Source organism: Lagopus leucura, unplaced genomic scaffold (genome assembly GCF_019238085.1).
Source record: "Lagopus leucura isolate 7727_CA_CO unplaced genomic scaffold, USGS_WTPT01 Super-Scaffold_100012, whole genome shotgun sequence".
Lineage (NCBI taxonomy): Eukaryota > Metazoa > Chordata > Aves > Galliformes > Phasianidae > Lagopus > Lagopus leucura.
Genome location: NW_024962267.1, coordinates 9,657,098 through 9,801,276, shown reverse-complemented (window position 1 = coordinate 9,801,276; position 144,179 = coordinate 9,657,098). Strand labels below are relative to the sequence as shown.

General features: G+C 43.1%; 2 protein-coding genes across 6 annotated transcripts; one reads left to right on the top strand and one right to left on the bottom strand.

The window, feature by feature from the left end:
• Positions 1-33,972: 33,972 nt before the first annotated feature.
• On the top strand, positions 33,973-94,302 carry KLF7 (Kruppel like factor 7). 5 transcript variants are annotated; one of them, XR_006179557.1, is made up of 5 exons: positions 33,973-34,313; positions 62,817-63,429; positions 79,046-79,169; positions 85,500-86,627; positions 94,247-94,302. XR_006179557.1 is itself a non-coding variant. In XM_042874375.1 (4 exons), exons 1-4 carry the CDS (start codon positions 34,212-34,214, stop codon positions 85,549-85,551), a joined length of 891 nt encoding a protein of 296 aa, XP_042730309.1. In that variant the 5' UTR covers positions 33,973-34,211; the 3' UTR covers positions 85,552-93,413. The 5 variants fall into 5 exon arrangements, 2 of the variants coding, with proteins under 2 accessions (XP_042730309.1, XP_042730310.1); XR_006179558.1 differs by lacking the exon at positions 94,247-94,302 and having other exon boundaries at positions 85,500-85,894; positions 86,543-93,413; XR_006179556.1 differs by lacking the exon at positions 94,247-94,302 and adding an exon at positions 87,454-93,413.
• A 25,808-nt stretch (positions 94,303-120,110) lies between these two features.
• CPO (carboxypeptidase O) lies at positions 120,111-133,092 on the bottom strand. Its single transcript, XM_042874428.1, has 11 exons — positions 133,013-133,092; positions 130,010-130,085; positions 129,470-129,594; positions 127,143-127,257; positions 126,102-126,203; positions 125,238-125,342; positions 124,557-124,667; positions 123,259-123,349; positions 122,573-122,775; positions 121,554-121,638; positions 120,111-120,379 (listed from the first exon to the last, which is right to left on the bottom strand). The coding sequence occupies exons 1-11, from the start codon at positions 133,090-133,092 to the stop codon at positions 120,111-120,113; spliced, it is 1,362 nt and encodes a 453-aa protein (XP_042730362.1).
• Between the last annotated feature and the right edge of the window lie 11,087 nt (positions 133,093-144,179).

The window sequence follows — 144,179 nt, the reverse complement described above, 5'->3', positions numbered from 1 at the left end:
TGCAGCCAGGGAGGCTTTGGGATGGGGGCTATTTGAGCACATCTGCTCCATGGCTTGTGCATTCTTGGGGCAGAGCTGAAGATGACAGCAGGAATTTGGTTTCACTCCACCACCTCGCTTCTACACAGGAAGTGCAGCTGGGCAAGAGGATGCTGCAGAGCACAAGTGGGGCCTTTTTGGATCAGCAGAGGCTGGGGAGAGGGCAGTGCTGGCAGTGCTGGGCGCTGGGCTCTGCCTGCCCACTGGGCGGGGGAGGTCTGCTGCTCCGCCAAGCACAGCTCTTGAGCCGACAAGACAGCGGCCAAGGAAGGCAGCAGGAACTTTATTATGCATCTTAATTTATAGATGCTTCCTTAAACCAGTCACAGACCTCATCTGTTTGAGAAATCAGGTTCATATGTCAGCTGTAATGCCTTCTTCCAGGCAAATAGCACCACAGCATCTGCAATTTCCATAAGTATGTAGCACTTTGAAGACGGAGATACATGAGACACCTCAGTGTAGGTTGCCTTTAAGTGCCTCAGGATTTGTCTCATCAACATAAAGGTCTATTCACTGCTCAGTGTGTGCTTGTGTTAGCCTGAAGTTGCTCAGGAGGAAAGAAAAGAAAAGAAAAGAAAAGAAAAGAAAAGAAAAGAAAAGAAAAGAAAAGAAAAGGAAAAGGAAAAGGAAAAAGAATTAAAAAACCAATCCATAAACTTTACATAATTTCCTGAATTTCATTCATTTTTCTGTAATTTTACACGTCTTCACATTAAGTGCTTATGTTGTCAGAAGAGCACTCAGGATAAGTAATATCACTCTGTGAGTCACAAATGGAAGCCATGTCGGCTGGCGTTGTGAAATGGATCTATAACTGGCTTTTTGTCCCTCGATTTGAGATGATCTAATTTGATTTCTGTGATTTACGGTGAGGAGGAGAACACTTGCTGTCCTCCTGCTCCCTCTGTGTGCCCTCACTCCATTTCTTCCCCTTTCTGAATATGTTGAGTTTCAGAAGTCGTTAGTCTCTGGAAGGAAACTGAGCATACTTCTTGCCCAAACCGTTTTGTATACCAATCACTGGAAGAGCGATTTTTTTCCTCCTGCCCTTGCTGACAGCCTGTGATAGCACGTATCATTCATGCCAGTCCTGAATTTGGAGATCATGGCAAAACTGCATTTGTAAAAGAAATGAGTGAGGCATTTGGGTGAATTATGGAGACCTGCAAGAATTTACTGCTACAGCATGGCGCTGCCCATTTCAGTGCCAGTGCCGCAGCGTGAGAGCCCACTCACTGCACCAGCAGCTTGATTCCTGACTGCAGGGCTGGCACAGCATCTCCGTGCCTGGGGGCTCCCACGGCACTTAGTGGGTCAAAGTTGAGATGTGTAAAAATGAGCCATCTATGCGATCTAGCTAGCTGTTTCTTGGACAAGGAAAAACTCAGGCTTAATGTGATACAGTTTAGCAAAAAAAAAAAAGCTGCTGCAGCTCAACATCAAATAGGTTAATGCTGGGATTGCCATGGACATGCGGCGCAGGGCCAATATGTTGATCTTTGTGGACATAGTTTCTGAATGTTGCTGCAACCTGCAGTCCACTCCCATGCCCACACCAGTCACTGCACCTTTCCTTCCCCTCCAGTGTGGCTGCAAGCACCATATTGACCAAGATGCATGGAAAGAAAAATGCCTGTGCTCTGCTCCCTCAAAACTGGGGAAAGAATGGTGGTGGCAGGATGGGCGCAGTGGGTCACTCCTGGCTGCCTGGCACCCTCTGCCCTCACTGCATCTGCAGCTCAAATCATGAATAAACACAGTAGCCACACAATATTCTTAAGCAAACATCTATCTCGCAGAGCAGTGGCTGCTGTTACAGGCTGCGGATGGAAGTGTAGGAAAACAAGTCCATTGGAGCACAGCACTGGAAATGAGGACATTCTCACAATAATTTTTTCTTCAAGTTAACAGTTTCCAAATAAGCAGGTGAAACGGTCTGAGGTGATTAAAGCAATAGAGAAGATTAGTTTTGTTAAATATAATCACCTTTGCTTCTCTTTTATGCATGGAGTGATTTTCTCAGCAGGATGTGTTATCTATTTTAGTGAATGCCTGACTTTTTTTTTTTTTAATGTAAATCAGGTTTTTAATCTTTTTGTGTCAATTTGATCGACTGTAATAGCAATTCTACTTGGTAGTAGTTCCCTCCTTCCCAAGTACTTCTGCGCATTTAATTGCCTTAATTGTTCTAATTTGAATAAATGTGGGATCATACCTCAGCTTTCTGAACCTTGCTGAGGACCCAAGGTGTGGGCCTGGACCCCTCTGCTGGCAGAGATGGGGTGAGGAGCTCCCATGCTCACCTTGTCTCCACGGAGCCAGGACTGAGTTGCCATGTGCTTTGGGTTAAAGCCAGAAAGAAAGAAAGGTGCAATTTGGCATCCTCATGTGCTTTATTAGTGTGTGATAGGGAGAGGAAGTCAACGTGGCCTTTCTAACTGGGGAGACAAGGAGCAAGCAGATGGAAATAAAGAAATAAAGAAAATAAAGAGGAAATAAATAAAATAAATAAAGAGGAAAGAGCTGGATCATTGTCGAGGAGGAAAAAAAGGCTATAGTAGAAAAGGAATTAAGAGAAAAAAATAACAAGTTGACCATTATTAGGAAGGGAGATGCAAAGAGATAAGAGATAGGGGGACACAAACATCTCGTACAGTATATTAAACTTTGGCGCGGATGTAAGTATAAAATGCTCCACAAGTCCTGTAATTGAGAAAATCCATCAACTGTCCTGACAGCTGTTCCAGCATTTCCAGAAGCGATAAAACTTGGATTTATTTCACTTCTGGAAAGAGGGCAGTATCACCTTCTGGCGGCTTTAATGAAATGCCATAAAATTTGAGGAAAAACTGTGCTGTAAAGTAATAAAAAAGGGCGTTTGGCCACGGATTGTTTGCTGAAGCACAGTCGGAGGGGACGTGGTGGCCCTGCTCCCCTTGGCACTGTCCCTGGGGGATTCCCACAGTCTGCTCTCAGTCCCCGTGCCTCGTCCCTGATATCCTTGGTGCCAGTGACAAGCAGTCGCCCCAGGGGGTTTTTACAGGCAAAAGTCCTAAGTAAAGACTGACCCCTTGGTGGTGGCTTGTGCGTGCTGGGACAGGGACAGATCAGTGCTCTGCAGGGGGAATAAAAGAGCATTCTTAAACATTCCTTAGGGTCCTGTAGAATTTGTCAACATATTTTTTTGGTATTGGCTTCAGAGGCTTTTCCAGTGACTGCTTCCTTGCTATTCTGAGTGGCACACTAAGTTCTCTCTCAGCATAAGGGAAGGTGAGCTGCCACCTCTCCCCACTGCAGTAGGCAGCAGGTGCAAATCTCCAGCTGCTCGCAGTGCCCGAGCCAGTGCAGGGCTGGGCAGGCTGAGCTCGGAGCAGGAGCAGGGACACAGAGTGGGGCTGCAAGTGTAGACACACTGATAACTGCATCTATACTGTTTTCAGCCACTCTGTATGGTGACAGGAGAAAAGGTCATTGCTGCAAAATACCTCCTGTTTCACAATAGCTGCTAGGCAGCAAGCTTGCTTCTCTATTTAATTTGTGAATTGAAACTAAATTTGTAATAGCTTTTAACTTATTTGAAGAATCCCAGACTGTAATTTAGATTTAATTTGTTGGCAAAAGAGTGTACCTTTTGCACACATTTTTCTTTTTGGCTAACTACCATCTCTCACACAACTGCTGACATGATTTCCTTGCCATCACCTCACTTTGTGCAGTGCTGCGGGCACCCTGGGATCCAGTCCTAAGCATGGTGTGTTCCAACGGCAGTGGGGAAAAGCCTCAGAGCAGCTGAGGGGGACAGAGTGGCGCTGCTGCTGGCAGGGAGAGGAGCCACAAACCTCCTGGGGCACTGGGCAGAGTTCTGTGCTGGGCACTGTGGGTCTGCCAAGGTCCTGGGAGAGACTGCTGCCCGCAGCCAGAACCCAGGAGTTCCTAGGACATTAAACGGGAATTATTTGAGTATTGGGAAGGGAAGGGGATTTCCTGAGAATTTGGTGAGTGCACATCAGGAGCTGATACCGAAAGACCCAATGACCTGCCTTGGGGCAATGCTGACCCAGCAGCAGGGGGACATCCTGCTGCCACATTCCTGTAAGAAGAACCTTCCAAATTAACCCAAAGTCAAGATTTCTGTGTGAAGGTTCCCATGGCAACTGGGCTGCAAAGATTAAATATTTAAAAATATGGAAGTGCTGCTGGCTTGCAAGGCAAACACAAGCGTGGGTCACACCGTGCCTGCAGTGAGGAAGTGCCGGTGTGCTGCACCAGATGGGATGGGGCTGTGGGGTAACAGGATTTCCAGCCTTCACACCCCAGCCCACCAGGCACTTCTCCTTCCCCAGGCTCCTTGTTCCCCTTTCTGACTTCCCACGTCACCAGGAACCACCACCATGGCCGCAGTCCAGACAAGCAGAGGGGTGAGGCCTGCCTCAGGCTGGGAGGAGGGCTCCAGCTCCAGGGGCTTCATCCAGCACCAGCAAACACTCAAGAAACCCCGAATAAGGAAACTCTCCCCACGTCTGATCCCTGCGGAGCAGCATCACTGTCCACAGCCCACACAGACCATCTCCTCATCCCCAAACCACAACAAAGTGCAGAGCATGAGGCCAGCCCTTCTGGCAGCCACCCCTTAGCCTACTCTGAGCAGAGGAGCAGGGAAAACCAGTTTAAAGAAAAGAGCAAGTCTTCCTCATGCCAGAGGAATGTGATCTGTGGAGAATGTCAAAGCTGTTCCCAGCAATTTGGGTAGAGAGGAGCAGACCAGGCAGCACTGTTGGTTTGCCTTATTTTTTCTGCACTGCTCTTTTGTTCACAAGCACTGAGCAGAGAAAAGCAAGTGTTCTGGAGGAAGTTATCAGCTCCATACACTGATGGAAAGCTACTAATTCACCAGAAATCAGTGATCTGTTTTGACTGCCTTGTTTTGGTTCTGGCGCGCTTCTCCTAGAATACATTGTTTGGGTGGCACAGATGCTCCTTATTTCAGTAAGACCATTTCTGCTGTTTCTGAATCAAAATGTCAGAGAATTTCACTGCCTGTGTCAGAGCAAGGAGGCCCCAGCATCCTGTTCCACGAACCTGCTTGGAAGCACATGGCATTTTTCACACACTGAGCAGGGGTGCCACAGGACAGGGCAGGGATCAGGCACTGGGGATCAGGTATTAGAGACTGGGGATCAGGGACAAGGGCAGGGCAGCACTCAGTGCGGGTGGGATGGGCCACATATCCTGGTTATTGTGATGGTGCCAGCAGTACTAAGCACAGCAGTGCAAGCACTGGGATATCTGCAGAACAGCACAGATGGCCCTTCCTGACACGATAGAGATTTAATGGCATCAAAACTCCAACTCTTTTCTCTGGAAAAGAGATATCTCATCTTCGAAATCACCGACAAGTTACAAAAGTTGAGCTTTTAATGGCACCCACCATACCTATATTGATGTCTAACATTTCAGCCTTGACTCTAAGGTAAGGAAAAGTGATGCTCATTAGAACCCTTCTTCTAATTAGCTGCTGCAAACAGATTTTCTTTTATAAATGCCTGAATGTAAGGTTATTTGTGCACCTAATTTCTTTTTTATGTTACATGTATTTTTAAGTGTAATTCACTAAGGCTTAACATTTGTAATTCTTGCAGGGGCATTACAATGAAAGATGCACATTTATTACAACCCCTTAAATTGCCGCATTTTATTTCCATATGCTTTTAAATTGCTATTGAGCTTGTTTTGTGCTCTTCCCACCATTAAAGCGTATTTTTTTATCGTACATAAATGGTAAATAATTGATACCTGCCATCTGGTGCTAATCATCCTGCCAGCCCTGTGTCTCCACCCTGTCCCTTTATTCCTCATTGCTTCTCCCCGACCAGCTCTTCCCCTCCCTCCCTCTGCCAGGTTTCTGCAGCTCCACACTCCCGGAGCTCTCGGTGCAATGCCCACAGTCATGCTCCCATTACTCTCTGTGCCCAAGAGCCCAGCTCCACCAGTCCCATCCCACAGGGCCCTCCCTGCCTGGAGATGCTGGACCCAGGCACTGCAGGGCTGTGCTCCACAGCCCTGGGCTCGTTACTTCTAAATAGATGGTATCGCTGCAAGCATTTTCTGCTGTGTTAGCAGCAGAGTGTAGGGATCCGTGTGAGATATGAACAGCGAAGTGCAGAGTTGGCTTTCTCTCAGTGCTGGAGAAAAGCAGCCGTACATTTCAGCATTTAATGGCAGCAAACCCCAAGGCCTGGTGGCTCCAGAGGGAAGCACTGAAGGCCCAGATGCAAGATGATGTGACTGCTGTCCAATCCGCCAAGGAACAAAATGAAGTCTCTCTGATTTCCTAGGACTCTCACTGAGCTACTATGCTTACACACACTAAAAAACAATTACAAAGTATCCCATTGCCATATTAACATAGGAAAACCTTGGGTTTGACTGGAACCAACGTGTGACTTGGATGAGCAGAGCAACCTTTTGCTCTCAGCCTGAATTACATCCTTCCATAAAAACGAAGAACCACAAACTGGGGCAGATTCTTAGGATGGAGAATTTCTCTCTAAACGGTTAAAGTTGAGCAAGGCTGTGGGTGACCAAAAGCACGATTTTATGGTGGGAAATGCCAGGGAAATACAGCCAGAATTACTACCAGCCTAGCCCATAATGACAGCCTGTGCTGTGCAGAAATGCAACCAGCCATGCTGAGCTAATTGCTGGTAAGGAGCCAGGAGTAGTAATGAGCCCCAGTGGGACTTCTCTCATTTGGGGATGACAGCCTGGGGGGAGCTGGGCACTGCAGGATGCAGCCATGGGTGCAGGACACGCTGGGGCCATGGGATGCTTCACTGGGCCCAATATAAGTGAGCTGGCACTTCAGTCCTTATCTTCCTTCCACCTTACAGCAATTTTGCTTCACTGGTGAACCCAGCAATCAGTATTTAACGCGCAGGAGGAAGATCTGGTGAAGATCTCCTGTGAGATGCATTGGCCACATTCAACCCCAGCTTCCCGCTGTCCTTGCAGTGTTGGAGCTGTCAAATCTCAGTATCACCCATGGACATGGCACCATGCATCAGCCCAGAGCATGCTCCCCTGCAGAGCCCTGTCCAGGAGCTTCTTCCCAGGCTGGTCCAGGCTGGCCTCTGAAACACTTAACTAATGGCATTCATGACCATGAGGAAATTTCTATAAGGAGAAAGCCCTGTACTGTGTCAGGCAGCACCAGTGTGTGATTGATGGCACGCGGTGGGGTATGCAGGTACCAGCAGGGGGGCAGAAATGTTATTTTCTTCCCGCATGTTTTTGATACAAGAACTGGCAGCTCTTTCAAAGCTTTTCCTGAAAGCTGGCTGTCTTGTGGGATTAAAAAATAATGCTGTGTCAACAGATGCACTTGCACGGAGCAGGTGAAGCAGCAGTGAGTGAGGGAAACCTGCAGAGAACCATGGGAGAGCAGAAATCCCCAAGACCTGGACCCACCCCCCTAGCCACAGCCTGGTGGCATGCAGGAATTGATGGAGGTGAAGGCATCCTATGCTGCTGCAAGGCCCAGGGCTATGCTCAGCCAGGTGCAGCCACTTCCCATCCTGTGCTTCCCTGCACAGATCTGACGGGCTCATTAGCACTGATTGGCATTTCTGGAGTTTTCAGGGCACTTTGGAGGAAGTGCAGAGAGTGGGAAGAGGAATATGTTAACAACATTTTCACATAAGCCTTTCCAGCCCCCTCATTTTTCAGTTAGCAGTGGAATGAGTCCAACTATCTGGGATTTTAACGTAATTAAAAGCAATTGGGCCCAAAAAACCCTGAAAAACACTAGAAAAGTCACAGACGTTCAATCCTCTCCCAACCATCCCCCAAGCCACATGGGATGGGATGCTAAGAGCATATGGTGGTGGTGTGGGATGGCTGTCCCCATCCCCACCACCACCCCACACCAAGTGGCCGCCCTGGTCATGTGTGCACGATATTCATCATAAACTCATTCTGCAGGTGAAGTGGGAGCGGGTGTTTGGTGCTGAGCAGCCTGGGGCACTGCAAAAATGCCAAGGTAGCTGGTGTGTGTTCATAGTGAGCACAGAGCAAAACTCAGCCCTGAGCTGCACCCAGGCACAGCATCCCCAAAGGGACTCTGGAAAATTTGCCACAGGGAACTAAAGCTCTTTGTGTTAATAAATGGATAAAGATGGAAACTTGCTGCTGGTTTCAATTCTTGCACTCTTTGATGATCTTTGCAAACCAGTGCATTGTAAACTCTTAACTAGCACGTTGGATTTTCCCTGCGACTGGCAGCACAATGAGCTGTGAAGCTGGGAGTCACTATTGCACTGCAGCTTCCCCAGCTGCTCATGCTGAGCAGAACTGGACATCCACATCCCTAAAAGATGTTCTTATTCTGTGCAATGTGGAAAAGGTATAATCCAGATACACCCGGAGCACTGCCTGATACAAGGTATTCACATCTCAGCATGCAAATACACAGTCTGTATTTTCCACAGGCATCCTGCTTAGCCTTTAGATTTCCTGGGATTTGACTTGTGAGTGGGAGTTCTAAGAGGAAATAGCTAGTAGAAAGCAAAAGAGCAGGCTGTGCTTAATAACTACCTGATTTAAGGCGAATGTGAGGTATATCTAGTAGTGAAGGCAAAGCCTCTGCTTTGCGAACTGAGCAGCAGCAGCCAGCAGCATGTGCTAAGCACGGGTCCCTGTGCCTGCTGCCATGGGTTTAAGATTAATGTTCCTTAAACTAAACAAGAATGGATGGGAGGATTTTCCACCAGCGCAGCTTAGTGAGTCAGGAGAAAACCAACATTCAGCAGAAATAATCTCAGTCATTTCTATTGGGGTTAGATTTTCACACTGAATCTCAGCTGCTAATTTGCATGGATAATCTCAGATTAGTTTTAGTCTGTGGCTTATTTTTTGCTTTGCTGCTTTCTCCTGCTCCTTAACAGTACACTTCTGCAGCCACAAAGGCAAAGAACGGTTACGACATCTAAATAACAATGATAAGAATGTCCATCTAAACGTGAGCGGCTCAGCGCTTTTGCCCCCCTTTCACTATGCATTATTCATAGCAGACAACAGGACCAAATGTGTCCATTCCCTGTGCAATTACCAGGAGAACACACGCAAAGAAGTGCTAGCGCCTCATAGCGAAAGGAGATGTGCAAGCACCGATTATTTGCAAGGCATTGTTACAAAACCTCCAAGTCAGACCTCCTGGCAGCTCTCATTACACATCCTGTGCAAGCCGTGTGAGAGCGTGGTCGTGGCTTTGTGTGCTTACAGTATGCTGCTGCTTTAGCACACTCCAGCCAGAGCTGTTGTCTTATCAAAATGCCTGCGGCTGAATGACAGGGCATTGGCAAAGCAAGACATGGGCAAGGCACTCCAACCAGTGGTCACTGAGGTCTCCAGCACTGCCACCACAGCTGCTCTGTGCTCCCCAGCACAGGAGCTTTGAGAAAGATCACCTGCTTGGCATCCTTTGGAGATGCATGCTCCTTTGCAAGCAACTTACAGTTGGACTAGATGATCTTAGTGGTCTTTTCCAGTCTCAATGATTCTATGATTCTATTCAGTTAGAATCATAAAATTCTAAGGCACCACCAAGAGCATCCTCTGCCACAAAGCTCCATTCTCAGCCTGCGAGCATCCCCATGTAGCTGCCCTGTGCATGGGCTGGCAAAGAGGGGATACTGGGAGCCTAAGCCCAGCCACCCTGCTCAGACGCAGACCTCGTTAGGGACAGATTCACCATGCCACAGTTTGGGGCATTTTGGCTGAAGCCAATAGATACAGCTGATGGAACTTCTCTGAGTAATGGATTGATGCTAACAGGTGCCACCAGCAATGGGACTAAAATGAGAAAAAGCAGCAAAGCTCTTGTTTCTGCTGTGCCAGGCACTGGCAGGAATTAGGCAGCTGTTTGGGCCACAGAGGGGCTCAGCAGTTCGGAGAATACACCCTTCTTACTTTCTTGTTTTGTTGATAAATACTTCTTGCAGTGCTTTGGGCAGTAAGTCTTTTCTTCCAGGTTGGCAGGCCTGGGAGGGCTCACACGGGCAAAGATGTGTGGTTTCCATGTGGATCCTTAATGTAGACATGCTGCAGCACTGCAAAGGGAATTGACTTGAGCACAAATCAAGCAGGGCCTTAAGTGCTTTGTTGAACAGCAGCCGAGCTCTTCGGTAACGAACACGACTGACAAAAGAAATACAGAAACAAGATGTGATAGTCTAATGTGGTTGCAGCAGGGTAACTGTTGTGATGTTTTCTGCGGTGTAAGGCGACACATGAACACCATCCATCAGTGCACACTGCTGCCATCTTTCACCAGAGGCTAGCTTAAAAACCTTGAAGGCTTGGCAATTAAGGGGACTTCTAATTGAAACAGAACAACGGTAGCATTTTAATTGCCACACAGCTCCCCTTCAGAGTGCCACAGTCTAGAAGATATCCATGTTTCTACATGAGGGTTTAAAAGCATGTTTTAAGAATCTTACAGAAATTCTGTCATGCATATGTTTTGTCCCAGGAGTGATTTGCATAGATGTGGATGGCCCCATTACTACACAGTACTAAAGGTGCATGCAGGGATAGAAAACACACTGCTTTAATGGGCTGTGTTTGCCCATCATGTTGGAGGAAAGGGAGACAAAATTCTGCAAGAGGAGATGCTGGCAGTGATAGTACCCAGGCCTGCACTGGGCAGGAGTTGCTAGCAAATAGAGGATGTAATTTATTAATATACATTTATAATTCTTTCATTTATGAGAGCCCTAAGGCATGCTGCAGCAGACAATTCTGCTGATCAGCTGAATAAAAGCTTTTTGAGCAAAGATTGCACACCATGTAGGGAGTTGTGCAATACAAAATCAATGTGTTGGATGGGAACTTTTCTGCAGCAAGCGGTTGAGGGTGCTGCTGCTTCACAGCCCTGATATTTGCCCATATCAAGGCAGATGACCACCAAAGATCAGTGTGTTGCTGGGTTTTGTTGCTAATTAACTGCTGGATGCCACTCGAGATGCAGAAGATGTGACCCATGCCCATGCTCTGTGCAGACCCCATGCAGCCCCAGTCCTGCAGGGGCCCTGCTGGTTCCCTTGGTCTCAGCCCCTCACCTCACCAAGTCTCTGTAGTGGGAAGTTAAGAAGTAAAAGGCTCCATCTGCTGCTGAGGTGTAGCTAAGTCTGCAGACAGAGATTGTAGCAGATAAACACACTGATCTTGCTCTCAGCAAAAAAAAAAAAGGCCACTGGAGGACTTTTTTTAACCCGCAAAGTAAAAGCTTTATAGCTAGTATTAATAGGTTTTATCTGATGAAAACATTGCTTTCATCAGGGATGGGCTTCCCTCTTTCCCTGCAGCAAACATTTGAGGAGATGCTTTAATTTTTTTAAGCTGTCATTGATTTTTCAGAAGCAAAAATGGACACGATCAAGCAGAAAAAATCCATTTTGTTGCAAACTGATTTTCATTTGGGAAAACACTTCACTACGTAGTTTTCAGCTTGGCCTCCTAGCTTGCTCCCTGACCCACTCTTCTGTGGGTCAAAAGGTTACGGGAGGCTGATAAACATTGCAGATAAGTGAAATTGCTTTAATCGTAATCAGAATGTTAATATTCCTTCCCAGACAGCAATGTCCCGCTGCTTTCTGCAGGTTGGCCAGAGCTGCTGCTGCTGCACCAGGGAGCTGCATGGGCGTGGAAGCCGACGTACAACGGACCGGGGACCCGCAGCAGCCAGGAGCCGGGAGCGATGCCCCATGCCCCTTCCCTCTCGGTATTTGCAGCTCAGCATCCCACGGCCGACGGCCGTGGATGCGTTTTGCAATCGTCTCCGCTTCGTACCAACTCGAGGAAAACCGGGAAAAGGTGAAAAGCAACGAAGCTGGCACCCACATTGTTCGTTTCCAAATGAGATAGCAAAGCTGCTGCTCCAGTCCGCAGGGGCACCGTCTGCCATGAGTCAGCAAGCAGCCAGATTTACTGCCGATTGATTAAATTAGCATTTGTTACAAGGCAGAGAGGGAGGCAGAGGGAGAAATCCTCTTCACGGCTCTTGAATTATTTATACCCTAGAAGCCTCCGGCGCAGGCTGCAGTGTACCCACACAGGGACGTGCTGGGACCTTGTAGTACCTCGTGTCTCCCGACAAAGTTCGGCAATGGGGCTGCCCTGTGTGCAAGGGTCCATCACTGCCGCGCCGCTCCAGAGGGCGTCTTGCTCGCCTTGTTTTGGCGACGGGCTTTGTTTTCCCCATAATGGCGTGATGGATGGAAGGGAAGCACCACTGTATTTTAAACGCCCTGCATCCTCTGAGTCTTTTTTTAATTGTGTCAGAGTGACTGTAGGCTTCTGCAAGGAAGGGAAGGCAGCGCTGGTTTTGCTCTGCTCCCTTGGCAGAAGGCCAAACATGGGGAAAACAAAGCTGAATTCCCACCAATTTGACGTGAGATCTTTTTCCTAGGCACTGATAATTAATCTGGATGGAGTCAGCCAGGCGCACTGAAATCTCAGTACAGCCTGTCTCCAAGTGCAGCACTCAAGACACGACACAGTGGGCTCAGGACACAGAGGGTGCTGGAGCACATGCGTCCTCTTGCAGGGGCTGCTAGGCTGGGCTGTGAGTGGCTACTGGGATGAGAGAACACAGGGATGCTGAGAAACATGTCTTACAGGCAGGCTGCTGAGCAGGCAGGTTGTGCTGCACAAGAAAATCTATGCAAATCTGGGCATACAAACAGCCAGAGAGGAGCAGGACCACAGGTCTTTCATTCTTGCTGCTCTGCCTTATTTAAGAGCAAGCCAGACCTGATCCAGACAATAGCACTGACAACAATGTCCATTTATTTGCAGAGTTGGCAGCTGGCTTGAGTAAGAAATAAGGAAACTCTTCCTTTTCTCCTATAGACCAATATCCACTGTGACACCATTAGGATGTGTTTCTGTGCTTCCTGGTTTGACCATGTGTGAGATCCGCAGCCCCTTGCAGGGGAGAGGAGGGTAGAGCAGAGCAGAACAGTGCTGTCCCTGGGCAGGGGACTGCTAGCATGCCTGTCCTGGAGAAAGAATTTAGGTATTTACATTCCATGTTAGTCAGCCATCAGATATTCACAGCAAGAGATAAATGAGGAGAGGAGGGGTGGTTTGACTGTACAAGGGCTGAAAAGGGAAATAACTTTTTGCAGCCAGCCAATTAAGTTATAAATCTTGTTGCATCCAGGATTTATTTAATTTGTTCTCTGGACGTAAGTAAGGGGGAGGCATGCACTTGGCCAGGCTGGCCAGGCTTTGAGAAGCAGTGCTGGCATTCTGTGGGAGCAACATTTAGTCCTGCACCTGGGGTGTTCACCATGGTCCCACTTGCCTCAGGCTTGCAACGGCATGGCTTGAAATTTTGCAGGGAAAAAGAGAAGTATTTGGAGGATATGAAAAGATTGGCTTGGCCAGGGCAAAATCCTCATGCCAAAATAAGACTTCTGAGCCTGGGCTGACCATGTGGTAGCTCCCACCTCATGATGCATGGAGACAGGGCACAGGGACAGCTTAGGCATCTTCCAGATGCTGCCAGCAGCCAGGCACCAGAAGACACAAGGTCAGCCCCCATGCTGGCCATCCTGGTGCCCCTGATCATTCCTTTGTGTCAAGAACAGGGCTTTTTCCTTGCAAGGGTCATGGTGCATCTCCTCGATACAGTGAGTCCGTAGTGATGAATGGGTGTTCGGAGCCCTTTCCCAGCCAGCCCATGCAAATTCCTGGACAACACTGTGCTTTGAAGCTCCAGATCTTTGCTGTCACGGGTCGGAAGAATGCCAAGGTGAGCACAGCCACTGATGAAGTTTCCAGTCATATTCTATTTTAATAATGAGATCCTCCATTTGTTCAGTTCCTAAAGGTGACCCACAAAGGAAAGTAAAAATCTGGGCTCGTGCCCAGTGTTCACTTCCCTGTGCTGAAAAAAAAAAAAAAGAAAAAGAAAAAAAAAAGATCTGGATGTATGTATTTTTACAAAGGTTTGTTTCACGCATTAGAAATTCGGATCCCTGCTTAACTTTAAGACTCTGGGGGGACAAAATAACTCATAAACAGTTTGGTTACAATGGTTTGGCTGAGCATTGGAAAGGTGACCAGAACATGCCGGTCTGTGTTCCTGTTTGGTTTGTTACTAACACCATTAACATTTGCTATTGCTATTGCTGAAGAGGACAGATTCCTGCAGTAACTCCTGTAACACCCACATCTCCCTGCCACATGTCCTCCAGCCACCTCATGACAGGGAGGTCCTGGGAAGGCAGAGGGAGGGCAGCACAAATGTGGATGCTACAGATCTTTGCTCATCCTCACCAGGATGTGGGCAAAACCATGTGGGATGCCCCTGCTTCTGCCTGGAAGCAGGACAGAGGCACTTGTGATGATGCCTGTGTTTAAAGTTTGAGATTCCCAGATGCTTAGGCAGCTGGGGACACACAGACCTCTTGGTTTGAGCCACTTTTTGATACTTGTGTACGAGGGATGGGCTCTCACCAGAACCAAGCCAACTTGATCAGACTCTGCTGGGGCCAGGCTCCTTGCTGACATCAGGAGGATCTGGACCATCTTTCAGAGGAGGCAAATCCTCAACTTGAACTGCTTCCACAGTCAGAGGTGAGGCAGCATGAAGCACTGCCTCTCTGTCCTGGTTTTCTATTCATCCGTGCACAGCTCTTCAGCCCATTTTGCAGATGCTGGGCAAATCTCCATCAGGCAGTAAGCTCTCTGCAGAGAGGTATGCTGCTTCTGGCTCTGGGGTCTTGCATGGCAGCATAAAAGCTGCCGAGTTTCCTTCTCTTTCCTAGCTGTTCAGCTCTACAAGAGCTCCCTGCCACTTCCTTCTGAGCATTTCGTTGGCTCTTTGATCCTTTCCACTCGCCCTCTGCCAAAACCAGGGCTGCTCTCCAAACCCACCAAAAGTGTTTATTGGGTTTTACGCTAAGTTTAGTAAAGGCTCTGTCTTACACTGGGGATTTCGCTAGTGTCCCTGTCAACTCTGCCTTTGAAAGCTTTCCTACTCATGCTCACTAATAATTTATTGCTTGGCTTGTGCTTGGCTTCCTACTGTTCTCTTGGCTCCACCAGTCTCCCTCCCTGTTCGCTCATCTTCCTCATGCAGGTCTGGGAGCAGGAACCAGTTAATATTTGATTTCTTCCCTGCAGGCCACGTCTGGCAGGAATCAGGGGACCAGCCGCAGCCGCCCCCAGAAGCAGCGTGAGCCCTGGAGCCAGGCACAGCCCTCCCACGTCTCACTTGGCCGCCTTTGTGCCTCAGGACGCCCGGCCCTGCTCCCCGCCCCGCATCCACCCCCCAAGGGCTCTTTCCCTGTTGATAATCCATTATCTACATTTAATGCCTCGCTGACGTCCTTCCCTTTGTCTGATGGTGAAAACTCGACCAGATGTGAGGCTTCTTCTGTTACTAATGGCAAATCCTTTTGCAATAGCTGGTCGGAAAATGGGGAAACTGTTTTCATGAAGTGAAAATTGAAACATTGGAGTAATTTTCATTCTGCAAGCCTCACAAAGGAGCGGTTTTTATTTGAGGTCATTTCTATATATATTTTCTTTTCCCAGAAAAAAACCTGTAGTTCAGAAGATGAGTTTGTGTCAGCACTCTCACCACTAAACATCTCTGCTGTTCCACTGTAGTTCCTATTACTCTCATGTTTCACTTCTGAAAAAAAATGAACCGGTGGAAGGGAGGTGGCACAGCCCAGGTCTGCAGGCTGATTTACGGCTGGCTGGAGCAGCTTAAGGCCTGGGATAAAGCCTGCTCTGGGCAGAGCCACAAAGCTAGAGCAATGAGCCCTTGCCCTGCTGACAACTTGAAGAGGGTCAGCCACAGCCCCCCTATAAAGCAGAGATGGTAAGGTGTGGCTGAGGATGGTTCAATCGTTAGCCGCCTCCCTGAGCAGTAAACTACACATTGGGAACACATGAGTGAGGAGCAGGAGGCACTCCTTGGTACAGTGCGTGTTGGTGTGAGAGCAGACAGGCACAGCAGAACTCAAAGCCCTCAAGGTTAGGGCTTTGCTATGCTGGCTAGGATCTGCAGGCTAGGATCTAAACTGAGACTCCCAAGCTATGGGTGTGCAGGTAACACAGCACACAGCCCCTTTCTGGGGAGCAACCGCACTAGCCCAGCACTTTGCTTTTGCACTTGAGCCTTGTGTGCTGGGATCTGCATCACCTTTTTTGATGAGACAGATGGTAAGAGGAAATCCTGGACCACGGGAGCCCTGAGCCCTGTCAGCAAGGCTGGGAAAGAACTGTCCTCCCGACCAAATGCTCATTCTCATCACTACAGATATGTCCATCTATGTTTTTCCTTCACATGCAAGCATTAATTTCTGCAGCTAATCAAAAAGTCATTGAAAAATGTCAGTCTGAGAGATGTAATCTCTCCTGTTCGACAAACTGTCACTGAAGGCCCCCCAGAAAGACCTGTAAGGACATGACTGTGTTCTGGTGTATGTGTCCAGAGCCAGGAGCTGAAGAGCCTCCCAGCCTTACTCACAACATTCGCCCAGTTCAGAGGAAACAGCTACTTTTTCAGCTTTGGTCTAATTCAGGAGGATTTTTTGTTTTTAATTTATGAGTACATACCTGTGAACTGGAGAGGTTTGTGTTAGAGCTGTGGAAGGTCTCGTGTCCAGTCACTTTGGAGAAAAAAGATTATAAACTCATTTGATACTCCAAATAGTTGAAACAATGGATAGAATATGTGAAATGAACACACGCAAGGCAGTGTGAGCACAATACAAACTAACGCCTGAGAGATTTAACAGGAGGTGGTACAGCAAATGCACAGGATTACAACCACAGCATGGTCCAGGAAAGGAAGAGCAGGCAGTAAAATAAGCTGTGAAGGATGGCTGCTGGGAAAGCAAAGGAAGAAACGAAACAGTGAGATGTCGGATCAGCAAAAGCCATCCTGGAGCTGTGAGCTATTTCCCTCACGTGATTTTTCCCATGGAAGCAACATGGAAGCTGGCAGCAGGACATAGGACACACAGATAAGGGCTGAATGTTTCCAAGGGGATGTTCCAGCACCCACAGGTTTTGCAGCTGCTAGCTGCACTCACCTGCTTGATAACTGAAGCAGGCTCCCCATCCCAGAGCAAAGGCAGTAATTGCAAACAAACACTGCCTCTGTTGGAGTGGCTCCAGGGCAGGGGAAGAGAAATCAGGCAGACCCACTGCTGGCACACAACTGTAGGGAAAACTGGTGCTGCTTCAGAGAGAGAAACAGAGGCACAACAGGGTGCCTACTGAAACCACTGCCTCTGCTACCCACTTCCTTCTGGATCCCTCCCGTGGGATCCCTTCCAGTAGGGCTGTGTCTGGGCACCTCTTTGGGTTTCCTCAGAATTGCTGTGAGGTATCTGGCTGTGCCTGCCCTGCCCTGCTGGGGAGGAGGGTGCAGCACCAGCATAGGGCTGAAGTCCCTGAGCAAGAGGTTCCCTGCTGGTCATCACACTGCAGGAGATGGATGCGGTGCTGCTGGCCGGCACTGGAGAAAGATGACACCATTGCCGTGTCGGGGGAAAGCTTATCCCACTTCTCCTTCAACCTGCACCTACAATTTTCCCTTTCAATCTCTCTCCAATCTTGCTGCTCCCACATGGGTTAGTAATATAGGGCACGCAACGGGGCTTCTCCCTGCCTGGCCTATCCTCATCTATTCAGCTAATTAGATTGATTTTGCTGGAGGGGGATGTGGGGAAAAGGGAGGGAGAAGTAATGAAAGGGGAGGGGGAGATCTTGTCCAAAATCCGCACTTTTGCTCCATTTTCCCTAATCCCAGGCTGGTCCCAGCTTTAATGCCATATGCAATGCTCTGCAAAACAGGGGGCACGCTACTGCTCGCAGCAGCAGCAGGTGTTTGAGCAGTATTGCTCCTGCCCTAGGGAAATAACAGCTCCCAGCTGGCCAGTGAGGTGCCACAGAGCAAGCAGCAAAGGATTTGTGTCTGTTTACCCCCCACCCCTCTTGCAGAGAGGGCACAGAGTGGGCCAGACACAGACAAGTGGCTTAGGGGCGAATCACCCCCTGAGAGCACCCACCAGCACCAAAAATACCCATAGCCAGACCAGTGTCACACAAGCAGCTTTATGACTCCTTTAGTGGGGAATGAGTGGTTAATTACCATGTGCCACTGCTGTTAACCTCTGCAAATAAAGTCTAATTATTGCAGATTAATGAACAGAGCAGAGGCACATCCAACAAGCCACTGCTGAGGGTCTTGCAGGGCCACACTTCATCGTCTTTCTGAGTACTGCCATCCTGCCTGCCTCACACTGTGCTCCCCTTTGAGCAGCTCCCTTCCATATTTGGCCTTGCCACCCCTGGGCGGCTGAACCCATGGAGAACCTGCAGCTGGCCAGCACTGCTTTGTACTGTTCCTTGTTTAGGAATAGGAGATACTCAGCAAAATCCAATTCTGAATAACAGTTTTGAATGTTCTGCCTTTCAATGTAGGTTATCCAGTTATCCATCTCCTTTTCTAGGTTCAGTGGAATGAGAGGTGTCACTTGTGCCTGGCTCCATCCAGCCATATTGAACGACTGGATTGCATACATTTGATTGCAAATATCTAACTGAAAAATGAGATGTGCACAGGCAAAAGCAGAGAGATATCAGCACTTCAGAGCACTACCAAGATAGAAGGGAGCTTCTTTGGGAGGCTGAAGCCCCATATAGGTGCAGGGATGGTCCTACAAGGACAGTCAGACATCATGGCCAATCTCTTCCCATGGTTTCATCAGGAACTCCTGCAGGCCAAAAATCATCCAAATCTCCCATCTCTGGGAAAGAAAAAAACTATAAGCACGCAGGTAGCTCTCGTAGTTGCAGGGGATAGCTCAAGAGAGTCTCACAGACTGAAAAAGCAGACAAAGAGAAAAGAGAGCACAGTTATTGATTATTTTTAAACCCACACCATCTTGAGAGTCCCATGCCCAGGAGGATTGGAGCTCTGACAACCACAAGCTTTGGACTGGCATGGCAGCGCTCCAGCAGTGCTTGTCAGAGCTGCATGGCAGGATTGGGCCCAAGCTGAGGCCTGGGGGGGGATGGGTGTAGCTTCAAAGAGAGAAGCGTTAATAGATTACAAGATTTTATGGTCATGTCAAGAAAGCCTACACTTCAAGCACCAGTATAAATAATGAAACATTTTTTTGCTATTCTGGCTTATTTTCAGCACTTCTGAGGGGCTGATGCTTTGTCTCTTACCCAGTGACCAAAAGTATCCTTTCAGATTTAAATAAATCATCTCACACTCTCCCCGATGAGCATCACTATTACACACACATGAGATTGCTGCACAAAGGCTCCCGTGCTGCCAAATTACTGGAGTCTCTTCTCGTTATTCAGCCTGAATTTAAGTTGCCAGTCCCAACTTCCCATGCTCTGAAGCCAAGAGGGATGCGCCAGCAGAGAAAGGAAATCCATACCCAGGGATGCACTGCTGCTGCAACCGATGCCTAACAGCCCTCGTGGCAGAGCTCTGGCTGCCTCAGCTGTACCAGACTGAACATTTCCCATTGTCTCCCTCGTGGAGATGTTGCTGCTGAATAGCACAGAAATGTCCCTGGCCGGGCTGTGTGCGAGCGCTCCGACATGCTGCTGCACCAAGAAACCAGCAGATGTAGAGGAAGCTGAATGGGCAAATGAATGTTAAAATAATTGGAGCCACCATTTCCGACTTGATGAATATGTTGCTCAAATTACAGCTCTGCCTTGAAAACATAACAAAACAAAAACTCCAATGAATGTAACATTAATTTAATAACAGCAGAACTTGTAAATAATGTAATATTCATTTAAATGGTTGCTCATGCAAGATCTCTTGAGAGGAGTGCAAAGGATGTTATAATTTTGGGGATGGGATGATGAGCTCTGTAGAATGCCATGTTTTGTTTGTGGGCTCCCAGCAGCATGTGGCTGAGGAGCGGGCAGCCCCCAGCCCTGCTGATCAGGACTCCTCCTGCTGAGGGAGCACACTGGGGGTGGTGGCTGTGCTGTATACTTTGTGAACAAATGGGGCACGCTTTCCTTCCTGCAGCGATCAATGTGACCATTCCCACAAGCCATGTGCACGCAGCTCTCAATACCCAATTCCTCTCTTCCTCCTTCACACTGCACATAATTAAGATAAAATCCCAGTATTTTGGTTCCTGATATACACCAGTCACTCTCCCCAACCCACAACAGTTACAGCGAACTCACCTCACTTTATTCGCTTAAGGAAATGCTTTGCCCCACACACTGACAACCCTGTCTGCAAAATGATTTCTCTCAAGGAAGCTCCTTCCTCCTGCACACACCCATGGGGTGACCAGGAGGGCTGGCACTCAGGTGAGCCATCCATCCAAGCCAATTGGTGACAGCCACTACAAACACAGTACGCTGCTATGGACTATGCAAAATCCACACGGCTGCAGCCTCGCACATCCCATGCTCTGTGGACGAGCATCTCTGGGGACTGACCTTTTCCTTCCTCTTCCTTTTCCTCTCCTTGTTGCTCAGCTGTGTTGCAGGCTAAAACTCTCTGGAAAGGTGCATGCATGCCTCCTCCTCACTGGTCCCCAGCTCTCTCCCCAGCACTGCCCCATGCCTGGCTGCAGGGTGCTGGTGGCTCCCAACCCACAGACACAGCCCAGCTGTCCCCCCTCCACTTCAGCTTCCATTCAAGTATTCCACTTCTCTTTCACCCTCAAGGGTGAAATTAAAGGTGGAATTAAATTCACAGGAACACAAGAAAAGCAGTCCAGGGCCTAGCTCGTAATTACCATCCAACCCAGAGAAAAGCAGAGCACAGATATTCGATCCAACTCTTTGTCCTTTACACTTTTTTTTTTTTTTAAGTTGCCCCCCCTTTCATTTTTTCTCTTTTTCTTTCCTGCTGTAACAGCCTATTGCCAGCATCCACAGCCTCCTTTTGCCAAGGACCTCTGGGTTTTTTCCCTGCCTGCTTCCTCTGCTTTATTTATTGACATTTTCAATAATTCAGAGGAATCTTATTTTAAATGCACAGGGCAGAACTCGCCCCCAGGTTTAAAAAACAAATCCTGTCACGTTTGGCAAACAGCTGCACACAAAGACAGACATCAAACATATGTACCCAAGTATGCAAATTCAAAGAATCAATAGGTGGAGAGCATTCTCTATTTCCATTTTTCATTTGGAAATAAAAGCTCGTGCGTAACATCATAATAATATTGCAGTGCCGGTGTCCTTGGGGTGAAGACTATCCTACAGAATGCACCCCATGAATAAGCTTTTCTTCCACAGTGAAGGTCAACCTGCTGCCACAGGGACTGTTCCTACACAACCAAAAATACTTCATGGAGAACTGATCTGCAGGGCTGGGCTCTAACTTAACACGACAGCCTCCTCCTCCTCAACCCAGGCATTGCTCTGTGCCAGCTGTAGATGGCCCCAAAGCAGTGGGCACTGAGCTCTGGCCAACTCACCTCTGTGCTCCCTGGCTGAGCACCTTGCCCAGCTGGGATGGTGACACGTGGACTGAATGCGGATGGACGCCTGGTGCTCGTTTGCCCTCTGGTCTGCAATGAGCCCGTGCAGTAAATTTATTCTGTTCCACTGTGCTATTTGGAAGGTTGCAGCTCCCTTTGCAGCACCCGGAGTGCATTTGTTTATTTTTCACTTCTCCTGTGCCCACCACGCTGCACAATCTCACAGTTGACCAGCTCACTCCAGCCATCACCTGTCATGTAATTGCCACGGTTTGTTTATAGATAATTGAGAAAGAATTGTAAACGCGCTGAGATGATTAAGATATACACAGCTGGTGTCACCAGAAACCAGGAAAAATGAGTATCGAGGCTGGATGAAAGAGTAGCCTGTGCTGCTTCACAGTGACTCATCTAAGACCGTTATCCTCCAAAGGATGCCAAAGGCAAAGAGCCTGCATTGCAAAACCGCCGGTCTGTGCCTCTGGGATTTTTTCATACATTATCATTTTCATCTCGCTGCTGTCAGTCGTACAATAAATGTGTGCATCAATACAGTAGGGGCAAGCAGGAGTCTGTTTTGAAGAGACATCGGCATTGTCTTATAAATGTCAGCAGCTGAACAACGCAGGGCTCTGTCACCCACCACCGCTTCTATCACTTCCCTTTTATTAAAAATACATATTGACAATAAAAGCTCCAGCTAAGAAAAAAAAGCCCCTCCCCCCAGCAGGAAGACCTTGCTCTGCTCTTCTTGGAAAATCTTTAAAATGTGCCCTGAGAAGTGACCTTACACATCTCCTCACCTCCTGTGAGTGCCATTGAAGTATGCTTTTAAAATCTGGCAGCAAAAAGGGAGGTTCCTGCAAGCATTTGAATAGCCAGGCTTCCCACAGCCGCCGCAGGAGCAAATGTTGGAGCTTTCTAAAATACTGCCTCTTGTCCAACCAAACGCTGCTGCCCCGTAGGGTCTCCACACCCAGCCCGGGGAGTTGGAGTGGCAGGAGCAGGGCTGGAGCTGCTGGGCAGTGCAAAGAGCCATTGAGCTGGGAGCCTGGCAGGTCTGGAGGGGATTTATCCCACCCGGCTCAAGTACTGCAGGTGGTACTGGCATAGCTTTCCTATGATGGCAGTTTAAACGATAGTCTTTTTGGTAGGCAGGTAATTTTCTAATTGAAAATTATCTTCCAAGGTGGAAAACCCTTTTCTAAGTAATGCAGAAGAAAAATTCAAAAAGAATCCTATGAAAACAAAGGAGCTTTATTTTAGCAGTCACCGCCCAAAACCTCAGTATGCCCCAAACCTCACACTTGGACTACACGATCTTATTGGTCTTTTCCAACCTTAAAGACTCTGTGAATTTGTCTCTTTCTTACCACTTTCCTTAACCAGGAATGGTGGGGACAGAGTGCTGGTGATGCTTAGGAGCAACACTCGCTGTACGCAGCCTGCTGTGCACTGCAGACTCCCTCCTATCTCCATTATGTCCTAGAGATGCTGTTAGGCAACTACTATGCCTTCAGTTTACACCTGCTTACACCTCTTCATCAGCAAACAAAAAGCTGCAGGTCCCGATTCCTTCACAGAAGCTCCAAAGGAAATATGTTGCTCAAACACAAAAATGTAAACATTGCCACATAAACGTCAATCATCATGAATCTTAACCATTGGCCATTTCTAAACTATCTGACTGCAAGTCTAATTGTTTTATGGTTAGAGGAGCGTTTAATATACTATGAACAGTTAAAAGTTAGCAGTTTGTATTCAAAGTGATTAATGGCACCATATTGTATTTCAATTACTATGAGATACTTCCCCATAATAAACGATGGCAATAATATTCACATTAAGTCAATAAAGAGCATCTTCAAAGCGTGATGTATAAATGCCATTATCGCAGCGTAATTTGAAAGCATCACACAAGTTAGCAACACTGGTAACAGAGATCCCAGCACCCAGAGGTAGTTGTTTGTCCCAACGCCTAGAGAGTTTCTCCCCTCCCAAGTGCCTCATAGCCGTGTGCCCTTGGCACTTTGTGACCCAAGTATGAGGCAGAGCTCGCACCCTCTCATGTGGGAAGCAATAGCAAGTTCTCATCGCTTTCAGCTACAAGTTCATAAACACCAGAGATCTTTCTACAGCCTCACACCCTGGAATATTGATGCATTCCCCACCAGGAAGAGAAAAAATTAAAAAACAGATGGTTTTTTTTCCTTTCTTTCTTTTTTTTTTTTTTTTTGGATTAAGAAACAAGAAAATTAATTTCAACAAACAGTGAGTTGTTTTGTATAGCATCTTCATTTCATTCCATTTCACTAAAAACACACTTGGCTTAGATGTCAAAAAAATTGCACGTATCAAAATCAGATACAGTATTAAATATCATCTGAAGATAATGATAAATTAATAACTTAAGAACAGTATATTTACAGTTAGTAGAAAATGAAATAAAACGAGCAGGAGCTAGAAAGACATTTTGATATCACAGAAATGACAATTCTGTCTCTATCAAAACAAGACATTTTGACATTAATGAAACAAAACAGAAAAACCCAAATGACTCACTTTGCCTTTCCTGTTGAAAATAATGCTCAAATTGACATATTCCCACAAAATGCCTCAATTTCAAAAGGAAAGCCACATGTAATGAAGGAAACTCACTCCAGCTGAAAACCTCTGCAGCCCTTTCTGCTGAGGGACTGGACCCCTGGTCATTCTTTGGCACCTCTGCCCCTCTGGTAGGATTTGGACCCCCTGCCCTGAGACTCATACATTTCCTCCACTCTGTGTACGTGGGACTTGATGGTTCTCCTATTTGTAAAGTGAAAAGGAAGCAGTTTGTATTCCCACATCATAATGTCATAATGGCATCTCCAGGAAAAAAAACAACGCACCAAAAATAGTGGCACATCATAGAAATCTACGAAGCCTTTTTAAGAAAAATGAAACATCCTTCTTTGCAGGTCAGTTTTAATGTATCCAGTATGAGGATCACAGGAAAGTGTGAAAATCTCGGAGGAAGCCATTATCTGTAGATCACTGCCACAGCAGACCATAAAGGCCTCTCCTGAGCTATTAGAGGCAGTTGCTTCAATAAGCATTCATCCTGCAATCAATGCCAAGAAAAACAGTAGTGCCCTTTCAGACTCCCTCTGCTTCAGCAGATATGAGGCGGCCCTTGGGGGACAGGTCCCCAGTGATATCACTGCTAGCTCCACTACAGTGTTCTGTCTGGAGCTTCAAAATCCACCTGTTCCCAAAGTACCTGTCATCTTGGCAGCAAAAGCACCCTATCCAGTGCTGACATTGGTTGATAGTCCTGACCTGCACACACTGTGTGGGGAGAAAAGGGTTGTGTGAGCAGGGACAGCTTCCTCCCCAGACAGGGCCATGGGAGCGCTGTCCTCACAGGCAGCTCATCCAAAGTAGGAGCAATACATGCATGAAAAACAAAACTGCTGTGCTCCTTGACACACACACTGTCCAAGCCCAATTTAGAGTGAAAACTACCAGTGGAAAACAAGGAAACCTTCAGAGTTCATCAGTCCTAACCCAATTAATGCTCATAATCTAAGTTACCAATAGTATGGAGCTCTCTTCCACACAAATCAAAGTCGTAACGCCTACTGCGCAGCTGAGAGATGGAGGCTGAACAGGCTGAGTTTCCAGGTCAACTCAGGCCGTGCCTTGATCATCCAAACTTGGAAAAATGAGGAGCAGTGTTATTCATTTCCGTAAACACATGTTCCTACTTACGCCAATGGGAAACCTGCCATTGACTTCAAAGCAAACCAGAGCAAGCTCCTGCAGCAGTTGCTCTTCTTAAGGAGAATGACTAGGCATCCCCAGTTTTGGCACAATGCTTGCAGTCCTGCCCATTTATAAGGTCACGGTCACAGATAACACTGCAAGAGCTGGGTGAAAGTTTTTGCAGGAATACTCTGCTAAAATTCGTCACGTCCACTGATGAACAACGTACTCAAATGTGTGCAGAATTCAGTGAATAGGTTCATAAAAATGATTAAAAATATATGCAGGATGTAGTGGCTCATCCCAGAAAGGGGTGAGTCACCATTTCTCGCTGCAGTAAGACAACACACTTGAAAACTGCAAGAGTGCAGATGTTCAGCCAGGCATTCATGCTCCCCAGTTGGCTTCCAGTAAGCCCATGTGTACCCAGAGTGGAGCAGCCGAAGGAAGGCAGGCTCAGGGCTGAGGCTTTCTCAAGGTAACACTGCATGGCACTCGTCCCAGCCATGCAAGCTCTTGTGACTCCTCTGTCAAAAGCCCAGTGATGTCTTTCTGCGTTGCCATGGAGAAGAAGTGATGTCAGAGACAGAAGCAGCTGGTACTTTTCTGCTTCCAGGAATTTGCAAGAGTTTATGGAGGGATGCACACCTCCCTCTGCCTTCGCTTTTCCAAGGCTGTGCACAGTTTCTTAACTCCTGGCTTCAGAAATTAGCATGAATCCAACTTCAGAGCTCTGGCAGGAATCACCCAGCATCTGTACCCACAGCCACTCACAAACCAGCTTTCGAGGCAGGAGACTTCAGAACAAGACTCACATCTCCTCAGCTGCCACTTATCACTTGTATTACCTCTTTGTTTCTTTCCTCAGAAATAAAAAAGCCCCAGCTTGCCTTCTGCAGGCATTTACCTCCCATTACAAAGGAGGGAGGCTATGTTGGTGACCTCCATTTTACCAAATGGGTAAATGGATTTCCCCCACCCCTTCTAAAATAATCTCATAACATTCCCCATGGCTTTAATAGAAATAACCAATTACTCACTGGTGGCAGCAATTGCTATGGGTAGAAAAGGCAGGGAAGACAAACTGCTGGCTGCACTGCTGAGCACTGCCCTGGAGGAAATGACAGCTCAGCAGAGCTCCCTACTCACAAATTGATGTGGGGAGCCGGGAGTATTCTCCTGTTGCAGAAGGCTCTGAGGGAGCAGCATCGACAGGCCAGTCTCTTGGCATCAATCCGCAATATGAGAGAATCCAGTCTTTTTCTGGATTCTGACTCACTTTGTGATGTTGGACGAAGCTTCATCTCTGTTGTATTTAACCCATGAGCATCAATGTGCAACCAATACCCCAAGATTTAGGGAGTGCTCTTGATACTGCTGTCTTTCTACCAGCAGCCAACTTTGTTCACCTGGCCCCCCGCACAACACTGGCTGGAAATGTGCAAGAAGCTCAGAAGATCCCCATTGACCTTCAAGTGAAATCAAAGTAACAAAAAGCATGGTGAGAGACAGGCCAAGGACAGGTTCCTCCCACTTTCCTTTCAGCAGTCAATAGTAGCTGGGCAGATGAGGGCTGAGATCCCAGAAGAGCTTGGCTGTGAGCAGGAGTTTGTTCAAAGGTCTGTATTCAGGTCGGATTAAGGCTGAGAGATGGAGAAATCCTGGAAGTGCAGTTGGTATTGGGATGGGAAGGGGCTGCCCAAAGGAAGAACCATTTATCTTGTTTCATTTGACACAATAACCAAATAGATGCTCTCTAGAGGGAGAGATGCTGTGGTACTCAGGCAATGTCTGTGTCACGCTAGTAAAGCCAGCAGAACCCAACTGATGAGTTAGAGCAGAGAGTTTGGCCTGGAACTGAGTTTGTCTTTGGTCCTCACTGTTTACATGTGGCTTGGTCACTGCTGTGAGTTGTGTGCTAATGTCAAACCAGGTATTCTGAGCAGCTGCAATACCTGCCTGCATCCAGCATGATCCACTCTGAAAAGTGAGCTCAAAGCCTTGATTTTCATTCCTTGCATTGATGCATTTCCTTGTTAATTCACACATCCACTTTTAATTGTGAGAGCCACATCTTCAGTAGCTACTTGTAAGGAACAGATCTTAGAGAGAAAGCCCAAGAGGATGTGAAAACAGCACAGTAAGAATCTTGCAGCTTCCTGCCGAAGACAAGTTTTGTTTTGAATGAACTGAATTTCCTTAATATGTGACAAGACTAGAAAGAAAAATCCAGCAATGCTGTATATCCCTTGCTTTCTGGACAGTCCTCTCCTTTGCATAGGGAGTTCCCTGTGGTGCTTGTCTTTGCTGCATGTGTTCTGTGCTGCAATGACAGCTCTTCTAAGAAGAGCTCTTGCTAGCTACAGCAAAGGTAAACCAACACTTTGTTCAGTGCAGTGTGTATAACAATACAAACCCTGGTTAGAAGCTCCTGAACAATTCCAGTAATCTTTCCATTTTATGGTAAGGTTTTCTACAGATTTCCCAAGTGTAATCCAACTCAGTTATTTAAAGGCCACCAACCCAGAGATTCCTCTTAGAATTTCTTAGTCATTCTCATGCCTAGTAACAGCTGTTCAGTATATCTCCCATGGTACTGCATCCTATTGTCACATTGCAGAGTGCAGCAGAGGGACAGAGTCTCTGCCCAGGGCTGGCACCTCTTCCCACCCAATCCACTAGGAGAAGTCCTGCTGCCTTCAGCAACACCACCACAATCACCAAACCACCACTACACAGGAATGCATCCTGCCACGCTTTCAAGCATGCTTCTCTGGGCTGAGGACAACCTTCTCCTTCATTCCTAGCACAAAGACACCTTTGTCCCCAGGCCACTATTATGACTGGCACTGCAGCACTGTTGGCAACAGTAGGCCAGAAGTGTTCACAAAATGGACACTTCCCATCAGGTGGGAGCCATAAGAGCCCAGCCTGAGCTAACATTCAAGAATCAGAGGTCTTCCTTGCAGCTCATTATTATTTATTATTTGTACTGTAGAAGTACCTAAGAGCCTACTAATACGATCAGAGACTGTTTATGTCAGATGCTGAACACTAACGGAATAGCAATGATAACTGCCCTTGCAAAGAAGTTCAGAAACACACAGATCACTTTGGGCAGAAGGCAGAGGTCTGTGTTTTGCTTCTGTGTGTGCTGACCTTTCTCATCCCCAGAGGCTGGAAGCACAGGTACCACCAGAAATTTGAGAACAACTTCACACCTCTACTGCCAGTCTGCTCTTAGATTCATAGAAGGATCTGGAGGGCAAGAGGAGTGAGAAGGAGAGTTACACAGACATGATGCTTTTCTGGAAAGAAGGACAGATGGGTGGTAAAAGGTTCAGGACCTGAAAGACAGAAAGCTTCAAGGTCAGAATCAGATCAGGTCTATTCAACTATTATTTCAAACCTTCCCTTGAAGCGTCAGGCTTTGTTTTTCAGCTCAGCCCAGAGAACTGAACTAGTTGTATGGTTCTGCTTCAGGATGGCACGTCTTGCTTTCCCACCAAACATCTGCATCTGGCCATCAATCAGCTTGCAAAGTCCACCTAGACTGTTGGATGCCCTAAGTTGTGATTATGGGTTAAACCCATTCATCTCTAACCCCAGAGGGTGCTCATTATCTGCTTTGCAATTAAAGCCATTGCATTGTCCACAGAGCACTGATTTAGAAGGGAAGGGAGTCAAATGGTGCCTGTTTTTAGGAAGGAGGAAACCTGCAGTGCTTCATGCTAGTCACTTTTTCTATCAGTGGAGATTCAGAGAGCAGCTCACAGACCAGGAAGCACCTCCAGCCATGCAGGTCTAGTGCAGAGATGGAGCCACCCTGCTTCACACCAAGCAGTGCCATGTGCAAAGTGAATGCAATGATTATGTTACAGCACTGCCTCCCAGTTCAGCAGAGGCCACAGCTATGCCAGCTCCCCTGGATAGAGACAAAAGGGGAAATCACTTCTGCCCCAGCTGTCCTTGGGATGCTGTTTTTGGGCTGCACCTGCTAGAACATGAAGTGTATTCAGCTTTAGCTCTAACTTAAATATTTCTATTGAGATCTACCTTCTTGGCAATGCAGAGCATCACAGCACCACAATTTGCATCTCTCTGATGTCCCTCTGTCCTCCATTTCTGTGTTGTCCCAAGGGGCAACAATAAGCATCCACTTATGCTTTCCCCTCACGGACAGTGCAAACAGGGAAAGCTCCCCATGCACCAAGAACATCTTGCATTCAGAGGAGCTGTTTGGTGGATGGTGTGGAAGAGTAAAAAATGCAAGGTGGAAACACACACAGACACTTGTGAGTAAAGCCTGACCAATGAGCCGGTCTGGAGAGGAACAGCATAGAATAAACATGGTGGAGAAGTGACAACAAAATGATGTGTCTATGATGTGGGATGTAACCTACGTGTTTTGCTCCCCACACTATTAGGGAAAAAAAAAAGGAAAAAAAAAAAAGGTTTTCTTCCTCATGTTCTCATTGCACTTCCCCAGGATGAGCTGCTGAAGGGAAGAGATGGGATCCTCAACATCCTTCCTGGCAGTACGGTCACGCAGTTTAGAGAAGGTTTAGAAAAATTTAGGGAATGTGAAACACTGAACTACTTCTCAGGTCACTGAAATAGTGCTGTGCAGGGGCAGGAGGAAGATGTGGGGCCAACAGCAGAGGCCTTCCTCTAGGAAACTGAGGTCTGAAGCTGGCTTTAGAGCTGTCCCATTGCAACTCTGGAAGCATCTTCCAGCCATGCCACCTGGCAGCTCAACACCACCAAAATGAGCCTGCTTGCTTGGCAATAGCTTTCTGCACCCACTTCTGGAGAGGCTACAGATGCAAACTCAGCAGACTTCTTAATGCCAGTCCTCCTCCTCACTTTACACAAGTGGCTTCACCCAGCCTCTTTGTCCTCAGGATGGACACTGACTGAAGGACCAATGCTTTTTAACAGCCTTGTTGCAGTCTGTAAGTGCAGCAAAGCTGTGTTAACCCTAAAACTCCAAAGGGGCAAACAAAGAATCGCAGATGGCAGGACAACACACAGATGTGACAGTAGAAAGAACTCATAGCCTACACACCTAGAATAACTTGCCCCTGCTGGAGAAAGTGCTTCAGTACTTTTGCCATCTATGAAGACCATGGGTTTAAAACTGTATCCCGAGCTGCGTACAGGGGATCTAAGCATAACTGTTTTATTGGTACCAAAGGGAATAAATTCAGTGACATGTTTAAACAGTTAATTGATATACAACCCTATGGCTTTATGGCACTTTGTCACTGTCCATTTTAAAGCAATGAAGCAAACAACACCAGAGTTCCCAGCAAATCAGCCTTCCCTGCTGGGTCTCCATTATGTACCCCCTCACTATCACGCCTGGGGTCAGCAGGGCTGGAAATATGACGATGGAAAGCAATCAGACTGACCAAAACTGTGAATCTGTGTACACTGGTGTATCGCAGAAACCCATTTAAATGCAGGGGGCAGTTCTGCACTCCCAACTTGGAGAGGGTAGAAGAGATTGTTGCCAAAGGTCCTGTGGCAGGCAATGAGACATTCAAGCTCTTTCCAGAAAACAGAGAAGTCACCTCTACTCTTTCTTCAAAAGAGCAGAAGGAACAAGGAAACATTTTCTTTCCTTTCACAAGGACTAACCACTCTCATGGCCCTGTAATGCAAAAAATACTAGCCTTTTCCTCTTCCCAGGAGCCAAGACCCATTACTGCTATGGTACGGTCAGCCATACCACTCCCTGCATCTTCCCAACATTTCAGCAAGTGCAGCAATGATACCTTCAGGGCTAGCCTAAAAAATCCTTCCACAAGCCAGGCTATTGTCTTTACCCATTTCAGGACAAATCTGTGCTAGGGCTGGAATGTTCTCCCTTGAACTTTCTGCAGGTCCAAACTTGTGCCCTTTACCTCTATGTTTGTGCAGACCTCAACGCCCGTAAGCCCAGCTGTGTGATGGTGGTGCTCCTCCTCCATGTGAGATTGCATTGCTCTCTGATGGGCAGCGTGGTTGAGCCAGAGCAGGGAGAGTGGCTATCTGCCAGGAGTAAGGTCAGTGTATCCTGGAAAACAAAGGAGTATGGCAAACATTGCTTTCCATTACCTTTGGGTTAGCACAGCTATACACTATCCCAGATGCCGGACTGAGAGCGTTACACTCAGTGTATCATCACGTTCATTTTTTTGTCCAGACTTTTCTACTTCTGCCAAATGATAACCCCATTCTGCTTTCTCGACTGACCTCCAAAACGGAATATCCAAGACAATAAAAATGCAATGTCTGCCTGGAAACCACCTGGGCATGCAGCCAGATCCATAGCCCAGCTCTTCACCTCACGGCTCACAGCCAAAATCCTGCCCTCACACAATTTCTTCTGAAGCCAGAAAGAGCAGCAGACCAGCAGCTGCACACAGGATCTGGCTGTCAGTTACAGTGCAGCCTGGGCATAGGCAGGGATTTTTGCTGGTGCAAAGTGTTGGTTCCACCAGGAACAACTTTCAGTACAAGAGTGAAAAAGTTGTTCCTACAGGGGCCTGCCTTCAGCAGGAAGTTCAAAATTGATGGACAGAAAGATTTTAAGTGACAATTCAAACCAGAGCTTTTTGGTGCAAGCATATGTGACTGTCAGAGCAGACGGGACTCCTGGGCTGTCTGCACACAGATGCTTGCAGGTGCAGAACTTTCCAATAAATCTAAGCACAAGCAATCCACAGCTCATGCAGGCCACTGTTCTTGCACTGGTGTTACAGGGATGGCTTGGCAATCAGAGCACTAAACAGCCTTAATCAAAGGGTAGTTATGCTTAACAAGGACAGAATTATAGCACCAAAATGTTTTTCAGCCACAGGAATTACAGGATTTGAACATAAAGTGTATGTTTAAGTAGCTCATGCTATAAATCTTTATTGCTTTTGTCCTGTTTCCTTACCTCGGTCAGAGACAGCTTCTACATATGCATGTGGCCTTGTTCTGACAATCTCTTTAGGAGTGCTGCTTTTTGAAATCTTCTTCTGAAACAGCTATTTCTTGCAAAGCCTCTCAGTACAGGAGCTGTGCTACAATACCTGGTACTGCTCCTTATCATATCTGACCACCTTAGATGAGTTCTTTGCTCTTCAAGGTGTCCCAGAAAGGCACTGCTGTGCCAGCTTGAGGCATGCCTGGAATTGGTAACGACTGCCTGGAGGACCTTCAGCAGCGCTCACTGCGCTAACCTTCCCTCTCCTCTTGCTGCCAACATGTGCTTCGCTACCTTTGTGGGTGTGTTTATGAGAAAGAGCAATTTATTATTCACATCCAGCTCTTCTGTGAGGATGAAAGCATTGGAGATAGCCACGCTCGAGACAGCCAACAGCTCCTGAGGTGCAGTGTGAGAAATGGGCATCCTTCCGAGCCTGGCCCCAGCCCGTGCTGAGCTCTTTGGCAGGAAGGAGCATGAAGGCAGGGGTCAAAACCTGCATCCACACGTGTTTCTGCATAGGCGAGACCATTTATGTGAAAAAATGCCCCCTGTCCAGTCTCTCCCAATTACTGTGGAGCAGTTTCACTTCCCACTTTTCCTCCATATTTTGGCTCCCAAAATGAGAGTGTAGCGCTTACTGTTTTTTAAAAACAATGGCGGTGCTGCCCATCAGCAGCCTGGAAAACACGTGCCTTGGTGCAGTCTTTGTCAGGGAAACAGCTTTATTCTCAGAAGCACTCTTCAAGAGGGGCTTCTGTAACTGTTAATATGGACTCGATCTTGGAAAAGGTAATTTGTCTTCATCACTAAGAAAGACAGTGTACCACGAACTAACACCGATGAGTTCTGCCGCCTCACGTTCTCCCATCAGTCGGGGCAGGACACGTAGCATGAGGTACGTCAGGGCCCCGCACCAGTCCGCGCCAGCTGCGCACGGCGGGTGCTTGAAGCCAGCAGTGCGCGCGGATCCCTCGCTGAGGAGCGGCGGCGGCCCCACGGCAGCGCGCTTCCCTCGCTCACCGGCTGCTCTCCTCTTCAGAGGCCCCGGGCACGAAAGCGGCCCTCTCCCTACCCAGCCACCCGGGCCTTCCCCTCCGGCCGCACGCCCAGCGGCGGGGAGTGGCGCGGCAGCTGCCCGCCCCGCAGCCGCTCAAGAGCGGCGAATTTCTGCTGAAAGCGGCAAAAGCCGCGAGCCCGAGGCACGAGAGGAGCGCCGCGCCGCCCCTCGCTCTACCGCCATCGCGCGCACCGCCGCCCCGTTATATAGCGCCCTAAAAATAGCTCGCCGCGCACCGCCCCGCGAGCCGCGGGGAGAAGGCGGAAGCCTCGCCGCCAGCCAATCCACGAGCGGTAGGCGGATAAGCCCCGCTCCCGAAGCCTTCCTCGCGCTTCCATTGGACCGCCGTGACTCCGGGCGCGAAGCGGCCCCGCCCCCCCCGCCCCGCCGTTTACCCTACATGGTCACGCGCTGCCTGAGTGGGCTGCGCGCGGGGGGTGGGCGGGGCGGCCGTGAGGCGGCGGTGGCGGGAGGGGGGGAGTTGGGCCGGGTTTGCTGAGGGAGGGTGAGAGGGAACCGGGCGGGGGGGGCCGAAAATAAAGCGGGGAGGGGGCGGGGAGGGTGGCGCGAGCGCGCATGGCCGCGGTGGTGGGGACGGGGACGGGGACGGGGACGGGGACGTGCCCCGGTGCGGCGGGCGCGGGGTGCTCGGAGCGCGGCCGCGTCGGCCCGGCCCCGCGTCCCCTCCGCGCTGACAGCCTGCCTCTCCTCTCTTCTTTCTTTTTTTTTTTTTTTTTTTTTTTTTTGAAGTGTGACTGAAACAAAACAAAGCAAAAGGGACGCTGGATCTATCATTGGTTGCTTTTCCTCCTCTTTTTTTTATGATCCCAAACACCCCCCTCCAGAGCAAACAAACACACACAAAGCAGAGCAGGGGCCGGCCGGCAGCAGCATGGATGTCTTGGCTAGTTATAGTATATTCCAGGAACTGCAGCTTGTCCACGACACCGGCTACTTCTCAGCTTTGCCATCCTTGGAGGAGAACTGGCAGCAGGTGAATGCTTTACGTTACTCCTGTAAATCTCTTAAGTGCAGGCAGTCGGTGCCTCGGGGCTGCGCTTCTGCCTTTTATTTCATTTTTTGTTCTCTGATTCAGGGTTGGTTGTTTTCCTTTTGGTTTTCTTTTTTTTTTTCTTCCATTTTTTATTTTTTTTTTCCGCGTGGGTAGAGCTGTACGTTTCTCTCTTTTTGCCACGGCCAGCTGAGCAGCCCGTGCAGCCCTGCCTGCCCGCAGCTGTCCGAGCACCTGAGGCCCGGTGACAGCCGCCAGGTCTGCCTTTGTCACCACTCCTGCTTTTATTTCCTTTCGTTTTTGAGCTTAGTTTTTTTTTTTTTTTTTTTTTTTTTTTTTTTTTTCGTTATTTTTGTTCTTTTAAGTGAGGCTGATCACTTCCAGCCAGTGCTGACAGCTGGTGGAAACGGAGTAGATCATTCTTATTTTCAGGTAATTAGTACATGTCAATAAAAATCCTAGCTGAAAGCAGAAGCGGGTGCGGGCAGGTGCGTGGAGGCAAAAGCTTTGAAGCTGAATTCTGTAAGCAGGGGGCAACTCATTTTTATTCCTTTTCTCTTTTTTTTTTTTTTTTTTTTTTTTGGAGCATGAAGAGAAGTGCACGCTTCTCGCCGTGCCTTAAGACAATGCCGCCTCTGGCTGGTTCCCATCACCAGCGCCTTCTGGTTACATGCAGGAAGAATCAGGGTAGTTCTAAAGGTGGAAATTGTGTATTATGAATGCATTGAAATGATGGCTGGTGGCAGATAGAAGCTGTATGAAATTAACGACGAGCCCAAATGCATATACCTATAAATAGTTATCTGCCAGGAGAGGGAAGGCAGCATTCCTCCCTGTAGCCCTGTTTATGGAGGTGATTTTCTGGCAGAAGTGACACGCCAGTTGGAATCCTCTAAACTGGTGTCTCTTTAACAGAAAAAATGTGCTCGTGAGTAAGAATAGTGGAGTGTGGCTGGAATGACATGTGGTGCTAATGCCACGCACAGACCATGGCACCATCAGCTCAGAAATAATGGGCCACTGGTTTTTGTCTTGAAAGCACTCACATTAGTCTTGGCTAGTGTAAAGGCAATCTGTGCTAGTTCTCCAGCAAGTGACAATGTGGAACATTTATTTAATTTTCTTTACAAACGTGTGCAGGGAGAAATGTGGCTGGTCAGGCTGTAGCTTTGTCATCTGGCTGTGCTGTCGCTGGATCTTTAAAGGTTTGCCCTAGCAAAACTGTTTTGGTTACAGCTTTGTGTGTGCACACACCTACAAGAGGTTTACTGACAGCTACATGTGAACACATCCAGGATTTAATGTGCAAAATGACTGATCCAACTTTGCTTTATCCTCCAAGGGGGTGGGGATGCTTCTTGTTATTAATATTCCGCTCAATATCCATGGTGGTCACATCTGATTTCCTTTCATAATTTTAACATGCTAATTAAACTGAAGAGGTTGATATAATTTCATTAAAAAAAATAATAATTTCATAGCATCGTTGTTGTTGGATGGGTTGCATATTACTAACAGCCTGGGAAGACCAAAGCGAGATAATGTGTTGACATAGCCAGCATGCTTTAGGCAGTACTGTGCGTGATACTCTGTCTCCTACTGCCTTCTTTTATGTGTGGCAGTGGTTTGTTTGATATGGAACAAAGTACCTACCCAAGCTCACTTGTAGTGTTGCAGAATTGAAATGTAACCCTTAAATGGTTAAACCCCACTGACTCTCAGCGTATTTGGAAAGCAAAGTTGAGAAAAAATTACTACCTTTCTTCCCCTCAAATCTTCCAAGCAGTGCCCAACGTTTCATAATACATCCTGTATTTACAAATTGTTTTTCTCCCCTGTTGCTGCCTGGACTCTCCTTGCAAACAATGGGGGAGCAAAGCTGGTGGATCGCTGGTGGCAGCAGCTGCTGTCACTGTGCTGAGCATGCTGCCACATGGGCTTGGCAGACCCACTGACATAGAGACCCCGATTTCAGTCACTTGTGAACAGCGCCAGGTCTTAGGGATTTATTCACTTTGGGCAAACCGTAGCAGCTTTAGGACACATTGCATGTGTGTGGGTGTGCACCTGAAGGCATCCCTAAAAGCTGTCAGGGCACTGACTGATCCTCATAGGAAGCATTGAGGCTGAGGGCAGCAGCTTTAGTTCTGAGCAAAGGGCTTGAATGGGTCTTGCCTCCACTCCCATGAAGATCTCTAGTGCAAGACCTGAGTTTCATGGTGGCTGCAAAGCAGTGCTTCTGACATCAGCAAAGCCATGTCCCCAGGAGATTACTTCAGAGTCTCTTAAATTGAGGGAAGTAGTTGTGTGGGTCAAGAGCAGGCTTCCTGGTCAGGCTATGAGCTCAGTTTTTTCTGTGATTATCAGGCTGTTGGCCCTCTATGGAGAGGGGTTAGTCCATGCCAGTTGCTGCTGCTTCTAGGAGTCTTTTCCAATACTATAAAAGATGTGCATGCCCCACTGATGATTTGAGAGCACTCTAGCATCAGTGTTGCCACAGTCCTGACTCCCTGTTCTCCTGACTCTGGATCACGCTTTTGTAGCTGAGGATTTCACAGCTGGGCAGTTGCTCATATTTCCGATTGTGAAACACCATCGCTCAGAGAGGGCACCGACAGGCAGCAACAGGCAGGTTGCTAAATGCTTGCATGTGGTCAGCTGATCTCTCCCTTTTTCCCTTCCCACTACAAGAGAAACGTGAGCAAGTTTGGCATTTACACTTTTGACAGCACTGGAGCTGAATGAGAGCAGCCCAAAATATGTACAACACAAGTGAATTTTGTCATCTCTTCCTTCCTATATTTCCTTTTCAGGAGGAAAAAATACAAAAAAACATCACTCCATCCCAGATATATTTTACATAATAAAAGTAGAAATACCTGGAGCAAAGCTGGAACTGAGTCCATGATGTGTTTTGCATTATTTTAAAACAGATGTTGGTGGGAATGGGGAGGTTTGGGTTTTAGGCAAGAAAATGCTTGGTTTTACTGTGTCAGCTTTGGCTGTCCTCCTTCAGCTGAAGAGCTTGTGAGGTTAGGAGTGTTTTGGAGTGGAGGTTGGGATCTAATAAGTCACGCAGCTTCATCAGGAGAAAGAGAACTTTGTTTAGTCTCTTCAAGCAGCACTGCACAGCCACAGCACTAGGAGAGATAAAAGAAAGAGGTGGGTTGTGCTTTGAAAAATCAGGCATTTGCTGTACACCAGCTGGCTGGTATCTCAGTATCTGTCTGTTTCTGCCTGATGCTCCATCCTTGCAGTAATGTGAACCGTCTGGGCCGCTTTTGTCCCTGTGAGCTGACTCCGTGTTTCAGAATCCATCTGGAGGTAGATTTCAGTGCTTGTGTAGCTGCTGCCCTGCAGCATGAGCTCTGGTCACACGCCATTGCTCACCAGGAGTAGACGTCTGATGTGGCATCCTCGAGACTGGGATCAAGCTGCAAGGAGAGCAGCACGAGGCTGGGGAGTACCCTGTGGCTCTTCACAGAAGGAAGCAGGCAGAAGGCTGGTTTTGAGGGAGGTGGCTGCAAGGAGTGTATCCCGTGGAACTGCACGTGGTCCCACTGTCAGTGGGCTGGGCTGCAAAGTAATGACTGGCAGGAGCTGGACCTGGGGCTTCAGCCTGTTCCTTGTGCTGTGCCCTCACAGCAGTGTTTGAGGGGTCATTAAAAGATCAATGTGCAGAGAGCATCTCCAGTAATTGGAAAATGTGGCATTTCAAACTTCAAACCGCCCTACTATCCTGTCCCTTTGGAGGTCTTTGGACTCATCATCTCTCTGTGGAGAAGAGGTCTTGATGAATATATTGAGGGACTCTCTTCATTATCTGTGAGGGCCCCAGAGCACTCTCTAGCATGTGATTCCCAGGGCACAACAGGCAGGGAGCTGCACAGGGCCACCGTGCGTGTGGTTGATTCAGAAGTTTAAAATCTGCAGGGTTTGAGTGTCATATTCTGGTTTATACTGCAAGACAGCCAGCCTTTCCCACGTGTCATTGGGCAGAACAGATCTTGGTGAGAATAGCACTGTATCATTGAACTGATGTTTTCCTCTTTCCTTGTCCGACTCAGTTGCTCTCAACTGCAGCAAGCCCTGATCCTTCGAAGGGGAACGTACGTTTCCTGAAAGCACAGAATCAAGGAAACCTTTGTTTTGCCTTTGACTCTGTGGTAGAGCCTTCTTTGTGTATTTTAATCAAGTCTTCAAGCCTCATTTTGTCTTGTTCTGAAATGGCTGACACCAGTGATGCTGAGGTACAGTGTTTGTGGGGTGGGGAGGCTGAAATGACCCATCCTGGCAGAGGGCCTGGAGATCCCGGTGTTGTGTGAGAGCAGAGAATCCCAAAGTGGCTAATCTCTTACATCTTAATGCTGACTTCCACTTGTCAGACAGGATCATTTTCAGGCCTATAGGAAAAGTTTCCTATGGAAAGGCATAAATGACACTGGAAAACATTCCTGCCTCCACATCATCTCCATTGTTCTAGTTTAATGGCATAGTTGGCCACTACATAAACTAAAACATCTCTTTTAATATTGCTATTTCATCTTGGTTCCAGTCACAGTGCAACACATTTCTTAAGTGCTTATAGTACATCATACCTCTAGAGAATAACTTGCAGAAATGGTTGACTTCCAAGAACAGCCACATGTGTAAGGCAGTGTATTTCAGACCTGAGCACCAGTCTATGCTCTCTGCTTGCTCCATGTGCTGAAAGCAAGCTCCTGTCATCCTGTAGAAGGAGATGGAGAAAAAGGAAAGACAAATTGAAAACTGCTGTCAGTATTGTTTTCTGATTCCCCTTAATTACAGAATCTGCTGTTATAAATTATTAAAGCATTATGAAAGCGTAGAGCCCTGCAATCCACATTACAAGTGTTAAATAGTTGACTGTGTGTGTGACTTATGGCAAGTGATTCTGAAATGGAGTATATACCTGTAAGCAATACACAATCCTGCGGATACTGAACTTCAATATACTTCTTATTTCTTTGGGATGTTTTAACCCTTGCACCTCTCAGCCCACCACTGTCTTTATCTTACAATAGGCAGTACATAGATTTGAGTAGGCTACAAAAATATCAAGATATGTAGCCAGTCTGCAGTGCAGTGCTTCCATGTGGAAGCAGCGGAAGCTCTTCAGTACAATGCAGTAATTGCATACTGAAGTTTCTGAGCTTAGAGGACAATGTTTTTTTTCAGGATACTGCCATATTTTTGAGGCCTTGTCCAATATCTTTCCACTGAGAAATATCCAGTGCTTTGGTTCTCCATTCTGCATGGAACACGTGGTACAGGAATGTAAGAAGGAAGCTGTTTCTGTATGACTGTAGCCATGACATGTGGCCAACTTTGGTTGCGTTTGTCCTTAGAAAAAAAGGATGTTGCTCACTGGTGAAGCGGGTGTTCAGTATGTTGAGCAGTTGTGTACTAGTACACCTCATACCAAATCTGTCAAATCCTGCAAAAGGGAAGAAATTCTTATGATCACAACACTCAAAACCTCCTAAAAATTATTCACAGGTATTTTAATTGATGGAATTTTTATTTTAGATGGTAAAGCTGGATTCTGGAGAATTAATAAAAGTTTTCAAGAGTGATGCCGAACCCCTCTTACTTTCCTCTCTGTTCCTCCCTTGTTATACTAAATAGGGTACAGAGTACAGATCTGATTAAAGAATATTTCCCAGCTTGATACTGTTATGTTTGAGACCATCCCAGTTTTCTTCTGTTGACTTCAGTCTTGATAGGCACTACGCTTGTTTGAATGTCTGAGTTGAGTACTCTCTTGGCTGTGTTTCCTTCCCAGTGTTGCCACTTCAGCACTTCTAAAGTCATATGCTTGGTTCACAAAGCACTGAGATGGTCTTTAAAGACACAGGCTTAAAAAAAAAAACTATGATATTCCTTCTACTTTTCTTGTTTCTGAGCCAGTGAAGACATATCCTGTGGTCTTTTGTTTTTAAAAATAAAATGCTGGTTATTTGATTCCAGCAGCATTGAGAAAATGCTTCTATTGTCTAAGCTTGAGAGACATCAGCATGGAGATATATGTATACGTCCCTGCATGTGCCTGCTAGCCAGACTGCGCTTGCAACCCCTGGTCTTGGCAGCAGCTGGTGGGGAGGGCTGCCTGGCTGCCTGTGAGAGCAGGGTCTGCATCTCTTCTCCCTTCCTAGAGGAAATTGTTTCAGCCGTTGTGCTCTGGGGTAGTTAGACGTCTTGGATTGCATGAGAGTGCCAAACCTCTCCTTGGTTCTTCAGTTGTAAGACAAGTTGGCAGCTCTTCGCTTCTCCTGCGGATGCTGTGAGGGTCACTGTTAGAGGCTTGGGGTGCTCAGGAAAGTGGCTGGGGCGAGAGGGGCTGCACCAGATCCAGCCACCCCGTCCCATGCGATGAAAGCACAGGACAGCTGAGAGCCCTCTGTGGCTGTGTGATCACCTCTGTGAAATACTGTAGATAAATAGCTGAAAGTTGACCTTAACCCCCCTTCCTCAGGGTCTGTGGTATATTTGAGACAACTGGTGCATAGTGCTAGTGCTACCTCATCTTGGTTTTTAGAAAGTGGGGCAAACGGGAGTTGCGTGTAAGAAACTTGGACAGAAAGGCAAGGAATTGTTTATTTTTAACATTTTAATGTTCTTCACTGCATTGGTAAGCTGCCCTGGTGCTCTTGGTTATTTTAAACAGGTACCTGCTCTCTCTTTGTTCTCACACGAAGGATCCTTTCCAATCTAGAGCGTTTCCGCTCCGTGCAACTGTGTATTCATTACATGTGTTGTTGTTTAGAGGACTATTAAGATGCATGTGGTATACTTTACAGTGTACACTAAAGAGTCTAAGTCACGCACAGACAGCGTATTAGTGCTTGGTGAAGGTCCCACAGACATACGCATTTAAGTGTCATAATGGTTTTGAACACGGCTTATAGACCATGTCTGACACATCCTAATCCTGCTGGTTATTTGCCAGTGTTGTGGACCTGCGTGCAAAGCTAGGGCTTAAATCACACGAGGGTGCCAACAGCCCCTGCTCAGCAAGGGGTAGGGAGGTAGCCGGGAACAGAAGCGAGGGAGACAATGTGATTGATGGGGGGGCATGCAAAGGAGAAGGACACTGGCTTGTGAGAGGCTTTTCTGAGAGAGTCCAATTCGTGTCCTGATTTACAAATCCTGCCCTTAAATTTACAGCCTCCCAAGGTCGATTTTAAATGCATACTGGCATAAGGTTGACATTTGACCGTGGTGGAGCTTGTAAATCAACGTGCTTTGACATGAACTGCAATCAGTGAAATTATCTCCATCTATATAATTAAAAAAAAAAAAATGCCGTAAGCAAGGTTTGTGCTATTTTGGACGGGATCATCTTGCCCACCTGCTGTCTTTGCAGCTCTTGCACTGCAACATCCTTCCCATGCAACTGAGTAAAGTGACTGGAAATCAAAGTGAAAGCGACTGTTTGGATTGTGTAGTGAGGAAAATGCATGCAGCGTGACAAGTAAATTAGATTTAAAAATGCTTTCACTACTAATAGGCTACTATGCTGTTAGCCATTTGGTTTTAATCCTGACTCTTCAGTGGGCATGCTTCATTTCCAAGAAGAAGGAGAGTTCTTGGGTTCAAACATTTGCAGTTTCTACCCCTTGCTGATTTGTCTTGCCTCCAGCTTGGGAGGGGAATCAGCATCGAGCTTTGTACTGGGGAAAGAGGTAGGGGACTGCCTTTAATTGTCTTTGTGTTTCACTGATGCTGAATGGAAAACAAAGGTTCCAGAAGCAAGGGCCTTAGTGGGAATGTTTGGTAAGTGGAGGAGAAGGGGAGAGAGCTGCTCTTGTCTACTTGCTTTTTACACTCTCGTCACAGCCTTAGGTGTGATGTTAGACACTGATTACTTTTTCTGCTCGATTCACATAACCTCTTGGGTGTGGGAAACTTTAGGTGATGATGTGGTAGTTCCAAAATTCATGTATTCTAATGAAACACTTTAGATTAAATAAAAATATCATTTTTTTCCTTTCTTTCTTTCTTTCTTTTTTTTTTTTTTTCCCAGCTGCAGACTGCTTGGTAGCAAATGTTTCAACCAGGGTTACTTTCTAGAGGCTTTCCTCAGGGACTGTCCCTATTTCTGATGTGAGAGACTTGGTTTGGCACTAAGTCTGCTTTGCTGTCCTGTGACACTCAGACTTGATTCATTTTTCCCACCTAGTATCAATTTGCCTAATAAAAGATATCTGGGCTCATTGCAGCCTGTGACTCTTGTATTGTTTGAGCACTGCAGCCAGAGCACCATGTGATGCCATAAGCAGTGTCTGACTGCTTCTGATCTATAACCTGGAAGTACAAATCTGAGGCATACAGATGCACGAGGTGTGCAACAGCTGTGCAGCCACATGTCTCCATCACCTCCTTAGAGCTGCTGGTCACTTCTTCCCACTCAGCTCTGCTCATACAGGACTCCTCACAGCCAGATGCAAGGTGCTTTGTCATCTTTTGGGTGAGGGTTCTGTGCTCATCCTGCCTGGGCACCCCGGCTCACTGCTGGTTCTGAGGTGCTTCACATCCTAGAGCGCAGCGGCTCAGGGGCTTTGATCATTTACTTGTGGCTGCACAGTGGCTTAACGGGTCACAGCCCTACTGTGCTTGCTGTCTGCTTCTTACTAGTGCACTTCATGATCCTTGTTTGGAGGTTGTTTTCTTCTTTTCTTTCTTTTGGCCTCCATGTCAGCCTGGAAAATTTACACTGCTCCGAAGGAAATGTTCCACTCATCTGCAAGCTACTACAGCTGCTGCATGAGTAATAAAATAAGAAAGGGAGGGAGAGAGAAGAAGAAAGATGGGAGCTGGTGTTTCATATGGAAAGCATCAGGACAGAAATGGCTTTGTTTCCAACACGTGGACAGAGGAGAGGCTGCGTTTGCTGCTCAATGGAAAGTCTGTGCCAGTGAAAAGAGACCTCCCTCATCAGTGACCAGATCAGCTGGGGAGGAATGTCAGTATCTCTTTTTTAAAATTTGTCTACATTTAAAAAAAATAATGGAAAAGCAGTGGGCAATGGAATGACTGGTGGGGAGTATGACCAGTTTGGGCAAAACAGCTCTTTTCCATTCTGTATGCTGCTGCTATCCCAGTCACAGCTGTTCATAAGCTATGCCAGCACCTCAGAATGGATGTGAGCATCGAAAGGTTGCTGTACTTTGGGCAAGGTGCTCATTGTTTTTATGTGGTTTTGGTTTGTGGTCTTTTGGGATAGCGTAAAGTTGTGTTTGTAGGCTTTCCTAGACATTTGAGGAAACCAGAAGCTTGTTTTTGGTGTTAAGAAACACGCTTCTGGTGTAACTGGAAGCCTCTGGGGGTGGAGCTTTAGGAAACAGATGAAGGAGCAGGAGGGGTTGCAGTTACATAGCGAGAGGAAGGGGGGTTTCTGTCTGATTAGTCCAGGAGAAAACTATCAGAGATCTCCTATCTCAAAAGAAGAGGTTGATGGGTTCAAGTGCTGACCCAGCCCAATGAAAGGGACTGTAAGGTGCTTCTGTAGCTGTTGGGGAATTTTAGGATAAGTGCATGTCATCTGGTGTCGTACAAGAACAGCCTAGGGTAGGAAAACTAATCTTTCAGGAGTCAAATGCCTGTTCAGCTGGATGCTGAATGATTCCTAGGTTGAAGACTCCACTGGGACTGTCTCAGATGGATTTTCTTCATACGGTGAAAGCTAGATCAGCTGCGAGGCCTTGTAATTTAGGATTTTCTTTGAGCAAGCTGCATCTCTCATCAGATGTTATACTGTGAAAAGGAGGGAATTTCTGTCTCCTTTCCTTTTCTGTATGCTTAAGTGGAAGAGGTTAAGAAAACCTTTGACATCTGGTTCTGAACTTCTTTTTCTCTGTTTAAAAGGGAAAATAATTCTCACATCACATGAGGGTTTTGGATGAGTTGGTGAGTCAGATCCTGGCTGATGCAAACTGATGCAGATCTGCCAAAGTCACAGTGGTGATACGCAGATTTGCACTGGCCCAGCATCTACAAAGTCACTTGACACTTTGGAGGAGAATGGTCTGTACAAATCCTGAATATTGTCAGGATGTGGAATAAATACCAGGATATGGGCACAAAGCAGCACACCCATTTTAATGATTTGATTAAAACAATATTGCTGCTCTATGGCTCTCATAAATGTGCTTCAAATGTTATCGGGGGAGGAGATAGTCTCAAGAGCCGTAATGAGAGGATACATATTTTTCAAATGTTGTGCAGTAGTAAGTTATGCCCTGGCTGTATTGGCTTATTTCTGTTTTATAGTGAGTGTGGCCTTAGGCATCTTATAAGTACTGTTTCTCTCCCTACTTTCAGCTAATATACAATGGAAACTGCTGGAAAGAAATTTTCTCTCCATCAAAAAGTGTCTATGAAACAGGATGCAGCCTGGTTCACTTGCTTTGTTTTTTCAGATGAAGAAAGCATGGAGGTGGAAAGGAAAGAGATGTTTCTAAGCTTTAAACATGCTCTCCCCAGCACTGCAAAGTAGGATGATACCTGCTGTGGGCTTTGCTCCTCCCAGGACAGTGATACCTGTCTGGGAAACAAAGACAGGTGAGAGAGGTCGTGCAGTGCCATGACATGGAGAGAGTGTGGGGCTGAATTCTTCCTGCAGATCGGCCTCTGAGGTTGAGAATGATCATAGGAGAGCTTGTGTTCAGCATGGGGGCGATCTGAATGACAAATTCTGAAGACAAATGAGGTTCAAGAGCAGAGTGCACAGAACAGAGTACATGTGGTGAAAAGGCATTTTTGGTCACTACCTTCATCCAACGTCTGTTAACTGTGCATATAAACAGATTCGGTCCATTGCTAATTTCTGAGTTTCTAAATTGCTAATCAGCAGTTCTGCTAATTTGGAAATTTCTAATCCCGAAACGAGCACAGAAAATGTAATCTCTGTAACATCATAAAATTCTAGATGCCAATTCTTACTGCATGCCGTGGTGCATCTTCCTCATTTCACTGGAAATCCACCTAGTGTGAGACCCTGCTTTCCTTGGGAGCGTGGGCTAAAACCTCATGTGGGGAAAGAATATCTAAAAGCCTGTTTTCCTTCCTGCTTGAATCAAATTCCTTGCTGTCCTGTATTCTCTCGTTTGTCCATGAGCATATGCTTTGTTTGGTTTCATATCCAATCCATAAAAGAATGAAGTGATGCTTTTTACCTTTAGCTATATTAACTCTTTCAAGCATTTTCATCTCAATGTTGAGTGAGACTTCCTCTCACTGACTGGAGATTATAACACCGACTGTGCAGCAGACATGAAAAATAGTAATAAATGTGCATGTCTCTTTCAATTTTGTCGTGCTTTCCATCTTGGTGTTCCCTCCAGTTTTCCTGTATATCAGATGCTAAGAATGTGTCCTCCAAACCATATTGCTGTTTGCTGTCTTATCTGCTCAGGATCTCTTTTCAGCCCAACTGGATCTTAGCTCTGTAATTAGTGTGTGTGTGCTCTGTTGCTATTTCTTCTATAAATGCATTAATTTATCTTTCTCCAAATTCAGTCTCAAGGATTTGTTTCCTGCCCTGTGTGTGTTTCTTTACATACACCCTCTCTCTGGTGGATCACAAAACAAACAAACAAACAAACATACAAAACACCCAAAACTGTAGCATTTACTCTTTATGCCCTTTTCCCTGCTTTCTTCACAGTGGAAGCTTTTGATCAGTTTCCTTAGTTTTCTGGGTTGTTTTTATTAAGATGTCTTTTATAGTGGGGGCTGCAATCCATCAAGTAAATGGAAACAACAACAAAATGATGCCAAGTTTTGTTTGTTTGCTTAATGAAACAGATCAAAACTTAAGTAGATGAAGTCAAAATGGTGTTAATGATTGGATGTGATGGTAGCTGATCAGAGTGGCTATTGACAGCAGACAGTGGTTTTAGAGTCTAAAAACAAATAGAGGTATGGGTTTGAAAACTGCATGGTTAGTAGTGATGGGAAGAGCAGGGCTGCCATGAATTGCTGCCCCTTGTTCAGAAAACAGTGTATGTGTGCCAAAAGCTGAAGGTCACTGGTTTTTGTGATCATGGCTCTTTAGAAAAGCTGCTTGAATTTCTGTGACACCTGACACACCTCTGTCCTGCCCCTCAGCAAAGGGAGCGGTGTGGGCAGGGTCCCAGCATCACCCAGTGCTTAGGAGGTGGCCCCTGTTGGTGGCCTGGGGCAAGGAGGCTCCACGGGGCCATGGGAGAGCATGTTGGACCTGCAGCATCCTCATGCTGATCCTGCAGCAGAGGAAAGATGCTGTCGTCAGTGTGAGGAGCATGGAAAGCATCAGTGGGAGAGTACATTTTCCTGGACTCACCCTGTGAGGCTGTGAACGTGTTTCTGAGTGCTGGCTGCCACTAAGAAACCTTCCTGGTGTTTCCACCAGCTCGCTGCGTGGCCCCAGTCCTTGCAACACAGAAGGGCACCATTTCCACCTTCTCTGCAGCCGTTGTTGCTGAGTCAGTGCTGGGCAGGCAGCTCGGCCTTGTCCCAAGGCTGCTGGAAGCAATGGAAATAATTCCCTCGCATCCAAGTGGGTTCTGGACTGGACCCAAGAGAGGCAGGACTGGTACATCCTGGCTGCGCCACCATAAAGGAGGATTTGAGGAAGCTGCTAGTAGGAGGCATGCTGGAGGTGCAGGGAAGCACTGAGTGCCATGAGACCTTCCTGGTCTGTTTGTCCGCTTTGCTGCTTTTAGCCATTGCTGCTCCTTTGGGGCAGCTCAGGATGCTCGCAGAGGAGGCTTGCAAAGAAGTATTTTCCTGATGTTTTGGAGGATGTGTGATTCCCCTTCCTTCCTGCACAGGAGGAATGCTGCTCAGCCCATAGTGTCTGCTGGGCTTGTAACAAAGCAGTGGGGCCTCGTTGGATAGTAATGAGCATCACAGCTGCTTGTGTGCTGCAGAGCTGTGATGGTTTTCTCCGGGTTGTGCTTCTGTGAAAACTGTTCACAAAAACTGGGATCTTTCTCCTCTTTTTTTTTTTCCTTTCTTTCTTTTTTTTTTTTTTCTTTTTTTTCTTTCTTTTTTTTTTTTTTTTTCCTGCGAGTGTGAGAGGATACAAAATAACATGTTAATATATAAGGCTCAGCTGCCTCTGGGGCTGTAACCGTGTTCTCTTGGAAGTGCAGGTAGCAAGGTGTATAAAACAGGGTCTTGCCTGGGAATTAGCAGCTTTCTCAAGCACAAGCGTTCCACGGACAGTACAGAGGTGAGCACCATTTCGGAATGTTTGTGCAGAACACAAGGACTGCAAAGAAGTAGGTTCTGCACAGTGTGCTGTCACAGATGTTCTCGCAGGCAAGCATGTAAAAAGCCAAATGTTTTAATGGAAATTAAGGAGTAAAAGGGAAGAAAGGACCTGCTGCAATTAGGCACCATGTGACATCGTCCTTATGAGCTGATGGCGTGATTGCATTGCTCCACATCCCTGGTGTATTATTCCACTTAATGACTTCCAGGTGGAATTGAAAAAAGAAGTGTGTGCAGAAAATCCGCTTTCTGTTGAGATACTAATCAATACAAAAGTTTAAGTTCAGAGATAAAATAGGAACAAGAAAAGTGGAAAAGCAGTAGTCTTTGTGCATACCTGTATTTCAGGACCAGGGACCAAGGAAGGACTTTCTCCTTCACCCACTGTGCCAGTGGATTTGTGTGGTCTGGGGCAGTAAAATTCCCTAGCAGTACCCTGGTGAGTCAGAGGACTGACACCTACAGCCTCTCACAGTTGCCTTTTTGAGACTCAGATTTTCCAAGAGCAATGACAGAGCTGTTTCAGCAAAGCAAAATGCATATGCTTCCATCTAAGACCCAGGTTTTAGAACGTTCAGATGTCTGTTTGATACGATGACTGAGCTTTGAACACATAGGATGCTTCAGTCATTGCCCGTAGAGAGCAGGGAGATGTAGGTGCCCATTTTTCTGGCTGGGAAATTGAAGTGCCCAAATAGTCGTCACAAAGAGGAAGCTGAGAGTGGAGAAAAGGCTACCAGTTCCCTGGTCTCTATTTTAATTAAATTCTTTTTGCAATTGTCTTCCCTGGCAGTTTAGCTGGTGGAATGTGGTCTAGCGGAGGAATTTTTGGCTGCAGACTTGACAGGAATGTTTTTCTGGGCCAAATTCTTGCTTAGTGTAAATTAAGATAACTCCACTATCTATGATTACAGTTCTAGTGATTTACTCCTCCCTGTGAGAATCTGGCCCTGGCTTGCAGACAGTGGGCAGTGTCATATAATTTGTTCTTTTTAATTTTAGTCTGTCTAGACACTTGTACAGCACCTCTTTCTGGGAGAGCTTTATGCCAGCAGCTCTGGAGTAGCACCACACTTTTCTGATAAGAAAATCTTGGTAAATACAGTGTAGAGACCCATAGTGAGTTCAAGTTCAACCTTTTACCTTCCTTGTGCAGTTTTTGGCTTTGATAGTCTTTGTGTTTTTATGTCAGAGAGGTGTCAGGATTTCTTCCCAGTAGAGGGGAGAAACAAGTCTGTTGTTTTCCCTGTTTTTTGACCATGTCCAAACTGAATGCTGAAGAAAGACAACTGGTGTAGATGCATCATTTCTGTGGTGCTTTTTCTTTTAGGTTCTCTGTTGTGTTTTTTCCTTCACAAACCACCTGGGATGGTGCACACGCACACTGCTGCCTGCGTGATGCCCTTCCTCCCACTTGGCTTGTGGCGCATGCAGGGCCCGTTTGTACTGAATCCTCAGATTTGCTGGCCACACTTGAGCAGATGATTAGCTGTAAGTGTTTTTCTCCCCTTCCATTCTCTTGCCAATTCCTGAGCTACTTGCAAGGACTGTCTGTAAACTCTCTTTGTGAAGAGCCAAACACAGAAGGGCTACGTCTCTGACCAGGGCTTGGCAGTGGTAGAGATGTATACCCTTCTACTACCATTCCTTCTGTTTGAATCCAAACACACTTAACTCAGCCCCTAGTCCCCACAATATTTTACAAGATTTGCTATTCATAAAGTCCCGCCCTCTGCAGTCACGTTATTGTTAACTGCCTACATTTATGTCTGTCCCTAGCCCACGAAGAAAAGGCTTTTTATAGCTGCAAAGAAAAGTCTGAAGATAGGAATCTTAAAGCAATTAAAGTAACATTTCTTTTTGAAAAACAAAACAAAACCAACCCAACACATAATGCACAAAATATGTGTGGGTTTCCACCTGAGCTTGATCAATACTGACAAAGCGGAGTTCTCCCAGAAAAGCAGCTTGCATGGAAATGGGTAAGAGATTCTTTGTGCAGTGTAATGATTTTGAGAGACATTTCCCCTGTGAACCACAGCCGAGTTTGCACCCCTTCCCCCACAGTCGGCAGAGGCAGGAACATATGACCAGCTGCGTGTAAGCCATCGCTGTGTTAATAATGCTGCTGTATTGATCAAATTGGGCTTCTTTGTCACCAGGGACATCTGGGGGGATTTGTTCAGACTCCTAAGGCTGTGCCTCCTAAAGAGCATTTTCCAGTCTTTTCACTGGGCGAAGGGTGTGCTGTGCTTTTTGTCCTAGCCTACAGAATGGTGCTTTCAAAAGATTTCATGGTGTCCCACCACCCATTGCCTTTCTTTTCTGCTCTCACGGCTTCCACCTCATTGCTGCTCAGAACTGGCCATGTCTCAAGCTTCAAAATGTGTTGCAGCAAGATCGGATTCTCTGCCCTTGGAGAGCTCCTTGTGGCTGTAAGCACCGCTGCTGCTGGAATGTGAATAAACAGAGTTACGGGAACAGGAGAGGCTTCCTCTTTGCTTAGAAAGTGAGCAAAACATCAGTAAGAATGCGGCAGAGAAGGAAAACATGTGCAGGGTGGTTTTGTTCCCTGCCTCCGCCTCCAGGCTGATATTCATGACCTTGTTAAAAAGATCGGTGTGCTTCAGAGGCTGCACGTGGTCATTTTTGAGTGTAGGGAAAGACGAAGTGTGGCTTTTATTTTTTCATCTGATAAATTGCCAATTGCAGGTTTTACTTACAGAACACTCTGAGTAGGCTGAGGAGAACACAATCACCTTGATATTATATTTATGAGTAAAAATGGTATGAGGGAAAGAAAGCTCTTTGCTCGCATGTAAAGTAGACTTTTAATGCAGTTTTTTTTATTCCAGGAGTGCTTCATTACTTCTGGTGGGGTAGGGACACATTAGCATCTTCAGAGGAGGACTGGAACACCTCAGGGAGCACCCAGGAGCTTGCAGGGTCAATCTGACTTCATGGTTTTCTGACACATGTTGTGCACTCAGTGCTGTGTTGATGGGAGATCTGCAGAACTGGGGATACCTGTGGTCTGATGGGAAGGGTTAGAGATGTAAAATGGATGAATTCCCTCTGGACATTGCTCTCATGATGGAAGGCATCAATCACTGAGGTGCTCATGCTGTCCTCCTGAATGTGTCCACGTGTTGAAAAGGCCTATTTTTGACTTCTGGAGGGACTCACGATGGCAAAAGTCATGAATAGTGCTTGAAATACTGCATCCTGGTTGTGCAAACTGTGCCAGCACGTAGCGTTAGTGATAGCTAACACAGCGTGTTTTGAGCTTGTTTCTCTCCCTTTCTGAATCCTCATTCCTGGTCTGTGGGACTGAAGCAAATCCCTCCAGCAGCCCCAGTTACCACCACAAGGAATTTTGGCTCTCACTTTAGCACTGATATCATTGCAACTGCCTGGGAAGCGGTGGGAGGAGAAGCAGCAAAGGCTCCCAGCATCGTTCCCTGTGAGGCAGAGGCTCATCCTGTGGTCTCTTGTGCAACTCCTCCTTGCCTAGCATAAAGGTTACCTTTATGTGTTTATAACCAAAATAATATTGCAGTTCCTGAAAGCTGTAATTTGTACGTGGGGGAACATGATGTTTGTGTTTATCTGTTACAGAGATTGTACCATAGCAGAGTGACAGAGTTCTCAAAGTGTTTGGGATGATGATAGCTGGCAACAGACCCTGCCTGTGAGGGCTACTAAAAATGACTTAAGCAATGTTGATGATAAACAAAATGATGGGGAGGGTTGGTTGTGCCACAAGGATGGGGACACCACTTCTGCAACAGGAGAGCTGTTGTACCTCAGCAACAGAACATGTCCTTGCTCTTCCCCTTCCCACAGATCAAGCTGAGAGAGCCTGGCCGCAGTCTTCCAGGCCATGATAGCAGAGATTTCCATCTCATTGCAAAAAGGCAATAGAGGGAAGGAGCAGTATACAGCTGCCCTACAAAAGCAGACTTACTGTAGAAGGTACTATATGGTCTTAAATAAATAGAAAAGGAAAATCAGGGAAAATAAGATTCTTAAGGTAAACTAAATTTTTAAAATGTCTGAGTTGGAAATAGACCCAATAGCATGTCTGCTGTTGGGATTATAATAGCCACAGTTTGTTTCTCTTTTCCTTGTTGGTAAATGAGTTCTGTTTGTTTCTGTTCTGGAGGGTAGTGAGAGACCAGAGTACCCTGTACCAAACCCTTTATGTTTGCAGTGAACTGGAGATGTGTGTGATGGTTCAGTAAGGCTCTATGCTGTGAGTGTGTTATCTTCTAACTCCCAGCAACATCATTAGGGCTTTCTAATGTTGGAGAAAGTGGCAAGTCTCATTCGGTTTACTCAAATACGATACTTAAGGATGGGTCTGGAAAGCCAAAGGTCTCAGTAAGATCCTCTGAGCAGTAAGGTACAGGCAGAATGGATGCTGAAAGCCTTACGGCATTGTCAGCAGAGATGCCCTCACCTTCAGAAGGTGGTGCCGAGTGTTGTGCTCATTACGGACCTGGAATTAATTTGGGAACCTTCCCAATTAATCTGAGAGGGACAAATGCCAGGAAAAACTTGAGGCAGGGCCTGGCAGTCTTGCACAGTATTCTCCAATGTTTCCAGGGACGCTTTGCCAGGAGAAAAAGAGTAGGTTGCCAGGAGAGAGAGCATGACCAGGGGCAGTGCCTTGCCTTAACCACAAGGTTCCTGCCAAAGTAAAATGTTGCTGAGGAGATACAGTGTGAAGGAGCAAGGAAGGAGAGGATGCTAGTGGGGGAAGAGCCTGGAAGGAAGAGGCTTTGGGAAATACTTGTATCAGACAGCTTTCTGAGCAGGTCTTAATCAGGTCCTCTCCCATCCTTCACCTCTTTCACCTGCTGCTGCAGAACGTCAGTATCTCCTGATGCTTCGCCAGAGCACTCAGCCTCTGCTTGCAGTAATGTAGTTCCACCCTCTGGGACTTTGTGTTGTAATCTCTGCAGACCTGGCATTCGGCAAGTATCCATACTGGGCATTTCTGTGGAGGATGTCATGATGGCTTATTGCATAGTTAGATCCTCTAACAAAAGAGCAAGGCCCTTGTGCACAGAAAAATCTTGAATTGACCATGTTGGCCTCTTGGATGCTGGGAAATTGTTAGATCTTCCAGGAATACCAAGACATTGCATTCCTTCTAGGCTATTTTCTGGCTGCTACTACTATTAATAGCTTTGTCCTGAAATAGCACTTTCATATGGCAGTGTATTAAAACCCGTAACAACTGGGTGGATGTCCACAATCAACAGACTGAACAAGTCAGAATGAGAGCTTTGCCTGTGTAAGTTGGCTCACAGAGGTGTTCTGGCTCCAGGCAGCTGGTGATGGGACCTGCTGAGCTTTCTTAAGTCAGTTATGGGAGGGCTCTTGGTGGCATCTCCCAGCTGTCCATCTTATGCAGCAGCTGCTAGCTGTACAGCCTGCTGCAAACTACACTGATGCAGGGAAGATCTCTTTCATGGGGAGGAAGCACTACCCGGTCTAGATCTGACAGCACACCTCAACTTGCCAATAGTATCCACAAAAGGATGTGCCAGATTCCTTTATGTTTGGTCTAAGGCATTTTGGGGACACAGGTCTCCTCAGGTGCCTGTGGGCAGGCACCTGTGTTGCTGGTGAGTGGCTGGGCCAATTCTGGCAGGCTCTTTTCCAGTATGCTCCAGCAAATTGCTTTAAAAAGAGGACCCTGCTGCTTTTACTGGGGCGTGTGGCAGCACAAGTGCACCGTCTGTGAGATTTGAGGCTGGATCAGAATCCCTGATGGCTTATGTTTTGGCACAAATGCTTTGGCAGTGCAACACAGAAAGGAAAAACAATGGGAAAACATTCTTGGCAGCAAGGGGGTATCCTTTAAAGAGCACCTGCTGTTGACTAACAGGCAAGTTTACCTGCAGTGGGATACATGAAGACTTCTTTTTCTGTACAATGATGAAAATCCTGGGATAGACATGGCAGTAACCTGATAGTGAGTACCTCCAAATACACTGCTGGCCCACATTAAGCCAATCCAAGCATCAGGATGTGGTGTTTTTAAATTCTTCCAATTTTTCCATTTGGGTCACATCGTTCCTAATAAAGTAGACAAGATTTGTAATATAAAGTAACAATCTCCAGCCATCAAAGAACATGTCAAATTCTGCTTCACGTAAGCCAGAGTTAAATGGTGATAATTTAGAGCAGAACTTCATGGAGTTGGAGTGTTGGCAAGGTCCTCGGCTGATGTAAACAGGAACAATGAAATCAGTGCTGCTCTGTGCTGATTTACCCCAGCTGAGGATCCGGTTGTGCTTCCCATCGCTTTGCTTCTGGATTGAGTTTTTTCTCAGTGTGATGGTGAAACCTGAGGCTGCTGTCTTCTCTTTTCCCTTCTCAGACTGGCATATTTATCACAGCAGCACATGCATCTTCTTGCTCTTGTAAGATAACAAATTGCCCAAATGATTTTTAAAAAAGGAGAAAGAAAAAAGCAGCAAATGGCTTTTGTAGGAGTGATTAGACCATTGCTGTGTTCACATAAGAGTTTAAACTTCAGCCAAACAGCGCTCTGTTCCCTGCATGGCTTGAGGCAGACTTTGGTCCTGTGTGTTTATTGTGGTTTAGAAATGGTATAAATGCTCTTCTATTCTTTTTAGTTCTGACCTTATTCTACTCCGTATTCCCCTACTTCCTCCTGCTTCCTGTTTCCCAGACAGGTCCCCACCTCTTCCTCCTCACAGCCAAAAACAATTCAAAAGGCAATGTACAAAAGGTCTTTATGAGCCGTGAGATGTGTCAGTGAATGAGCATCGTGTGTGGAGTAGGTGCAATAGTCCCAGCACACGGATGTTGGTCATACAAATTTAAGGTGAGGAACGGGACATTTTTGGGTTAGGAATTCAATGCTATACATCCTCCTGTTTCATATGTTTTTAGGTCAGAGCAGAGGTGACTCACAGCCCTCACAACCCAGAATGCTCTCTTATGAAATGTACCGCATGTCGAGTGTATTGATGACACCTCCTCTTAAGATTTTAGTTAATTGTGAAAAATTGTGCTTGCAAATATGTTGCCTGAGCCCATGAGAGCACAGCCGGTGTACACATTAGTGCCAGCTGATGAGGAAATGTGAAGCTATCTCTGGATGTTAATGAAACATCTCTAGCTAGTACATTTTTTTCATTCATGATCCAATCCGGACTAATTACAAGGAATCCAGTTCTGCTCTGTAACCCCACAGCAATACTTCGTAGGGATGAATCTTAATTGAGGATCGAGACCTAAAATATTGCTCTACTTTGTACATTTCACAGCCGTCAGCATTTACTTTAGCATATCCATTTCCTGTGAGAAGTTTACCACACTCTGGGGCATGCTTTGAACCTGATCCTTTGATTTCAGTGGGAGCTAGAATAGGCACTTCTAGAAGCTAATTGTCCCTTTTTGCTATTTATATATATAAATTAAAGCTGCTTCCAAGTGGGACAGCAACAGGTTAAATACCTACTCAGTGAAGTTTGGAGGAAAGTTCATAGCAAGGGTCACTAGCCAGCTTACTCAGAGCCATGCAAGGCTGTTACACAAAGAAGTGATCTCTTCAGAAAGATTCTGAAAGGCATTATTTATACATATCTATATATAATAGCTTAAAGGGCTTTTGTATGGCTACTTGTGGTCTGAACTGCATGGCAGCAGACAGTGCGTGCTCTGATGTGTAAGCACACATGGGTTTTATCATATTTTGATACTAGCACAATGGGCTGCCTCCACTTTTGAATTCTTCATTTGGCCGTCCTTAATCCTTTGCTGACACTGCTGCTGTTTTTTGTTGTGACTGCTTCAGATATTTTTTCTATCATTATTAAACAGTCAGAAAAACAACACAAGCTCTCCAAAGCCCTGGTTCAGTGTTCACAGATTTCTTTCATCCATTTTTTAATCTAGATGCCTATCAAATTCAGCCATGCTTATCTGCAGTCCTTTGTTCAGTATCTCACAACTAGTGCACTGAAACTCTCTATGCTTGGAGCCCAAATACCACAGATATTTAGTGAACAAATATGGTTTGTCCATTTACAAAAATATTTGACTGATATGATTAATTTTAATATCACTAATTGAGGAACAAATCTTGATTTTGACTTCTTGATTAGATTTGTGGATTATTCTGTTAGAGGCATTTGTTTCACTACCCATTTCTGCTGGTGGAAATTGCTAATTTATAGCAGAAGTGTTTTTTTTCCTTTCAGCTTTAGAGGCTGACCAAAGTCTTTGCTGACCCTGGTTACATCATGCCCCAGAGCAACAGGAAGATGGCTTCTGTTTATGTGAAGGTTGTGATGCTGCTCCTTAAGTAAATCTGCAGACTTCTTACATTAAATGGTATCTTTGCTTAATGACGTTGAGGCTTCTGACTTCAGTATCTTTTATGGTCAGAAGAAAAACGCTGTGAAAAGAACGCGGGGAGAAAGCTGCCAGGGTCGTGGTACGGGAACATTCTCTGAGACTGTTTTTGTGCCTGAATGATAGCAAATGGGCTGGTTTGGCTAAATACATTTCCTTAAGAGTTCACTCTTTGGGCTGACACCAGGGGGAAAAAACGGACACAGGTCATAATTATCTTGAAGACATGTGCAGAGACTTTGGTTCTGTGTAGAATATTCAACAGAAATGACAGAGTTAACAGACTTGCCTAGTCCAGACTGCTGGCTGCAGAGGCACTTAGCCTCTGTGAGTGGACTGGCCTGGCAGCTCATGCATGCGCTGGAATTACCACAGGAAAACAAGGCTTTGTAAATCAGCTGATCTTTGCTGACCATGTGTGTGCCTGATTTTGCTCTTGGCAAAAGCCTGCTTGTTGACATAGAGTTAACTTGGATTTGCCTCATATTTACAGGGGGGCTAAGAATGCATGCAGAATTTTGCCGTGAGTTAGGTGTCTGCAAATGGCTTACTGTACCTGAAAAGTATAGCTGTCTTTTTCTTAAGGAACTGTATAACATCTGGGCAGGATGCGCTGGCACATGGCTAGGAGTTTTGCCCTTCTTGTCTTTGAAATAAAAACTATTTGCTGTTGCCTAGCTGAAATCTTTTCTTACTATCCACTCAGAGTGGATAGTGCACTATTTCAGAGTGCAGTTTTCCCATTTTGCTGAATGTATTTAGCGGAACTACTTACTTTAGTACTAAAATTCTGTTAATTTTATGCCATCCCAAATGTTGGGCTTCAGATGTGCTGCAGCTTTTGACAACTAGCAACTGCCCAGTAAAGGTTGCCAAGAGGAAAACCTGGAGGTTTTGGCAGCTGCCTGGAAATAGACGGCAACCTTGGAATAGATGGGCAAGAGTATTGGGGTTTGTTGTTGTTCAGGAAGTAATGAAGGCTTTTGGTGGCAGGGAGAAGATGGAGCTTTCAAAACTTGCTTTAGGGTTAAAGGGAAAAATAACATGACATTCCAGGAAAGGCAGGTAAATTTTCGACCTCTTACTCCTCTTAATTCAGAGCTGTCTCACAGCATTCCGTTCAATATCCAGGAACCAAAATGCAAGTGCCACTGCAGCTGAAAGCTTTTACTTTTCTGGTGAACGACATACTGACACCAGGCACTGGACCTGGAAGCAAGCTGTGATAGCTTGGTCTGAGCCATGGTAACCCTCACCCTGGAATTACTGTTTTGGGATGCTTTCAGGTTGAGGATGTTTTCTCTTCTGTTGCAGTCTTGACATGTCTGTAATTTTTTCATGTTACAAATGAGATCCATTTTTTATGTGCCAGTGGATAGTGGTGAGATCACAATGGAGGATGGAATTTGACCTTAGCTACTGCATATATAATTCTGCTTTGCACCAATAAAGATTTGCTGCAAAGAGAATCCTTTCAAGTACTGTAAACAGAGCTGGTAGATCAGACCTGCTTGTCAACCACATCTGACATTTTCATTCTCTGTCACAGCCTGATCTAAGTATCCAACTTCTTAATTAGGTTTTGGATAGCTTCCAAGATCGGTGCTTGATGTCCCATTTTATCTGCAGTAAAATGGCACTTAGAATTAACTAGCACTTCCAGATGAGGACTTCCCATAATCTGCTAGAAAAATTCAGAATCAAGATGTTATAAAATACTTCAGCATCAACAAAACAGAGGAACCCACTGAACGTGTTGATTAGGTGTCTTCCCCAACTGGCCTCAAATCATTTGAAGTGTTTGGGCTTTTGTTTTATCCTTGGCTGAACTTCACTGTCACCGTGTTGTCCTGTCTTTAGCTGTACAAAACACACAGGAGCTTGAATACTGTAAAGGCTTTCTGCTGGCTGCTGTTAGGTGAGTGCTAAACTCTGCTGAAAATGGTACGTGTCACATCTCCACTCTCAGAGGCATGTGTGTGTTTCTTCTCCACTGCGTTCTGTAAGAAGTAGGTCCTTGCCAGGCACAGAGCAGCACTACAGTGGTTGTCTTGTACTGCCAGAAGGATGTGGTCCTTTGTGGTGTATTCTGCTGCTCTGCTGAGGAGGTGGTATGGCGTGGGGAACAAAGAGATGTCCCAGCTTAGCAGAGTGTAGTCAGGAAACACCCATCATTTTTTGTAGGTGATGAAAATGTACCTCTGTTGGGAAACTGAACCTTTTTGTAATTGAATCCAAAATTAAGAAATCAGGCTGAGTTTTTGTGGGGAACGTGCATGTGCCAGATGGTCGTCCTTTACTCACTGGCTTTCTGCAAGTATCTGGAGTTTACCAAAGTCATATATTATTATTTCTCAGCTATTAATCAACGTTTATTGTAACTGGCTAAACTGAGGAGCAAGGGGCAAAGCGAATGACCCTTGTTAGTCACGGCAGGTGGGTTGAAGTAGCTGGGTCACTTTTTATCCTTACCCTGCAAAAACCATTTGACAGCAGTCAACAGTCTTACCGATCTTCTTATGTTCCTGAAGGGAAATATCTTCCTCTTCCCATTACAGTTTTGAAGCCTTTATTGCAACTAATCCTACAGGCACCGGGTAAGAAAGTTTAATACCCATCAGGTTACTTGCTGTGTAGCAACCTACAGTGTAGGAAGGCTTAGTTCGCACATGTGAAGTATTACATCTATTAGAGCAATCTCCCCATCTCTTGCATGAGTACGTGTTGAGAATCCAGACATCCAGCAGAACTGGCAGTGACAACAGGAGCAGCTTGCTCTCGTCTCATGCTCTCTGGAACACTGTCCTCTCAGGCTGGTGGTGGAAGTGGAAGCAGTAGATTTCACCAGTGTCTGAATCTAGCCGTGTGGGCTCATGTCTCTGGGTATTTGTCAGTGTCCTGCTGCTCTCACACAGAATTGTTAGGTTTTGCTGCACTTGTCGGCAAGTAACTTTGTGGGAGTGGAGGTGGAAGAACTATGCTTCTGCTTTTGAAGGTCCCTAAGGCTGGCGGTCTCAGCCCGAGTGGCTTCACCAGCTCAGAGCTCAAGACAAGGGGTTAAGCTTACACGGCCTAAAAATGCTAAGCCTTGCTGGGGCAGGAGTGAAAAAACCAGGCTGCATTCAAAACGCTGCTTGCCATTCCCCAGGCAATTTGGGCCCGAGCGAGGGGAAGGTCACATAAGGTACTTGGCACATGCCAGGGAGTGCATATGGGGAAGGAAGCTTTGTTCTGCAGGCCGAGCCCTGCCTCGACAGCAGGTAGGAGGTGACCGGGCTGCCGCAAGGCTGTGGCCTGAGCTCTCCTCGGGCTTTGTCTGCCATGCAGATGAGATGGAGATCCTCCGGCTCAGCGCTGCTCAGCTTCCCCTTGTTGACTTGGTGGAGGGACTGAGGGGAGCGGGAAGGAGGGAGGGAGGGGCTTCGTTATATTGTTTCTTTTCCTTTGAGTTGTTTTTTACCCTCTCTATGGGGAGATGGGCTTGATCCACTGGTTTTGGATTTCTGAGGCAGAAGGCAAGGCATGACCAGCTGGTGTCTTGAAATGGCACAGGTGCAATGGCTGCGGGAGGGGGGAGCCAAGAATAATTACAGGTTTCTGAAGCATCAGGCTTTGCCTGAAAAGGGCTCATCGAGAAACTGCTCTTTATGGAAAATTAATGGTGAAGCTAAAAAAACTGTCAGGCCTACTATTGTTATCGCTGGGCTAGTGGCGCCTTAAAGGAGCAGCACCTTCTGCTTGCACCCATGGGCCCCAGAGCCAAAGTGCAGCTTTCTGGTCTTGGCAATTGAAGTCTCCTGCCACTGTTGTCACGTTTAATGGCTTTCAGTCCCAGTCTCCTCCTTTTTTTTCCCCCACTTCTATCCCTAATTTCTGATTATGTTTTTATTTTACTTTGGAAGCCTTCTATTTATTAGCCCCCGATCTATTTCTGCCCCACTGGATTAAGGCTAAGTGAGACAGAAAGCCCAAATTACATGATGTGGAGAGTTAAAAAGCATCGCTTCTTTTGTTTTGTGTGTGGGATCAATCCTGGAGAACTGTGGGGTTCACGTGGAAAGCTACCCCCAAATCCCTTAATTCATCTATGGAGAGGCCAGATCCCCACCTACGGCCATTCTCCAGTCCCAGAACTGCATGTTAAGTAGGCTTTTTGTGTCCACAAGAGCAGCTCTCCATTGTTACTGTGAGCAGCCCCAGTATGGCTTCCCTCATTGCTGGTACCAAAGTGTCTGCTTTCCAGGGGGAGGAGAGTGAGCAGGGTCGGTAGGTGCTGGTGCTACAGGGACAGCATAGGGGCTGTCCTCAGGAATGAGATCAGATGGACCTTCGGAACAGGGCACTCCTGAGTGAAAGCTGAAAGCCTTCTCCCCTGCCCCTGTCCCTCAGGGGAAGTCCTTGGCCCCAAGTTAAGGTGGGTTCAAGGTGAAAAGGTTCAGCTGTCACACAAGCCAGCAAGGTTAGGTTGCAGCAGAAGCAGATGCTGTGACACCTCGATGTGAAGCTTATTGCTGATTCCCATCATTTCCAACTTTCTGCTGTGCTCAGGAAGTAGGGTAGCCTCAGGGGCAGCCCAGCGGATGTACAGGGCCAAGTCACATTGTTGCAGCAGGAAATAGGAACCAATCCAAAAATCCAGCTGAAGGAGCAGTGGTGAGAGCAGAGAGCACAAATGAATGGTTTCTCGTGATGCTTGGAGCAAGGCTGTTGGAGAAATGAGCTGGCTGCCCCCAAAGGGAATCCCCTAAGTCCTGAATGTTGAGTTTGCACTGACTTAGTGTCCATATCATTGTTCCTCAGTCTCATTCTGTTTAGGAGGTAGAGCAGAGGCTTTTGATGATCTGGCTTCAGCTTTTGTCTGCTGTTGTCTATTGAAATCACTGCTGGAAGAAAAGAGGATACGTGGTTGTTGCAGCCCGTTGGTTTCCTGGGGCAGTGCAGCAGTTTAGTGTTAACCCAGAGCAGAAGGCAGCAGAATGCCCAAGCTGTGGGCTGCAGCTCGTGGATGCCAGTTTTCAGGTAATTCTGGGAGGGCACACTGGTTGAACTTCTGCTTGCTGAGTGTCAGGAGCCCAAAAAGTTACCAACTTCACCTTCTAGGGATTTGGCAAAAACAGTTCTTCAGAGATCCCTTTTATGGTAGACAAAGAAGTGAGGCCCCCTGCTAAGTTTGAGCAACTTGATCATTTGGTGGTTTGCTTAAGGCAAGATTGCTGACTAGTAAGTCCAGACACATTGCATACACAGTCTCATGTGACTCCACTGAAGTGTAGCACTTCTCGCTTGCATAAATTGCCATTTTTTTTTGGTTTTTGCCAAGTCCATCTCTACAGCTCAAATCTATGACCGGGTATTATGAAATAATTAAATAGATAACTGTCTGACAGAATCTTTTTTTAAATTCAGAAACTCTGGATGTCATCTCACCAATTTGTATCTGCAAACAGTAGTGTTGCTTCCAGGCTACACTGAAAGTAATAATCCTGAGTTAGATGTTAGCTCCCAGGAAGCTGTGAATGGAGCCTTTTTGTGCTCCTATTGAGGTTTGTACTCAAAAGACAGGAGTCTCTGTCTCATCTCTAACGGTAGGAAGCTTTTGTTTCTTAATCAGATGTTGGGCTTCCAGGTTGAGATGTAGTTGGACCATTAGCTCCATTAAGCTGCACTGAATATTTCTGCCTAAAAATCCCTTTCTTTATATCTTTAAAGTGTTCCCTGAGGAGTAGTTTTTAAAAGTTTCAAAAAAATATCTCTGTTGGTATGTATGTTATTTTAAGTCCTGTAAAATTTCAGTGAAGGTATTAAACCAACTATCCTTTCAGGCAGCAAGAAATGAAAAACAACACTAATAAACTCCATTAAAAGCTCCCAAAACTACAGATAACGGCTTTCTATAAATAATAAAAGTCTATAATGTTGGTTTTGGAGAACACTGGGCAGCATGATGGTGCCTGGAGGCTTTATTGGTGCTAGTGCTAGCTTCGGGCAGCTCATACAAGCTACATTCAAGAAGTAGGTTCACCCCATCCTCTATAATGCTATAATCACTGCTACGGAGATGTAGGAACACATTTTTATGCGGCAGCATCTCTGCCTGCATCTTCACCTACTTTTCAAGATGCTGTGTGCATGTCCTTGTGTGTGTGTTCTGTATACAGGAGGTCTCCTTGTTCAGATGTGACAAAAACCCTCTAAAAGAGGCGCTAGGTCCCCGCTTTCTTGTCACATCTTCATCTTCTCTCAGCCCCTTCAAACAAGCTATGCTGTTACTGGGAGATTTTCTTTGTCTCCTCTTTCTATCTTAAAATGATTTACTTAAGATTTATGCCATTTTAGGAGAAGATTGGGCCTCAGCCAACAATGCAGAGTTAAGTTTGTAGTAAAATGTAATGTGTGTGAAGAAAGAGGAAGGAATTTGCTGGAGAGGTGACTTTTTGTGTGCACCAGGAGATTGGGCAGTTTGAATGTTTCATGTAGAGGTGATTGTTTGCCAGATTACATTTGAAATGCGGCTGTGTGCAGATTTCCATGAAAATTTAGTGGATGCTTTCCAGTTATTATTGCCTACATTACCATAATATCCTCTACCATACACAGATATTCCCATGCCCTCTGTCCGAGCAGTTTCAAACAAGTGCCAAATCCCCATGCCTCCCAAAATCAGCCGTCTTTTAAGGAGGGGCTGCTGCACATGAGTGCTGTCTCTAAATGGCTCTGGGCCATGCTGTTCCCCTGCCCTCGGTGGGAGCTGTGCTGTGATCTCTCTCTAATAGCACTTTCTTTCCCTCCCTTCCCCTACTGCAGACATGCCTCGAGTTGGAGCGATACCTTCAGACTGAACCACGGAAGATCTCTGAGAGCTTTGGTGAGGACTTGGACTGCTTCCTTCATGCCTCCTCAGCTCCAGATGCAGAGGACAGTATCCGACGGCTGGATCCCATTCTTTTGCCGGTGGAGACGAGTATGTGTGACAAAAGCGCCAACATGGACATTATCCTCTCACGGGACAAGCTGCTGTCTGAGACGTGCCTCAGCTTGCAGCCCACCAGCTCTTCCACAGAAAGCTACACGGCCGTTAACCAGGCCCAACTCAATGCAGTAACCTCATTAACACCCCCTTCCTCTCCGGAGCTCAGCCGCCACCTCGTAAAAACCTCACAGACTCTCTCGGCGGTGGATGGCACAGTGACTTTGAAATTGGTGGCCAAGAAATCTTCCCTCAGCTCCATGAAAGTGAGTGTAGCGGCAGCAACCGCGGGGACAATAAAGAGCGGGCAAAGTGACAGTGAACAAGGAGGACCAGGACTGGAAGCATCTCCAGAAAACAAGAAGAGGGTTCACCGCTGTCAATTTAATGGGTGCCGGAAGGTTTATACAAAGAGCTCCCACCTAAAGGCTCACCAGAGGACTCATACAGGTACTTGTGTAGGATGCTTCTTTCATCTTGTCCTCCTGCCACCTAACTGTAACCATCTCCTTTCATTTTCATTTAGAAAAGAGAAAAAAAATCTCTTCTGAAAAGTCCAAGCCTCCATCTATGAAACAGGGCAATGGAAAATTATGGCAGGCCAGCAAATATCTCCTCTTTTCAACAGAATGGAGGAATTCGCGGTCTACCATCAATGCATTGAGTTTTCATGTGCCTTATGGGGCTTGATGGAGAGTAATTTTAGGATACTTAAAGGGTGGAAGATGTATCATTTATTGTAGAACTGTGGGCATGCCAATTTCGGTTTTCTGCATTCAGTTTCCCAAGACAGCTTTAAAAATGTTAATTTTAGTCAAGTGTTAATTGCTTCAAATAGAAAATACTGTGGGTAGGTTTTTGCTGCTTTTTGTGTAGGAGAAAGGAAAAAGCATATTTCAGTTTTGAGATATGCAGTTTAGGAATAATGTTTGTGTGAGAGGAAGCTTGTGTGTAGATGCAGATGTGTGCATACACAGATGCCGTACCCTTGAGATCTCACTATTTTGGGCTACACTAGTGATGAAATACAGTGAGAACAAATGGGAGAATTGCATGGAGTTTGGATGGAGTAGTAGATAGAGAGGGAATAGGATGTATGGAAAGATACCAGGCAGTTATTTTGGATAGTATTGATTAATGATGCATATAAGCTTTACTGTGTAAGTGTCTTGAAGCATAGCAAATTGGCTTCAGTTTGGCTGTTCAGCATCCCTCCTCTCCTGTCGTTTGTTCACAGTCCCCAGTAGCTTTTCGGCTGGCATTCATTGGCAGTAATAGCCGTGCAGCTTGCTAGCGTTGCTGCTTTGTTCTAAGTCTCACATGTGAGATGATAAATTCCCATTAGCACTATCTTATCATGTGATTATTCTTGTTTCCAGAGGGATTGCTGTAATCAGTTTTCTCAATTTTACTGTAAAATGTGTGGTCTCCTACAATAACTGCACATTTAATTCATGATCTTATCATGCACGCAGATTCCTAGAAGCGAGGTGGTTCTTGCAAGGTAGAAAATAACATGTTGGACCGGTGCAGTAAATCAAACAAATGTGTGGGCTGTTAAGAGAGCTGCATCCATCATGTACTAGGCAGCACTGTAAAAGTTACATGGTCTGAAGTATAAATCATATTAAGACATAAAGGCATTGTTTCTGATCTTTTAATATGTGCTTTCTAGTGCTTTTACTGGAGATAGCCACCTTACCAGGAGTGACCTCTCTCTCAATTCCGTGATTTCAAAGCCAGTGAAAATAGTGCTTTCATTTTAAAACCTGCAGTGGTACAGTCAGGAGGCTCCTTGTGCTGCCAGTGCTGCTGTGAGGGTAACCACAGAGACACAGGCTCCACCAGGGCTGCCCAGGTGGATGTCCCAGAGGAAGCCTCCCTGTGAGCCAAGGGCACATCTATCCTTCCTGGCATATGTTTGGGCTGTGAGTTGGCACGATAACCTGTCTGTTCAGATGTGGCCCCTGCGTTCCTCTTCAAGCTGCAAGTGACAGTCTTACACGGCTGTTCCTGAAGTTAGCCAAGGATGTTCACCTAGGTGGATAAACTTGTGGAATTTCTATGTTCTTATCACCCAGCAGGTGGCAATGGGGACAAAGAATCCTGAGAAAACTGTTAGCCACTCTTGCAAGACCTCCACCCTTTGATGTCAAAATCACACAAGATTTTGCATGCTTTTGAACCCATCCTTAGGTCTGGTCAAATTTTGTGTCCTTCCCCTGGATAACATCAACATGTCATGTCTTGTGCTTTACAGTTATTCCACGATAAGAAACATTTCTCACTAACATCATGATACTTCCATAGAACAGCCTTAGACTGCACACAGTGCCATTGTTGTGTCGGTGTCCATCCATCCACAGCAGTACTCAGCATGGTATGGGCAAGTCCATTTGCCAGCTGATGGGGGAGACCTGTATTGGGATGAAGGCACTGCACTATGTGGATACAGCACCCATCACTTCACATAGTGGGTTCTGCTCTCTGCCTAAGCTTGCTGGTTAAACCATGAGTTTAGCCAGTCTGTAAACTATTTACTGGTATGTGGAGTTGTTCTTGATTTCATCCACTAAGTTCAAGAGAGGCAGCAAAGGTTGTTAGGGAAAAACAGGAAAGTAGTAGAAGAGAGGCAAGACAGAAACCCAGAGGAGGAGCCCTCCTCTTTGCAGCCAAATAAGCATCCTATACTCATTTACATCCCATCTGTCCACAGCTGTGTAGAAAACATGGTTTGATTTTGCAGCATGGACTTGATGCATCGTCGTTGTTAAACTCTTTGCTACAGGTGCTGGGAGCTGATAGGAACCTGACTCCCATTGCACACAGAGGAAAGTTCAAAGTAGCTGAGCAATCTGAGTGAATGCTGGGGAGTCGTGTGATAGGACTATGTAACTAGCTTATTTGGGTCCAAGCACAAAGTCATTTAGATCCCTTTGTCCCGTTTCAGTGCTCTGTTCCTTTGATATCACTAACAGCAATCAGAAGTGGCATAGTCAAGACATTACGTCTTTTTACTCTGACCTCTGCAGTGGGGTTACCTCACAGGGAGCTCTGGAGCTTCCTGTAGAAGAGAGGTACAGAGGGGGCTAGCTGTGGAAATTTGGGATTGAACTGTAAATGGCAGGGCTGCTTCCTTTCCCATGCGCGCCTTCGGCAATGGGGACAAGCAGCCCTATTCTCCATCAGTGCTTTGTTTTTTTGTGGCCGGTGAGCCGTGTGTCCTGTAAGTTTTGAATGCACCCAGCAGTGCCAACAGCTAGTAGCCACTAGGCTTAGTTAGTGGCTGAGCCAGGGGGTCTGAAATGATTGCAAGATACTTTCCTTCGGCTGGTAGCTTGTTAGTATGTCACGAGGGAACAGTCTGCCAGTGTGAGCTCTTTGCAAGTGGGCATGAGCGCTCCAACAGACAAAAAGGTCTCAGTGTGGGGCAGGGAGGTAGATGTGGGCTGGTCACAATTTGCATGTGCACTACTTGCTGGATGAAAGGGATTTACTGCCACGCATGAAAACAAGAAAGCCACAGGCCGGGGAGCTGCGGGGTGGAAGGCAGCGGAAGGAGGTTGCATTCCTTTCGTTCATACGTAATGCTGACCAGACAGAGGCTGGCTGGCCTTCCTCACAGCAGGATGAGCCAGACGGGGCTGGAGGCAGTGCAGACTGATAGCAGCTCGCTGGGTTGGAACCCAACTCCTGCGGCTTCGCTTCACTGGAGAGCCGAGACAGTCAGATCCCACGTTGCTTGTGGTGCTGTGCAAGCCTCTCTAGTTGTTCTCCTGTATCTCGTCCATTCAGAAATTAGGACAGTTCTGTAAGGCCCATCAATGGTTGAACTGGTTATGAAAACAACTTCTCAGTGACCTTTGGAGAGGGAGAAACAATTATCTTTCTGGGGGAGAATTTAATCTGGAAGGGAAAGGGGAAACATTGTCTGGGTGAAATGGGAAATCAAAACATTCGATTGGATTCGAAGAAGTCTAGAGCACCTAAAGTGAAGGACGTGTAAAGGAGCTAGGAACAGTGTCAGGACTGTCTGTCTGTCTGTCAGAGGGCAGCAAAGAGGTCATGCCGGGGTGAAGTGGTGGCTGTGCTTGTAAACAGGAGCTGTAGGATTGGAAAGGCTGTGCTGCCAGCATGGGGATGAAGGAAAAAAAAACCTAGCAAAAGAGCCACTGGGGCTGGCACTGTAACCCAGCTCTAACACATTCTCTCACACTTATTCATAGAGCAGACATCAGTGTCTCCTTTAAGAGACAGGAATTCTAGTCCAGTCTTCACACAGGCATGGAGATGAATTGCCAACATAATGGAGAACAGAGAGGAAGGGAATTAGCGTGAGCCAAAGAAAATGTATAGTCATCAGTACTTCCTAAATTAGAAAACAGGATATTGCTGGTGAGTATCTGGATGCAAATATGTCTAAGGGGGAGCTGACCTGTGACCTATGGACAGATTAGTCATGAGGAAGTCGCTGATTCCCTTGGATCAAAGACCTGTGGAAGAGATTTCTATCTCCTGACCAAACAGCTCACATCAGCTTTCCTTGCCATAATGTACAGGGGAAGGTATGAGGTGACATGGATGCTTTATGGCCAGAGATAAAGCATCATGTATAATCTAACCAGGAAATCCTGAAGATTGTGGTAATGATAAAGAGTGACCCCCAGAGCATCCTGGGGTTTGCATTTTGTGAGGATCAGGTTTTCAGTTTTTTTTAGTTTACACACCTAAAACCAGGATATCTGATATAGCCTCAAATTAACTCCAATTAACGTAAGTTTGCCACCTCACATCTTTACTTATGTTTCTTAAGCCAAAAACAATCAGGAGATGCCCACATAAACAGATAGTAGTAGTCTACATACTGTCTTAAGATAGCTCTTATTTAAGTGGAGTTTACTTCACGTTGTCATGACATCTTATTTTAAATTATGCAGTTCTTTGATCCAAAGTGCTGGGTGAGAGTAAGCAAAACAAATAAATCCACCCTGCAGGAAAACACATTACTATGTTTGAAAGAAAAAGACAAGAGGTACACAAGAGTATTAGAGCATTAAAGAAAGGAAGGATTTTAAGGTGGGATTTAAAATGACAGAGAAGAGTTTTCCAACATTGCTGGGGCTAGAAGTGGAAGTGTCAAGAATTTGGAAATGAAAGAATTGAGGTGGGAAGGCTGGATGATAAATGAAGAAGATTAATTTGAAGTGAAAGAATAATAGAGAATATGAAGACTCTATGCATCAGTGATAATCCATGGATGGAAGCTGCAGTGCTGTGTTGTGCTGATGAGGTGGCTCTGGTGAACAGAGGGCCAAGGATGAGAAAGAGAATACAAGTGGCCACACAAAGCACTAGTTCTGCAGGATGCAAGCTTCTGAATAATGAGTAAGGGAAAAACGATTGGGAGAAGAGTATATCTAGAACAGGAAGACTAACAGCCAGGGCCCGGGAATTTTTGGTGTACAGCAAGAGATCCACAGCTTTGCCACAGTTCCCCAGCTCTGCATGCGGGGCTGGGACATGGCAAAGGGACACGGAGGAAACTCCCATGGCAGCAGCTGAAGTAGTGGATGAATGTGCTGCTGGAAACAAGAGCAAGGGAACCGAGGCAGGAGGGATGTGTGAGGAAGACCTTCATTCATGCCTGGGTTTGTTCTGAGGTATAGATGCATTGCCAATTTGGAAAGATGTGTTTTGTTAGCTCTGTTTTCTTTTTTAATTTAATCTAATTAAAGCTGATTAAAAGAAGCCCAACCTGATCATGAGCTCTTTAAAACCTTTTTCTTTTTGAAGCCATTTAACCATTTGGCAAGATTAGAGGGAAGTCTTATGATTTCACTGTACTGGGCCAGATCCTCATTTTGTTATTACAGTGAGAGCTCAGGCTGAGACAATGCGCTTTGTGAGTGACACAGACAGCAGGAGAGGCCCTGCCAAAAGCAGCCCTCGGCATTTAACACACCCATGTTGTTCAATTGCTTGGTTGCTGTTACCATAATCTCCTGTCCTGTGTTTCTGCTCCATCATTTGCCAATTCAGTAGCACAGGTAGGGAGATGGTCTTAATATTGGGGCTTGAAAATAGACACAGCTATTGTTTGCCATATGAGATGACTTTTGGTACAAGGGAGACCTAGAAAGTGATGCTTGCCGTCTGTCAGCAGCAGTGGGAGGGATAGTGCAGGTGCCTCTGAATGCTACAGCAGGCCATTGCTCATTTGCCACCCGGTGCATTGCTCACATCCATCCATCCTTGAACCCCTCGGAGTCACCTAGCAAAGGGGATGGAGGATGTGGCTCAGAGTACCACCTCAGGTGAGCAGATGGTGCACGTGGTATAGCACCACAGTGTAGTCTGAAAAATGTATTTGAAGGTAGGTGAAGGGCAAGCATACGATGCAGCCTGAAGGGCAGATTTCGTGTATAAAATTGTCTATTTCAGTTTTGCTGGATTTCAGGAGAAAGCGTGTTTGTGTCTTCAGAACACTGTTGTCTAACACCACTGTCAAAAGCCAGTTGGTTACCAAATGTCAAGCAGGAAATGGTAGTGTACAGCTGTAGGCTGAAATAAATACGAAACAAGAATTTTGAGTGAGGGGAGTTTTAAAGACTTGTGCAGCCCTTTTGGAAAGGGGAGGACAAAATGCTGCACAGGACTTCCTTTACCTGCAGATCTCTGGGCTCCGATACGCCTGGACTCACTCCTATCACCAATGGAGAGAACTTAATAGATTAGTTGGGCAATTTTGCAATGTCATTCCAGTTTTTTATGACGACCTCAAGTGACCATTAGAGCACTAGAAGTGCATATTAGTTCTTGGAAATGAACGTCATAAAAATACAGGCATTCATACCTGCATATACTTTTGTTCAATCTGTAACTGTGTGGAACTGCGTTATGGTTAATTCTCCATGAACTTCCATTTGGATGCCTTCTTGTTGGTCACCTGCAACTTAGTTAAGCTTTTTCCTCGAAGCTGCAATTTTCCACATTTGGCAGTTTTCCAATGTGGTTGCTGTTAGTTATTTTAGAAGGTGGAGAAAAAATATTTGGTTTTTAGGAAAACATGGCACGTGTGCTGGGGATGGGCAGGGAGAAAAGAGCCTTCCTCCATGCAACAGGCTGAGCTAAAACTTGGCCTGTGTAATGGGAAATAATTGCCTTTGAGTAGAAGACTTCTGTCTGTGAATATCTGGTTGAAAATTAATTTGAGCGGACTAAGCTGTGATCTGTCATAAAATGATTTGCATTTTATTGTCAGTCCTTTGCAAAACCTGGAGAGCCACAAAGGTGATTCTTTTCCAGGGCTTTGTTTGCCACTGGATGTGTGTTAGGAAGTGTGTTTCATACACAAGACATCTATGTCTTTCAAGATGTCTCTGTGAAGATGCAGTGTCACCCAGCAGTGGGGTTTTGTAGTACATCTGTGCCGTTCTTTATTTGGCAGCACGAATGACCTGGGTGACTTCCAGCCATGTGCTTGCATCTCCCTTAGAGCTGAGGAAAGGGAATCATTTGTGCACCTCCCAGTCAAATCTAATATTTGAATGAACAAAAGCATACTAATCTTGTTCCTTTCTTCTTTTTGTTTTTGACACAACTGAGAACCAGAGAGGAATGGGTATTATTTTCCCTCGTGTTTTATTCTTGTGCTGTCTCTGCTACTCTGCATCACTTTCTTTCTGTCATCTTTCTTTGATTTTTTCAGTGGCAGAGGGCAGAAAAGGAAGTGACACGTAAATAGAATGAACCATCAACACTGCAATGGTTTGAATAATCGAAAAATCACATTCATTAGCAAAAATGTGAGCAAAACCAATTTAAAACATTAATAGTTGGGAAAGTGGGCGTGTCTTCAATTGTTTTGTTGTTTTTCTCTTGGTCAGTTCTAGTCACTGACAAATATCTTTTGTGTTTACTTTTGTTTTTTGCACAGTATTTCCCAGAAACTCTTGGACCAATACGCAAGTGTGCAAGGAGCAGATCTGCTGCCTGCTCTGCACTGAATACAACACACCATGTCCTGGGAAGGGCTCTCACCATTGTTCACCCCCCAGTCTAATTTACCAAAAAAGACAAAGGCAAAAAAGTCTGTTGTGGAGTCCTGGACAAATTGTAGAATGATAAAATCATAAATTCTGACCTGGTGAACTGCTGAATTTTTCTTCTTTTTCATCTCCTGCTGCTGCTGCCTCGCCTTGCATCTCTGAGCTCGCAGAGCTGTGCTGAATTTGAAACTAAAAGCCCTCAGCCAAGATTTTTTTTTAAGTTCTTACAACTTCTCTTGGGGACCAAAGCAATGGCAGCCTGAAGCAGCACAGAATGTGTAATTAGGGCAGGCAGCGATGCCTTGCTGGTGGGGCCAGGCAGGAGGAGAGGAGGGGATGCGCGGCACTGCGGCTCGCACAAAGCGCAGGGCGCTGACAGCCCAGCCGGGTACCAGCCCTGCTGCACAGCTGCTCTGCCCTCGTGTTGCCAAGCAACTCCATCCATCCTTTTTTCAAAACATTTTAATTTTCCTCCCCCCTTCTCAGTCCTTCTGGAGGGCTAATTGGGGAGCCGCGCTGCTGGCGATGCTGCTGGGTGCTGCCGGCCGTGCCACCCGGCTGCCGCCCCTGGGCTGGTAATTAGCAGGCGGGAGGCCGGTGCGCGCCCAGGCTGGCGCCGAGGGGATTTGGAAGGGCGGTGGTGTTTTGGGGCTTTGTCTCAGTGGAAGTTTGAATAGAGCCAGGGAGGTAAAGGCTGGCATCAGCCATCCCACGCCTGGTGTGGGGCACGGGTTGCAGTGGGGTTCGTTACAGGTGGCCTCGCGAGTGGGGTAGAAAATGGAGTATTGCCATTTCTTTGAGCGTTGCGGCATGCATTGCTTTCCTCTGCATTTCAGCTAGACAAGTAGGCTTTGTGGATGTGTGTTACGTGTGTGTGTGTCTGCAAGAAATAAGGCTGAAAAAAATCATTTATTTTCACATCCTCTGCAGCTGGCTTGGTAGAGGAGCTTTGACAAGGGCCCTGGGGACTAATCCGGAGCTTTGAGGTTCGTGGAAAGACTGATTGGACATTGGATCTGGCTCTTAACCTCTTTCCCCCCCATCTCTAATACAGACATGATTAGAGCCATCTCTCTATAAGGGCACTTCTGACCTTTTTGGATGAAAGGAGCTGTTCATCATTCACGGAAATGTACTTCTTTTACACTTGATCATCCCTGCTCGCCTATAAATAGGTACAACCTTCTCACATTGTGTTTTTCACAATTCTGTCACATTCTTCTCCAGCCCTGCACTGTCTGCTGCCAGCTTTTCTCTTGTGCTTTGTCACCGTTTCAAAGGCTTTTCTATCTTCCAGCAGGTGGCAAAACTGTGAATAAAATGCTTTTTTTCCCTTTTTCCTCTTTTTGGGTAGAAAGCACTGGCGAGCCACTTAAAATACTGACCATGCCCCCCCTTGCCTTCCTTTGTCATAATAAAAATAATAATTACGCTTGCTATTTCTCCAACAAAAATCAATTAGGAGTATATTGAGGAATGAAAGGCTCAGGAAAGTATCTGAAATTGATTTTTATAATTAGTTTTACTGGTTGATGGGTCACGTGTACATACACTTAAATAGTGGCATTGACTTCCAGAGGATGTGTGTGTTAAATAGCCTGCTCTTCCTTTTTGCTGAAGGCATGAACCTTCTGATCTTAAAAAGAGGGTGGTGTTGTGTGCTGAACTGCAGCCACTCTGTAGCTTTTCTGAGAAGTCCCCAGCAAAGCACGTTGGAGTCCTGTGGCGGTAACTTGCTGAATTTAGCATGAAAGTGGAGATATTTGACAAACAGCAGATCTTGGGATGCTCTTCCTCTGCATCTTGTATTTGAGGGAGTGTGCAAGTGCAAAGAGGGAGGACAGACACAGGTATAAAGGAGACCTATTTCCTTGGGAGATTTCATTTTTTCCAGACTCCTTAAATCTGAATTTCCTTCTGCAGCATGCTCCTGTTCAATATCACGTAGCACTTTCCATACGAATAGAGGTGTGACCAGTCACATTTTCTGTTATGTCATGTGATGTGTACTGATATTCAGCTAATAAGAAGAATTATGGCTCGGCTTCATTGGTATGCCACGCATGGAGCTTGTAAAGCTCTCAGGGACCCTTACAGATGAAGAGCGCTACATAAATATAAAATATTGTTAATGTGATGTTCCACATTAGGCTTCCCATTGTGCCGTGGCAGACTTTTGTAATAAACTGTAAAGCAAATACAAATGTCTGCCTGGCATTTCTCCGCAAGGCAACCTGGGGGGCTGCTTTCTCATTTGCCCCCTGTTTGCTGGTGTTCCTGAGCAACCTCCATCTGCAGGGACAGCAGCCCCGGTGCAGAGCTGTCCCACTAGTGACACTGCAGGGACGTGGTGTGACGGTGCGTTCCCAACCGCCAGCCCAGGAACAGAAGGTCCCAAAAGGATTTCTCAGAAAGGGTGGCAAGGAAAGTTATTAAAACACTCTCTGAAAAAGCCAGTGGGACTCCTTGGTTCTTCACACACTTTATACAACTCAGGCCCTTAGAGCATCCGTTTGCATTTAATTCCTCTCTCAGCTGTAATTTGCAGTTTGTCTGATTCTCTGGGAATGCCAGTCTTAGAGCAAGCATGGCTAAAGCTGTCTTTCAATATACTGAGACTTTTTAGAACTGGTTTCATTTTGAGTATTTTTTTAATCACAGAATTTAAAAAGGAAGGAGATGTTCTGCGTTTCTTTCATAAAACTTTTTTTTTATTTTTAATTCCGAAACTGTATGTGAATAAGTAGAACACATGGTGATTTTTCAGGGGAGTTTATTCTTTTTTAAAGACTCACTTTTTTTTGGTGTACATTCTATATTAAGGAGCTCTTATAGCATAACAAACATTCTATTTGATTGCCCTTCACAATGTGCATGCAGACAGGATGTGTTCTTTTCCTCAGTTTCTTTAAACCTTCCTGGCTAACTTAGTCATACTGATAAAAGAAACCTCTTAACTACACCGCATTTTAGCACTGAGATATCCTAGCAAGAGTTTTTGACTGTAATCCTCCACTGTACTTTTTTGGGTTGGTCTCTTTTTGAAGATCATTGCAGGATTGTGGGGCTTTAATGGCTTGCTTATTTTACAAAGCACTCTGTAACCAACATGCCTGTGCTGTGTGTTTAAACTGAGGGGAGTGGGGAGCCAGAAGCAAGCAGGCATGGATGACCATACTATATTTGTTTGCTTATAATTCTGTAAAGATACGGTGTGAAACTCGAGCCTCAACGGGCATATTTCCAATGGAGCCAGCCATTGGGTTTCACCTCACAGCTCTGCCAGCCTATGCTGTCTTACTATGCGCATACCCAAATCTGTAGAGTTTTCTTCTAAAGTCTTCACTCTTGAAATCTATGGAATAGAAATTAAACTGTTTAGTTTCTTTTCTTTTATTCTGTTTTAGTAACTAATATTTCTAGTTGCAGGGTTGCCAAGAGAAGTTTAAAATCACGACCCTGAGTTATCTCTAAAGCAGAAGGCAAATGATCTCTATGTGTTACTGCTTTCTTCTTTAAAATCTCATTATTTTGGGGGGAAGATAGGTCTCACAGACTTCGTAAACTCTTGGGGTTGGCAATAAATAGTGCAAAATATAAGATGTATAATATCCCCAGCATCTTCCGTTGTGTACTGTAGTTTTGTGATCATGACAGCATCCTCAGCAGATCTTGGTTATGTACCTCCATGTACATAACGCTTCTACTAATTGTAATAGTGGTTTTTTTGCAATAACTCAATTTTACCTTTTATCGTTGCATGCTTCCTATAAATTTACAAAGTTTTTTGTTGCAGACTGCACTAAACTAGATGAAATGAAAAGGGATGGAGGTCCAAACCATAACAGTGTACTGTGGGTGTAGTTTCTAAAAGGATGTTGTCTGATGTGTGTATGGGAACTGTTGGACCACAGCCTGAACCTCTGATTGACCACCTGAGGCAAGCGCTGAGTCAGCTGTGGGAGCACAGGTGAAGGCAGTGCAGCTGTGCTACCGAAAGGGGTGGAGCCTGGCTGCATCTCTCCTAGACCCCATTTGAGGGCTGACCCCCACTGCAGAAAGGTCTTTTTCTGGAGATTGCTCCTTGTGGAGTTTACTGTGAGCCTACAACACTGGTGAGCATTTTCATTTATTTTGATTATCTTTCCACCGTGATAATCTTACTAAGCCTAACCTCTGTGTATCTGTTCACTGTGCACCTACTGATTGTGCAAACATGCCATAAACAGAAGTGAAACAGAGAGCTTCTTCCCCAGGCAGACCAATCTCAGGCTACAATAAATGCTCTGGGAAAATGAAAGGCTAGAAATGGTCTAAGGACTGATCAGTAGTTTTTCCTGTAGTGCTCTATGTGCTCGTAAGTATCTGCAGGCTGCTGCTAAAGCACCATCAGTTTGCAGCTAAGGATGTGTTCATGTGAGTATTTTCTGCAGTTTGAAACTCTGCTTTTAGGGCTGGTCTCTGCTGCCCTCCTTCCCAGCGCTGTGGTTCAGCCCGGAGAGCAGACACAGAAGCACAGTATTGCAGAACCACAGAATCGTAGGGGCTGGGAAGGACCTTTGGGATTCATCAAGTCCAACTCCCCTGCTAAAGCGTGTTCCATGGGTTGCTCCACCACCCTAGCTCAGTTCTAGAATTTTTTCATGCACAAGTGGGACTTTGTGTTACCTGCATAATCTGATGCTTAAAATCTGCATTGCTGGCTGCCTGCCCTTCCCAGGTGTGCTTGTGGACACGTAGAAGCTCAGCCAGCCCTGTGGTGGAGTTTTTTTGCAGGCACACAGCTGGGTATTGGCTTCTTTTTGGGTGTGCACTGTGAATTTGAGGATTTATGTAAGCACTGCATGGATCCTTGTGTTGAACAAGGGTGATTTAAGGAGCAGAGCTCCTTCCTGAGAATGGCTCTCATACACAAGGTTTAAGTTCAGTTATTAATTTTAAGGAATTAGACCCTGAAAATTGTCAGTATGGCACATTTTTAATTGGATTTTAAAGCCCATAATTAATATGCTAAAAAAGGGGAGATCCTCGTCCTGTAGAAGTGAGTGGGAGTTTTGCCATTGCTTTCAGCAGAGAATTTTGCCATCTATCCTTTTATTCTTGTAACTCCTCCACAACAGCAGGAGAGCACTGGCACGTGGAAATGAGAGTTCCCATTTCTCCTGCCTGCCATTTCAGTAGTGAGGTAGGAGGGGCCTCTCCCCCTCTCATGCCCACGCTTCCTACAGACATACACCTTGGCAAGATAGCTCTCATTTCATCTGTGAGTAAGATGAAAGCAGCCATTAAAGATGCAGTTTGTTCTTTGTCCTCCCATGCAGAGATACAGAGATCTCTCTCTCCATGCCCTCTTGGACTATGGAGTGGCTGAAGGAGAGCAGGATGCTGCCCTCCCTGAGGTCTCTGCATCAGGGAGTCTATAGGGCTTTAAAGGTCACCGTGCTCCTTTGCCTTCACTGTGTGCCACGCAGAGCTCTGCACACCAGTGCGCTCTGCTGTCTGGGAGCACAAGGAGGTGTGCTGACATTTTGTGTGGCTTCAGTTACAGAGGAAAAGCATCTGAGAACAGAACTCAGCTCAGGGCAGTGTAAGCTGCAAATTGAGATCACTTGAGAGAGGAGCCCCCGGAGCAAGCAGCAGAGATACGTGGCATCCTGTGGGTTTATCAGTAATCATGCTTGGCATTTCTGTCTCTCTTAACCTATATATAGCACTGTATGTTTTCGAAGCTTTTGACAAATGTTAACAATCCAAACCCAGCTTCAGTCCTAACAGCCCTTGTTTCACAGAACCACGCGATGTTTTGCCTTCACCCTTCTGCTCTCACACTGGCCGTACCTGCCAGATTTGGCTGAGCACTCATCTTTCACCTTTATGGCACATGTAGCAAATGTGGTATGAGGTGCTTTGTCTGCCTTGCTGTCTGCTCTCTAAGGTAGGCACTAGAGAGCATCAGAGAACCAAGCAAGCTAAATTATCACCGAGGTTCATTTACTGACAGCTTTTTAAAATAATGCACGCAAACTGTTCACGTAGAATTGCTGCACCATCTCAGATGTGATTAGAGCAGGGGAAATCCTTCTTCTCTGACAAGGGGGGATGAAATACAATGTGCTTAGTAGGGTGTCACGGGCTGTGGAGACAGTGCCAAACAACTGCAGCCCTGGTGTCTGGGGCAGTGCTGGTGACAGTGTTTGAATTGCAATTGAGGAAGCAGCACGGAAGCAGGACACCAGCACTTGGCTTGCTAACAAGAAGTTTTTTGCCTTTTTTTTTCTCTGGGGGAAAAAAAAAAACAACAATTAAAGAAAAAAATCTCACTAAAAACTGTACGAGTCTGCAGAGCTGACCAGTCAGGCACAGTGTAAGTGTGAGATGGAGTTATTATTGTCTTGTTTTGTGTGTCCCTATGGTGGGTTGTGGCACACCATAGAGACATCCAGGCTGGCCTTTCTTGTTTCAGGGACTGAGGGGACAATTTGGTGTTCTGATGAAGTCTCGCTGGCTGCTGCTCCCTCTTCATTGCTTTACCCAGTGAATCCTTTAATTGAGTTACTGTGCTTAATGTCCGGTAAAGTGGCTCAGCTCCAGTTAACACCTCAGCCCACTCTGCTGTCTGGGGTGGGTGACCATTGTGAAACAGAGCTGCCTTAGCAATAAGAAGCTTGCAGACTCACTCACAGCAGAGCATATTTTTATTAAGTATTTTGATACAATTCTCTTGCCCTCTTTGCTTTTCTTTTTCATTTGGCTTTTCCACTTTGTCACCTTGAAATACATAGGTCTACCATAATGAGATCTCACTTCTTTACCTGCTGAATAGACACGCTAAATATAGAAATCTGAGTCTCTGCACTGAGACATTTGCCTGCTGTGGCCAAGAAGAGAGGTCATACAGATTGCAACTTCAGTTTGGCCAGTGGTGTGGGTTTTTTTTTGTTTTTTTTTGTTTTTTTTTTTTTTAAGATTGCCTTCTTAGCAATTTTAAGGATAAATAAGTAATAATCCCTTCTCTGCTTATAGTTGCTGGCTTAGGATCTTGGTAGTGCAAGGGATTTCTTGTCAACATTTTATTTCAACTCCCTTCTCTCCTAATGCATTTGCACTGTGCTGACTGTGTGGGGATCAGTGACACTGAATTCCTACAGAAAGAGAAACAATGGAGCATTTCCTTGTGGGGGTGATGATAAATTTGAATGCACATGAATACATGTGCACTGAATGAGAAAAGGGGGGGCACCAGCCCTGGGAAGCCTCCATGAAGAGGTCTGAAGGACTCCACTGGTGCTGCACCACGGCAGCCTGATTCACAGAGGCTGCTCTTTGTTAGAAGATGGCTAAATGTGAACATAGCAGACCAGTCTCACTTCTGACTTACTGCTGCAGCGATATGATTGATATCTGGGGGCAGAAAAACAGCCCCCAAAATTGTTGGGAGCAACTGGAGAAGGTGCAGCTTTAGGAGACTGTGGGCATGGAAACTTGGGGAAGCAGATGTGAGTTTGGCCACGCAAGGGGTGAGCTGCAGCCTGGGAAAAGCGTGTGGTGCAGTGGTGGTGGTTGCTGTTGGAGGGTGTGCAGGGAGAGATGTGACTTGCTCCCACCTGTGGTGTGGTTAGGTATGGGTACAGCCATCACAAGTACCAGAGCAATTAGCCAGCAAGAGCTGAGCAAGCTGCAGGGTTGACTGAAAATGAGGCTGTAACAGCACAGGGCTGAGGATTCTGGGGACGTGCTGAGGGTTTCACTCAAGAGCAGTTAACAAGCTTTGTTAGAAATGGGAAATGAGGTGTAGGGAGAATTTTAACAGATCAACAGGAGCTGAAGCTGGATCCATCCACAGTACAGTGTGTCATATGTCCTAAGTTGTTTGAATTGCACTGTGGCCTTGATCGTGTGACTGAGTGTGCACTAACCTGCCTGGGTGGGGAAGGGGTGAGGTGGAAGACACGGGACTTGCAAGTGGAGTGCTCAGTAATGCTGCTGCTGCGCTGACTCTTCTCTCCTCCCCTCTGCAGGTGAGAAGCCTTACAAGTGCTCGTGGGAAGGGTGCGAGTGGCGTTTTGCACGGAGCGACGAGCTCACGAGGCATTACAGAAAGCACACGGGTGCAAAGCCCTTTAAATGCAACCATTGTGACAGGTAATGCAGCCTCCTGATGTGGTGTTTAAGCAAAATGTGGTCCTCGTGAATGGTTGGTGCGGAGCTGTCAGACCCTTGGCAGCCTGGAGTGGTGGGGCAGCCCGGCCTCTCCATGTCTTGTGTCCCCCTTCCTTAATCCCTCAGCCAAAGGAGGGCACAAAGAAAGGGCTGGATGCAAGTCTCACTGGAACCTGCCCACGTTTGTTGTGGGCACAGGACTCAATCCATAGGGCAGCTTATTTAAATACTCCATAATCACAGTGGAAGTTCAGAAGGCCCTGGACCTGCTGTTGTCAGAGTAGGTCCACAGAGTATCTCCACAGCTTTCCATCTTGTTATGCCAGTGTCCCTTGAAAAGCAGAGCTCCTTCCCCACCTGCCTCCTTCAAGGGCTACCCCAAGCACCTCTGCTGGCTTCCTGTATGTTGGCAGGGTACTTCATTTTCAAAAGCACTAAAAAAAGACTAATTCAGGCACATCTGACAATTCAAGTTCATGAGATTGTTTTGTGTTGGATCAGTGATTGCTGCATATTCCTGCTAATGAGTGAATCTTTTCTCCAGTTCTAATTTTCAACCTTGATGTCTGTTTGATGTGCGAAATATTCTGCCACCTTGTTCTGAGTGGGCGCAGATTTAAAAGCATGGTAGGTGCCTAGAGCCAGGCTTCTCGAAGAGCTTAATATGTAACAGTCCTCCTCTGGGCACTCGGAACTGAGGGACCAGGTTTGCATGGAGAGCTGGGCACCCAGCAATTCCTACTGAGGGCAGTGGAAGCTGCTGCTTGCAGCCCACTTTTTGCTGTCCTCGCCACTTCAGCTGCTGAATGAAAAAGCTCCTCTGAAAAATTGAATTGTCCTTGCTTGGTGCTGAGTGCTTTTGAAAGCTGGGTTCTTTGAATGCAGAAACAAAACCAAAAGAAAATCCTCCTCTCTATCCCCAGTCCCAGATGATAAGAAATTAGGGTGGAGCAAAAGCAATTACCACTGTAATGACTCTTGACAGCACTGTCAGGATCGAACAATGAGCACTTCTCCTCAAACCCCCAGCTGGAGGCTGGCAGTGCCCTGGGTAAAACCTGGATGCAGTGTAGAGCAATCAAATAATGTGCTTGCATCTGAACACGTTATCTGGTAATCCTATTTGTACATATATTTTAAAAGAGACTTAAGAAAATTACCTGTCTTTTTAATGCAGCATTAAGGTTCTCTACTCTGATAAGAAAACATTCTGTAATACAATAAAGGCTCTAGGAAGCCTCTGGGTACACCGGACCAGCAGAGTACATGCATGGAGGGAGGATGTATGGGACATAAACAAGGGACCCCATCCTTTTATGGGAAGGAAATTTGATCATTTTCACATCCTGCCTTTCCAAGTGCTTCATCTCCTTGAGCGCTCTTCTCCCCTCGTCTCCCTTCTTCCTGCCCCCCTTCTGCCACGGACAGCCTTTCTCTCGGATTGTTTTTTGCCTTAGCCCTGGATTATTCTTTGTTTTCTGAGAATGAGGGACAGGATAAACTAAGTAGGGACTTCTGGAGTCGTGCTTTTGTATAAGCACCTCTGTGAAGGAGGACATTTGTGTTCTGTTTTTAGTGTAAGGCATTTCCTTTCTCTTTTTTCTCTGAGGAACAGAGTAACCACCCCAGCCCCAAAAGCGCACTAACACAAGCAGTGCAAAACTGCAGGGTTTCTGTTAGAATCTTTAGCAGGGATTTAAAGAAATAGTCAGTATTTTCAACTCCTCAGTCTCCGTCAGTCCACCTTTCAGCATTCATTCTCCTCCCTTTTCATATTTCCCCTTACTATCTGGGTTTTTGTGGTTGGCAGCCAATTCAGTTGCTACAGTGAAGAGATGCATTTCTGCAACTGTCTAATACATCATCTTTTCCACTTCCAATAGATCTGCAGATAAAAGAAAACAAGATTAATTAGGAAGTTAAGACTGCAAGTCTGTGCACTAAACTCCATGCACATGCTTTTTATTTGTGGCAGGAGTCAGGTTCAGCTTTATTTTCCCGGTTGCAAGCTCACTGACTGGCGCTGCCTGTTCTTTTGGACCACTCTGCCATACCACTATTTTTCCTTCTTTTCCCATTCATTGATCTCTCTAGTACTGTCTATTGCAGATGTCACTTCAAGTGAGCACAAGTCTGTCCCTAGCCATTTAGACAGATGTCTAATGTTGAAGAAGCTTCCTCCTGAGCCAGAGATCCCAGATGGAGAACAGTTTCTTCATATCTGAACTGCTGCTCTCTTCTGCATCCACCTTTATTGACACAAGATGTGATCACTCCCACAAACATCTTGGCTTGATAAATCTTAAGGAGCTTTTTGGAGCTACTTTTTGCAATACTGACATCACAGAATTGTTTGGAAGAGAAGGCTGTACCTGGGCAATTGGAGCATAAAAGCGGTGATTGAAATAGTAAAGGGGAGAACTGTACAATTTTGCTTGCAGTTCCCTTCCCGTCTATTTTCAGAAGCAGTTGTATCTATTACCTCCTGGCCACCAATGTGGGAATATTCATATAATCTCTGTACAAGACAATTCTAAAGCGAAAGAGATTAGATGATGTGATGTTGTTCTGCTGCTGTCCCAGCCCAAGCACTGCATACCCCGCAGATCTCATTGTTAGTTACAGCTGCCAGGCCACCATTGGTTTAAGTATCACCATATGTGCTGCAAATGATATGTGGTTTGGTGGCAGCAGGGGGAAAGGAGAATCAGCTGAGGTGGTGCAGAAGGCAGTGTGCAAGTCCCTCGTGCCTTCCAGACACAAGGGGTATGCTGTTTATCATCATCCTCCAGGAGCTATGCTCTTCAGAAACACAGGCAGGTTATGTTCCTCGCACAGAACGAGGCTTTGGCACTCCAAGGGAAAGAGGATGACGGGAGTGGCACTTGCTTGTTACGCCTGTGTCCTCTTGGACAGCAAGTTAAGAGTGCGCTTAGCTGGAATGCACAAATCCCACAGCAGGGAATCCACAGCTGGTAAGAAAGATGGCTGAACAGTACATTCTCTTCTCGTCATTGCTACCTTCCCTCTTTCTCCTGCAGAGACTTGAGTGCTGAGCAGTACTGTGTTGCTAGGGAGATGGAGCAAAAAGAGAAAGGAGCCAATTGTGTTTCAGAGCGGGAAAGTTTTGCATTATGCATCACTGCATGACTTTCAAAATTAGGGTATCTTAACCTAGCATAAACTGTCCTTCCCAGGAAGAGCTGCATTGTGGGGATGATGGGCCCATGCACAGCACACAGTGCTGGTCTAGAACTGGAAGAGGTGCAGAGCCCAAGTTGTGCAGCAAGGTCTTGTCTTGCAGACAGGATGAGGGACTAACAAGCTGCTGCTGCTTTCTATGTGGGAGAAGGAATTTATCTTGTCAGTTTGTCCTGTGGAGCTTTCTTCGCTGCTGGCTCTTGTTCCAGCAGAGAGAAAATGTGCCTACTGATCAGTAGTGGGTTTTTTTTTTTCCCTCTGACATACTTTAGCTGCAACATTTGATAGAGACTGCTTTACTGTTGAAAATCAAAATCTACCAGCCTTACCAATAAATAGAGCTAGCCAAATTAGTCAGCAGGAGAATGTGAAGAATTCATGTTGTACCATTTTATTAGCAGGAATTAGCAAAAAATTATGCCATTTTAGTATCTGTAAAAACATTATAGAGCTGAAAAATACCCTGGATACTAATACTATGGTAATTGAAGTGAAGCAGTGGCTTAAATTCATATTTTTAACAGATTTTACTGTGTTGTGACTCTGCACTCTTTTTCCTGGGACGCATCTCTAATACAATTGGAGAGGAAAAGCCATTCTTGGGTAGTGGTCTTATGACTAGTCCTAGGCTAAAGTGCCAGCTGGTGCATGTCTTTTTGGCAGTCACTCGAGCTGTTGTTTTGTTTTGGCAGCCCTTGCAGCTAGAGCATGCTGCTTTCTCTGTTTAGACTGATGAGAGAAATGTTGGTCCATGGGTGTATTTTGGCACCCTGAGGCTAGAAAATTCTAGCTGTGCTGAGCCTGCTGTGCTGAGAGCCAAGTGCCTGTTGTCAGACCCTCATTTGTGTCTCTCCACTTCATGCAGGAGCTTGGAGGAATACAGCCACTATCCCATTCTGAAATCTTTATTTTTTGCCATTCTGTTACAGAAAGGTACTAACCTTGTTGTAAGCTGATAGAAATCAGTAGAGAACAGCTGGTTTGAGCAGAGTTGTTCTTGTCCTCAGATGATGAGAATCAAGCTTTTCTTATGAAAGTGCCTCCTTACAAGCTTTCTTTGTCTTAAGAGTTTACCTTTTGGTGACTCATCTTTGTATAGATGGAGAGAGACTGCTTGTGCAGCACAGTGCCAGCAAGACAGAAGAGATTCCCTAACTATTTAAAACCTCTTCATTTTCATTAGTTCTTCAATTTCTTAGCCTTTTTTCTGGTTAGGATTTCTACTGTCTGGGTGTTTGCCTTTAGATTGAGGTCACTTTTGTTTTATTTTCTTTGATTGTATAGTTGAATTTATTCTTTTACATTCTTTCTGAAAAATAAAGAATACTCAGCTACTGCCTTTTGAAAAGTAGACTTACTGCCCACTTGTAAGCTATGGAGATTCTCACAGTAAGCCATTAGTATATTCTCCTAACTGGTATTTTACACTTCTATATTCTAAAATATAGTGACAGTGAAAAGACATTGCAGGCAAATCAGTTCTGGAGGTTGCTTATCATTATGTCCTCAGAGCCTACAAAAACAATTTATTCAAAAGCCACAGATACGCGTCTTTGTGTGTGATATTCATAATGAATGCTTCTTGCTCTTACTAAAAATAAATGTGCCAGTGTCTTACGGCTTAGGGTGGAAAGAAAGCAAGCCAAGATTTGCAGGGAACTTGGAAACCTCGCATTTCTACTACACGCTTCAAGTTGAACGCTCAGAAATTTGATTTATTAGGATGTCTCTGTACTGCCTGACAGTTGAGCTCCTTCTCAAGGCTTTAGGGTAGGCAGCCAGAACCACTGTCTGCTTGTCCAGCAGTTTGTTCCCTGTTGCTGTACATACCTTTATTGTGATAGTATGAACTGGGTTGGTGCATTTGACCTCATTTCTAATGGACGTGGAGTTGGAAAAATATTCTTGCTTACTGTCAGCCTTAATAAAATGGAATTTGTATTGACTGACAGAGAAGAAAAGCGCCTGTCCACCTGAGAGCCCCTAGTCAATGAGAATATGTTAGTGGTGTGAAGTCTCAGATTTTGGGCTGCAGTTCCTGCTGCTGTGAGTTCCCTGCAGCATGTCTTCTACAAGGCAGTTGCTTTAGAATGGTAATTCCTGATTAACTCTTTTTGGGGTTGCTCTTCTCTGGGAGAGTGTTTGATTCTGAGTATGTTAACTCACTTTCCCAAGTGGATTAAGTAATTTCAGAAGAAGGCAGTCATAAGCCTTTAGAGAGGGAGTTAATCAAGAATAGATGCTTCATTTCAAATTCATGCCCTACCTTATCCTTAATTATCTGCATGTTTAGACCAGCCCTAAAAGGCAACTAGTTCTCTAGGGTTGCAGTTCTAAGACAATCTCATCAGAATCCTTTTACATGTTCAGAAAGTTATTTTTAATGAGGAGATGGAGGAACGATGGCTTTGTGGATGAAGAACAGAAACTGAAAGTGGAAGTCCTGGCTGTTTAATTCTTGTGTTATTTACAATTTCCTTGCCTTTCTGTGTCTCAATTTTCACGTTTACAGGGTGGGTTTAATAATAACTTATCTTAACATAATTCAGGGGGATAGCATTCATCAGCATCCACATACTACCACTGAGATTCCCTAGGGAGAAAAGGAAAGATACATAGCCTGGATGATTTCCAGCCCATGAGCTTTGAACCATTTTCTTTCCAATTTGGAGTTAAAAATGGGAATTTAGTTTTTGAAACTTATGTTGGTGTGTGTTAAAGGTAGTGGCTTTTTAAAACTGGCTTTGCTAAGTAAAGCTGATTTGTTTTATTTTTCACCATATGCACACGCACAGACACTAAATATTTGATTTTGTCCTACAGGTGCATGTATGAGCACACTTGTCTGGTATTTCACACAGTGAAAGAGGAGGAGGGAAAGAAACAGTGAAAAGGGGAGAATAGTCTATTTAGCTTTCAGCAGCGCAGTTGGCCATCTGTGGTCGTGGTGAATCACACAGAGTTTGGTGGTGATAATCTGAAGAACAGTTCTAAACCAGGATAAATATTTCCTCTTGTATATAAAGAGGGAGGAGCAGGAGCCGGGTTTTTTTGTTTGTTTTTTCTTTTCCCCAAATCTTGATTTCATGTGACATTTGGTTTATTTTGCAGGTGTTTTTCCAGGTCTGATCACCTTGCCCTCCACATGAAGAGGCACATCTAAGTATCTGTCAGCTTGGCATGGATGACATCTGAGCTAAGTGTTGTGAGATGAAGTGGAACTCAAGTTATAATGTGCTGCCTTGCAAGAGAAGAGAACTCTATCACATGTAACCCTCTGTACAGAGACCACACACTCACACTGTCATACACCCAGTTATACTTCAATACATCCGTTGGTTCTTTATGCCTTGCCCCAGCTGGATGGGAGAAGATGCAGGCGAGGAAATGCTGTAGAGGTGAAGTCAATGAGAAGGAACAATTGCTTACAGTACTTCGTCTCTCTTGGATTTGTTTCCTGGTTTTGCCAATGGAAAACAAAGGAAATGGAGGAGGCTTCCCTGCAGGTGGACGGCAGTAGGAGGGGCTTATTTAACTTGCTTCTCAGTGCAACTCAGTAGGAGAAAATGTCGTCTTGAAGTTGCATATTTGTAGCACTAACTTTCTTTTTAAATAGATGGGGGGAAAACAATGACCTAGAAAACCAAATCCCAGTTTGGTAGCCAAATTAACCTCGTGGTTCATTTGTTCTTTGTCTGAGGATTCCTAATGTTTAATGCATCAGACTTTTCACAGACACTTTGACCTGTCTTGGTTTTTGTTCTTCTTCCTAGAACTGAGCTATTGAGATTCATTTAAGTCAATACCAGTAGCCTTAATGGCAGTAGACTGTGGAGTGACACTTGTTACACAAATATCCTCTCTTTGGCCTGAGTTTATGTAGACTTCACGGAGGACTATATTTTGGTTTTGTTCTTGTTTTTGTTTTAATTTTTGTTTTGGCTATTGCACAACATATGCACTAGGGACTCTGGAAGCTGCTGCCATGATGGCTAAGTGGCCAAGGGATAAACTTTGAGAAACAGTATCTAATATCTCTGTAGGCCTCACCTTATTGCCATAGCTAGAACTTCTTGTTTATTTGTTGAATGAAAACTTTAAAAGCTTATTTGGAAGCTTAAACCTTTTTTTTCCCTCTTTTCTCTACGAACAAGTGATCTTCAGAACTCCTTGTCTGCACCTGGATATCGGTCTGGGACTGGCCACACAGGCATGACTACGGGATTCCTTCCACATCATGTGAGCATGTTAGCCACAACTCACAGTGACTTAGTGATGAATTATGTTGCTTTGTCTCGCAGTTCTTCTAATAACCAATTTAAAACATTAGACTTTTGTTTGCGTAAAGAGCACCTGCAGACATTTTAATTTAAACTTGATGTTTTTCGAACATCTTACACACTCACATACAAACAAGCCAAAAATCCTGCTCCAGTCTCTGAGTGGGAAATAAAGAACTTCTTCCAAGTACAATGGCTTCATTCAGCATTAGCCTTTTAAAGAAATTATGAAAGTCCTCCTTTTCCATTCATCAAGTTGATGCTGTAGCCTGCTCCTATGTGTAACAGTGTAAACAGTGAAGGAAGGGTTGGGTTTTACGTACAGCAATGAGACTTTTCTGAATGATTGATCTAAAGTGCTGATAACCTTGAGGCCCATTTTGGCCTACTGTGTGAACCATCAAGGGAAAGTGAAGGTCTCATGCTCGCCCTTCAGTTCTATTGGTAATTTGATTTTGTTGGGCACAAAGAGGATTAAAGTCTTTGTTACAAAACAAACAAAAAAGCATCTTACGGTAACTCATGTTTGAAACTATTTGGCGCTGGCCCTGACTCCAAAGACTGCATTTAGGACCATAAAGATGGCTTGTGCAAGCAGGCGTGTGGTCATTAGATTGTATACTTTGTATGTTCTGGGACCATCTCTAAAGGATGACTAAAAATTAAACAAAATGGTGCATGGTCCACAAATGGTTGCTGCTCTTTTATACTGTATTAGCCAGCTGCCCTTCTTTGACTGTTTTGACACATTGACTGTTAAATATTTCCCTTAATTCATGTTTTAGGAGTTGAAACTGTGCTCTTGGGGAAAAAGAACAAACAAGAAACTCAATAGATGTTTAAGAGCTGTCATCGGGATCCTTGGCACTTGAATTCTCAGAATTTTGCAACCTTTGGTTCCAGTGAGAGATTGAATTTACTCAAAAGATGCTGGTTTTCCTCACAGTTCTTGCAAAGCACTGTGACTGTCAACTGAATGCTTTTGGGACAGGAGGGAAATACAATGTCTGGCCCGTATGGCATGAAATATGGACCAAAATCTAACCATCTTTTAGGGGCAATGATGTAACATTCATGATAAGAGAGGGAGAGAGAGAGAGCAAAAGTGAGTGAGAGGAAAAGAAAGGTAGAAGAAGAGAAAGAAAGAAAATTGAGTTTATTCCAAAGATTTAAAACTAACCATGCTATGTATACGTATGTGGAGCACTGCTTGCTGACAATCTTGTATTTCTCTGCTTCTGTGTTTGCATACTTTTTATGACCATTCCATCCAGCTGTTCTACTGGGACTGAGGGCCCTAGCATTCAATTTGTATTGGAATATATGGAGCATCCTGCCAGATGTCTAATGGAAACTGAAACCGCAGCTGTGTGAAACCGTAGAACATCCAGTCAGTGCATTACATTAGAAAAAGGTTAACAGAATCCTAGAATTTCATTACTGTAGCATCCTAAAGTATATGCTCTCAAACTCACTGCTATGGTACTCTTTGGCTGTGAACCTGCATAAATATCTTTCCTTGACCTCTGAACACACCTGCCTTTAGACATGCTAACAGTAGCCTACAAATCATAGTTATTAAGTGTCAGTTTAAGTACCAGTTATTCCAGTTTTCATTTGTGGTCTTGTTGATGTCTCATTTAAATATGGCAGAACAAGGGCCCCATGGGAAACAAACAAACATGCTGAAATGTATGATTATTTTGTTCTGAAGACATGCTTACAATTTAAATCCTGGGTCTATCTAGCTATAAAAACATAGAAGAAAAGAGGATAACAGACTTAACCAGATTTTAGACTTAACAGGCTCTTTCTGCTGCAGGTCTTGAACTCTGAAGCCAAATTTGGGGCTTTGAGACCATCTTTTCTGTTTCTTAAGGGAGGTGTTTTTCACAAGTGTGTTGTGTATTCTGTCTGTCTCTGCACTTCAGTTCTTGGGTTCTCTTTTGCAAGTGTCTTAATCATTACTGAAATTTCAAACCTTAACTTGTATTTTGTAGGAGTCTCCATTTTGGAAAGGCACATTCCAGGAGTCATTTTTTACAATGACAGCTTTTCTTTCCTTGCAGATATTTCAAGCTGTACACTTCAAACCTGAGTAATGCATTATAGCTAGATCCTTTTTGGACTGTATCCCCTTGCTAAAGTTGTACAGATGTTCTCTATTTAGAAATTGTGAGTAGAAATAGGCTAATAAGGAAAGGAAAATCCATTCTATAGGTCTTCTTTGGAAGCAAAACCATAAATAGATGATTTGGTAATGGCAGAACGGCAGCCAGGTCTTTCTGGCTTTTCTGAAGAAATTCAAATGTGATTTCCAAGGCCGTGGAGCTGTAGAATGAGAACAAATTGAGACAAATATCACGGAAAATAGTATGCATGGAAGAAATGTCCCTTTTTGTGATAGTAAATAGCATTTTGGAGCAGAGCATAGAATCAATCATAGGAGAATGCAGGTGGGAGGGGAGCTCCAGAGGCCATCTCGGCCAACCTTTACCTAGAGCTGGGTGCTCAGGGCTGTGTCCAGTCAATTTTTCAATGCTACCAAGGATGGAAATTTTGCAGCTACTCTGTATAGGCCGGTCTGGTTTTTGACCACTTAAATGTTTAAAAACAAACAAAAACGATTGAAAGATAAATCTGTATGTCAAGTAGGAATTTCCCATGTTCCGACTTGTTTGCTGTCTCTTCTACTGTGCACTGATATGAAGAGTCTGGCTTCGTTTTCTCCACCATCTCTGTAGGGTGTTTGTAAACAGCAATAAGATCTACCCTTTTCCTAAGATTTAACTCTGTCCACAGCCTCTGTTCGACTGTCATGCGCTCTGGCTCCTGATCTCCTGGGTGGAGCTCTGCTAGACTTGCTTCAGTATCTCATTAATTTTCTTGTAAGGGGAGACCAAAGCTGGACAGAATATTCTGGATGAAGATGTGCTTTATATGTAACAGTGTTGAAAAATCATTTTGAAAGTACCAGTATCAAGATTTTTCTAATCAGATTTACTAAATTTATTAATTATGTTTATGGAAATACATTTTTTATACTGCCAGATTGAGGCCTGGCAAGCAAAAATCTGTCTTTTCTAACACAATCATCACTTTTTTTTATCTTAAACTGGAAAAATGTTATCACTAGTATCAAACACGGAGACATATATTTTAGTCACTTTTTAGAACAAAGCAACACTTCAGTGCATCTTTGCGCTGCTGTTTTTTCCCCCTTAGGAGAAAAGCAACCTAAAACATCATGGGTATTTTATAAAGAGTAGTTTAACAGGTTTAGAGAGTCAGTTATTTTTCATTGTCTCAGAATTTCTCTCTTTCAAGAGCCAGCATTCAGTCTAGAAAATTAGTTCACCTGGATAGACTAGGCAAAGGAACAAAAGAAATCCTATTTCCAGGACTGAAATCCTGCATTTATTCAGTGTCTTGGACAAAGCCCTGAGCGTTCTGATTTAAGTGAACTGTTTTTTAAGTTGAGGGTAAGATTAACTAACCTCCAGAGGTACCTTCCAACATTAATATTTTTTTTGTTTCTGTGATTCATATCAGAGCCCTCTGTAATTAAATGTGTACTGGTTATAGCTCTTCTTAGTCTTGCTCCGGCAGAGCAAACTGTAGAATGGGCCTGTAGGATTTTTCTCAAACTCTGATAGTTTAATCCTTATTACCTTTGTTTCTTCATGAGGAAGATGGAAAAAAAATCTTGAAGCAGCAAAAAACAACTTAGCAAAGCAGTTTGAAGGAATATCTTATCGTGAGATGTGTCACAGCTGCAGGGACCAACCAAAGATTGTGGAAACAGATTTACTAGCCTGGAAGACCCATGTTATGTCTCCAAAATGATTCCCAGTACCTGAAATCTCTGCCAACTTTTATTTCTATAGAAGTGAATAATAAAACCTTTTCTTCCTTTTCCATTGTTACTTGCCTCAGATATTTTGGATTTGGGTTTGCTGTATTATTAAAATACCACATTTTCACTTAATACCCAGAAAACATTGACCAAACATGATCAGACAGAAGAACCTAAATGCGAGAAAAGCCTCCAGTCCCTTGATTTTTGGAACTGTTTTACCTTCAGGTCTGAAAAAGGATAATCACAAAGGTTGTGGCTAAAATGGAGTTGGGTAATTGCAGTGATTGAGTGTATTTTATCTATGACCTTTTTGATATTTACAGAATCAGGCTTTCTTCTTCATTTTATCTGACTTGAGACACTTTGGGCTTTTTTAGCCGTCTCTAACACAAAGGTTCCTCCTATTTAACAAACTTCATTTGTCTGTGTACAGAAGAGGTCATAATTGGTGCTTTTGGCAAAACTGATGAAAGTCCAACTGTCTTAAGGGTTTCCTTTTGTCTCTCTTTTCCTTAAGGTATCAAAATCTTTAAATTTAGAAAAAAAAAAAAAAAGAGGATCATTTTTACGTAATTTAATGTTACCTGGTTAGCATCCAGTTAATCAAGGGCTTTTATTCTTGGTTTTATTCAGGACATAGCACATCTAGACATTCCATCTAGCAAGACTGTTTTTTAGCTTTTGTATTTCTAGGTGACGCCTTTAACCCAACACTTTTTGAAGTACTTTTTGCTGATTTCAGATAGAGTTGCACTTGCAAAGGTCATCGCATATCAAGAACAATAACAGTGCTTGACTAACTCTGTGGTTTTGGCTTGAAAAGTAAAAATTATTTCCTCCCAAGATTTTACAGATGCTCATAGACAAATCTTGCCTGTCTTTCATGCACATAAAGTCTACACCTTATTGAATGATTATTTCCAGATCACGCCTGGATACTTTTCTTCCTTGTGGCACGTTTGCATCTGTTTTTGTTGATAGTTTAGAGTCAGTTACTGCAGTCTTCCTCCTCCACAGATCTACACTGGCTTCAACAGCAAGATTTAGCATCACAAGAACCGAAGGGCCTGTCCTACTGGGTTTTAAGATCTGTCTCATAAAGCTGAGACTTTCCTCCTCCCTTAGAGGAAGAGGTCCAAGACATACTTGTACTATATAAGTTATATATATAATGATGTAGTTGTATATATAAGTTATATATATAAAAATGTGGAGATGGTGGGGTAGGCTGCCTTTATCACCTCAAAGATGAGTTTCCCTACCAGAAAGCTTTCAAATGCAGGTGTCATTTTCAAACAGGGTTTTGTAGTTTTCCTTATGCTTGTTAATGGTATTTTTGGTGTGATAATTGAAGTGGAAACTCTTCACAATTTTCCAAATGAAAGCTTTGATGATTTTTTTTAAGTGCTTTGGTCCTGACTTCTATATACTGCCAGAAAACAGGTTCTCTATCTCTGTGTGTGGCAGTACAACAGTCTACTGTATACACCTACACAGAAGAGGAAACTGAGCTACTGATTTACAGTGTGTAGTAGCCAACCGTGCCTATTGCTTTGATTTAGGGAGGGCACCTACTATTGTCACTGCATTTTAGGAATCATTTCAGCTTTTGTAGGAAAGTTTTCAACGATTCGGGGAAATACATGTTGCTGTGTACTGTGAATGATAGGCTGCAAACTGGGGATTGGGAGGGGAGGTAGGAAGGGAGGGAGATGTGGGCTTAGCATGTACACACTGAAAATGAACTAGAATGGACAGAAAGGTGACAATTTTAGCCTTTATTACTGGGCTTCTTCGGGAAATAAAAAAAGCTAATTTGCAGTCCCTGAAAGGCCTGTTGGCTGAAGGGTTGATCTTTATGTTTTGGAACATGCATTTTCCTATCTCACTGTATTTTAAAAACCAGGCCTGTCAGAATCTGGAAGTAGATCAAAACACTGGTTTGCACACTGCTTTGTTACCAAGGCCATGTCTCTACCGGGGAAGTTGCTCTATATTGAAACATCAGTCTAGTTAAGATCACTTTGTAGACGTACCCAGTACTCGTTTGCCTAGACTGTATTTGCATTGGCATCTTATGCAGTTAAGCAAAAGTGTAAGAAACGATTAAACCAGTTAAGATACAAGAAGGTTCTTGCACCAGTTTAAGTGTATGGTTTTGTAGTCGCTGCATATAAACCATGACAGCTTTTCTCTTAGAAACAAGGCCTTAGTTTTGCATGTCTGCTCATCTGAATTGGAAAAATAATAATGCAGGCTGTGAATTTTTTTATTGCTTTGCAAAATGGCCTGTGTTCTTACTTATCCTTTAAAACCTTTCTTTCTCTCTACTTCACATTAGATTTTTGTTTGGGGGATTTTTTTTAGTAACAACAATAAAAAGTATGAATGCTCCTGATTTAAAAATAAATAAATATATATATATATTGCTTGAAGGACTTTCATTTTGCACTATATTTTTTCTTTTACCAGATGTGTCTGACAAGTGCATTTTGGAGATGCCCTCGGTCACGTTCTCTCAGGCCAACTCTGGTATTTCTAATATATCACAGAAGTACCCAATCTTGTAGCCCTCAGTTCTGCCTTTTTTTGACATTTTATTTTTTTTAGGCTTTTTATATATATATATATATATATTACTTTGTCAGTTTTTTTGCTGTACAAAAGTCTTAAGATTTAAAAATATTATTTGTATTATATGATGGTGGTATGTTAATGTTACAAAATTATTAATGAAGAAAAAATTTATTTTTGTTACTGGTCTGTTTCATAATTCTTTTTTAAATTGGTATATTGTAAGATATCTATGCAAAAATGTTATGTGACGCATTTTTATTTAAGAATGTAATATGTGTAATAAACAGTAGAATGTGTTTGGCCCAACAATGTTTAGTGTGCCTTGTCTATTATTTCTTTTTGAAGCTTCCGTGAACAGTGAAGTCATTTTTGAATATCAGTTAAAGCTATGGTTCAGTAAGAACACATGGCATAAAATACATGACTTCCAAGAATGATTTAGCTTATCAGAATCACATTTTTGGATTTAAATAACTTTTTTAAAGATGTATTTTATAGTGGTTTAAGTGTTGCTTATATCAGTGCTGTTGCACATGTTGCTTTTGGATAAGATGTGTAAGAAAGAAATTTGCAATCTTAAAAGCTGACCAGATTTCCAGATTTGCTTCTGCTGGATTCAGTGAATTTATTCTTTGTCTGCTTGCACTGGTTCAAGATCTTAGCCAGTATTTTTGTAAAAAATACAAAAAGCACTTGCATTGCATTTTCCATGCCTAGCTATCAAAACATTTGTCAGTCAGTGGTCAAAACAGGACTAGACTTTGAATCTCCTAAGCATTAATGAGGTGCTCTAGTCTGTGTGTAATGCTGCACTGAAGGAACTGAATGCACTGTTATTCTCTTTGCCCTGCCTCTGTCGTTTAGCCTCCCCCTTTAATGTCTACAAAATTGCAAATACAATTGAATCCACCTGGATGATGAAGTACTAAAAATGTATTTGGGGAGTAAATACAGTAATTTTGAGCACAATTACTTTGCATTGTCGTAGAATAAAATGAAATGACTGACTTTTTAAAATCGACCTGTATCCCTTTAAGTTTTTGGTGTCTTGTGATCACACATGGCAGTGACCTAAATGGCACCACATATGAACATCCTGTAAGCCTCATCTAATACAAACTTGCTACCTTTTATTTCTGCAGCAACATGCACTTTCACTATTGGAAGACCTGCTAGGACTGCTCATGGCAGACAGAAGGTAGGATTGCCCTCCTTTCCTCTGCACCTAAAACTCAGATGACCATTCTAACTTAATCATCTATACTCCCTCTGTAGCTAGTGAAGAGAGATGAATCCAGAGGTGACTCACTCCAGGCATTAGCTGAATGCAAAAGAACTGGGGTGGCATCAAGCATTTCTGGAAAGTCCCACGGTAAGTTGGAAGGTAAAAGTTCCAGCAATGCACATGGGTACTCTGTTCAGTCAGGTCATACATACATATGTTGGATGGACATAATTTATAGATATCACTGCAGCAGTGGTATCTTGATGTCACTCACAGAGCTTGAGTAATTGAGGCAGTCATCATAGAGTTTGCAGCATACTACTACAAAAATACAGGGCTGAAAAAAATGGTCTCTTTTTTGTATGTGGATTTGTACAATGTAGGTATGACTGGAAGTACACACAAAACAGAGTTCCTTCTGCACACAGGATCTGGTTTTAAAGTTATTGTTTTTTTTTGTTGTTGTTGTTTTCTTGTAAAGACAGGGTTCTATTGTTTCACTTTCTCTCTTCTTTGAAATACTCTGGAAGCTTTTAGCATCTCACCTGCCTTGAGCTTTCTGACAGACTGTTTGTCTAGCCTAAGTATAAATAGTGTATCTCTAGTATAAATTAGTCCTCTCCACCTATGAGAGGTTCTTGCAGAGAGCTCTAGAAAAGCTTTTATGAAGGTAACTTGGAGGCAGCATGGCTGGTTCTTTGGCCTGTGTTCAATTGGCTTGAATTAGAGGAAGGATAATCAATTACAGGTAACCACTCAAACTGTTTGTTTTCCAGGAACTTTCAGAAAATGCTGTGCTTTACACTTCCTCTCATGAACAGGTAGTTTATATAGTATAACAACAGCTTAGCCTGCAGGATCAGCTGTCAGACACTTCCTTGGGCTGGAGACCAGGGAATGGAAATAGTGTGAAAGAAACACCTTCCCTCTGAAATTGTTCAGGTAGCACACAGTCACACACCTTAGGCAACTCCCACTGTTGAAGTGTGGAGTTGTGTAAGGAAAGATTTTTTTCATTTTCGGGGTTAGATTGTATGTGAGCATCTTGTTGGACCTGTACGATGCAAACTCATGTGCAAACTTTGCATAATTTTCCAGACAGTTCCTGTCTTTCAGATGCACCTGAGCAGAGTGGAGTGGTAAAACCCAGGCATAGGAGTTCTTAAACCTTTCTCAGGCTGACACAAGCTGAGTGAGCTCAACACTTTATGGGCAGGAAATTTGTGTGTGAAGTGTGTGGCTATCTAGCTATTTGTCCATTGTTTTCCAATTTGAGGCTCATATTTAATATTTCTAATTTACTGAGGTAATCAGAAGCTAACCTTGCCTTCATGATCTAGTCTAAATGGTTTTAGCAAACCTAAGACTAGTACTAGTCCCGTAATTAAAGAGATGTACGGTTGAGTGATGGCATTTAAATGGTATTCTGGGGTATTTAGGAAGGAGAATAGGAAATTTCCTACCCTTCAGCAAAAAGACCTCTTATCCTTTTGGCAGATAGCTGCAAAATAGGTAAAGATTCCTAAAATTCAGTGATGAAAATTGTAGCCTTCCGAGGTGAATATTTTGGTCCCTGAAATATGCATTTACTTCCACCTGCTTTTTTGTGACCCTGGGATACTGTGTCTGGCTGCTACTAAAGTAATTTGGAAGCAGGAGGATGGGACGGTCCCCTTGATCAGAACAGTGCTTAATGCTTTGGAAAATGGTCTGAATACAGCTCATGAGTCGTGGCAGAGAGTGGAAGGTTCCAGATACAGATCTTTATTTCTACATAAAATCAGGTGATCTTGTTCCCTGACCTCCACAAGGGGTGAGAGGGGTTTGCATGTTCCTGCATGACACTAACCCTGTGTTCCCAGAGCCTGGGCACAGCGCAGTCCCTGATAAGACAGGAGACAAAAATGCTCCTCCTTGCTCCCCAGATGATGCTGGGAAGGACAGTCCATCAATTCAATGCGGCAGGGACCAAGGTGGAGGTGTTTTAGACTGCCACAATGCCAAGGCCTTGAGGAGAGACCCGAAGCCTCTCAAAATGGCGCCCGGCCCCTCAAAATGGCGCCCGGCCCCTCAGGTTTCCCGCCAAGGGCCGTTCCTCAGTGAACCATCCACTCAGGCCGCTTGTGGCACTGACTGTAAATGCGCCCCTGCTCAGAGCGCTCTGTGCAGCTGAGGAGCTGTGTGCTGAGGGTGCTTACACCCATCCCTAGGCAGCATCCATGAAGTGCAGAAGTGACGGCATGAGCTTTAAGGTTGAGAAGAAGCACGTGAGGAAATATTCTCCCTGTCAGGTAGGTCTTTTTGCGGCGCAAGAGAGCCATGCTTTTTTTTTCTCCCCACGTAGCCATGCTCTTACTCCTCCTGTCCCATCCTCACATTTCTTGTTTTGGAGTCTCTTTCAACTGCCAAGCTAGCACTGCTTTCTGCTGAGCCACAGGGATTTTCTTTTCACTGTGGTAGTCACCAAATAATTATAAAAATCCTGCCATTAGAAAGATTCTTCAGGATGGGGATTGCTGTTAACCCATTACCTGCTTTTCTCTCAGTAATTCTGATGCTGGGCGCCTGCCCTCTCAGGCCACCACTCCAATAAAAAATGAGCACTAGGCATCCCTGCATCACATTTGCACTCATAAACCCAGCAAGGCCAGTCGTCCATACTGTTTAATTGCTGATATGGCCATGCCAGAGCCTCCCCAGTGCTGCTTGGTATTTGGCTGTGCTCAAAGTCAGTCCAGCCAGAGGCACTATTTCAGAGATTGGGTGGGGATTTGGGAGATCACATAGGGAAATGATCAAGATTTCAGATGAAAAAGATGTGAGCCACAATGAGAGCTTTTACTTGTCCCTACGAATACCACCATTACCACACAGTGCATTTCCCCCTACAGGTGCTGTTGGGCTCTTGATGTGGTCACAGCTGTCTGAGGAGAGCAGAACAAGCTGCCAGGGAGCCGTGTCATTGCAATCAGGTGTTGCCCAAAATTAATTGATCTGCAGGGTGAGATGGTAGCTGTGCTTCTTCTCAAACACAGTCTCTGGCAGCTGAGTCTCCCTGGCTTGGTGCCTTGGTTGTCTCCTACAGCACAGAAGATTCAAGATGAAGGCTGTGCCAGCAGTGGTGGCAAAGGCTGCCAGACTGGGCAGGTGTCCCCCTTTTTCTGTTTGATGTTACTATGCAGCTGTGGGTAAGTGCGTGCTCTGTAAGAAAGTTGGCCTGCTGTAGTAGGCAGGTACACAAAGCATCTGTGGTCTGAGCAATTTTGAGCAACCAAAATCAGACCTCAGGTAGTTGCTGCCTGACATGTTTAAGAGGACAGTTTTCCCTTTGTTGAGAATTACATTGTGCGCATATTAAGGGGAGAACATTCCCCTCATTAGTTAGAAAATACAGGCAATGAGTCTTTGTGTCAGAAAGGTCCCTTACTTTTCAGAAAGGCTCCACCTACTCACAGGGGGTGGACTTGCACGGAAGGGACTTAAACTGATGAAAAGCAAACAACTTGGAGAAAATTACCTGTATGTTTGTGTCAATTTAATATATATAAATATACACTGAGATTTAAATATTTTATTTATTAACAGAAGGGACAAAGATGAATAGAATACTCAGGACAGAACATGGGAAAAAAAACAACCTCAAGTCTAATTTTAATATGTTGAGAAATGTTAGTGAAGCTGCATAGCAAGGAATTGTACCAGAACTTGATGGTGTCAGATTGTACCTATGCCACAGCAGATGTTTTAGGTAAATTTAACCAAATATCATAATTTTATATTGGTTCAGTTTTAGTGGTATGCACACCCTTTTCCTCTGTATGCTTCTATGTAGCAGAAGTATAGGTATGTATGTGGAATTCACTTGCTCTCTCTCTCTAGTAGCTACACAACAAGGTGTGAATGTCTATAAAGGATACTTTGCCTGAGTGATTCTGCTGTGAAAACTAATATTGGTTTTGTCTTTGTATGAGCAAAGCAGAGGTGGTCCACTTAATAGAAACACAAAAGTTAGGAATAAGCAGTGGGGAGGCCACTTTTCTTGATGTTATAGCCAAACCAAAGAAAGGTGATTTGAACTGTCACTTGCTATTACTGAGTTCCATGCTAAATTGAGACTTCAGGAGTTGTCAGCCTAGTCCACCTAGTCTCCTTTACTAAAACCAAATCCTGCTTGATACTACCTACCACCAAATTACATCCTGTTGAATATCAGCTTCTCCTTAGGTGACTGCCAAACTATGAAGTGATAGTTTTTGTGGCAACACCATGACATTCAAACACAGTAGGTGAAAGTATTACATTCCCATGGTTTTCTACCACCCCTGGCTTGGATTTTCTATTGGCAGTTATTTTGTGTGCTGCATTAACAGTGGCTCTCTGTTTATTCTGGGAAAGGCCAAGCATACCCTTGTGATTTGTACAAGTTCCCCAGTTCAGTAGGATTTATTTCTCATCACTTAAAGATGTGTACATTTAATGAAGCATGTGCATTTGAATCTCAGCTGATGCAATACTGATATATGCTGTGTGATACTGATATTTTGTGATGCCAGTGTACCTTTGCTCTTTCACCTCGAATCAGGTAAGTAATACTAAGAGCATCTTGTCAGGACAACTGTGAAGATGAAATGTTTTGAGGGGGCTATTTAACTTCTGAGAATACTATTTATTTGGCAGTAAGTGGATCTTGTTTGCTGTGTCATTGAATGCCTGTTGTTATAAGAGGTAAAAATGTACAATGTTTCTGTGAGGAAGCTCAGAGACCAGTGTTAATACACTGTGACCTGTTTAAAAAAATAGAAGATACCTCTGAAAGAGGCTGTATGCTACGTATCCTTGGGAGTGCTTAAGAGCATCAGTGCACACTCTAGTCTCTTCCTTTCTTGAAGTGTTGTTAGGTTTCAGGCATTAAAGTTCATGGTCCAAAAATACATAGGGGAGGAAAAAGGCAACTGAAGTATTTAGTTAGCAATTATTCAATCTGATAATTGTGGAAAGAGAGGTCATCTCCGATGAGAGGAAGAAATTCAGTTCCAATGTCTCTGAGGAGGTTTTTGTGGATCATTTTTCAGGGCAGAATACATTTTAAAAAATCCTTTTTCTTAAGCCTGGTGTTTGGTCTAAAGACAATAAGGCTACTTAGTATATTTGCAACTTAAGTGGAGCTTAGACTGCAACCTCAATTCTTAGTCCTTAGTCCTTTATTGATTTATGCCAAAAAAACAACAACAAACTCACAGAACGCTAACAAAAGTGTTAAAGGAGAGTCAATTTAATTATTGTGTTTCTGTTGGCACTCTTTCTTTTGTCCCCAAAAAGAGCAGGCCACAGTTCTGCTCTTCTGTATAGCACTGATTTTTGTAAGAACAGTGGAGGCAAGTGGAAATAGCCATGGGAGTAGTCCATGCCTCAGCATTAATAATGTAGCAAATTAAGTGCTTCCCCTAAGAGCTGCTCCTTTGTATGATGATAGACCAGCATTTCGTATTTCCTACGAAACCTTATTTTATGTCTAACACTCTGGGTGGGTTGTATATGTACATTCGTGTCACATATACCAAATATGAGTAGCAGTGGGGATATTTTCCAGGCTTTGCATAGTCATTTTCTTTCTTTTCCTCTTTATAGTATCTACTTATCACTCCACCTCGGGCAGTTCTTTTTACTCATCTCCTGGGTCACTAACTACCCCACCATCATGCCGTGTGCAATCTTTCCAGCAAGACCTAAAAACATGTTATGTCTTCTTGTGTTCAAGTTTCATGTGGAATCCCAAGCTGAGAGAGGCCTTAGGATAAAGCGCTAAGTGACGGGGATGGCAAGGCAGTCAGGATGGTGTAGGCATGCAGAACTGAGGAGCCAGGGCCACTCAATATGTTTTTAATGAAACTACTAAATATAGCCATTGAATGAACAGAGCTGATGGACACGGGGAGTTCCCAGCTCTCCCTTCCATCTGCAGTCTTTCCACTGGCAGAACAGAGGAAATTTAAAACCAAACTGGCACGTATATTTTCAAAGAAGTGCTATGCAAAATTGCAAGCAAAATAATGGATAAGAGAAAAATTGTTCTTCTTCTACAAAAAGCCTAACAGGGTTTTTGATGTTCTTTCCATAGAAAAGAATCAAAACTGCTCTCACTGTTTCCACTGAGCCAATGGAAAGATCAGTAATGGCATAGCTGAAAAAAAATCAAAGTAGAAATAGTTTTTCATTATCGTTTTCATGACAGGGAAAAAAAAGAAAAATCAGTTGTGTCACTACTTTAAGAAAAGTAGTAAATAAAAAAGTAGAAGTGAGCCTTGAAATGTCGTGATGATGAAGAGGGAGCATTTCCAAGGGAAAATGCAGCCCAGATTTAATTTCAAAAAAGGGCTTGCAGCCATGCAGCTCTGACCTCACCACCCTGTGCAGGACTGAGCAGTTAGAGGTGGGTAGTTAAGCCTGGGTAAAAGAGGGTCTGCTTTTCCACGTGCCGCCTTCTTTTTTCCACATCAGCAGCAGCTAGAACAACAGTGGCCTGTGTATCCAGTGCTGGAAGATGGGAAGAGGGGTGATGAATGACCTTGAGTATAACTACACTGAAATCGCAGCGGTGTATTTTGAAGTAGAGAGCTCAGCAATGAATTTGTTTAAAAATAGGTAGATGGCTAAAAATAACTGCCATCAATGTGTTCCTCAAGCTTAATAACAGGAGAAAGCAGAGTATACAACAGGGAAGGAGTACTTAATATAATGGGTATTTCTGAAGAATGAGACAATCAAAATTATAAGGGATATTGTAATACTCTAGAGGGTCACAGAGTGGGGGGGAACAAGCTCTGTAGCTGCAAGATACCACTGGATCTATAAATATCAAATTTTATAGGTAAAGAAAACCAGATAGTAAAGCTTGTATCTATTAATGGTCAGCAAGAGGTAATATATATTAGGATAGAGTAAAAAGGACCAAGCATGACCCAAACCAAGCTCCTTTGGGGAAGAAGGATAACAAAGCAGCTTGCCAATATTAAAATTTGGAAAGGGGATGTTTAATTGTAAACACACAAAACCGGATGGAGTTACTGGTCAACAAGCCACAGAACTGCAGATAAAGATATTCATAGCCTTAGGCTGAGCGTGGAGGGCTTTGTTCCGTGTAACTCACAGCAATTACAAAGAAAAGACGGCAGATTTTAAAGACTCGATTATCTAAAGCCTGCTTCTCTACCTTCCCATCTCACACGCGAATGCTACACTGAAACATTTTCAAAGAAATTCTTCATCCTGCTGTTTCCCTCTACAGTTCCCTCCCTCAAAACTGTTGTTATGGTAACAGTCTGGCTGTTTTCTTGCTGCTGTGAATATATGCAGAAGATTCCTACACCAGCCACTGTACAGATAATAGCCTAGAATTGTTCAAAGTGTCCCCCTGAACTGCTAAACCTTACACCTTATGCATACTAAAAGCAAGGAATCTAGCTGAAATTGCAAGGGAGAAAGGTTTAGAATGGACACTGCTCTGCAGTGGTTTAAGTCAAACGTATATACAAATCTCTGCAGAGGCAGATACTCCAAATTCCACATGAAATTTAGAAAAATAGCTGCATATTCATATATAAAACAAAATGGTTAGTTATATTTATATTTGAGTAAGTTTGCCAGAGCCTGACTTGCAATAGCTAGTATTTTCATTCTATAACCAGATTAGTCTTGCTAGCTCTGTACTGAATCCCAGAAATACCCAAATTAGACTAAAGTCATTCAGAACAAATTGCCTTTAGGTCTCACTTCCCAACTCAGTAACCAGTTGCATGGGGTGTGCTGTGCCAAGTAGGCAACAAAGCTGAGCTCTGACAAGTCAACTGCAAATGCATAATCTGGGGTCAGACTCATTGGTATCAATGTGTTGTTGTTGTTTTTCTCAAGTATGGAAGTCAAGGAAAATGGGAACAGTGGTATCCTCCCAAATATTTATGTAATTAAACACGTACCCCAGTTCTTTCCTTTCTCTACAGAACCATATTTTCGGTCGGGTGGTTTTAATCAGTTGAGTGGTTTTTGTAGATAGAGGCAGTTTGTGCAATGGATGTTTTAAGCTTGGATATCAAGTGATATTCTTCAGGATTTATGCCTAGTAGGGATTGTTAAGCTGGAGATCTTGTGACAGAATAAATTTTAATGGCTAACCCTTACAAGCATACGAAATAATCTTTAAAAAGTGGCAAGGCTACTATTAAATATTTCAAATGAGATGCATCCAATCTTGAGGTTCTCCAGTTCATGAATCACATTTCCAGAACAGTGTTTCTTGGAGCCCAGATCAAAAACGATCACTTCTTTCAACCCTGAAACTTGGTCACGTTTTTGTGAAAGTCAGAATTGTTGAATTGGCTTCACAGGCTTTAAATGTCTCGTTAAAACATATGGCTTCTTTATTATAGTATTTTAAAAGTGGTGATATTTGTCAAAATTTGCAATATGTTAGAAGGTACTATGCAGTGGTCACAAACACACAAAATATGATGTCTCCAAAAGATGCCCTGGAGACATAGGACAGAGAGTTTTGTATGACAGATTTATTCCTTCTTCCTTTTGTGAGGCTATGTGCAGCTAATTTATGACTTTCAAAGTCATCATTAAGTAGTTAGCTTATAATGAAAAACATCAATTAAAAAGCCAGGCTGTCTTATGTGTACTTTATCTTCAGGATTCCAGAGAAACTGAAGAGCAAATTCCTCTTAAAAGTTTGGGAATGTCCTGCTATTTTTATAAGCTAATCCCCACCTTATATAAATAGCTGCATCCTACAGTTCCTCAATCACCGGCAATGTTTGGAAAAGACAAAAACTTTGTGAAAGTATGTTACATATGGCAAGAAGAAACGAAAAGTGGGGAATAAAAAAAGGGGAAATAAAGTAGGAAGGGAAATAGGAGGGGAAAAAAAAAGAAAGAAAACAAAATTAAAGAAGACATTCATTTATAGAGCTGCAAAGGAGAGGAGATATCCTCCAGTTCAGGAAAGACTTCCTGTTTCCACAGAGGTGATTAATCATATGCTTGAAGTTAAGCACATGCTTATGTGCCGTGCAAAATGAGGATATAAGAAGAAATTATGTGCTGAGTGGAACATCTTGATTTTATTTCACAAAACATCTTCTTTTCTTTTAAATCTTGTCTGTTCTGTCTGACAGGAGAATTGATAATCACAGGACAAAATCGATCTAGGCTCTGGAGCAACTGATAGCCAACAGGTCAGCTAAAGCATATCCTGTGCTGGAGACTAATTGGAGTTCTGCAGTCGTTAAGGAATATGCTAGGGAAGACTGTGAGACCCAGCATTTGTATTTCCATTTTTATTAGCACAGGGGCAGATACTAGGAACGGATTCTCATTCTTTACATTCATCCTCAGCTGCAAGTATCTGTGTGCTAGAAAAAATACAATAGACAGATTCTTATTTATATTCTGGTACTTTTGTGTAGCTTTGGGTAAAAGGGCTTTCATTGTAAGAATCGAGAAAATACTTGCACTGAATTATAAAGTGGCAGAAATAGCTTTTCTGTAAATGTGAATCTGTCCCCAAATAGAGTAGCGCTGCTAAAAAAATGAAGTGATGAGAGAAGCTTTAATTCAGGCATGTAATTGCCTTGCAGACATTCATCAGTTAAAAACAGAAAGAAGAAAACAGGGAAAATATTATGGTCTGATACACTGAAACATTTACCCCCAGGTAAATCATGAGTACTTCTGAAGTCAACAGATTGGTGTAAAGCGAACTTAGGGCAAGATAGAATTCCGAGATAACATTTGCTCAGGTTACTTCCCTTATTATTGGAAGGATTGTCAGCCTCAGCAAGCTGCTGTTTGAGAGGATAAAGGCTGAAAGGGAGAATGCTTGAAAACTAATTAACAAGTTACCAGCCGAGTGACTCTCATTATTTTGAAATGTAAATGCCTTTGTTGATTAAATCTGGGCCATTAGCTCTGCTCTGTGATCAGAAGTGGAAAAAGATGAAGTAAGAAACTCTGTTGTTGTGATTGGCCGTTGAAGTAGCTGACCCATTGGAGAACATCCCGAGAATGTACAGACAGCTGAAAACATGAGCCTTTGTGTTTGGATTTATGCTCTGCAACTGAAACTGTGTAAGGCTGCAGTTCTCTTCAGATTATGCAGAAATGAAAAACATGACTGACATTGACCAGTGGTTCCCAATCAATCAGTTTAATAACAAGACAAATTCCTATTCAGCAGAATATTGATAATATTTTGTGACTGTGAGTTCTAGTGCAGAAGTGATGAAAGTTTCTTCTCAGATCCTTACTGTGAATTTTTTTCTACTCCAGAGGCCTCGAATTGCCATTCCTAAGACCACATTTCTGCACACGTAAGAAGATAGGATAGTTTTATTTATACACCTTCCCAATTAGCTTGCATAAGAGTAATCATCTGATTTCAACATCCACTGAAGGGCACACTTTTTGTATATGTAAGGTCAAAGTCTACCCTAATTATAGAGCAGGATGAAGGAAAAACATTTAAGTTAGTGTAACAACGCTGGTTCTGTGGTATGGACTTTTAGCTCTGAAATGTGCAGTCAATCTCCAACCAACCTCTTGTTGACCCATATCAGGAGCCAAGGCTATAGCATTTGGGTTTTGCGATCCACTTTTCTTCTGTCTTCTTTCCAAGTGCAGCCAGAGATTCTCCAGGCATTTCCTTACCAGAAATCACAGTGATCTTCTGCCTACCTCAGGACAATGTTATGTTAAAAGGAGTTACATTTTGAATGACCAAAGAACCATTAGGATAATCTGAAGTATTATTTCACAGATGTGCATCTCAGTCAGCACGTCTGAAGCATCATACTCTGTGTAGTGTAAATAGTGAACAGTACCTTTCAAAACCTTTCTGGTGGGGGCTTTGGATAAGTTGGCCAAACTTGCAATTATGGAATTGTCTCTAACTACTGTGCTGATCATTTCTTGAGCTTTGGGCTACAGAGAAAATCTATATGCTATTTGAAAAGATGAAGCCTGGAAGTATGGGAAAGCCTCATAAAATATTGGTGAGAGCAGAATTCTTGTTTAGGAACAAACAAGAAGGAGGTGGGAATTTAGTGGAGTCCTTGGTTAGCGGGACCAGCTATGCGAATATAAAATGGGTGACAATTTTGAATTCTCAACCTCTCTGAACTTAAGGCCCCAGTAACGTGAAACCATTAGGACAGGAATATCGTGAGTTCTTTTGAAATGCTTTGTCTTGTCTTTTGGCTTCAATAACTGATGAGCAGTTGTTTTTACTGCAAAGTTTAAAGAAAAAGAAAAACAACAGAGGCTAAGCATACTGGGTGCTTTCCACGTGTGTTTAATAAAATACTGCTGGAGCATTATCCCAAATGACTTAATGACTTACACCCTCACAAACAATGATAGCTGTAGGAAAAAGCAAATATTGACGCACCAATAATGTTTGCTTAGCAATCAGTGAGCAATATACAGCAATATTCAGGGCATCTTTGTTACAGTAATCAATTAGGCAAATGAAGAAACGAGGTACTCCAATTAGAATTATATAATAAACGCTGACATTACTGAGAATGTACATTCTGTAAATCTTTATGAAGCTGTGCATTTATCTGCTTCTCAGTCAGTATCACTAAAACTGTCACTCCAGTTGATTACCTTCCAATATCTGAGCCATCTATTTTAACATCATCTTCCACGTGTGAAAATGGATGTCGTCACACTATATTCACACAGCTTCCATCCAATTTGCTGTTCTGCCTCCAAAAATGATCAGTGCAACTTTTGTCAGAGGACAGAATTCCAAGGCTGAGGAGCTACTGAAAATATGTCTCATGGGACAGAACATACAGGTGAGATTCACCATCCACTCTTCGTGACTCCATCAGGGGCAAATTGTTAGTCTGTTTCCCCTATGCTATTTTCTGCTTCTGTTAGCATTTTGAAAGGTCTCAACATCTAGCTTTTTTTTTTTTTTTTTTTTTTTTTTCATTACAAACTCTGTATTTTTTCACTGCAGGACAAATATTTGCTGTGGAAAGATTCATCTGATGGGATTGACTTTAAGACCATAGCCTTGTCTTTTCCTTCTTTTCTGATAGTATTGTTTTTGGCAGCTGAATTATGAGAAGATGTTACACAAAGTGTATTTACAGTATAATGAGGTTCAATGGGGTTGAAAGATAAAGTTCATTAGTCTCACATTTAAGACAATTAGAGCAGAGAGGCTGCACTGAAGCATTGTGTTTGTCATTTGCACAGTGTTTCTGAAAATCAAACAGCATAGATTGTCTGGACACTTACTGCCTTCCTTCCTAGCCTTGCAGCTGATTCTCATTTACAACAGAGTCCAATATTGCAGAATGGAGATTGATGGAATCATTCAGCACAGTGTGAGCAAGTGTATGTAACTTCTGCTCTGACCATTATCAAAGTTACTAGGAGAATAAATTGGAAAGGATTTTAGCAAGAGATGATGTCGGTACCATAGTGACCATGCAGTTGCTAAGGAAGTGATTGATTAGCACTCTGATTGCAGGACTAGAAGAGTTAATTGCTGTGTCCTCATTCTGTTTCTCTAGGGGAAATACCTGCTTGCCAATTATACATGACCAAAAATATCCCACCTCTTAATTTTTACAGTATCTGAAAGCCAGCACCTTCTTGACCCTGAACATCTCCGTTATGAAATGTGAATGCATAACTTTAACCAGTAACTGCAGCACAGGCAGTGTTAACAATTACCCTTTGTTGTTGCGGGTTTTTTTGCTATATTCTCCCCTCCCATACACAGCACACACTTGCTCACCCCCTGGAAGTTTGAGAGCCATTTTTTTGTGTGTAAGTCTGAAATTCAGCTATTAAGCTGACAAAGGCTCAGGGAAATGAACTGAACTATCTAATGAGAAGAAAAATGGTACTGTAAAGATGGAATAAAAAAAGCCTAAGGTAATAGAGATTGATCACTCAATCTGTCCGTGGCCTCAGATAAGACTGATTGAATTTAACATGCTAGGTTACAGTTAAGAAGCTGTTTTGTTTCAGTGGTTATAATATCATTTCAGATTATCGTAGTAAGCTATTTATTTACTTTTGCATTTGTGAGTCTTTTAGTCAGTTCCTTTATGTGAGCAAAAATATGTTTATTTTCCCACTCCCTGCTGTTGTGTATTCTATTAATATCACTTTAGTTGAAGTAGACGGGCACAGTAGAAACTATTTGGTGTTGAATTTGTTTCTCAGATTTCTTCTTTTATTCTTTTTTCTTCTTTAGGCACCTATTTTTATAAAGCGATTCAAAAACCTGCAGGCATTTTTAATACACACTTAGTTCTCTTCCATCTCTTCCACACTGGCCATAACCCTTCAATAACAACCAACTAAGATGCAGAAGCCTATGTAAGGACTGTGATTTATCTCTTTCAGAAAAGATGGAGATGGCACTGTACTTCCCATGTTTTCCAAAACAAAGCACTCAGAAATGGCCCCAGTTCAGTCTGTCTCTGATAACCAAAAAAAAAAAAAAAAGTCTGCCAAAAGAAAATCTGAAGTTAATAGAAAAAGAACATTGCTGTGAGATATACTGCCCTCTTTTATTTACTTTTTTTTTTTAATTTATTTTTATTTATTTACTAACAACCATAATTAACATCTCCCTTCACCAAGGGAAGTTACCCCTGCCATCACGGGTACTCTTGCCTCGTTTCTCAGGCAGAAGCTAATGGGATGTTGGTAAATTTGGCCTTTCTTATGCTCCCCATAGCCTCTCAGAGTTATTTCTCTGCACTGCCCTTCCCATGGCTCGCTCCATTTGGATTTGGTAAATCATGGATTCTCTGAGCAGCAGTCCAGTGCCATGTCATGCTTTGTACTGTATACACAGACCACAGTGAGACTACTTAAGAGCTTATTATCTAAATAGATGAGGCAAAATGGGTTTCTAAAGCAGAGTGATGGAGAAAATGTGATCGGTTCCCAGTAGAAATGAATAGCTCTGAACAGAGGGAGGTGACAGAAGAGAGCTTGAAGTCCAGTAGCTTGAGCAAGATCTGACTTTCAAATTTGACTCAGCTATTTTTGCTGATGTTGAGGTAAATGGGGATCAGAGTGCCTGTACTTACGGGGCCAAAAAAGTTGTACTAGGGGCACCAGACAGTTGTCTGTGGACTTCTGGACTCATGCATTTTCTGTAGCAGAAGTAGCATGGTACCCAAAATGAGATCCTCTTCCACCCTCATCCAGCATGACCCCATTAGTTTGCAGCAGATATCTATCAGAATGTTTGTGTCTGCCTGTGACTGAGCAGCATGCCTGTCCTAGTGCCCCCAGCTCAGCTCTTCTTTTGCCCCCAATTTGTCTTCTCATTATAAGTCTCTCCCTCCTTGTGCTGTGTGCCATCTAGATAACAAGATATATGCACTGCGGGAGAGGTGCTGTCTATGTTTAAAATGTCACTGTCGTACCTTGTCCAGCATGGCCCTGACCCATTGGCATTTGTCTATAAGAACTACAGTAACAGAAATTAATACATAAATCCTCCCACTTCAACAGTATAGGAAAGGTGGGGTGGTCATGGCCCTATACTACATATTCCCAACCTCTCTGAGAGTCTTTGAACAAAGGTTGTCACTCCAGGAGAAAACACGTATTACCATCTCTTAAGTGTAACCTCATAAGCTTTTACCTTGTGGGAAAGTGCCTCTGTCTCTCTGTTCTTTCTTGATCATATATTTTGGTTCATGTGCAAAGCCTCTTGTGTCTTCATTTCTGCCAGTGGGGAGGGAGTAATTTTGAAAGGGTATTAGTGGTCTGTTGTTTGGTATGTGCTTCAGATAGATCAACAAATGTGTCAGTTCTTCCAAAAATACCAAGCAAAGGTTGTATAAAGGTAAAGAGCTACCTATACTGCTCCACTGGCACAAGTAAATAGATAAGCAGACATAAGCAAGTCTTATGAAAGTGGCAAGCTAAAAAGACCAGTCACAGGTACAACCAACTGATTGAAGGAGGAAGCAGGAAATTAAAAAAACAGTTACACTGGTGTCAGTGTAGTTTGAGGGAAATGTGTCAGCATCTGCAAGTAGGGATCAGACTGTGACATGAGAACTTATCTCCTCATTACCTACCACTTGGATTGAATATTCAGGCATTACCTACTTTTTCAGTTGCTTTATTCAGCTGAGGAAACAAGCCTGGTGAAACATTTCATGTGTTTTTCCTAGAATGTGCCCACTGCATCTGAGTGTTTCTGATCTGGGACAGGATTTTCCTCTGGTGCTACTAGTAAAATCAGTGTTATCACATTATGAGTCATCTTGTGTAGCAGCAATTTTTGAAGATGTTCTGCTTTCAAATGCCACGTGTTATTTAATAAATCATTTCCAAAGTCCTCGAGCTCCTAGAAAGCCAATTAATAACACATTTCTTTTTAAATACGTGTGCCAGCAACCCACACATTCAACATGCCAAGCACTGAGGCTTAGCATAAGTTCTTAAACCTTTGGCTGAGATCCTAAATATAAGCACCAGAATTTTCAAGAGAGATGAAGACTAAAAGAGCTTCAACACCACAATAAGAAATGATGTATTTGGTCCTTTTGAGAAGCCAGAATATAACAAGAGACAGGGCTTGTAATGCAGGATTCATTTTCTAGCCTTTGTGAAGTGTGCTGTTTCTTCAGTAATCTTGGGATTGTACACTGGTTTCTCTTTAGAGTGATATTCATATATTAGAGGATTGGATCAGAGTCCAGCAGTTTTCAGTAGCTCTTATTATTGCCCCATTCTCTTGGCTATAGTTTCACATTAAAGGAAATGTAAGTTGGGAAGAAAGAATAAAAAGGTAACGGGAATGGAGGAAATTATGGTGACCTGATTTATGAAGCAGATTGTGATCTCCTGATGAAAATGGAGCAGAAGATCCAGCAATTACCGTGGGGCACCGTATTCATGTGAACGAACAGGCTTTAGTGGACCCTCACTGGGGAAAAGAGTCCTTTTTGTTCCTGTATTTACAGGGATGTAAGTATAATTATTACGGAATACTACACTCCTGATTGGCAGGAAAATTGCAGCTATGTTCTGTGACTCATGTAACCAATGGTCTGCCCCATAAATCATTGCCCAGTTACATTGTTTGACTGGAGAAACTTCTGTTACTGCCCTGAAAACAAAAAGTAAATCCACACAGCTTGGCTGTTGGAGGGCAAACACCGGATATGCTGAAAATTTTCTTCCCTGGACACATTTTTTACTAACAAGTCGTGTTCTTTCTGCATAGGCAGATCCCATGAGGCAAGCACATACAACATTTCTTAATTTGGGATCACACTGGCAGGAATAGGACTTGTTATTTAGTTTTTTTTGTTGTTTGTTTGTTTGTTTGTTCTTTTTCAATGACTATCAGTCTCCTAAGCAACAAAATAAGTAGGAGGAAAAATAGCAACTAGGCTAATAACAAAACTGGGGGAAATCCCAGCCTGAGTCATTGTAGGAAAGGGAATTAGCAGTCCTCTTGAGCCTTGTGACACATTCAACAGAAAATGTTGTTTGAGGTTATCATCCTGCCACCTGCTGAAGATACAGGGTATGTTATTACCAGCTCTTCCTAAAACTGCTTGCTTTTAAAAAAGCAATTGAAGAATGAGGCAGTCTTCTTTTCAGCAGATAAATATGCAGTCTTTGCTGTAAACACCCTGCATGTCCTTCCCTCAGTTTCTGGGGACTTTTATCATGCACGTTAATTAAATGCAGCTTAAGTTATGTATTGATGTTGGCTCTTATTTCGTACCACTGCATACTATGTATTACAAGGCTTTTCAGTATTTGAGCTTCTTTTTTCATCACTCTCCTGTGATTTGGTTCAGGTTTTTTCTATTTGTAAGGGAAGAGTTATGTCATGGCCTGAACTGATGATTGAGCACCTGAGTGAAGAGGGCTGGCCCAGGAAGCACAGGTGCAAGCAATTCACCCGTGCTTCCCCCATGACCAGAAGTAGCGGACCATGGGTCCACCTCTCTGGGCTCGTTTAAGGGCTAATCTCCATAGGAGAAGGTCTCGTGGGCGAAGGTTACTTTCTGGTGAGGAATGCTCTACAGCCAGAGATCCTATTGTCAGTTGGGTGAGTCAGTATTTTTTTTTATATGAGTGTTTTGGGTTGGTTGGTTTGTTTGTTTTCCTGATGGTGCTTTGCCTAGTATTGTAAAGAACTTCTCAGAAGCAATTTCAGTGCTTCCAAGGAGCAACACTACTGGTCCTTGGAATTTTCCTAAATTTTCCTCTTACAGCTGTTTATATGGGCTTCCGTATGCTATGCAACCACTTTTTTTTGTATGTTGGGTTTGTAGGAACTTCTGGCTATTGTTCCCTGTTTGGTAGGAAGTAGCCAATGGGTTCAAGAATTACTAAGGAGAAGAAAAGAGATAGACAATGTATTTCTTAGGCTGTAGTTCCACAGGAAAAGAAGATAAAAATAAGGTGTGAATAGAGCCTAAGTTTTTTTTGTCAATGGATATGGGTTTTTGGAAGCATCTTCTGATCTCAGAGCTGGTGATATATATAGATATAGATATATATATATATATATATATATTTTTTTTTTTTTTTTTGAGGAGTTACTGTGTGTACTCCAGCACGTTACCTGATCATGATGCTGAACATAATCTAACCCAATAAAACCTGAAACCTAGTACTTTACCATGATCAACAACAAAACGTTGTGTTAGAAATGTTTCAGAGTAGTGGTTAATTTATCTAGTTGGCTATGAGAGACTGCATTTAACAATTCCCTTCTATTTTAAACTGCTTGGAAGCTTCCAGGGGCTTTGTCTGATTCCCGGTTCCCCTCTGCTACTGCTCCTTGTGTTCTTAACTGGTGCGTGTTGGCAGCAGTGCAGGCTGCCCAAGTAGTAGATGGTGAGGCTTTCTATTGGGCTGTCAGTGTAGGTCTTTTAATCAGTCAGGATGTTGTTGTTGAATGAAAGAAATCTCTCTGACATCGTCCAAGTGAATGGTCCCCACAGAATTCCCAGACTAAGCTACCGTGAGAAACTGGGTAAAAAGGTTTTAGAAATTGGGCAACTGTTGAGATTTACAGAGTCAGATCCAGCATTGCAAAAGGCAGAAGTTCTGCTATGGATTTCAGTGCAGGACTAAGCCGCTGCCACTTAGCTACTATAGTGACAGAAACCTTAACATTTTCTGAGGCATTGTTGTTGTGTTGGACTAATTTCAAGCTTAAATTTGGAATTGTTTGTAGAGCAAGTTTAACTAAATTTGGAATTGTCTGTACAGCAAGTTTAACATTGCCTATTAAATTGAACTGTCTTTTCTCCTAAGTACAATACATCAAAGAAAATATACTTAAATATCTTAAGTACATTGTAGTTTTGCAAATTCTCTTCCTTTTTCTCTAGAAAAAAATGACTGTTCCACAAAGAGGATGATTTCACATTAGGCAGCTTCTGTTTCTACTCTTATGTTTGGAAAATGTTGCTGATCTTTAGTAAAGAGCCCTCAGAGGCTTGCTTTCTGTGAGGCCAGAATGCCTCATTGGCTTGCTGCAGACTTTTGCTGGCATATCATCATATTAATGTTCCTTCTAGGTTTATCTGAAGTGTCTCTGTTTTGAAGCTGGAAAAGAAATGGAATGGTGTAGCAGAATATCGCCATTTGTTTTTAGTAAAACCTACTGCACTTAATATAAAAATCAAAAGCCTCTGACAAAGGAGATGACTTTAAGCAGTGCATATTTTAGTAGAACACCTGTTCATGATGCTTGCAAGTGCATTTCATGATTTTTCTTTAGAAAAGCAAAATGTGAGACCAGCACCATGTTACTTAAAATAGCATGTATGACAAATGCTATAGACAAAAAATACTGATTAGCTCTAGAATGCAATATGTTTTTAAAGCGGACTTATGCTTAGAAACCCTTTATTTGAAATCCTTTTTCATTGTAAGCCTTGGTGGCACTGTTTGAACGTTGTGGTCTAACAAGCAGGTTGCCAATTGAGTCTCAAAAGATCTTGGTCTGTTCTGTTTTCTGGCGTTTGTCTTGCAGGCGTCCTTATGCAAGCTGTTTTGCTTTCCCCTCAGTTCACAGGAATTTTATTAAGTAGTTTCTCTTGCTGTTGAGATTAAGACTACCAATAGACGTGTGTTGGTCTCACTTGAAGCAGTACCAGATGAGGTACTATAGTCACATGAAAGATTTTTGCTGTAAGAAAATGTGCAACTCCAAGAAAGTTCTGCAGCAAGTGTCATTGTCCTTAATTGCAAAGGAGATGTGGAATAAGTGCTTCTGTCTCTGAAAACTTGCAGTATGGGAAAGTGCCATTTTACCCTATTCAGAAAATAGACATCTTAATCCTTTGGTTGCCTTGCCTGTTTTTGCAGCAATACAGCCTCACTGAAAGGGCCTTCACCTAGCACAGACCTGCAGAATAACATGGCTGGATCAGTGGGACTACCAGCCTGCCAAATGTGAGCATTCCTGAGCATGGAATAAATATAGGGTTATGTGTTAAGGATAATATCTGTAATAGGTTGGAGTTCCTGGTATTTCCTTGGAAGTTAGTCAAAGAGCTCAATCTTTTCTTGACATTATATGTATACTTGCTCTATAACATCATCGGATTCCTGGTAACCCAGACAAAACACACATTGTAGCTGGAAAGAAGCATTTCAGGACCATCTTATCCATACTTACTGAAGGAAGTGACAATTTCTGGAACCTGCTCTTTTCCAATGAAAATGGAGAAGAATGGAGGAGGAGAGCTTGAGACTAACAGCTGAATGAGAGAGCCTGCTCCCAGTGTACCTGAGAGAGCAATCTTTGGGTTTTTCATTGGCCTTTTTTTCATTACTTTTAACTTCTTTGGCTCTACACGTTTCCACATCTGCTAAGACTGGGATTCCTATCAATCTCTTGATCTCTTCCTGGCGCACACAATGACAGTCCTCTGTGAACATGGAGCCACAGAAGTTTCACTGCCTTTTAAAATAAATAAAAATGTCCAAACTGCTTTTGCTCAGAGCATATTGGCCTCCATCATTCTGCTACCTCTTCTCATTTCTTTGCTGCTTACGTTACTTGACTTCTCTCCTGCTTCTAAGATACATGCTTTATTTTTTAGTGTTTCTCACAAGCTAAAACAAGTACTAAGTCAAGCAGTTACCAGAGCTGGAGATCTAACCTTGCTCCAATCAGTACAGTCATCATGTAATAGCCATCATGTTACTTTTAAGTATAGATTATTACTACTGAGCATGTATTACCTTGGCTGCTTGCCCAGCATGTCCTTGATAACTCAGGGTTGTGAAAAAATGAGTAATGCTCTGGTTCTACTCAATAAGACACAGGATCAGCATGATTACAGTGGCCTTAGTATTCAAGAATCCTTTGAATTTGGCAAACCAAATTAAATTTTAAAAGTAGTTTAGATCACTTTTCGTGAGTAATTGCTATTAACCCTTATTCCAAGTCTTTCCCCCTTCCAAAACTGTTATTGATTCCCAGTTGCTCAGATGCTAGAATATCCTCAGATAATGTGTTGGAATTGCAGGCACTAGCAAGCTTATTGAAGTAATGGGATTATTTAAGTAGTAGGCAGAAGGCAGCTGGATAGATTACTAAATAGCTTGATACCTGCCTCTATGTTGGGATTAATGTCAAGAAAGGCATTTTGATTGTGGAACTCTTATGTAATCATTTTCCCAATGGAATTGCATTCTCACGTGGGAGGGTTTGATTTTTTCTGAGAATGACTCTTATATAGTATTCTGTGTTTTCAAAGTAACCCTAGTTAGTTTGAGTCAATGTCACAAGTGACTGGTGAAGCGAACAGCAAATTCAGAAACAGTTCCAGTATCACCTGTGTTTGGCCACAAGGATCTTGTTTATTCCATACAAGATTCATTTTTCAAGTAGAAGCTAAAGCATAACAAAAAAGCCTCTTATATCTAGCTGAGCTAGCCTGGGAAAAAATTGCAACATGTAAATCTAAGGAATATACAGAAACAGCGACTGATGTGAGAACTGGGAGTAAAACAGCCTTTGTTGTTGCCTGATTTCTCTGTTTTGGAACTAGGAACATGATATATGGAGGGTTTTTTTTGTTTGTTTGTTTTTGTTAGATGACAGTGGTGGATAGGGAATTCTGCTATCATCAATTGATGGTAGCAGCTGTCCCACCCTAGCTCTATCAGTAACTGATAAAACACCTGGACTGTCGCCTCAGGAAAGAAACTTGTGTTTCTTGTGTGACCTAGGGGAATAGACTTTTACACCTAATTATTAGAGAATATGCTGACTACATGTGTGTTTCTTGGTGCCTGGTTATACTTCTACTCCAAATCTTCCTCACTGGTTTTACTCCTCCTGCTCTGTGCCTCACTAATCAGAACTAAATAATGTTCACTGGCAATCCTTTTCCTCCTCAGTTCTCCCCCAGTTAAACTGTATGGGTATTTAAGAATAGGGAGAGTTTGTATTTTCAAGATGGAATCTGTTGCTTTCCAAGACTCGTGCAGAAGAAACTAAAGCTAGGAATGATGAAATTAATCCATTTGTGACCTACCCGTTTCTTCTTTCCCCCTACTGAAGCCTTTGACAGAACAATAAATTTCCATTATTTTGCGAGTGTTCTCTCTCATCTAGGCATTTTCAACTGCAGTCAGTGCCATGCAATTCTAATCCACTTTCTTCCTTATATTGCCTTCATTTGAGGCCTTCTCCCATAACAGAGGGTGGCTGTGGTGCGTACCTTGTGTTCAGTACACTGAGGAGAATTAAAAGCTGTGAGCCTGACACTGTTTGTTCTTGCTTGCCACAGGTTCTATAGCACACCCATACTTCTTGCCTGCTTTCAGAAAGAAGCTGGTTTTAAGAATGTCTACTGTGCTCAGAGGCAGATACTGTGCGATTTGGCAGACAGATGCAAGCAGTGGCAAGTTGTGATCAAATTATTCTTTTATATTTTATACCAGCAAGGATCATCCAGATTCCTTGGAAGAAAGGTACAGGAAATTAAAAATTATTTTAAAAATATTTTCATCAAGTTTGCTAATTGTAATACTTTGAAACTTAGAATTATTTTTATCTTTGTTTTTACTCCCCTTCCAGCTTGGAGGTGGGGAAAGATAGCCTTGGTCAGCTATTTATGTAGAAGGAAGTCATGTGTGTGGCTTGTCATCAAAGCAAGGGGCTCTGCTATATATATATTTTGTGTGTGTATGGTTTAGCTGAAAAAGTTAAGAAAACCAAGATTTAGATAAAATAATTAAAAAAAAAAAAAAAAAGCACAAAGAATAAGACAGACCTTATCAGGACCATGAATACTTATGGATTGTATTTGGAGAGAAGTCAAGACCAGTTCCAGGGCACTTTGGTTTCCAGCTGAAACCTGACTGCCCCATCTGAAGCTGGTCCAGGTCTACTTTGAAAAAGAGTTCTGGCTACATAGATTTGAGGCACAAATGGTTAAGTCTTCTGTTCTTGAATATCAGTACATTTCCATCCACAATAATGCCTGGAAAACACTGAGGCCATCTTTCTGTATTTCTGAGCAAGCCTGTACCAGGTAACAATGTGTCCAGTTTTGATCTACTGTATATTCTCAAGTCTGAGGTCTTTGTTTAGACCCAGCCTCTGTTTTTCACTTGGAATAGAACTTGCACCAAAGTGCAAGCATTTGGGTGGACTTCTGGGATGTAAGCAGTTTATCAGGAAATAACAACCAGGAAATAACTGTTCCCCTGTCATTTTCCCAACCCCTCCCAAGAAATATGAACCAACAGAGGTATTTTCACGCTCCCTTTAAAACTGCAGGTTTTTGATCTTTCATTATGTGTAGCACTAAGAAATGAGGCTACGTGCTTTCATTTAATAGTATAGTTCCCTCGTGATATCTTTCCTTAATGAGGACAGTGTTGCTAACTTGTTAGGAGCCTGAGGACTGTATAAAATTAACATAGCATGTAGGAGAAATTAACAGAGAGAGGAGTTCCTTGCCTGAAATTGAATGAGATCACTGATGGCCCTTTCTCTGAACTTTATCTTTATATTAAGGAATATTAATAAGGATAATACAGAACACTGTTACTCAAACCTAGGATGCCCTTGTTTTTATTCAATAACCAGAATGACCAAAAGTAATTAATCCTTCTTAATACCAATTATATCAGTAAAGTAAGCATGAGCTGGGTGTTTAACTATGAGGGAGAAAGAGGAGGGTCATGGGTCTTTACTGGGGAGAAATAACAATCAATAAAATAATCAGTTTTGTATGAGAAGTTCTGGTGTACTTCCATATGAGTTAAAGCAGAAGACATATAATTACCTCAGTAGGATAAGACTGTTCTTCTGCTAAGAAATTAGAATGTGACTTTCTATACTTCATGGTAAAGTGAAACCAAGGAGTCAAGGTGATAAAAGAATGCAGGGGTGACAAAGCCAGGCAGAAGATTCATGAAGTAAGGGGAGTTTCAATAGAGCCATAGTTTGTTTTTCTTTAAAGGTTTTCTTTGCAAAGCGTGATTGACAAAATATACTCTTCCTGCAGTCATTTGTCAGCTGTGCATATCACCCTTCTACAATCACAAAAGATATGCAAAGATGTCTGCAATCTGGGAGGATTTGTGAAATATAGAGCCCATGTAATGTTAGTGAAAACCAATTTGCTGTGGCCTTGGCCTTTTAGTGATTTTTGACTTGCTTCTGCAACAATGGTTCCTAAAAGGGGACTAAATATTCGTTGTGGTACATCTCTGCTGCAGTGACAGTGGAAGTAATACCTCACTTTCACACCTCCTTTTGTGGTTTTACTATGGAAAATGAGTGGGTCATTGCTGACAGATCCAAGGAGCTGTATGCCCAGGGATGATCAGTGTGTTGACAGTAACAGGCATTCTTCTGGATAATGACTATTGCTAAATATGTATGTATATAATTTTTTTTTATAAAGTTTTTCTCTCTACTTCTGGTGAATTTTCTTGAGCGCTGGGAATCCCTTCAGCCCCTGCCTGGAAGTCCTGTGCAGTTGCTTCTTTCCCCACCTACTAGTGGTTATTCCAACAAGGGGAGCTGGTGAGGGACTAAATCACTCCACAGAGATCTGCTAGTTAACCTTGGGACACATTTGGTTGCGTTTTACAGCTGCAAGTAACTTTATCAGAAAATACTGAGGATCAGCAAAACCAACTTCCTTCCTATGTCTTGAGGAGCCCAGGCTGTGCAAAGTCTCTGAATGCAGTAAAATGACCTTGGCCAGCAGTGGTTTTGTTCCAGTGCAGTCATGGGATGGCTCTGGTGCTTGGTGTCAGCCCAAGCTTGGGTTGGCTTTGTCAGTGTGAACGTGTGGACATTGGTCACCAGAGGGCATCACCTTCTGATGCTGGCAGCATCCCTGGAGGGACTGAAGAGTTTCACTGCTGCTTGCCAGCAAAAGACTACGAAACACTAGGCATCAAAACTTACTTGCTTGAAGACAGCACATTGTGATGGACCAGATGGGTTTGTCTTGTTTCTTACAGTTCAAAAAACACAATATACAAACAAATGTAAAGGCCTACAAGTCACATCCTAAACTAAACATAAGTCTGGGGACTGATGCTCCTGTGGGGAGAAGTGCTAATTAGTGACACCTGTTACAGGGCTCAGCAACAGACGGGTCTTACTGTAAATGAGTGGTTGTTCTGGAAGGAATATACTCTGGGGAACCTGCAGGAGTTAAACAGATTTAACTACACTGATTGGTAATAATCTATGAACAATGACAGGAGCAAAGATTCAGGAGAAAAAAAAAAAGTTGTAAATTGTGCTTTGGAAAAGTGATTGCAGGGTTTTGCTTTCATGTCTTTAAGGGTATTGCGGTGAAGTGGTAGGCATTTTTCTCTTGCTGGCATTGAAAGGGAATTGGAGGAGGGAACGTTCCATGTTATGCTACATACAGTATATGAGATCTTAGTCAAGTCATAGTCTCTCTGTGTTTTATAACTTGAGGTCAGCAACATTATAGTCCTCTTCACATTGTTTATCTGTGACTTTCGTATCGGAAGCTCTTGATGTATATTTGCCAACGCTAGCTTTCAAGTAGTCATTAAAAAAAAAAAAAAAACAAGGATACGAACTAGGTGTTATCTACCCTGAAGTTGGAAAGATTTTGCTGAGAATCTGCAATCTCACTTTGAATTTTCATGTGGAAACTTGAAGTTTGCTAAAAAAAAAAAAAAAAAAATTCAGACCTTGTGTACGTTTTTTTCTCAACTCTTCATTTTCTATTCAAATAAATAAGGCTTGGCTATTATAGGTAATTTAATTTGTGAATGTATTTTGGGGATGTAGAGCTCCTAGATTCAAAAGCAGACAATACAGGTTTAGAATAGGTTTTCTCTATTTTACAGAATGCCTTGAACCTGGTAACGTCACCAGGATCAGGCAGTGGGGAGAACTGGATAGGGCAGCACTGTGGCTGACAGAAGGATCGCATAGGTCCAAGTGTTCTTGAACACGCATTCGAAGAGCTTAAAGAGTAAAATAATGCTGTGTTTCTGTGTGTACTCAGGCTGGCTTCTTGTAGAACCAGCAAATGAAGCTTGGGAAATTGCCACAGCTCTTCATCTTTACCTCCTTCCCTAAAATGTAATTATTAAAAATACAAGTGGATGCTTGTATTTTATGGGATGGGCTTTTATTGAAATACTTGACATTTAGTTCTGCTAATACCCCTTTGAAATGGCAAAAGTGCATTATGCCTTGCGGGGCTTTCTAATCCGTTTTAAGGAACAATCAGTGTAAGTACAGCAGTCAAGCAGAGGCTCAGGCCCAGGCTACCTGAGGTCAACATCATAGCCCCACCTGGGAAGTACTTCTGATCAACATAGTCGATAATAGTTGTCACAGCCAACATAGTCTCTTCACATGTGGGCTGGATCTGGTCAGCAGGTAAAATAAATCCGTAAGTACCCTTGTCTCGCAGTTCAAATGTGTAGGAGAAAGGAATGCCAATCGTGTGAGCCCAGTCCCGTGAGGAGCCTGAGTTACTGTCTGTGAATTTAAAAACAGAAGGGAGATGTAAGTATTAAGCACCATTCTTTGAAAATACTTCTTGCTGTAGTTAATGCAAGGTATACTAGAATCCCTGAAGAAAGCAGTAATCATACATCACTGTGGCATGGAGAGCAGTTTTTCTAGGTGATGACGTTCTTAATTATCCTAAAAGTCTTGCATGAAGCTTCCTAAGAGAAACAGTTTTCCATAAGATGATATTGTAAAATAACAGGAAATGAATTCCATGAATTCTGTGTTTATAGCATTTTGCTGTGATTAATGTTGGATACAAGGTGAATCGGCCATTTGTCTGTTCTGATGCTTCATTTCCAACATTGGCACTGTTTGGCACCTATTTGCCTATATACATATTTTGCATAATTCTGCTAAAGCCTGAAAAAATTCTGGCTACTGTTGTTCATCTGCCTCGTGGATCTTTTCTCTAAATCATTTGCTGTAAGTAGAAACCCTGGTAAAATGCGGATTTAGGCAAGGACAAGTTACCTTATGTTTGCACCACATTGCTCATGCAGAAGGTGACTTGTGTGACCAGGGGACTGCCATTGACAGACAGTGTGAATATGCAAACCGTGGGCCCTGGAGCCAGCTACTTACTGCTTTGATGAAAAGATTGTTTTTACCAGGCAGCCCCTAGGGCCCTCGGGTCCTCAGTGTTAATACTGTCAGCTAATATCAGCTTTGAGGGCGCGTTCATAATATGTCCGTCCTGTTATTATAATGAGGCTGTAGCCAACATATTCCACACAGAAATGCAAGCAGCTGCAATGTGCTAATATCTGGTGGAGTGAGTGTAGACCTGATTGGGATTTTAATTTTTGCTTGACTCCAGTGAAGACAAATAGGAGTTCTGCTGCTGACTTCAGCAGGGTCAGAATGATCTATCACCAATCTCTTTCTGTCCCTTGTGATGTATCTGCGAGGAATTCATGTAAGAACTGGCTTCTGATCAATGCTTCCTTCCTTCCTGCAGTCAGCTTTAACGTACAATGTTATCTTGTATTCAAATGACTGCTCCTTCGCGATTTCACCGAACCAACCCATTAAATATTGCTCAAAGAGGAAACTCAGCAAAACAGCACTTATTGATGCCTGTGACATAAGAGTGGCTCTCTTTGAAAAACAGGGCAATCAAAGGGAAAAACAAACTTACATAAAATCAAAGAGGTTGATCCTACTTCATAACTGGTGCCATACTTTTCTGTCAGAGCAGCTGCTGCTGTCTGTGCAACATGCATCTGGAAAGTGAAAATATATGAACATTTTCTCCAACACCAGTAAATCTGGCAATTATTCTGTCTGCCAATTTTTTTCCTGCTTCAAGTTTACATGTAATCAGCTTCAAGTTTTACTAGTATTAGCTCAAGATGTTAAAGAAACCCTTTACAAATGTGTTTCTTGGGTGAAATGTTCTTCCTGTTTTTGAATGTAAATTTCATTTAAAATAAAAAGATAACAGCTGTTAGGTGAAGAAGGTATTTGTTTCTCTCTAGTGCAAGGGGTACTGCTTGTAGCAGTAATGATTTCTTACACTTCTATTACCACAGACTGTCTCACCATCTTTAAAAACTAAACCATAGATTGACTGAATGACTTGTTTAATCTCTCTTATGAGGTTTGAGCCCAGTTCCTCATGCTCTTTACTACTCCTGTGCAACAGCTACAGGAGTATTTGTGAATACTCATTTTATTGAACTTAAAACACTCAGAAATTGAGGCAGAGAAGTAATCAAAAAGTAGGTGCCTATTCTTCTCCCGTTCTCTTGAATGCATTTGATTATCTCTTCTGGGCACAACCATGTGCACATAAACTGCCAGCATTCTAAAGTGCAAATACATTGTTGCACGCAGCATTTGATTGCAAGCAGAACCTGATGCTCTTCACTTAGCTTGCACAGAAGTAACACTACCTGTAACAATTTTTCTGGATTTAAGATGGATTAGGATTCATTGGATTCATTCTGAGGCAAAGGAACTTGGCTGATACCACACATACAACAGGTAGCCAAGAGAGATGAAAAGACCAGAACCCTACTCAAGGTAGATGAACATGCTAAAACCCTCAGATATTCCTCACATGAAGTTTTCTTTAAAGAAAATGCTACAGGGCAAATAGAGTTTTGCTGTGTGCAACCACCTGTACTAGTGTAGAAGGTGAGTGGTTTGCCCTACCAGTTCTTCATTGTTATATGGAGGTTCGGTTGTGGAACCATACGGAGTGAGGATGTACTGTCCATAGGAGTGAATTGTTAAGTAGCACAAAATGTCACTCTTCTTCCTTTCAATAAGCTGAACCACAGCTCTTGTCTCAGGTTCTGATTCTGGTCCAGTCCCACAGAAGATTTCACTGCTGCAGTTATAAGAAACACCAAGAGCTGGAAAAGAATAAAAAGTGGACCAAATTAAAGGTATATAAACCCCAGTTCAGTGGAAGTTGACCTTGGAGTGTTAAAGACTGTGTATGGGCAGGGAGCTAGAGGGGGGGTGGCTGTAGGGTTGGGGGAGTAACCCTTTCCTCTCTTGATAGAAAATATAATTTGGACTTTGTGAAATATCTTGTGCATGCCTCCAGGCTGGACAAATAGTGGCTGTTAGTTGCATGGCTGCTAACACTGGTGGTGCTTTCACCTGCAGTGAATTGGAGGTATAGTTTTATAAGCTGTGATCAGCTTGCAAAAGGAGATGCCAGTCAAAAGTTGATGACAGTATTTTTACAAACCGGATTTTTATTTTTACATGTATCTTGATTGAAAAAAGGGATGAGTATTTCTATTGTATTGGACTTCATCTTATTTCAGAGCTTATCTATTTCTCCTGCTTTACGTTTATGTAGCTGACCTGAAATACTTGAAACTTACTGCCCCAGGAGGAATTGAAGTTTCGGTTCAGATCTGTCCCATAGCAGGTACCATTCATATGCGGAGAACGGTTTTTCCTCCACAAACGAGCCTGAACAAAAATAAGCTAATTATTAACTCTATAATCCAAGGGAACTAATAATAGTACACTGTTCAGACACCTTTGTTTTGGACCTCTGCATCTTGAGTAATTCTTAATTGTAGGGAGCTCTATATTCAAGGATGATGAAACTTTCTACCTGCTGTAGAAAACTTATTTTCTACAGCCATGCTGACATCTTCCACAGACCTTCATGCATCTTGAAATGAGCCTCCTAAGGGTTTTCCGAAATCAAACATACTTGCTAATTTCTGTGGCACTGAACTGTTTCTACAGAGCTTTGCTCTTTTAAGAAAGGTATGAATATGCCTGTATCCCAAAGAGATGATAGCAGAACATACATTTAGTTCAGATGCAACTTTGTCATCTAAACTTGCTGCTCTGATTTTTTTTTTTTTTTTTTTTTTTTTGTCATCTAAACTTGCTGCTCTTTGCTTCTCTGTTATGCTTGTACTCACTGCTACACCTGGCTCCCTGCAGAACTCCCTGTGATGCCTGTCTGAGCCTCCTGACTGAATTACTGATGTATCCAAGTACAGAGTGTGGCAGGCTCCGTTGCTCCAAACCTTGTTGGGAAGCGTGTTGGAGATAGGAGGGTCCATGTGGCAGCAGGCTGAACCTTTTGGGCCACACTGAGGTCCTGTTTTAAAAAGATATTTATCCTGGGTTCAACTACCTGGAAGCATGATGAGTGTTGCTGGAGATCAGCATTTTTTCATTATTCTCAGTACAAGAAAATTAAGATTACTTAGGAGAACACCTGTTTTTCAGAACCAGATTGCCTGTTATCTGACCAACTCTCCTCCTGTCCCATGCTGCAAAGATACTTAGGTTCATCTGCTAGTTGAGGTATCTTGCAAAGCACAGCTGAGCCCTCCAGGCATGCTTAGCTCTGTCTTCCAAGCCCCAAGCTGTTAGCAGGGAAATGAGTCAATTTCCAGAATCCCAAATGGAGTGGATCCTATGGTTTTTGACTTTCCATCTTCCCAAGGCTCTTGACATCTGCTAGGAATTTTTAGTTCTATGATCTCAAGTGACTTCTCTTTTACCAGAAGAAACAAAACCTCTGCAGTGAGAGGATTTGTGTAATGATCCTGTCACTGTTCTCTGTTTAAATATAATTGCTATGACTGTATTTAAAATTAAACATATCGTACACATCTAAATTTGAGATCACTTTTGGATTTTTGTTACTTACTGTTTCCCAGGAATAGATATAACCATCAATATTGAGGACTGGTAGGATGTAGAGGTCCAGATTCTGAAGAAACTTTCTTATCTTTGGGTCAGATTCATAATTTTGCAGAATCTGAAAAGGGGGGAGAGGGGAAATAGCTGGAATGAGCTAGTTCAGAACCATCTTCAAAGAATCACTCACTCTTGGATATCACTGTGGCACCCAAGATCTGCTGGATCCCTAGTTATATTGTCTACATGCATTTTGTATGGATGTGGTCTTGCAGGAATGAAAGCTGCATGATACCTTCGGCACTGTAAGCCAAACACCTTTAGTATAAGCAGAACACTGCTATACCACATCTTAGGGCTGTTTTTAATTCCAGGAGGGCTATGACTTTGTGGTGTAGAGCAGCTAGATCCGAAAGTCACTGTAAAAAATGGAGAGATTGTTGACTAGTTTGGTGGCTTTGGAATCAGTTCAGATGAAGGAAGCAGTACACTAACAGATATTATTCCGTATCTCATCTCAAACTGTGGTTTGAAATTAGATCTCCACAGGTTTCTGTATAATTAGAAATGCTGAAAATAATATTTAAGCAGGGAAAGAATAATGCTTTGGACCACTATAGAGGAAGAACTGAATTATCCAAAACAATCCGTGGTGGTTTTTTATTATTTAAGTGGTAAAGGTAGGACTCACTTCTTTCACAAACCACTGGCAGAAGGCAGGTGTGATCCACTCCCTGGCATGAATCCCACAGTCCATCCAAATAATCTTTTTGGTTCTATCTGATGGTTGACTGATCTGAGAGAGTGTAAAAATGGTCACTTGGAAATGTAATATTACAAGAAATTAGTCTAGCCTAATATAGGGGGGAAAAGAATGTTTTTTTATATACTGTTGAATTATCTAAGATAATTATTATTACAGATGTCATTATGACAAGCTCTCCTTCCTAATAACCCTGTATCTTAAGTACCTCAGAACGAGAGTCTTAATCTGAGTAGATGTTTCAGTAAAATAGTCTCTTCTTCATTTATCTTAGTCATTCACAGGACTTACTGTTCTTACACTGAGATTCTTTTTCTAGAAGGGGAATCGCAAAAAGACAAGGAATCTAACTTTACTCAGTAATAAGAGCATATTAGACAATAACTCATCTAGTTATTAAGACCACAGTTTTTGCTAGAGTTTCTAGCAGGAGTATCATGGCATACTTTTGGACAAAACATTTCATGCTATGAAAAGTAGTAAAAACAGTGAAACAAAACTTCTGATCCTCACACACAGCTGTTTTCAAGTTATTTTCAGCGTGATTTGTATTTCTAAATAAGATTCCTGTTAAATTGATTGTTTTCAGTACAAAATAGCAATAATGAGGTTATAGCAATGGTGCATATGAGTGCTTGGAAAGCTTCCTCCACTGTAGAGGAGTAAAACCATCTCTCATTTCAATGAACTGGAATTTGGACTATTTTAATGATCTGCATCCTGTCTTCTCCATGTACTTCTATACTTACATAAAGCTACCTTTTATTTATCTTAGTATAATTCCTCTCTTACCTGCAGGTAATAGATTGCTCGATTCTCAATGGTTTCCCCCAGGTAGTGCTGAGTCACCAGCTCACTGTTGCTTTTCTGGATCTGAGCCATCCATGTATAAATCTGAAACAGCCACAGAGAACTCCTGGGGCAAAGGGGAGTTTCCATCTCTTACCCACCTCCATTTCCAGATTAAAGCATTTTCTTTTGCTTAGGCAAACATTTTCCATTGTTAAGCTGTGATATCAAACTGTTTTATCACTTGACTCTCACAGAAGGAGTTTTAGTTGTCTGTGAGCGAAAACATACTCCCCCTCACTTAGGTGTTCACTGCAATACAAAACTGATCATATGTAATGGGCAGGTTGAGTGAGATTCATAAAGTGTCTTTTTGTTGTCTTCACTGGATACGGAACCTATCAAATCTCCAAAACAGCTTTACTGTGTTTTCTGTATTTTCCACATGTTAGTTCAGCAGGAATCTCATGGTACTTCAATGGGTAGCCTTGAGAATATTAATGAGGATGATTCTGCTCTCTTGCTTTTATCACAAAGCTAGGAGAAAGGATGCCACTGAGCTCTCCTTTGTCCACCTTTATCCACATGATGCTATTTTCTCCTCTTCTCTTCCTCACTGGGATGCCAGAGACAAATGTTCATTGCACTTTACATTTGATTCAGCACCAAATATACCAGGACTTCAATGAATAAATACTGAAGATTATGATAAGGCATAATTAGGTAGAAACATAGGAAACTAATCAACTGAATCCCAGAATACTGCTGACAAAATAATATGGCTGCTTCAAGCAGAGCATTTAGGTGTTGGCCAGGAAGGAATTGAGGAATTGATCAAAATCAGTGGCTAATACATGATCAATTCAGCCAGGCCAGGATTCTAGACAAAGTACCAAAGTTGGTGCTGATCCTTCAGAAAAGACCCTTAAAACCAGAAAGAGCTTTGGTGACCCTGGTAGAGTAGTTCCTGCAAGCACAGAGTTTATTTCCTTGAATATACAAAATAGCAACGAAGAGAACAAACTGATACAGTTTCTTCTTTACCTCTTCCATTGGATGATACTGGGTATAGTTGTAATTTTCTGGGATCTGCTTGTGGCTGCTTGTGTCTTTCGGTGTGCTCTGATCCACAAGTTCCTGCACGTCGTGTATTAGGATTCTGAGGGGAGGCAAAAGGGGGAGATAAAGAAAACAATTGCTAACAATTACTGGAGAGCTATAGTGGCATGTGCACTTCATTGCATTCATAAATAAAATGATTTAGACCTTTATGTTGTCGGCTGCCTGGCAAAATCATCACCAACAGCAAAATGGTTACCTTCATGAAAGAGGAAGTTAAAAGTACAGAAGTCTTTGTTGGATTTTTATAAATAATTAAAGTAATTTTAGCAGATTTTTTTTGTTTTGTTTTAAGGTTAACTATTAAAAAAAAAAAAGTTGAAGACTTTCCTTTACAGATTCTATTCATGGGCAAACCTTTAATATTTGGGAAAGGCAGTGGGGAAAATGGGAAAATGTTAAGATTAGTTCTTTCCTTGTGTTATAGTAGATCCATTTTCATTTTGCAAAACTTCAAGTACGTACTTGTCATGTTTTGAAAAATCACAACAAAAACCTTTTCTTTAAAAGGCTTTTCTCATTTTTTTTAAACTACAAATTAATTCAGAAATGAGTGTTGCATAGGTCTAACTCCCTGACCAAAACCGCAAATATAACCTTTTAGTGTGTGGCTACAGCTCACTTTCTCTTTGGGCCTTGATATTTGTATCTAATCTTCAAACTAAAATTTAGCTGCACAGATTGCTGTGAACTGAAACTACATGCAAAATGCCTTACCAAAGCTCTGGAGAACAAAAATCTCAGCATCTGACACGCTTAGAATATTGATGTCCTGATTACAATTTGTCATTTATGACTCTATCGTTATTCATCTAACTGTCATGTTACCTTCCTCACATGTCAGTTACCTTCTGGAAGATGCTTTCTTGCTTTGTTACAGGAACTTTAACTATAGCATTGTCTTATTCCTTATCCATTCCCCTCAGCAATACAAAGACAAACTTCTGCTTGACTTCTCAATTACTGATTTTTCTTTAGTATTCTACAGAAGGTCAGTACAGTTGTGGCTCCAATCCTCACTCCTAACACACACACAAAAATATTAAGATGTTAACTTCTGATTTAGTATTTAGATTTCAAGTAGATTAAACTGAAATCATTAGAAAATTAAGGACCTTGATATAAATAAGAAGTTCACTATCTTGTAGAATGTCATCTAGGTCCTGAATACCTAAACCTGATGCTAGATCATTCATACTGGCTTTCACCTCCAATCTCTCCTTAACTGGTTGTCAGGGCATCACACTTATTAAAAGAATTTGTTAGGATATCAAGATCAGCTCTAACCCTAAACAACTCTGAAGTGACTAGCTTACGTTTCACACTGGTAAATGAAAGTCTGTGTCTGTAGGCTGCTAGTCATCAGTTCTGAATTACTTCAGGATTATTTATATGGGATACTGTTTACTTGAAAAAGCTAGCTCAGAATGAGACTGTGAGGAATAGATCATATTTATTCCATTTTAACACTCTTTGTATCTGAATTAGATTTTCTTTTGGAAGCGAAAGTGTGGCTGTTAGCAAAGATGTGTTACTGGACAGGTGATAAAGCATCTGGGGGCCATTTGCAGAAGTGACTGATCTCAATTCTATGTGCTGTGGGGACCTGTCACTGGGATTTTTGGTCCAGGCTGGGATTTCTGTTGCACTCAGTGGTGCCAGAAATTTGCACCTGCCTGGGCAAAAGGCAGAGGAAGAACAGTTAGGAAGCCTGCAGCTTTGAAGAAATTGCCTAAATATATCCCTCTGAAATGGCTCTTCTCTAAACCAGTAAGCAACAAAAGGCAGGGAACAGAAACGGAGAGCTACAGACTCTGGCTCTCTGCTGTAAACCTTTGAGCTCTCCAAAACTGGGAGGAACCTGTGTCCCAGTATCCATCCTTTCTAAGAAGAAAGCATACTCCTGTCTGTAGTGGTTGCACCAAGCTTTGACTTCAGACAGACGGTCTGAGTTGTGTATCTGAGAGCCACTCTGCCACTGAGGAGGCAGCAGCAGGGAATGACAGACTGGGCTGTCCCAGATCCCAGCTCCAAATTCCCAGTCCAGGCTAGTTGGAAGAATAAATAGGACGAAGGGGAATGTGGTTATAAAGCTGTTCATCGGGCAATTCAAAAGGAGTTGGAAACACCTGAAGAAAGATTGGGTCCTCTCATTATTTGCTGACTGTTCTTTGGAAAGGGTTTGGTTGTTCTCGGGTGGCAATGAAGATTGCTAGAGTCAGCCCTTCCTACCAGGAAATGAGAGATCATACTTGTAAGAGATCATATGCTGATCTAAGCTGTCCTTCACCTCCTGCACCAGAGGAGCTGGAACTCTTATGTGCAGATCTTCTCCAGCCCAGATGTCTTCAGGCAGCAGGGGCTTCCACAAATCCAGCTGGGCATAGGAGAAAAAAGAAATGCACTATTTAAGATCTGTTTTCAGAATAAGAAAATAAGATGGAGTAGTTGCATATTAGAGAACATATAGTTTCCTAATTCTTTTTGTGACTCTTCTCAAGCCATCTCCTTACAGAGCATGCTGCAGAGACTTAATGTTTTCATTGCCTCAGACACCATTGATAAGGAACAACACCTTCAGAGAGCCATGCAAGGAAAGTAGCTTCTCCCCATAAATTCCTTCATCAAGTCAAAGGATAATTCAGCCCTACTTTACGAAATAATCTTAGGTAAAGCTTTTTCAAGTTTTTCATCTTCATTCCTTCTTTCCTGCCAAACTTACTTACAAAACTGTTTTACAAGCCAAGACCCCCCCACAGCTTTTTTGGACACACCTGGTTATTCATACTCACCAGTAAAGTGCTGCAAAGCTGCTGGAGATGCTGGACTTGCTGAAGTGTTTCTGGCACAATGTGTAAAACCTGATCCCTGGACATTAAAAAGAGAAACAAGATCAGTTTCAGTATCTGTTGAAGTATCCACGAATCCCATCAATCAGAAGGAGATATTTCATTACGTGGGATGACAGAGCATGTAACCGGGTGGTGTTCTAACAGAAGTGTGCCTGAATGATGAATTCCTGGGAAGTTTTAGCTGCAAATGGGACTGCGTGAAGTGAGTGTTCTGTTGGTGGGGTGTTAGGTTAATTCTGCTTCCTTGCTGATGTCATTCCTTTATTCATCGTATCAGCTTCATTGAAGCCAATTGTGTACATTAGGCTAGTGTGTGTTTCTACCTTTGCAGGACGAAGGCCAAAGCAAGATCGCTGGTTAAAAACATTTTTCTACCCCCTATTCAGGAATTATTCAATTACTTCAAATAGGCTTTGTGCTTTGCTGATCTGCTTTAGCATGCAAAAAAGTTAAATAGCCTCCATGCGCAAATGTTGCTGATTGACTGAGATGTTTACAAGCTACTTGCCATGAGAACAACCAGTTTATTTCACAAATAGTGAATAGAGTGTTCTCCAGAATTACATGATTTTACTTATATTTTTTTCTGCTATTTGCAGTACGATGTTAGTCATGTTTTTTTTCTGGAAAATACATACAAATCCAGTACTTGGGAATATATTTTCATTAGGCTTCATGAAACGTCCATTTACTGAAGACTTAAGAGCAAATTAAAATGTTTGGAAATAGAGAAAACAAATATGTATGCACTCTTTAGAGAAATAATTGCAAATGTTTTTTTTTTTTTTTTTTTTTTTTTTTTTTTTTAAATGATATTTTTTTTTCTACTGTTTATTCAGACCAACTTTCCAGGTCAGATAGTAAATGTGATATTTCTAATGAGGAATGGATTTTGTTGACTGCATTACTCAGAGGTGCTCTTATTTTTTAGTATCTAGTAACCACTGTTTCACAGTTGTCTTCAGTGACTTTGTTCGGCTCTGGTTCCTTTACAAATCATGTACAAAAAAATAACATTTTACATTTTTAAGTGTGTTACAGAAACTTTTGTTGCAGAAGCCTTGCATGCTCAATCATTATGATCATCAATGTAATATGTTTTCATCATTTGAATTGCAACTGCTATTGTTTGTATTTCCATATGCAGCCGTTCAATTATCAGCTTAATATACAGAAATATAGAATTTACAGCTCATTCATATTATTCACTGAAGAGTATGGGGGATTTTTGTTCAGACTTTTCTTCAGAATGTCTCCTTTGCAGGTGGACATAGAACTTGGTAGTTAGAAGAAGCTATTCACTACTGGTTCAGGAAATGCTGCTAGTGTATGGCATCTTCATCTATGGGGCAAAATGACTATGTTTGCACTGCTAACAATTTGATAAGACAGCCATGATATCGTTGCAGTAGAACCTTGTAGGATAGATAAAAATCTTTGCTGGGAGAACAAACATCTCAGCTGTAGTTCAGAGTTTATTCTCTCCAAATGCCTGGGCTTGCTTTGCTCTTTGTCAGGAAGGGAAACAATATCCTGTAATATCTTTCTATCCTCATTGACATTATGTCTTAATTACACCAAATGAAAGAAATGCCAGACCATCAGATTGCTGCCAGATGGCTAGCTCTTATTTACTGATAAACCTTTTACAATAGCCAGTGTGGAGACAGATAATTTTTAATAGTACACTAAGATTAGAAAGCACGCACTCTTTTATGATTGTGGACTGGGATTCTTAGTGCAGAAGTGCAAAGTCATCCCATTTGACCATGCAAGGACAACAGTTTTTTAAAGTGCTGCAGTTAAGCTTTCTTACCAAATTAAAGGGTCATTCTTAGTACAAGCTACGTTTCCTAAGGTGTTCACAGATCAGATGATCTAGATATTTAATCTAAGTTGTTGCACAGAACAAATGACAACAAAAATGTTAGCTGTGCTGGGCTTTAACAGTTGCTTCATCTTTGTGCAGGTACTGCTAGCCAAAGTCCCAGTGACTGTTCTGTTCAACGTGATTTTAAATCCCGTGCAAGTACTCAACAGGTCCACACCTGGGCAGCAATTAAAAACAAAGATGAACACTTACATTATCTAGCATCCATCAAATTCCACCAAGTGAAATTGACAGCCTCTGAGTAATTAAAGATTAACCAGGGAATATAATTAATCTAGAAGTATTAAGCACAGGGCTGCTGTCTTTGTTGACTTTAGAAAATTCCATTTATAAAGTTATACGTGGATAGCTGGCCTCCATACTTTGTGCCCCTCCTGCAACCCGTGAGTGCTGTAAAGACAGAGAGTTAAGTATCATTCTATGTAAAATGGAGGCTGAACAGAGCAGAACTATTCAGATAGGCGAAAGTATAATTTTATATCACCTATCTCTTAGGAAGCAGATTTGAGAACGGAGATTGTAGCATACTTTTCCAAAACATTTGTCTATTAGAAAAAGCAACAACCTCATTTTGTGAACATCTCTGGATGAGTATTGTCTGGACTGTTTAATTAGCATTTTTTGTTGTTGTTGCAGACTTCCAACAAGGTTTCAGTATCTGAGCTGCTTTTGAAACACCATCTTTTCACACAACCACATACTTCTTTTATTAGTAGGTCTAATTTTGCTCAACCATTTTGTACTCAGCGTCTGATATCAGATGTTCCTTCCAGGAACTTTTTAAAGAGGGTCAGCCAAATGATTTTCAGCAAATGGAAGTAGAGAGGTGTATTGCAGGGACATTTTGCATCTCCTGCAGTTGTCTTTGTTGGCTTGCATTAACACGCTCTTTCTTAATTTCTCACCTTTTTGTTTTCTTCCCAGATCTTACAAACTTAAGGATTAATAAGCCTCTCTCCACATGTTCATTTCCAAACTGCTATTGTCATTTTTACACAGTTCTTGAGAAAATTAGAACGTGCACAATTATTCGTAACCCTATTCACACTCACCCGTCATATTGCAGTTTCAAGCTGAATTTTCCAGGAATTAGAATCCCCAGACAAACAGCCATCCTAAGAAAAAGCAACATCTTTGTTCAGAGGACACGGGATAGATGAAGATAGATTCGGACTGAACACTTGATTTGCACAATTATCATATATAGCCAGACCTGCCCTTATTCAATCATTAACTTCATTTTGTAATGTTGAACTTTTTATTAATTCTGAAAGCTGTGTGTTCCACACCCCAAACTACAAGAGTATATACATAACAACATTCCCAGTGAAGCATTTGCTTCTCTGCAGAACTACTGTCAACAAGTTCTTCTGTATACATATTTGGGATTGCCCTGACCCAAGTGCAACACCTGGCACTGGCCTTGTTGCTCATTCGATTCACATGGGTCCACTTTTCCTTGTCTCTGGATGGTGCCCCTTCCCTCTGTTGTGTCAATTGCAGCACTCAGCTTGGTGTCATCAGCAAATTTGTCAGGAGTACACTTGATCCCACTGTCTATGTCTTTGATAAAGATGCTGAGGAGCAGGACCGATCTCTGGGGAACACCGCTAACTACAGGCCTCCACCAGCACATAGAGCCATTGACCACAACCCTCTGGCTGTGACCATCCAATCAGTTCTTTATTCACCTAATAGACCAGCCTTCGTATCTCTCCAATTTAGATACAAGGATGTGGTGTGGGACTATGGCAAAGACCTTGTGCAAGTCCAGGTATGCAATATGAATTGTTCTTCCTCAGTCCACCAATGCTGTTACTTCATCACAAAAGGTTGCCAGGTTTGTCAGATGCAATCTGCCCTTGGCAAAGCCTTGCTGGCAGTCTCAGATCACCTCCTCGTGTTGCATGTGCCTTAACATCTCTTTCAGAAGGATCTGCTCCATGATCTTTCTGGGAACAGATTTGAGGCTCGCTGGCCAGCAGTTCTCCAGGTCTTCCTTTCTCCCTTTCTTAAAAATGGGAGTGATGTTTCTCTTTTTCTAGTCACTAGAGAGTTCACCTGGACGCCACAACTTTTCAAATACGATGGAGTGTGGCTTGGCAACCACATCAGGACCCAGAGATGCCTGTAAGAATTACAGGGAGCACTGGTAAAATAAGTTCCATCCTTGCTGTCTTCCTTCCTGTGTTTGTGTTTCTGTGGAAGTTTCCTGACCTTTTAACTGCAATTCTGTCACTCGGATAGCCAAAAAGAAGATACAAAAGAAATAACCAACATTCCTTTAGAAAGGAAAGAGAAGGATGTCAGTGTTATATAAAATATATTCTCTTGGGCTGGGTCAGTTTCAAGCCATAGACTACTCATTGTACACAGATGAAAAGTATTTTGATGTACTCAAAAATTTGGGACAGTAAGCACCCCAAAAACTTCATTTCTCGTCCAGTTCATATGTCAAGTGTAAGTCATTGAATTTCTTCCTTACTAGAATACAGTTAGACATATAGCACAATTCTATAGAAAAAAACTTTTTCACTCAGCTTCCCTCTTGAATGAAAGCCTTCCCATTGTTATTTAATGCAGCATACTGCATGGATTTGGGATGAGGATAGTCCAGTAAGTCAGTTTGTTCATGTGTATATGCTGTAGACTTTGACTGTTAAATGGTATCCTTCTCAGCAATTCTGGTAAGTCCTCAGCAAGCTGAAGTCCTCTTACATTACTGCCAAGGCTGTCATCAAGGAAACAGGCAGCAGAGCCAATCAGTTTAACTTAGAAGTGTGTTCTTACAAAACCAGTCTGCAAGGAAGAGAAGAAAATGCTCTTCTTCATAAATTATACCAGATCTTGGTTTTTGTCCCATAGCATGACTTGCCTGATCCTGAAAACAATGAATGTTTTCCTCCTATGCAGATATTCAACACACAGTGTCTTCCAGAATGACTGGAATAAATCTATCTTAAAAAAGATTAGAGGCTACTTCATTTGTGAAGGAATCAGAAAAACAAACTCATGTAGGAAAACCATGTTCAGTACTGATGGTAAGGACCTTTGCTCAGATAACTTTTCTTGTGCTTCCTCTGTCTTCAGTGTTGCTGTATGAGATAGACCAATATTTTGAAGTATTTTTCTGTGGTGTTGCTTTTTCTGTTTTACCAGAACTGGCTTTGAATGGGGTTCAAACCCTTAACAGGAACAGAAAACCATGAATTAAGAAAAATAGAGGCATAAAGGAGGGGAAAAAACGGCTTCATCCTTTTTTTTTTTTTTTTTTTCTCTTACAAAAAATGGCACAAATTATGATTGTGCTGAAATTCAACTGCACCCCAAAGCTTACACCTTCTTTCTGAAATAACAAACTCTTTGTTCTGTGGTGAAAACATTACTTCTCTGACTCCAAATAGTTATTAGGATAGATAGGGTCATTTTGCTTATTGGGCATAGGATTCAGAATAAATGACAGTTGCTTGCTAGGTCTTTGATTCAAATTCCTTTGAAGTCTAGTTGATTTTAATGGGCTTTAGATGAAAGTCCTGTATAATCAGGGACAGTACTGGCTGGTTTCTAAAAAAAAAAAAAAAATAGGCTTTTTGGGGGGAGTTTGGCGCAAGGTTTATTCTTGGAAGAGGATACTTAAGTTTGTACTTGACGTTCAGCTTGCAAGAAGCACAGCTAGATTCAGAATAAAAGCCATTAGAGATGTTATTCTGCCCCTGATGTAGAAGTATGTTGGGACAAACAGCGTCAACAAGCCTATTGCTCTCGGGCATAAATAATGTCTCTCTCAGTAATAAAGTCTGTTCTTTGGTCAGGTTCTTACTGGCAGCTGTTTATCTTTCCAGCAAATATGGAATGCAGATTAATCCATTTATACTCTTCTGGAAAACTGTGTATGACAAGGCATGGGGCACTCTGAGAAGAGGAAAGGTCATATGCATATGGCTATGTGAAATCATGTAGTGTCCTTTCTTCCAAACAAGTTTGCTTTGCAGATCTTGCATATGTTCTTCCTAGAGCTCCCAAGTGCTTTTTCAGCATCAGTTTAGCCTCTCAACTCCCCCCTCAACAAGTAAATATTATTTCCACTACTTATAAGACTAAGGAAAAAAGAGGAAAAATGTGAGTCCCCAGGGTGACATAGGAACATTGCTGCAGAGCCAGGAATAGAACTCTGATCTCCTGATTCCCTGTCTGGTGCTTCTTTAAATATATGGCCATCTGCTCTCCTATTGGAAGTATAGGTACTATATGCTGACTCCAACAAGCTGGCTACTAAGCCTGTTGGTTCATCTTGTTTTTTTGTTTTGTTTTATCCCATACTGATATCATCACAAGCTAAGCTTTTGGCCTGGTGTCAAAGTGATTTCCAGTGTTTGAATGATTTGACCTGCTTGTTATTGTTTTACCCTTGCACCACACATATGCTTGGCTGTTTGTGACTTATCTGCATACCGTCTGTTTAGCGACAGCCACAAGCTAGAACTGTTTTGTTTAAAAGTCCCATACTGAAACATACCATCTTTTGAACAGCTATCATATAGTGCTGAGTTCAATCCTGGTCGCTGCTTGCTGCCAGATTTTCTCCTGAGCTGCCTGTAACTTTCAAGGATGGGAATTTTAAGAAGAAAAGCAATCTTACACACTTGTATCTCTCCACAAACATCAGCTCACCACATCAAGCTTTCCCAGTTTCATGACTAGCTTCCATGCTGACTCTGTCTGGACTAAACCCAAACTAGAACTAGACAGATTTCAACATGATTTTTTTTTTTTTAAATTGTCACCTTAATTCTGAAAAAAAAAAATAAAAAAAATCTAGTAAATCTTCTCTCATGGCTTCAAAAAGCTAATGGTATATCTTCGAGTCAGAATCATCACTAAGCAGGGTCAGTACAGTAGCATGCTGACTAATGTGCCTTAAATCCTAGTCTTCTGCTTTGGTATAGGGGGTTGGGTAACTCAGCTGCTTTACTAAAATCCTCTGTTTATCACAGTGACTTTACTTTGAGGAAGCACGCATTGAATTGATAGTTCTGTTTGCCATTGACTTAGAGAGTAACTATACAGTATCTCCTTTTTCTGAGAGTACTGAAAGATATTTCTCTGTCTTTCTGAGTAACATTCCAAATATTTCAGTGCAGTACATTGTTTGTTCTACAATTCAAACCAGTATGCAAAGTCTTCAGCTTTCTAGCTTCATTAGAGAGTTTTCTGGAAGTTTTTAGAGTTTGTTCTGATTTACCAGCGCTAGCAGTTCTCAGACCTCATCTCCAACCATAATATTATTGTGGATGAGAACATAGTGGAAACAGTTCTCTCTCTCTGAGATGACACAGCAAACACCCCATTAACCTTGCATTTGGTATTTTAAAGTACTTTTAGAAAAGATTCCAGCCAACATACAATAGATTAGAATGACATTACTAGTAAACCATAAAAGTAATTCCTCTAAGTCCACCGTGTCTGCCAGATCATCTGCTGACATAGGAAACTTGAGCTTTAGCTCAGCAAAACTGCTTTGACAATTGGTTTGTGATCTAATAGTTTCAAGACATATATATTTCCAAATACTTTCAAAGATTCAGTTGTTTTTACTGCAGTTATACACAAATACGTTTTGAACCAAAACTAGGAATTTGAGTGTGTTGTATGTGAAATAACACCTATCTTTTCTCCATAAGTCCTATGATGTAGTTTGTAGACAGCTTTGTTGTCTCACAAGAGCGTCGAGTACTCATTCAGTAAGCAGTTCCTTATGGAAGGCAGCTGAAGCACACTGGCAAGGTCTGTGTTGCTTTAATGAGGCTGGCAGAGCAGCTTCCTTAGATACCGTTTTCCTTAACCAGGATATTATTAGTAAATTGCCTTTCCTTAATGGCAGTTGGGCTGGGTGGTTATTTTGCCTTCATCTTCTAGACAGCAAAATGTCACTGCTAAGGAACCTTTAGCTGATCCTTCATAAAAGGATCTGAATTCAAGGAAATGTTTTACAAGAAACATGCAACAAGTGTTCTTGTTTCAGTTCTTGGTGATATGGGCAATCCCTCCCTACAAGGGCTTGTGCACAAAATCCTGCAGTCCTTTGTGTAAACACCGTTTGGAAATTTATCTGAATAAGGACTGTGCAGTTTAACGTAAAACAAAAGCAACCAAACAACTTGTAGTGTATTACAAGTGCAGTGGTAAACTATTGAACTTCAAATCTATGCTTACAAGCTGGCTGCAAAATACTGCCCTTTTAGTTTGTAAAAAGGAAAGACTCTTACTGACAGGTTTTTGTGTCTGAATTTGCTGTTATAAAGATCAGCTAGATTTTCACACTCACCTTGTCCAGCCCTGAAAACTTTCGCTCATAAGAGTAACTACTCTTCTAGACACGATTAGATCTTATGATCTCAAAGGTATTGTTTTAGGGCAAAATGATTTTCAGAGGTGCTTGGTCCTGTAATGGCTTTCTGAGTGAGCAACAATTAGGCAAGAATCTTTGATTTTGTAAAGATGCAAAACTTATTGTAAAAATTTTGTTGTCAAAGAACTGTGGTTTGTTTTGATGAGACCTTTTTAAAGATGTCATGTAGGTCTATCTTGCTCTCTTTTTTTGAACACAGTAATTATTTTTGTAAGTAAATAAACCAGTATTACTTTATTACTACTTGCAGAACTGCAGAAGACAGCACATAAGCCTCTATTACTGCTTAATGGTTAAAAAATGAGCTTACTGCACTGCGTTCTAGAATTACCAGCATCCTTTTTAATGAGTTCTATTACAAGCCCTAAAATATTGTATGAACTATTTAAACATGCCATAAATTATTAAGTGCAAATAGCCTTGCATACAATTTCTTAGACCCAAACAATATATACTATATTTGTTTTAAGTTAGGTAGCTTTTGCAGCTTTGAAACATTTTCCCATTAACCTTTGGCCTTAGTTCCAATAACAGTGATACCCATACTGCCTTTTCTGTTCATTAGCAGCACCACCAAGCATCACGGGATTGCTAGCACGCACGCAGTTATACGTGTCTGTGCAAGGTGAAGAGTACTGCAGACTCCTTAACCTGCATCAGGATTTGGTTAAGAGATCATGATGTCTCTGAAGTATCTCAGTAATGATGAATGAAAGCAGCAGTACGTGGCAAAAGATCCTGAAGCAGATTTTGAGATAGATAAGTCTAGTCTAGACAACTTTTATTTGGTAGAATTTTCATTCTATTTTTGCAGAAGAGCCTTGAAGAATCTAAGGGCCAGGTTTGGAGTGTGCTACGTGTCTTAAGTATGACAAGCAGTAGGAACTTGCATTTTTGTTGTTGGATTTTGTAATAAATGGCTGCTGCTGGTACTGTCAGAAGACTGATTGGTGTAACTTCAAAGTGCTTGTTGTGAGAGGGCTTTGCAATAAGGCGATTGATTTGGCTGATTTGCACTGAATAGTTCTACCCACAAGCGTTGGATATATTCAGTTAAGAGAGCTGGGATTTTTTTTTTTTTTTTTTTTTTTTTTGTTATAGCCAAAACCTTGTCCACAGTCATAGCTGAACTGTCACTACTGTTTGTAAAAGAACCAGACTTTAAAAACATCAGCCAGCTCTGCTCAGGAGAGCAGTCAAATCTAAACAACTCAATATGGGGACATTCCTATTGTGCAGGTGGGGAGCACAGACACTGGGCTGGACTGTGATTGCACCTGTGATGTCAAACAGTATTCCTTTGTGTTAATGCACACAGCTGCAAATGCCTGGATGCTGGGTGTACCAGGAGAGCTGTGTAAGCGACTTGCCCATGAGCAGACAGAGTGGGGGAAGCAGGGAGCTGAACCCAGATTGCCTGTATCAGTCTATACCTTGGTGTCAGATGATTTTATGCTCTGTTCGGGCAGAGTGATTTTTGGATACCTTTTATTGTTGTTCTTTTTTCTCTCTTCAAATGCAGAGTTCTTAGGTTAAGCAAATGAATATCAAAGCCAGCAGCAGTGAAATGTTTGGAATATTTTATTCTGCATGAGCAGAAATCTAGCCAACCTTCATGCAGCTTAGTACTTCATTCTCAGTAGAGTCAGTACTTCTCCTGAAAGGAAGTCTTCTTGCTGACATTGGAAAAGCACTCAGCATTTTGTTGTTTATTCACCGTGGATGTATACACATCAAACTTCCAAACACACATATACATGCATATTTTTTGCCAGCTTAACTTTTCAGACCTCTGTAATCTTCCAAACCTCTATACAGCAGTGACCCAGACTGTAGATTTCTTTACCAAGCGGTGTGTCCCTTGAACAAATCACTCACACGAAACAGAGCGTGTTCAAAGGCAACAGAGACAATTATCACCATTACTTTAGGCTTCATACAGTCAGAGTTAGGTTCACCAGCTTCTTTTTGTTGTAGAAGAAAACTGTGTCGCATAACAGCTCAAGTTTTTCTTTTGAAGATGCACAGCCAGATCCTTAACTGGCTTATATTGCTGTGGTGCGTTAAATTTAACTTAAACCAGATGATGGTGCCACTCCCTCTTACCCCACACACTTCCCCACCTTTTAAAAGGGTGGTTGAGTGCAGATGACATATGTAGAGAAATCTGTACCGTGAAAATCAAACAGGCAAACACAGAAAATTTAGCAAGAGCCACCTTTGTGGATTGAACTGATAAGAGTAAGCCATGGAACATATTCAGAAATGACAAAGAGTTTTTAGTAAATTGCCTCTGGCTGGAGGCATAGATAGAATCCTATACCTGTAGCAGTGAAAATTGAAAAGAAATTCTCCTGTTATCAAAATTTGCATCTTGCTACGTTAAAGCAAGAGCGTATCTGGGTTTTGATGGGTGCCATGGCAACAATGTTACTGGAGTATAGCATGAGAACAATTTCAGAGAGAGGAAACTGGATGAAATGGGAAGCTTGCTGATTGTGTATGGACACAAATGCTTTTGCTGCAAACTCAGAGACAGCTTTATCCTTATTGTTCCTGGGCTGTTACTTGCAATCACTTCCATGTTCATACTTTCACCCCAAGCTACCAAGGCTTACAGGAAACGTGGTTACATCAGGCTGGCAGCCAGTCACCAGTGGGCTTCCACGGGGATCCATTTTATGGCGAGTTCTCTTCAATGTTTTTATCAATGATTTGGATATGGGACTTGAAAGTGTGTTAAGTAAGTCTGCAGACAGTACTAAATTGTGAGGAGCTGGCACTGTCCTGAGGGCAGAGAGATCTTGGCAGAGCAGGGGGCTGAGCAATCACCAACCACGTGAAGTTTAACAAGAGTAAGTGCTGGATTGTATGTGGGGGGCAGGAAGTGAGCTCTGCTGTGGTGACAGCAACAGGACATGAGGAAATGGCATGGAGCTGTGTCGGGGGAAGGTCAGGTTGGGCTTAGGAAAAGGTTATTTACCAGAGTGTGGTGGGCATTAAACAGGTGGTTGGGTACAGCCCTGAGCTGCTGGAGTTCAAGGAGCATTTGGGCAGTGCTCTCAGATGTAGAATTTGGGCTTTTTGTGTGGATCCAGGAGTTGGACTCCTGGAAACTCCGGAGTTTCAACTCCAGAGATGTGATAATTCAGAAATAAGGAAAGAAAGAATAAAACCTGCTAGTTCTAGAAGGGCAGATCTTAAAAGTAGCCATCTGCCATATTTGCATCACATAAAAAAACAATGCAGAACAACCAAAACATCCGTGGTTACTAGCAAAGTACTGGAATGAGATCTTGTTTTTGGTAAAATCTATTCTTAAAAGTATGCCTGTAGAGAACAGCAGATAACCATCATATTACAATTCTAATTTTTACTGGCTCTGCTTTTGTTCCAGGAAAACTAATTACATTACATTTGGCCCAGGAGTAAATATTCTACCTTTTTTGATTTGTGCAGTACACCTGCAATTCTTGAATTCAGATACTTTAGTGCCAGCAAGAAGGAAGTGAAACTGATACCTCTCTCATGCCAGGTTATGTGCTCTGAGATTTGGATGGAAAAGGAATAATTCAGCATTTATAAATGGCAGTATAAAATTATTCCTATTGCAGTGGTCAACAACCACATGTGCTCAAAACAGCATGAGAGGGAAGCCTTAGTATCAGCTCTGGATATTACAATTTTCTTTTTAGAAATTGTTAAGAGCTACATCTCTTATGTCTTTTATCTTCTCCATACAGAGCACTATTCAACATCTTGCATATGCAGAAACAGTTGCAATATCTAAGAAACAGACTTCCATTCCTTAATTCTAAAATTAAATTTATTTAGTTTCTGATTTCTTTAACAAAAATGGAACTATTGCAACATACTGCCAGTCCCTCTTTCCTAGTTGCTTTGGAACCAATTTGAGAGCAAGGCAGATGTTTTGAAGAGTTCTGGGACGCTTCTCAAGAATGAGTCGTTGAGGTTTCGTACTACCTAAGATTGGAGGAAGGGATCAAATGTGTTTTCAGACAAAAGCAAATCCAGCAGTAGAGAAATAGAGGTCATTAAGGTCTGCAAATTCAGCTGCCTGTGTTTTTTCCAGACCTTCGCTGTTCTCATTCTGTGTAACTTGACAAACTCAGTTTAATTTTTGCTCAGATGGTACTAGTTTATTTTCTGTTTGCACCAGAGCCTTCTTGACCCTTGTAGCACACATCTTCTGTCCTCCTGTTTCTTACTCTCATTTTAAAGAGTTTGCTCATCCCCACATGGTTAATATCATCCTTGGGCCAGAGAGGTTTGCTGCCTGACATATCTGTGAACTCTTTTCACAATGTTTTCTTATTAATTATATGATACATGCCAGTGATTGCAGCTTGTTACCCTTTGTGTTTGAATATTTTTCAAATGACCTGCAGAACTAAAGGGGGGAATAATCAATGCTTATTCTAAGGAGGAAAAACAACAAACAAACAGAAAAGCCAGCTTTATCATTGCATTTTATTATTTTGTAATAAAGTAACATTTATGAATTTTAAAAATGTCTAATAGAACATATAAAAAAAAAAAAGAGCAGGAATCATAACAGGCAGTATCTTCTTCTTTGAGATTAGCTGTATAGATACTCAAGTTTGGTATTTCAAAGCTCACACTGAAGGAAACATTTGTGTGGGTCTGCTCTGCTTTTCAGACTGCCTTGCAGGTCAGGAACAAAACATGCTGCCTTCATATACAAGTCTGGTCAAATGGTTACTCCATGCAGCTGACCCTACTGTCTTTAACTTATAGCTACATAATTACTTTATCTCCTAATTGCTTTATTTTCTTTAAATAGCCTTCAATTCACTGAGGATCTTCCCATCTATGAGCAGTTCAGTTCACCTACTAAATAATCCACTTCACATGGGGTTGAGAACTTGCTATGGATTGGATATACCCCTGAAATGTCTTTAGTGAATTAAACACCACAGCAAGTATCTGGGTTCCATCTGTTAATAAGATACACTCACAAGTTGTATAAACTAAAGCCATATTCAAGCTTCCAGGTTCAGAAGAAATTTTCCAGCTACTGCACTTACAAAATGTTCCAAGTGTGAATAAAGGTTAGAAATACATGCCTCCCCAAGTCTGCAGGCAAGCTGTGAAAATGGTAAGGGGAAAAAAAAAAGGGGAGGGAATCAGCTCACATCCCCTCAGCTTCACTGGTAGGTCAGCTAAATACATCCATTTAGGCTAAAAAGAAGGGACTTTACTACTTTCACACTGAACAGTCCATGCAGTAACAAAACCTCAAGCAAAGTTAATCTTTTCCCACTGACTTCAATAAGCATGATTCAGGGGAGAGAAGAGAATGCTTTAAATACATTCTGTTGCACAAACCACATCTTCTTTACTGCATAAATTGGACACCTAAGAAATCTGGGTGTATTTAAGACATTGCAGCAGAATAGCTTTTAAGCAGAAGTAAAGATTCAAGAAACCCTTAAATCTCAGGCAGCAGCTACAAATTGGTTGGAACTTTGAATCAGTGTAGGTGAGAATAAAAAGCACTACAGAAACATAAAGCAAGATATTTTAATGAACAAGGTGATCGTTATGGTAGACCACTATACTTCCATACTGCTTGTATAAGTATCCATCGATCTGTAACATGTTTAGAAATACAGAAGTAAAGATGATCAGCTAATTCAGCGTAAAGTGCTATGCCATTGGCTTGGCAGCTTTTGTCCAGGCTGCTGGCATCCAAGATAACAGTACGCTTTCCTGTCTCCTGTTTTGTCCCTCAACAGATGGAGCGATGATCCTGTTCCTGAACCTGA

What these genes read in the sequence shown, in the direction of transcription:
- CPO (XM_042874428.1), bottom strand. Translation starts at nt 133,092, where the DNA reads ATGTTGCTTTTTCTTAGGATGGCTGTTTGTCTGGGGATTCTAATTCCT. An exon ending in ATATCTATTCCTGGGAAACA is followed by an intron (nt 123,350 to 124,556) that starts GTAAGTAACAAA and finishes ATTTTTGTTCAG; the next exon opens with GCTCGTTTGTGGAGGAAAAA. An exon ending in ATCAACCTCTTTGATTTTAT is followed by an intron (nt 120,380 to 121,553) that starts GTAAGTTTGTTT and finishes TTAAATTCACAG; the next exon opens with ACAGTAACTCAGGCTCCTCA.
- KLF7 (XM_042874375.1), top strand. Translation starts at nt 34,212, where the DNA reads ATGGATGTCTTGGCTAGTTATAGTATATTCCAGGAACTGCAGCTTGTC. An exon ending in TCACCAGAGGACTCATACAG is followed by an intron (nt 63,430 to 79,045) that starts GTACTTGTGTAG and finishes TCCCCTCTGCAG; the next exon opens with GTGAGAAGCCTTACAAGTGC. An exon ending in AAATGCAACCATTGTGACAG is followed by an intron (nt 79,170 to 85,499) that starts GTAATGCAGCCT and finishes TTTATTTTGCAG; the next exon opens with GTGTTTTTCCAGGTCTGATC.